The sequence below is a fragment of the Pyrgilauda ruficollis genome, unplaced genomic scaffold (assembly GCF_017590135.1).
Source record: "Pyrgilauda ruficollis isolate IOZ18807 unplaced genomic scaffold, ASM1759013v1 scaffold317, whole genome shotgun sequence".
In the NCBI taxonomy this organism is placed as follows: domain Eukaryota; kingdom Metazoa; phylum Chordata; class Aves; order Passeriformes; family Passeridae; genus Pyrgilauda; species Pyrgilauda ruficollis.
Window position 1 is genome coordinate 1 of NW_024524567.1, and position 132,925 is coordinate 132,925.

Here is a 132,925-nt window from a genome sequence, read left to right on the forward strand (position 1 = left end):
AACTTGCCCTAAACCAAGACAAATACACCACATTAGTATTCAGATGGCATAAATGCATAGAATGCACTAAGTGCACCTAAATATAGGAAGTGGCCTAAACATACAACAGCACTGTGGAGCACCCACAGAGGTGCTCATAATGACCTTGTGGAAAATGGCCTTTGAATGAAAAATTATTTTCACCCTTATGGCTGAAAAATGGGTTTGGCTTTTAAGCATTCACCAAAGTTTCAAATTTTGTGCCTGCAGGGACCTGCTTTCATGGTATATGTCTCTCTCTCTTCCTCATCCAACAGCAGAAATTTGAAGGGTCACATACAAATATTCACTGATTAACAACTGACTGAGGATTAGTTCCAGGCTTAGAAATTCCCTTCTTTTAAAACAACACAGCACATAAAATCTTCCTTGCTTTGGTACACCAGAAAAGGAGAAAGAAAACAAAGGAATTTTGAGATTCTGAAATTTGATCCTCTTTGATATGAAGATATTGCTGCTGTTCACAGTTAGTTTACCCCGCATGTTCTTGGAGCATTTAAAAAAGTGTTTGTACTTTAAATTCAGAATATATGTAGGAAAACATGTTTTCCTCAGCTGACTGGCTCCTAATGCCATAGTGACAGTGTAGGAAAAAAGCTAGACATTTTTCCTGCTTTGTGAATTCTGTTTTTCTGGGTTTTTAGTGGGCTGCAGTGACATTAGTTCATGAACAGTTATTTCTGTCTGAGCATCACTCTTTTTCTAGTGAGGGTAAATTGCAGTTTGAGATATCAAGAATCAGTTGATTCTTCTGATGTTGAACCTTATGGTGTTGATCCTGGTTTCCAGTTGATGTTATTTAGGAAATTTTATTTCTTGTGTATTTATAATAATATCACCCTTTTTTCTGTTTTTAAAAGTCTCTCCTCCATGACAGAAGAAACTGAAAATACAGCCAGAACACAGTGTACAGGCTTAAGCAGCAGAAAGCAAGCAAAGTGATGTTAAAATATTTATATGCAGTCTTGGAAGAATTATATCTGGGACTGATTTTTTTTTTTTTTTTTTGGCTAGAACAAAGATTTTTTAAATGCAGCCTCTCACTTCCACCTCACCTGGGACTGTTCTTGGCAATATGCATTTCTAAGAAACATGAATCCTTACAGAGGTCTCACTGGATTTGCTCTTAATTTGCTGATCAGTTAACATGAGAATGATATGCAAGTAGCAAGCTAACACTATTCAGTTGATTACTATACATAATTTTACATTAAATTGATATTGTTTCTATAGAAATGTTTGAAAGTGAGAACAACATATGAACAGCTAGATTAAAAATAATCAAAGAAAAACATCTTAAGCTTCAGAATTATTATTTAAGCACCCAGCTTCTTGTAATAAAATGGTAAATAAAAGCAAATGAGAACAGACCACAAGGCAGACTTGCAAGATTCCAGTCTGCTTCTTAGTGAGCAATCAGTCAAAAAAGCACATTAAAGATTGCTGATGAGAAGCAGTATTCAGAATAACTGGTTTGCCAAAATTATTTCTGTTCTGTACTCTTGTCAAAACTAATCACAAATGTTATTGTAGCCAGGAAGGAGAGAGAATCAGCATTAATTTCATGGGGACAGAGCTGTTTAGAACCACAGGTCGTGTCAGTTCACTTCAGCCTCTGAGGGTGAGTAAATCTATTTAGTTTTTCCAGCTTTTTCCCAGAGACAGATCAATTCAAAGCTTAGCACATACCCCAGCTGAATTCTGTAACAGCTCCTTCAAAGCACCAGGTACTTCTGGAGGTTCTTATTAATTTCTTTTATGAGCACTACCAGGGAAACAACTATTCTCACTGCTATTTTTTTCAGGTGGGTGGCAGTGCCAAAGGCAAGGGAAGGACTCAGACACACAATCCAGTCACTGTTTCAGCAGATCCATGGTCCTTTTTCTCACTTTGGAGACTGTGGCAAATGTGATTCAATTGGATTTTCTTTGATCCTGACTCAGACACCAACCCTTTTGGGACTGTTTCACCAGAATAGCTATCTTGCAAAGATGTATCATTATACATAATGAAATAAAGGCAAAATTGTTCAGCAGCCTATTGATGCTGGAAATAATTCTTCAGGTAAATTCAGCAACTGGTCACAACAGTAATGGTCTTTTCAGTCTGCCTGGTAGGTCACTGATGTAACAACAGCCAATATTTTTGCAAGCCTTTTCTGCACCTTTTGGTAGTACTGCTGGGTGGGAACGGCCAGAGGCAGCAGCCCAGCCTAGCAGGAATTTCACTGTTCTTGGTGGTCTTGTAGACATCAGTGAAAGCTGCATGCCTTAGATCCTTGAAAATGTGGGTCCTGGCTTTTTGCAGCAAGAATCTATAGTTTCAGTTGAATTAAATTAAAAATACATATCTAATTATATCTCTTCCTTTCTGTCTTCCCATCTGTGCAAGTCACATACACACCCTTTAATGCCTTTTTGGTTGTGAAGTCCCATGAAAAAAGTCAAGCAGATTGATTCCACCACTGGAGAGATGGAGGGAGGAATCCAGACTGACCTGTCTGGCCTCTGTGCTGCCCCTTAGCTGCTCATCCATCCTCCATTCTTATCCTGTAAGCATGTTCAGAAGTCCAAATGAGAAATATGGTTAGGAAAAACAGGATATGTTTTCATGGGTGATTGATAGAACTGCTTTGCCTAAACAATCCATTCAGAAGAGTTGATTGTTTTCTGAGTCATGCTGGCTGCTGAGATGTATAAAGAACTTCAAACTATTAATTACTGAAGAATCAGTCAAAGTGAGAACTGAAGTTCCCACAAGAGAGACAGCAAAGAGAAAATGATAAAGGAACTGCATGTCCCCTGTTGGTACATGTGTTTGAAAGGAAGATGTAAAAGGGTTTTATATTAAGAATAACACAAAATTTCCATCACTTCATGTCTGATCAGAGAGACTGCTCCAGCTCTTGGCAATTTGATTCTTTTGTCATCTGAGTACATTCAGCCATACAAATACAAAAAATTGGCCCAAACAGAGGCAACATGCAGAGTGACCCTGTCTTTCTACCATTTTGGCTTTGTGTCGGAGAAAGGGCCTTTTTCTAAACTGTCAGCATGATATTGTAATTCATTGTCTGAATGAATATATCCTCTGCTGGACATTCAACATTTCTAAGAAGGAACTGAGGGAAATAATTTTCTCATGATTAAAGGATCCTGAGATGTTGTTGAACAACCACTCCCATAGTTACTGCAGTAACTTGTCAGGCAGACCCTAAACAAAGACTTAATTGTTGTTGACTAACTCAAAGTTTTTTGAACATCCATATGGGATGAACTTTTTCCATGCTTGAAAAAGTGACTGCAAAGACCAGCAAAAAGGAGGCACCCCATAATTCAAAATGCAGTGTATGTAATTCATCCGTGTGAAACCACGTGCCTCTGCCAATGAATCCAGCATCCTGCACCCTGCACCTCTAACCTGAAGCACAGGCATACTTTTGAGCTCTGTGAAACATTTCTGTGTATCTGTTTCTAAAATACCACAAGGATTGACCATGACGGTTCATGAGACAGTTTTATCTGTCTCAGTAAGAGTTATTTTGGAAACCTCATTGCCTACAAGTCTCTTGCTCTTGCTAGTATAGGATAGCTGGGAATGTAGTGTACCCACCACAGGCCATTAATTTAATAAGTTTCTCCTGAACAAAACCCAATAGATTTTTTTTTAATAAAGCAATAATATTGTTGAAATCATCATTCCACATGCGATTTCATGACAGCCATAAATCATAGTGCTAAAGTTTAAAATTCTGGTTATAGTTTCACATTTCATGTATATCATCACATCCTAGATTGATAAAACTCTAATCCTTGTTGTTGATGAGTTTTGGATTGCTATAAACCTTTCATTTCCTGATAGTCTACAATTGGATGTTGTCATGGTTTATGTAATGTGGGTAAAATGGAGGAAGAAAAGGATGTAACATTAGCATATTTAAATTCATTTACCTTTTGTTTCCACTCATATTTTTATCACTGGAGAATGGTATCTAATAGTCCAAAACAATACTCTCACTGTGTTGATCTGAGTCCTGAACAGACAAGTGATAACAAAGTGGCTGAAGACATTAGAAAAAGCCAAAGGGGAACTATGTATCAAAAGCAAGTAAAATTTTCAGTTTGTTTTCAGTGTTTATCCAGAAAGATGTCTGACATGATTGACTAGCTCTACATCCCATCTTCTGGTGGCTGTTTTCACATATCCCTAGCTCCTGACTTGGATGGTTGTATTTGACACAGACCAAGCTCTTGGTCTTTTGTGCTTCCAGTAAAACTTAAAAATTAATGTCATGACTCAAATATCAGACAGAATGTAAATTAAAAGGATATTTTTTTACTAGATGTCATAGCTCAAAGATGTAGTTTGTGCATATGGTTCTTGGGGTTTTTTTGGTTTTGTTTGATTCTTTTTTTTAACTTTTGTGACTAGCATTCAGAAAGATGGTCCCAAAGTGTTAATATGGAAACCGTTTGGATGAGAGCTCTTTATCCAGAGACCAGTGTATGCAGTGGATATAAGCTCTGATCAATTTTTCATTCTGTGAAAAATTCATTTTGCTGCCTAGAAAGGACCACAGAGTGCACTGCTGGTAGTGCCAAATCCTCTCCTCCCATTCTTGGGGCAGCTCCGGAGTGCTGCTGCAGACAGCCCATGGGGTGAGACTATCACTGAAGCTGCGCTGCGTCCTGTCTGTGATCACACGTCCTGCTGCATCCCAGCCGAGGAGGCCTCATAAACAGGCAGACAGTAGGGATACATCAGGGCCTGGGAAGAGACTTGTTCCTTTTTTCTTACCTAAGATTTTGGCAGAAGAAGAGCTTTGTGTCAGTTTACAGCCTGGTTTGTTTCCAAAGTGAAATCTAACCTCTTCAAAATTATGAAACCACCTGTTTGTCCAAAGGCTGCCTGGGACATTTTTGTATAAATGGCAGCCTCTTAGTGAAATAAGGCAGGGCACAGCAACATGAGGGGCTGCAAAGCCCCCCATGAATGATGATGAGAAGGAGATGATTTGCTCCTGACACTGGCATGGCACACATGAACTCAGTGCAGTGGTTTTTAGAGCCTGTGGAAGGACAAATGTTTGTGGAAGAGATCTGCTTGAGGAGCCTGGGATAACACAACCAATAGAGATGGGGGAAACAGAGGACCAGGTGGAAACACATGAGAATTTCACCCCCTCTGCTGCCACCACACAGCATAGAGGGAAACAGCACCAAAAAATCTGATCTTCCAAATTGCTTGCTACTGCAGTCGTTGGTAATATGGGCCATTAAATGGCCTCAAATGTCTTTCTTTTTAAAACCACATCAGCTCCCAGCTGTATGTAAGACCCAATGGCCATAAATATTTTAGTACCTTCTTAGTACCTTTTTTCCCCATGTGTAAACCCAAATTAGTAACACTAAGCCTAACAGAAGATGTTGTGGGGCTAAATGAACTTCTGGCTTCCATCAGAGGATACAGTTTAGGGCCACTGCCTTTGATAATGCTATGCTTATACTCTTCACTAGATTTATCCCACTGGCTACTTTATCTGATCTCTTTGTATTGTAGATGTTAGATAGAAAATAAATGGAAAAATATTTGCAGGCTGAAGAGTAAAGCCATTATCAATTTTGCCAACTATTTAATAAACAAGAAAGTGATAAATCCCCAAAAGATTATTTAGGAAACAATAACAAAAGGTAATGGGATTATTTTCACTTGCCATCTAGTTTTTTATTCTTTAAATGCACAGATATTAAATCCAGCAAAGACTGTTAAATAATTCCTTATGACAGTCTGATTAGAAGGAGCTTAGACTTCCTCCTTTGGACTCTTGGATGAGACTTAACAGCATGTGTTTGAGGAAAACAAGCCTTCCTGAAACACATCCTGTTCTGTGGAGATTTCCAGAGAGGCAGAAGAGTCTCAGGTCCACACTAAGGTTTAGAATGGGAACAGCTTACAGGTAAATATGAATTTTTTTCATTGTTAAATATGACCCACCTCAGCATCAGGGACTTTCAGAAAAATATGTTGTAAAGCCATGAGAGTTGTCAGCCAGAGGAATTTTAAACAACTGATGCTTACTTCTGTGCTGCTTGTGAAGCATTAGGCAGGTGTTTTCACCTCTAGTCTTATGAAGACTTTCCAATTTTTGCTCCTGACCATTCACATAAATGCTCTGTCTGACAGGGAGTGTACAACTCAGACATTTTGCTTGGAGTAATACCAAGAATTCAATAATGTCAAGCCCTGTGTCAAAGCAGGTTGGTTTTATTTTTTCCTTTTTTATGAAAATAATTGTCTTCAACAAGGGATGTGTATGACAGATGAATAAAATAGTTTTGAGACCACATGAAAGATATATCCTAACAGAAATGAAAAATGCACCTATAAATTGTATAACTTGTAACATTTTGGTACAGATGGAGAAGATAATGGGCCATGACTCTTCTGCCCCATTCCCACCTCTGGTACCCCTGCAGCACAAATCCCACTGGACTATCTAGCTTGCAAGTGCTTTGCCACAGAAAGGCTCCCTTCAAATCAGAGGTCTCCTGGTTTGGAGGCAAGGTCCTGTCTCCTGTTTCTAATTCTCAGCTCTGGTCTGTTTTTCAGAGCTAACCAAGTATCACTTCATGGTTTACTGTGGCTGGTTGAAGACCTCTGTGTGAGCAGGACACCTTCTTGAACTACTGCATGGCAGGCCCTGCTCCAGCACTTGGGAGCAGAGAAGGCAGGAAGTACCTGCAGAGTTTCTCCCTCTGGATTGGATGACTGCATGATTTTGGTGTCAGATTTTGGGCAGGGACCAGAATGGCCCATGACAGATATTAGGTCCCATGCAAACAGAATGAAAAGACAGCATTGGATGGAGAGGGCATTGTTAATTCTGTCTTATTTTGCTCTTTGTGGTCAGTGCTGCAGACTGCAAACACATCTGTGTGAGGAACTCACTGCAGCTGCTGCTGAAACCACATTTTCTGTTATTTTCATATTTAGTGGTCTGGCTTAGACCACACACAGACTGCAAAGTGTGTTATGACATGACACATGGCTGCTGCTGCTGATTGATCTTTGGTTTACTAATACCACAAAATTTTTCCCCAACTTCCTTCAGCTGATTTATAGTGTGGAAGAACAAGTTGAAAGACTATTCTCATTGGGAAATTAATTCTCATCTCATTGTTCAAGTAGATTTTCAAGATGATAGTCCTGTGCTTCCTCCACATCCTGCAAGGACAGGAATGGCTCTTTTTTTTCAAATATCTGTATTTGTCTCTGGCCAAGCCATCCATTGAGGATCCACATGGCCCTGCAATCAATCATCACCTGTGCTAAATGTAGATTTTTAAATGTGTCTTTGTTAAGCTGTATAATTGATAATATGGTAATGAGACAGAAAAACAAGGAAAATAAATGTAAGCCCGTTTAGGAATCTGTGTTCCTTAGAGGCTTAGCCTAATTTTCTGAATGAAGAGTAAATTGTTTCTGTGTAGATACAGAAAATAATTGCCACATATGCAAATGATTGCTGTAGGTGAAGGCTGGATTTTTCAGAATGACTGGCTCAGATAGTAGCCCAGCAGTGGAGATGGAGGAACAAGTCACCTCTGGTCTGTTGAACTGTCCAAGTTGCTACACTGCAAAGTAAAGCCCCAAAGGGGAGGTAGTAGGTCAGAATTCAGTGGAAGAAAATACCAACTTCAGGCACCAGATAGAAAAGCTTGACCCACTACTTTCTGACTGATAACACACAGTTATTAATAGCCAAGTTTACTAAGGTTTGTCAAAATCACTTTGGATGGCCACAGAGCATGTTTGAATATTGATCTGGTAGTCAATGAAGACAGACCTGTGGGGAGTAATTCTGCTTATTTAAACACCATTGTGAACAGAAAAAAACCTGAATATTAAATCTTTCTAGGCTACTTTGCAGACATCTGTGGGTGTCTAGATGATGCAGTCCCTGTGGAGACATGGATACAGGTCAGTATTCAGTCAGAAGAATCCTGGCTGTCAATCCTCCCAGTTAAAGCTCCTTAACACACTATGTGTCTGGACCATGCTTTGCTTAGGACCATTTCAGATCATCTGATCCACATAAAATAAGAAACGATTGAGTGATTTTTTCAAATACCTTTCCAAAGACTGGAGCTATGAACACAGGTGTGCACCAGAAATCCCACAACCTCAAAATTCCAGATTTAAGTCTATAAACTATTACCACAAACTCATGCTGATTTTCATCAGTACCCTTTATTATGTTGGAAAATACTTAGAGGATAAAAGTAACTTAGCAGTAATCATGCTCTGAAATGGAATTAAATTACTTGAGAACTTTAAATCTTTTCTTTAAGTTGAACTCTTTTTCCAGATTATACACATTAGTTATCCTTTTGGAAACACGCACAACAACATAGCCCTGACTTCAATGCACAGCCAATACAGTCAGGTGCATGGCTGTATATTTTCTTGTGCAAGTAGGGTCTGATCTTGTAACCACTGGATGTGAACAAAAGCATTTATTAATTCTGGTGTGGAGGACCATGATCATGTGACACCTGTGAATGTGACACTAGATTTTTCCCTACCACTGTCACTCAGCTTTTAAGACTTGCAGGACATAACTACAACAATTTTCCCACTGTAGAAGTTCCAGTCAATTGGTGTGAAAGATATTCCTTTCACCAATGGAATAATGTGGCAAGAAAACAGACTACACATTGTAGTTTAGGTTTTTGAATCATATCAGGAGAATTCACACAGTCTGGACACACTGTTGTAGATCTCTGTTTCCTTCCCCTCCCAACCTGTGTACAGAAGGGACAGGTATTTAAAAGATTTCAGGAAACTGTTATAATCAAATGATTGAATAGAGGGGATTTCCCCATCCTCTTTGCCCCCATGCTGCTCCTCCTGTCTCTGGGACTGTGAGAGCTAGCAAACACCAGCCCCTTCCTCACCCAGGCAGCATGTTTCAGAGAGGCTCCTGGTATTTGCAGGCTTCAGGCAGTTCCATCTGACATGGGAAAAAAAGGACTTAAGCAGCTGACATCAGTGGAGGATGGAGTCCCACAGAGCTTGCCTGACTCTGTTTGTGCCCCTCCTGCTGCTCCCGTTGGATTTGGACCGTGCACTCCTCTCTGTGCTGTGCAAGCAGAAAGCAGTGAATGCCCAAGTGCCCTTGAGCAACTCCCAACACATTGCACAGCCTTGTGTCCATGCCAGCTGGGAGCTACGTGACCGCCACACGCTTTGGGAGAACATTTGATACTGCCCACTGGCCTCAGTGGCATAGCAAGCGCTGCCAACTTGTGATCAAAGAGTACTCTGAGCTTCCTGGGAGCAGTGGGGTGAGGTGGAGTGCCAAGGGGGGTTGTTCTTCTCCACCCACCTTGGTGCAGACCCAAGGGAACCACACAGCTGATGTGTGACAGCCTTCGGAAAATCCTTTGAGGGTGTGGAAATCCAGTCACAGAGGCTGGGCCATTGGCCTCTAAGAAAACCCAAATCAAACAATTATACAGTAAATGCATGTCATCTTCCTGTGGGCTCTGGGGCTGGGTTTGGCTTGCCATGAAGACAAGGATGCCCAATGCTTTTGTGAAGCCAAGACCCTTGTACACAAATTGGAGGCATTAGAGCTTTTTCCAAGATATATTAGGTCTTTAATATGCAAAACATAAACCATGTTTCAGGTGATTAAATGGGTTGAGCAGCTGGAAAGAAAGTATTCTCTTAAGGTCTATTAAAGCAGGAATATTTAGATACATAAAGGCCATTGAGTAAAGGCCAAAAAAAGCTCATCCCCTGACAAGCTGCTGCCTAATTCTGCTACAATTTTTGTCTCTCTGAGCCATGCTCCTGGACTCTGAGTATTGCTCATGCACTGAACACTAGAGACTTGGTGTCTCATTTTACTGCTGCAAACTTGGATTGATTTGGTACTAAAATTACTGGAGTGGCTGTGGACCTGCACAGCAACTGGACCCTGCAGGAGTGTGGGACCAGGCCACGTGTATTCTGGGGACACTGACAGCCAGCTTGTGCCCAGGTGGCCAAGAGGGCCGATGGCACCTGGCCTGTACCAGCAATAGTGTGGCCAGCAGGAGCAGGGCAGTCCCCTGTCCTTGGCACTGCTGAGGTGACACCTCAAATTCTGCAGTCAGTTCTGGACACCGCACTATAAGGAGGACATTGAGGTGCTGGAGCATGTCCAAAAAGGGCAACAAAGCTGGGGAAGGATCTAGGGGAAGTCTGATGAGGAACAGCTGAGGGATCTGGGGTTTTTTGCCTGGATAAAAGAAGGCTCAGGGGAGACCTTCTCAATCTCTTCAACTACCTGAAAGGAGGCTGTATGGAAGTGGAGGTTGGCCTGTTCTCCCAGGTAAGAGGTGACAAGACTAGAGGAAATGACCACAAGTTGTGCCAGTGGAGTTTTAAGTTGGATATTTCAAAAATTCCTTCACTAAAAAGGCTGTCAAGCACCCAGGGAGGTGGCTGAGTAACCATCCCTTGAATTGTTAAAAAAAACATGTGGATGTAGCACTTGGGGATGTGGTTCAGTGGTGAGCAAGACAGTATTAGGCTAATGTTTGGCTTTGATGAGCTTAAAGGTCTTTTCCAACCTAAATATTCTATGGTCTTGGTGTTGAAACAGGTCAGAACATACTATTATCAATCCAATTCCTATCTTTAGGTGTATTCTTGCTTTTTCACAGGGTGACATGCCTCTGTATCTAATGGTATAGAATTGTGCAGGACACATTTTAGGATATTTTTTTTACCCTTATAATTGCCTAAAAGACTAAACTATCAGTAGGGTAGAACAAATTTTCCTTTAAGCAGAGGCTGAGCAGAAATGAGAGACTGAAAAGGATTTGAATGCTGTCGTGAACATTAAATTCCTTCTTCTGTTCTTTATTTAGATTATAGGTAAGCATGTGGCCAGATAGATGATTCAAGATACAGAAATCATAGACTTTGGGGAAATGAAGGATTAGGGCTTGGCTTGACCTGAACTCATGTGACAAATTCCCTTTCAACATTTATTATTGTCTTGCACACTGGGATTAGGCTGTGCTGAACACTGAGGAAAAAAAACCCAAACCAAACAACATAAAACTAAACAAAATCCCTGCTGGTATGACTTTACCATCTGCATGCAAATGCTGCTGCGCACAGACCACATGCAGGCTCTCTCCTGCCTTTGTTTAGAGCTGAGGTTTTGGTCCTGGCCTATCTACCCTCAGATTTTCAGTTGGATTCCTACAGTTATTGTTTCTCACCACATTTGTAGAATCATAAGAAAATTCAGAAGCAGAGGTTCTTGATTCTGAAAAGCGGGCCACAAATGTGTGTTTGTATGGGATGCATTAGAAAGGAATTATATTAAAATCAGGTTTAAAATGTCTTAAACAAAAAAGTAGGTAGTGTTTCAAAAGAGATATGTACACTGCAATTATACATAGCACTTGAAATCTCATTACACTCCACTTTTTGTGTGCTGTGTGAGGAGATCTGCAGCAGAGTGTGGTGTCCTGTCCTGGCTGAATGCTCAGTCTGATCCTGACTGACTGAATCCTCACTCACTCAGAGGAAACATGCATAATAATTAAGAAAATTACTAAAACATTTCAGATGTGAAACAAATCAGTTGTTGACTTGTGCTAAAAATACTTTCCTGGTTAACTGAGACACAGGACCACGAGAACCTGGATCATGCATGTGCCCCACAGGGCCTAGGGTCATGAGAATGAATGAGCAGTAATGCTCAAATGACCTTTTTCCAGTGTATTGGGGGAGTGTGGCTGGAGGTATAAATCACTGTGAAAGCCACCAGCACTTGCAAGGTGACTAACACAATGAACAGCTCTGGTTTTTTTCCACTATTAAGTCATGCACAATTACAAACAACAGTAATCAAATATGAAGATAATGTTTAAAATAAGAGCAGCTGTAGGAAGTGGAAAGAAAATAGGAAGCAGAAAAATCCAGCATGCTCTGTAGCCTGGAAGAAGGCAAAAGGAATTGGGACATACTTCTGGATTTTGTTCCTTTATGTCAGTTAGTTCCATGCAGTTTGTGCTGTGGAGGAACCAGAGAAACAGACATAAAATAGCAACAAGACCACAACGTATGAGGAAACGTAATCCACAGTCCAGAGCAGGCTAGAACTGGGAGGTGTGACTGGGAGGGGTGTCACTGGCTGTGGCAATTCCTTACAGAGAGGAATTCAGCCAGTTTAAAAATAGAAGTTGTCAGGCAAAACAGAAAGTCCTGGAGACAAGCAGGTGGCTGCAGCAGATTTTTGTTTGAAATGATAAGGTGGAGGAAAATCACCATCCTCATCCAACCTTTCTGTTTCCTGAGATTGAGAAGAAGCCAGGAAAGCTCATGGAAATCTCTTGCCTTCCCACTGAACATCCCTTTTCATGGAAAAATTAAGATAATGTGCAATAAGAAGTATTGCTTCTTCTCCAGTTCATGTATTGAGGTTCTCTTGGCTCCCACAGTTTGCAAGGTCACTTAGAGGCCAGATACTCTTCCAAATGTAAAATGTAATTTACTGCCTGTGTCAAAGGTTTTTTTTAGTTTCTTCAGGGCTCTGAAACACTCATCCTCATCCCTGCTGGCACTTGGAGACAGTTGCCTCTGGCAAGGAAGGAAGGGATCTATTCCTAAAGTAACCAGATTATGCCAGAAATGGGAGCAGGCAGAAGCAGACATACAACAGCCAGAGCAATCCATCAGTGATTCCCAGGGGTGCTTGGCTCACAGCCTTGACACACTCTGTGCAGGAATTTACCATCAGTGTAACCAAATAAAGCTCCATGCACTGCAAGAAGAACAAAGCATTTTCATTGATTAGATGCTACATGCAAACCAATAAACATATTGTCAAAGTACATTCTTTAGCAGAGAATTAATTTTAAAAAGAGAGGACATTGTTTTTTGTGTCAAAAGTGCCTCTGCTGTACAGGGAAAGATACATCATCCTACGTTTGGATGACAATAGTGCTTGTTTCCCTATCTGAGCTCCTGACACTGCCAATGGAAAGAAAAAGTAGGCAGCTTTAAATATGACTTATGTAGTGTTTTAGACTTTGGAGTGACATAATGGACAGTTATAACCACTGTTAGGAAAAGCCAGGGGAAGGTCTCTGACATACTGTTCTCCACATCTGGTCCCATGGAAAGGAGTAGTTTAACCCAAGAGACCCTGCACTGCCCAGTAACTATAACCTCCTGCCCCATGTGGATATGCTGGTTTATTTCACCTGCAATGTTCTACAGTCACCTGGGGCAACATCCCTGATCTGATTGAGATAGACATGGGAGGATTATGACCCCTGCCTTTGGGGCAGCAGTGCCTGAACCAGGTCTCTTTTCTGGACTGTTGTTGCATCTTTGTATTTTCAGGGGTGCCTGAACTCTCCACATTTCGCTCCCCAAACAGCAACGGGGACTGCCAGAGCTGTACTTTGCAGTGTATCACCAGGAGGACAGGCAGTCTAGTCTTTTCTTGTTCCTTTTCCTGTTCCTTTTTCTGTTCCATTAAAAAAGGTATTGACAGCAGCATATGAGCCTACAAAATTCTGAGGCACAGATAAGTTCCCCCCAAATCTTTTGGTTTTCAGCTGCTCACCCTAATATACTCTGGTATGTAGGTGACTAATTTTCACTTGGTTTCTTCTGTAGATCTACCCTGCTCTCTTTGTCTTTCTCCTGAAGCTTTTGCCATTTCTGTTATTTATTTTTCCATAAAATGTGTTCATTTTGCAAATTTATAACTGTTCAAGGAGGGTATGAAAGGCATGGAGTAGGTCTGAAATCAGTCTGGGTAGGACATTTCCAAGTAATTTGCATCCTTTGAGTTCCTCAGAAATGGCTGTTTCCACCATTGGGAAACTCTAGCATTTCTGACATTGTATTCCAAACTGAAAAAACCCAAACCAACCAGGAAATCTGAAATCTTATACCAGTACAGGCATTTTCACCTGCGTCTGTGTGATAAGAAATTAAGAGAAGTTTGAATACTGCAAAACAAATAATTTTCAAAGGAAAAATGTTAGCCATGATATTTTAAGCTACAGCTAAATGAAGTCTATCTCTTTATTCAGATCTAAATTTCTTCCCTAAATTCACTTGGCAGGATACTGGCTTAAGAGAGATTATTTTGCCAGCGTGCTGTTCTGCAGCATTTTCCAATTTTGCTAAAATAGCTTTTCCCCAGATAGCCCATGGGTAGGTGGTCTAAACAGGAGCACATATATTGTGACTGCCTTTCCAATTGCAAAGAAAGTTCAGGTTAATTTGCTATTGCAGTGTCTATCTGGCAAATGACTTCTAGTCATAATCTATGATGCTACCTTCTGTGTTTGTGCAATTAAAAGGAGATGATCAATCTTAAAAATGTCACACTGTAATGCCAGTAATGACCTTGTGTGCACATTCAGGAGGGATGAACACTTTCCATGTGTTTCCTCTTACAGTAAAGTGTCTTTGCTCTTGTTACTGACTTTTCTGTGGCAAAGGCAGGAAATGTTAGATACATCTCTGGTGTAAACCAATGCACCTCATAAAGAGACACATTTGATTAAGGGATTTTGAAGAGGTTTTCTCCAACTGATAGAAAATATGAAGTCTCAAAATTGCAAGACAGAATACAAAGGTATTTTTCTCACTGCATCTGTTAGAGAAAGCAATATGTGTGCACACATTTCCATACTCAGGATGCAGAAGGGAGGGAGGTGTAAAGATACAGTTATTAAAATTGTTACTGATATGCTTCTGCCCTGATCAAGGTGCAAGTGAGACCATATGCCCAAGTCAATAGTATGGATTGTATTTAACAGTACATGTGAGAGAGAGAAAGAAAGAGAGAGGAAGAAACAGAAAAAGGGAGTGGGGAAAAGAGAAAGAGAGTAACAGAGAGACAGATTAAGTAGAAAACATCACCACTCCCTGGATCCTGACAGTGTCCTGTTAATCCTTTTCTGGTCTTCTCAGTGCTGGGTGCCCTGCTAAACTCAGAGTTCAGTGGATTAATCTGTGTTCAGATTGGATGGGAATACCCAGGCACCTCACTTGTTAGGGGGAAGTTTGGAACTGTCTCTTGCAAAAGACTGAATCTGTTGCATCATTTGGCATCACATGCAGCCCTCTGGAATGAGTCTGGGGGTGCTTTGGGTGTCTTTGATGGTTCATGACACCACCTCAGCTGCCTCTCACATAAATGTCCTGTGTCTATGTGGCCTTCCCATGATGGGGGGTTTTACAATGGAGACAGTTTGTGTAAGGCACGATGGGTGTTCATGCCCTCTGACCAGAGGTTACACCACACACCAAAACACTTTCCTTCTCCCCCCTGCTTGGGGGGAGTGTCTGCAAACCTGGCGCCAGCAAATGAGTCTATGGGCTCTGGGCCCCCCCACCCAGAACCCAGCTGGGCTGATTGTCAGGACAGCTGCTGGATTTGGCTTTCCTTGTGGATAAATTCTTCTCCTTAGACCTGGGGTGATTTGGCTCACACTCCAGGTCCTATCAGGAGGTGTATCTGAGTGGGGAGGGGGCTTTGGTGGTCACAGCTTCTTTAGCAGTGTTTAAGCTGATTACCATAACGTTTCAGTCTCCCACAGGGGCTTTTATGTTGTAGGCACTAGAACAAGAACTTCTTCAGTATCTTCTGGGTCCTACCAGAGGCAGAGCACTGCCAAGCAAGCCAGTCCCATGGGGACTGTTCAGCCATCACCTCACTTCACCTCTGTCCTGGCCTTCTAATATTTCCTCTGTGAGCAGCAGCTGCATGTCAGGGTAAGCTCTGTTCAGGACAAGGCTTGACTGGCACCTTCCTCCCACACCATCCTGCAGAAGGATTTCACTGGCAAAAGACCTTTGTCCTCTGCTCCCTTTCCCTTGCTTTCTTTCTCAGTCTGCTTACTCTAAGTTCAGTCCTAAGGGGAGAAAAATGTCATTGTGACACCTGTAAGTGAAATGAATAACAGTAACTCCTTTTGTGTGAGATTTTTGTTCTTCTCAAAACACGTCAGCAAAGCCTGTAAGTTGGCATCTCATTTTTCTTTGGCAAGGGTCTCTGAGGAAGAAGGGCAAAACAAGGACTGTAGGGCAGTATCTGTGCCAGTCTTTAGACACTGACTAGGAAAGAAATAGAATAGCGTAGAACAGAACAGAATGGAGCAGAATATTTTGGTTGGAAGGGACCTACAAAAATCATCTAGCCCAACTGCCTAACCAATCCAAGGGCTGACCAAGTTAAACATTTTGTTAAGGGCATTATCCAAATACCTGACAGGCTTGGGGCATTTACCACACCTCCAGGAACACTGTTCCAGTGTTTGGTCACTCTCTTGGTACAGAAATGCAGAGAGTCTAAACCTCTCCTGGTGCCCTCTTGAGCTATTCCCACATGCTATCACTGGATCTCAGGATGAGGAGTTCAGCCCTCTCCCCCTGCCCTCCTCAGGAAGCTCTAGCAATGATGTTGGTGCTCAGCTGCCTCTTCTCCAAACTAGACAAACCCAGAGTCCACTGCCACCACTCACAGGACCTGTCACAGGATGTGCCTTCCAGCCTTGTTACCAGCTTTGTTGTCCTTCTCTGAACACTCTGAAGGACTTTGACTTCCTTCTTAATTGTTGGGGCCGGGAACTGCACAGAGTGCTCAGGGTGAGGCCATACTAAGAGCCTCAACAGAGGGATAATCATCACTTCAGATGTCTCCATTTGAACTTGGCACCTTAGCTTCCCTTTCCAGGTAGCAGGCAGGAGCAGACTGATTCACTGTGCCTGTGGTGGATGAGATGAACGGCTCCCATTCCTCCTTATTGATCACAAAGGTAATGCAGTGATGACAAGCCTGGCAGCAGATGTCAATGCTTTAGAAAGTGATGTGCAGTGAGCTGCATTTTCTTCATTGTGATACATGTCACATTCTCTAGTGTTACTTTTGATACACCATCAAGACTACCTGCTGTCCTGTGATTAATGCCATGTTCAGGCAGCTCCAAGGTATGGATGAGACTGATGTTGTTTGGTCTGGGGTGTAACTTCTAGGTCTTATCTAATGTCTTCGGCAAACTTTTGAAAAGTTCCCCAAAGTAGTTTACTACAAAATACATTTGCCAACCATAACTTGTGTAAAAGAGTGAGAAAACAAGATGAAAGGAGTATTTTTTGGACTTGATATCACTCAGAGTTAGAGCTTTAAAACCGGTTAGCCTTGATTAAAGTGGAAAAACAGGAAAACAGAACAAGCGAACTTTGTAGTGTTGTAACTTCTGACAGCTCAGTCCTTCCTACCCATCACATTCCAGTGTACATCTCTCAAGAGACACAGTTTTTCTGAGTGTGGGCCATTGCCAATCCCAGGTAAAAATTGCCCTGTTCTGAATTACCACAGATTATCAAATGTACTCAGTGTTTACTGCTTCACCAGAATGTTTTGGAAAACAGCATTGGTAGGACTGGAATTTTGCAGAGCCAAGATCTCTAGGTAGTAAGAAAATGTCATATTTCTTTTCACTTTATTTTCAGTTTTACAGTCTTGCATAAAACAAAACACTTCTCACTCGTTAATCTTCCAGTAGAGAAGACCCAAGCCATATCTCCAGAGTAAACAGTCTCATAAGATTGTGAGACACCTTGTCTCATCACAGCCAGCTGTCTTTGGCTGGGAGAAATTACAGTCATTCTGTCTTTGCCTGGTCAGCCATGGGATATACATCTTCTTGAAGCAGTTACTCTTAAATCCCATTTGAGTCCCTCGTGATAGTCATAGTACCACAGAAACCATTTATCAATGCCTTAAAGGGCCATTTTGATTTAACTAGGGGAAATAGGGAGATAAAATATTATCTTTTTCTTCCTGATTAAAGAAACCCCAAATCTCAGATTTAATTTTAATGGAGGGGGAGGGAGGGGTGTGTTTAAAGAATCATATCCATTTGGCAAAATTAATTATTGAGATTAAAAGCTCTGACATAATCAAGCAGGAAAGATGAAATCATACTGGGAAGCAAGTACTGTATTTGGAAATCAAGACATTTATTTACATATAAGCCACTAGAGAAAGCTTAAGGACAGATGGCTTCTTGATCATCTGTTCAGTTTTCCTCTTGTCAAGTCTTCCAGAGATGCCAGCTTTGCAGGCCAGGTCAAAAAAACCCTGAAACAGTAAACTGAAGTGTAAAGAAGGATTATGTTTGGTTTTTGTATCAATCTTGTGATTCTCTGTGCAGAACAGAATCAGCTCTCCCTGAGCTGTGCTGGGCTTGATCAGTTAATTGTGTAAGCACAATTTCTGGGTATTCCAATGTCAACTTCAGATGAACTCATACTTAAATTCATCTCTGAATGTGAAAACAAACAAATATACAAGCAGAAACACAACAACAAAAAATATTGAGAGGAAGTGCAAAGCCCAGAGGAAAAGGATTTTTATGTCTTTGTCTGAAAGTCCATGTGCTGAGTGTTCCAGTGGACCAACATTATCTTACAAGGCACATAAGCCTCTCTTAGCAGGAGTAGCTCAGATCTGACAGAGCTGCTCTCTCATCTCACAGTGCTCATGAGCTGGCTCAGCTGTATTACAGGATCATGCTTGCTCTTCACAAAAACACAAGCAGAACAAGCAGTTTTAGAGTTCAGGCTTTGCTTGTTGTCTAAAGGTCTAGCTGATTGATTGAATGGATTCCTTTGTTATCCAGAGAGGTGACTTCTCTAGACCTTATCTGCTGGCCAAATGTGGAAGGAAAGACCAAGCATGAACCTGGAAAAAACTGAGACAGCTGTATTGCCTATTTTCAGAAACAGGTTTCTGAAAAGATGGACATGCCTTAAAGTTCTGGGTACTGAGTTGAATCCTCCAGAGGAGTCTTTGGGGAGATGTGTGCTGATTTTAGTAGAAGCTGAACTGTGCCTAATTTCCCCAATGAATTATGATGGAGTAGCCAACTTAACTGGTGCTTCATTTTATATATATAGGCCTGTAATAATTTAAAAATTGATATGATGAGAATATGAAGGAAAACAGAGATATTCTGTGCTGTTATATTCACTTCCTGTGTCCCTGTACAGAGGGGAGATTGCCTAGACAAACCAGAGTGTGTGGGCATGTTGGTCAGTCAGCGCAGGAATAGGTGCCCACAAAGATGGAAAATCTCTATCCTTGGAGATTTCCAAAACTCAGCTATGCAAGGTGCTGAGAATACTGATCCAACTTTGAAAATATCCATGCTTAGAGCAGGAAGCTGGACTAGATCACTCCCAGAGGACCCTTCCAATATAAAAGTACCCCAATCAGAAGACTGTGTAAAACTGCTGAGAAGTTTGAAAATGCAGTAGGAATAGAAGAAACCTACCTGATGTTCTGAAAAGAAACAAGGAGGGGAAAGTTAAAACCCCAAATCTACAAACCTACTATCCTTCTTTCAAATTGTTCAATTGCCCATAATAATAATTGAAATCAGTCATCTTTTCCTCTCATTCTGTGCCTTTCTGCTACAGTAGAGAACAGATTTTCCTTGTTGCAGCTCTACAGTTTCCTGGTTTGCTCTTGTGTCCCACCCTTATACATCTTTGTAGTATCTGTTCACTACCACAAGAAAACACACTGCAAGAAGTTGCATCCACTGCCACTCTCTGCAGTCTGAGTTTCATGAATTTGAATTCTTAGTGCAACATTTTCACAGAGTGACACCTTCCTGTGTACTCCAACCCAAATTCTTGAGTCTATTTCGTGCCCTCCTACTCCTTTAGGAGGCTCAAGGTAGGCTGCAATGTAGGTGTCAAATCTTCCACAGCTCAGCCCGTCACCCCAACATCTCAGAAGTTACATTTCCCTGCCACTGAGGTTTTACAAATCCACTGACAGGGCCCTGCAGTTCCTGCTTTGGGTTAGAGGCCCACAAAGCTGCAGGTAAGAGACTCACACTGTGTTTGCCTTGAACAGGCTTCATAAAATCCTACTGGCACCTTCTGCTTGCTATGGACCACCAGACAAAAAACATAAATGTTCTCTCTCCAAAAAGTATCATAAATATAGTGGGATGGAGGAATATCAGCAGAAAGGGGGAGTGGGACACAGAGTGTTGCACAGAAAGGAGGCAGGATACCTAAGTAGGTGACCTCGAGAGAAATAGAGGATAAAGTCCTGTTTGTGGCTCCTGACCCACCATCATTGATAAATCCCCATCCTTTTTAGGAAAGATGTAGATTCAAGGCTGAAACTTCTTAGAAGATGGTCAGAAGGGCAAAGCTGAGCATGACCACATTTAGATCTTTAAAGATTTGGTGGTATTTACACCCTCCAGCTGGACAGCCTCTGTTCTGGAGTGGCCAGGCTCCCCGTGGGTGCAGCACGTCCCCAGGGGCAGCAGAGTGCCCAGAGATGAGGAGCAGTGCCTGATCCCTGTGCACCAGATCCCCACGGTGCAGGGGCCAGCACAAGGCACTCAGGTGTGCCCAGAGCAGACCCAGGGTGGCCAAGAAGTCTGTGCCCAGTGGCTCCTTCTGTGCAGCACTTCTCAGGAGCTGCTCTCCAAACACAGCCAGAGAACAGGAAAGCAGGTTTCATTTCACAGTGATTTTTTTTTAAATGGAGATTTATAAGTATATTTAATTTTGTGACTGTGAAATAAAGACATTATTTCAGCCAGGATACTGGAGGGAAAAAAAAAGAAAACCAAATTCAGGTGGGAGCATGAATCAGATTATTTTCATAAAATTCCAATACTTGTGTGGAGAGGAGATAGATGGAAACTCTATTAAGTACACATTTTCTACCCCAAGGTTTAGATCTGCCTAGAGAGGACAGAAAAAAATAGGAATTATGTTGGATTTTCAAGTAGAAAAATTGTTGTATAGTTTTATTTTTCACAGATAAAAATTAAAAGCAAAGAAAGAACAAGTCACAAACCCCCAAGTGAACTAACTTTTGCTTGGGTAGAGGGAGACAGCTGACCCAAATCACCAGAAAACCAGTGACACAGCTGGGACTGGACACTGGACCTCCCACATGCATCTATGCTGCCTCCCATATGACTCTCCTTTATCATTTCTCTTCCCTGTATACAAAACATTTTATCTGGTTATTCATTTCTAGAGCACTTTTTGTCTGCCATAACACTTGTTCTGAATTGGGTGAGAGCTCTAGATGAGATAACGTGTATTGTGCCCCTGTACAAGGAAGGAAATCTGCTTATGCAGTCTTGCTTTCACAACCTACATTTTCCAGACATACAACTTTCTCTTTTTCCTAGGATAATCCACCTTTTTTCTCTGCTCCCTTCTTGAACATTTCATTGTCTTTCACCTAAACTTTTGAACTTTTGCTGATTTCCTTCTTTCCATCTTCAAAAGCAAGGGAAAAGAAGAAAAAAAAAAAAAAGAAGAGGTAGACATTTTTAACAGCTGAATTTTCTGGCCAAAGACTGCGATGCAGCAAACTCAGAGTAAAAAGTAAATTTCACAAATTTCAGCATCTCAAGGAACTCCAGATATTGCTCAAGGAAAGAAATCGGATATGAGAAACTTGGTGCTTTGAAGGAGATTTTATTGCCATTCTGTCCCTCCTGGATCTTCATTGCTGGAAAATTTGGAGATCTTTAGTCCATGGAGTCCATCCCAAGAGGGATTCATTTGGTCTTTCCTGCTCCTTTCTGGTGCCATGGGCAGTGGATGTTGAGTGACTCAGCCTGAAGCCCATGGTGGGGCTGGGCTGGGGCTCGTTGCCTGTCCCACAGGGGTGGCCCCTCCTGCCCATCTGCAGGGATGGACCAAACCTCCTCTTCCCAGGAGTTCACAGGACAAGGGCACAAAGATATCAGCATTGAAACCCCATGAAATGGGCTTGAAGAGGAGCAAGGAGGAAGACGAAGTAGGGAAAAGTTTAGCATTTCTCCAAGTAGTGCCTGAGAAAACACAAGGGCACCATTCTCATTTACATTTGTGGAATATGATTCATGGATCACGCTGAGAGTTGAGGGTTGAGCTCAGGACTAGGGCTGGAGAGATGGGGCCAGTGCTGGAGCCCTGGTTCTGGGATAGTGTGTGCCACCAGTTCCCTTCATGGACTTCACTCAGTCATCTATTAACTCTTCTGTGCTGGGTCACTCCCAGGGCTTGCTTAATGCAATATCACACTTTTTTCTTAAAAATCCTTTGTGTCTAACCCTTTAAATGTGAATAAATATGTAGCCATTTAAGATCCACTTACAATTTCCCTCTAGAAAACATAACATCAATTTCACAACTAGTATATTAATGAATATAATTAATTTCTTCCACTAGTAGAAACCAGTGTGTCTTACACATTTCCTCTGTTCTAGCCTTGGAATATTTTCATGCTACATTGACACAGATAAAAAACCTGTAGCACTCTGTAGAAAAGGTGGGAAAATATTAATCTTATTAAATCAAAGAATACATTAAAACAGAAACTGTTAAAAAAAGTTTCACTGCCTATGGTTAGTCAAAGTGCAGCCTCTCACAGTGGAATGCTGGTATCATTTTACTGACTTAAATAGAAGTAAAAGGAACTGAGTGAAATTTTAAATGCATTCAAAAATCTTTCACCAACGAACTCTACTCCAGAATTGCACTTAATTAAGTCCTTAATTTTTTTTCATTCACCACCCTCTAGATAGTTGAATCACTGCCTTTTATTGCACCCGAAGAGGGATCATGGAATAATTTATAACAATAATCAATCTTCTGCCCAGCCTGTCACAAGTAATCCACTACCAACAGAAGTGGGAGGTTGAGTTTGCACTGGAGACAGTCTTTGGGGGATGCTGTAATGTGGTACATTTTTTGTCTGGTCTACAAAGTTCACTCAATAATTGCTATCTGACCTGAGGTCAGGATAAGACATAGAATTTAGATGACATGCAAATAAGTCATGTCTGCCCCTTTCTTGGTCTTTGAAGCTCTCTCTGAGTGAAGGTTTTTTCCTTATTATCTCCTCTGCTCAGATTCTGCATATAATAGTCCATAATGTCACTCTGCATATAATGATACGTTGGAGTAAAAAAGACGTAGAAGTGTCGTGATACAATCAGACATGTTCCACTCTCCAGTGTATTGTGCACTGCCAAAGTACCTTTCAACTGCAAAGCTTCAAGAACAGCCTTATAGATCCACTGGGATTAACAATGGAGAAAATAAATTTATTTCTTTGACCACTTTGTTCCTTCTCCACGGCTGGCTGCAGTGCAAGGCTAAGAAACAGGGACAACAGAGCAAGTGACTGGATCTGCCTGACTCCCCCAGCTTTCCCCAAGCAATTCAGCTCAGCAGGTCACACCAGAATAATTATTGAGGTGACTTTTGCAGTTAGACTATGTGGCCCCTGAGGTTACCCTGCTGCTGTGTTCAGCAGGAATGAGGTCTCAGCTGATGCATTTGGATACATCCAGAATCAATGACTCAGAAACAATAAAAAGATCTTGAAATATGTCAGGTTTCTATGAGGGAGAAAGGAGTAATACCCACTTCCCTCCCCAGGTTCTTATCCTGGGTAGGATAAGAACCAATCAAGATAAGTGAAAGAAATCACACACTGGAAAGCAGAAAACACTTTCTGTGAGAACAACAGGTGCTCTACTACCTACTCACCTGCTCTGAAGACAGGATCCTTCTAATCCCAAAATTTAAAATTTGCTTTATAAGCACTTGTAAGATTGCTTAATTGTAACTGTTTGAAATAAAGTTTTCCAACCTGGGAAATCTCCCTGGGCCTACCTGAGCTTTAATGAAACTTTCAGCCCAAGTTGCAACAAAATTTTTTGTTCTACCACTTCTGTTGGCTCCATTGCTAAGTTGGACTGGAAGGATTTGGTTTGGGAAAACTGCAGTCTTTGGTCTTCCCAGTCATCCAATCCAAACTGGAGGAGCTACTTTAAAAAAACCCCAAACCTCAGCACATACCAAACAGAATTTGTATTTTGTGGTTATCAAACAAAAGACATTGCATCCAGGGGCTCGAACCCAGCCCCTAATAGCTCTTAAAATAAGTGATGTTTCAGCAGGAAGGAGCTCCTTCTATTGGTACTTTAAACAGAATGTGAAAGGCTCACAAGGTCTTTAATGACTCACATGTGGCTTTTTTTCCCCTTGTAAACGAAGTGAAAAAGTGATGCAAGTGCGGCTACATCTCTAATAATTGGTATAGAACCTATCTCAGGCCCTTATCTCTGCTTACTTCAAACACTCTTCTTGAATTTGGAAACTGAGATGAAGCACAAACCTTTGCCATCGATTTGATGTCAGTCTGCCAGGATCACTTTTCCAGCTGCTCCTATTGCCAGAGTGCTGTAGAAAGCATCTGCACCTTGTCATGTCTGAAGGGAGAGGGCCATTCAGATCCTGTCAGCCTTTCTGAACAGGATCTGCTCCCTGATGCTGTTCATAGAACCAGCATCCAGTTTCTGGGCTGGATTAATGATGAAATGGGCTTTTTTTCAATCAAACACCTATTTGCAACAGTTTAATTATTCAGCTAGTTAGCTTTAATAATAGTAATTAGCAGATTAGAAGAGCCTACTCAACCTCTGAAGTCTCTGCAATGAAATTCCTGCTATTGAATAACAGCAATGCCTGAATTCCTGACAGGAATGCAGGGAATATCTGCATCAGAACAGCTGTGAAAATGTGACAATGATATCACCATTTAAAGAGAAATAAACAGATATCTGATAGTGTCCAAAAGAGATTGATGGAAAAGTGCTGTGATGATAGCAAGATAATGGTATTTTTCCTTGGGGAAATAGACAGGGGAGACAATTCCTACTTTCTTTGTTTTATCTCAGATGGGTCATGCCCAAACATTGGCTGAGATGAGGCAGCACAGCCTATGTGGGGAGAGAGAGATACCTGCTGGGGCACTTGTGCTGGGCCTGGGGAATGATCTCACAGGATCAAAACACAGAAAAGAAATTGTGTAGGAGGAAAAACACAAGTGTTTTGAGGAGTGCCTTTTCATTCCCTTGGACAAGGGAGGCATGTGCCAAGAGCAGACAATGAGAGAAGGGTGCTGGAGCTGGAAGCTGTCCCCCAGCTGCTGGAGAGGGGCTTCTGTCTGGGAGCTGGCCTGGGGAAAACTGCCCAGTGAGCTGCCTTTGAAGTTCTGCAGGAGGCACAGCCTCACTTGTCCTGGCTGGCAGGTCCCGGTGGTACTGCCTGTGCACATCCCCAACTCCCCTGATGCACAGGCTTCTCACTTTCCCAAGACTTTTCACAAGGCAAGGCACGGGTGGGAACATGACAGGTTTAGTTCAGCCAAACCACATTAAGGTAGCTGCACTTCCAGTAGGGGAAAAGATTACAGAAGGGAAAGGCAGAAGAAATTAACCAAAACTCAGTTAAATGAACCCAACCTCAGATCCTATCTGTGCAGAAACCTTTCTCCCTGATAGTTACTGAGATGCCCTGAGGCTCAGAGCAGAAAGGACTTCAGGCATTGACACTCCTCTTCCTGAGTGATACTATTCAGTGTTGAACCCTAAAGGGGTTTGAACTCTGAGGTCTTAGCCCTGACCAAACAGCTCTGTCCCTGCTGTGGTGGCTGTGGCTGAACTCCTCTTGCTGTTTTTATGTGTGATGGGCCCCCTTTCCAGCTGCATTTGAATTCTGCTTTCTGGTTCTTGCCTGTGGCAGGAAGGCAGCATTGGTGGCTCAGACTCTTGTTATATTGGACTATCTGCTCTAACAAAACACAGGCTCCAAAATACAGTCTTGGAGAGATAATGTGCAAATGTATCAGGAGCTCTTTTGTCCTCCTAGGCAGCCCCTCACTTCTAGAGTCTTCTTAGGCTGTGGCTTTCCTTTTGAATTCCTGACTCACACTTCGTAAGGTGAATTTATTGTACCAACACCATGGGATACCCCAGCCCTGCTGAGCTTTATCTCTGCAGGGACTGAGAGCTGCATCACTAATGCAGAGGCTGGAGTTGTCCAAAATGCTCATTCCCACACCTGCCCACACACCTCTCACAGAGGACCTGCTGGGAAGTTGATATCTATTTATTTATTGTGTTGTGGGGTACAGAGGAAGCAGCTGAAAGGTTTTTCCTTGGTCATTACAAGAGACCAAGTTTTTTCCTTGATTTAAATAACTATGAGGGCACACTTTCTGAGAGCATCAAACTCTTTGAAGGGTTTTACCACCTCCCTGACTGTGACAGTGTGCTTCCCTCTCCTCCTTTCCCTTCTTATGCAATAGCCACTGCTGGTTGTTATGAAGGCCACATCTGGCTTAGAGAGAACAACAAAGTAATAAAGGACCATAAATCTTGTTCAAAAGCCAAGGACTAGTTGAGCATGTGCCAACCTAAACTAGAGCAGGTGTGTAAATATGACTAAGTTAATCACCCTAGCCCATAAACAGCAGGCAGCCCAGGGTCCATTGGATTCTCCAGCAGCTGCGTGGCACCATCTCCCCTTGTGCAGGGATGCCTCTCAAGGTTACACCTCGAGGCTGACAGATGCCTTCATGCTAACTTTGAAATAGCACCTAAGGGACATAAAGAATTTATTATGCCATATAACTCTGTAGATATAAATGGTTGACTGAATCTAGGACTAAATTTGGATCTGCACCTACATCCCTATCTCATAACCGCAGAGGTTTGATTGGTAGGGTATTGAAACAGCTTGTTCTGGGTCAGTGCTGCTGCACAATCTGAATTCAGGAGCTCTTTCTCCACTGGCACTCTGAGTTACTCTGCTGTGTACTGTTTGTTCCTTCTTCCAGCACTGAAATGCTCTTGACTAGGAGAGTTCAATTCTGCAGCCACTGACTGCTAAAATGCTTTGTGACATCTCCTGCCCCATGTCAGTATGTCCTATAAGGTGTTGTTTGCAGCCAGAGCTCACATCCAGGCTTGGATAAGCACCTGCAGATCTGGTGAGGATGGGCTGGTGAGGTCCTTGCAGCAGGTGCTGCAGGAGGGGTGGTGGGGTGAGTACAGGCAGCTGACTATGCTGCTCTGCTCTGCTCCAGTGCTGCCCCCCTTACCTGTGCTAAAGGGACATCTCATGGGAGCCCTGCCCTCATGTCCCCAGAGTGATGCCTCTCCATGCCACCCACTGCTTCAGATCTGCACCCTGAGGGCCTGATGGGAGAAACTGATCTCCAGGCTGCAGGAGTTTAGAGAAGCTTTTTTTTTTTTTTTTTTTTTTTTTTTTTTTTTTTTTTTTTTCCCCCAGCCCTCACATTGAGTCCTGCACTACAAAAGTCTGGAAATGTGGAATACTGGAACTACTTACAGCTTCTTTATAGCAGAGCATTTGATCACAGTGGCTCTCTCTTTTCTGTGTGTTCTGTTTCCTCCAACATATAAAACTGTGAGAAGCACATATATTTGATGAGAACCAACAGAGGATTTTTTCCAAAGCCTTCAGTAGCAAAGTCACTTACTCTCAGTCTGCTGACTGAAATCTAGCAGTCTCAAGCCCCACACACACCAGGAACACACCAGGAACACTCCCACTGTGTTCAGCAAGAGCAGTACTGCTTTCCTGTGTGATGCTTTGGCACAGTCATTTCAGTTTAATATTTAAGCTGTGCCAAGGATGATTGACCACACAAGCCATATTGTTTGTTAATTAGTTAATTGAGCATGAATGCTGTGGCATCTCAGAGTTTCAGGGGCTCTTTTCTGATGGTGGGTCTCATTTTCAGGGCTTTGCAAGCCTTGAGCAGGAAGCCTTGCAGCTGCACACAGTTCAGCAGATGCCTTGCAAATCACACATACCCCACTTGGTTTACTTCCTTTTCAGTGAAGTATGCTAAGTAAAACCAACTCACAGGGTTCTTGAATAAAAGACTTTATTGCCCTGTGATAACAGGTATTTCAATGGATTAAAAAAAGGAGATCACAGTCATGCACATTCACATATCAAGAGCCTGATAAAAGCTCTGAGTTATTGTAATTATAAGCAGTGCAATCAAAGAGCTGTCCCATATGAAGTACTTGCCAGCTGGCCCAGGTTAAAAGAACATTTTTTGTTGACAAATTTGCCTTGCTCTCTCAAAAGCACTGAAAGAAACCCACCCCATACTGCCTGCTTTTCTAATACAGGGATCATAACTTATTTAATTCAGTTACAAGGGAAACTGCCAGTGGTTTTGAATCAACCATAGCCTTTGAAAATCTTGTAAAATATACTGAACTGCCTACAGACCAATAGAGCTGAGACAAGACCAGGTCCTGTGGGATTGAGCTGGTGCTGTCAGACACTGACCCTGATCAGCTGAGGAGCCCTGGCATCATCAAAGCCCATCCTCAACCACACATCCCACAGGGCAGCCTGCTCCAGATGATCAGCCTGCTCCTGTTGGGATCAAGCTGCTCTGAAACCTGGAGGTAGCAGGATCAGCTGTGAAATTTGGAGCTGGTTCCTCCTTTGTGCTTCTGCTGCGTATTGGAGCTGGGTTCCATGTCTGGGTCTGATTTGTGCTGCCAAACCTGCTCATAAAATGCATTTTCTGAAACTAAACTTCACTTTTCCCCAAGCAGGCAAGTTTCCCAGTCCCAAGGACTGCAGAGATGTGAACCACCTGATTTTACATTTTAATTTACAGCCAATACCTGAAGAAAGTCAATAACAGGCTCAGTAATTAACATGCTGTGGGTACTTGGCCTCACAGGAAGCAATGATGAGCACAGATAAACCAAGTGTGTGTCTGCTTTTCATTGCTTGTGCAGGAAGAGCTTGTTCCATCAGTATTTAAAATGAAAGAAGAGCCCAAGAGGTTGGTTTCTTCCAAAGAGGGAATGACTTATCTGCTCTTGTAAGAGTGGGAACAGGTGGCACAGGGGAGAAGAAACAGGAGTTTTAGAAGGCCACTTGGCAGTGGTGAGTGTTTAATTTTAGTAGTGAGTGAGAGCTGATTTGGAAACCTTGTCTTGTGATCAGGGACTGAGGAAAAACTCTGTGCCCTTGAAGGATGCAGAGGAGAGGTCTGAAGGCCAGGAGTCACCCATAGGTAATTAACAGATAGGATTCATATCACAGCCACATTGGATGGGTTCAATTAACAAAGCAAGGTGTGATCAGCAGGGCTTGTTAAATATTGCAGCCATTACAAGACCAGACTCAAATAGAGTCTGATATTTCTCTCACAAGGTGTCAGTTCCCCCAACCTGTTTGGGAGTCCTCAGGATGCTCATGGGGACTCATGAGGAACTTCCTTGCAGGGTAGCAAAATGAATGGGAGTAAATTCAAAGGCAAACCTATCAATTTATTGTGAAGCTAATGAAATGTAAGTGATTGCAGGAACCAGGGTTTAGTTTTGTGTGCAGCAAGATAATTTTCTTCCCATGAATAAATTAGCATATCTGAATAATAACCAAGCGGAACAACCTTTCAGGCATTTATCAGACCTCTTTTACTCTGTGCCTAAAAAAGATTTTGTGTGTGGCATAAGCAATGGACTACCTGGGTCTGACACAGACTGAGATGCCACAGGGAATTAAATCAGCACCCCAGTGACCACAGGGGCAGGAGATCCATAGGTGCAACTTTCCTCTTTGGCTCCAATGGGAAGGCCACCTTGGAAAACCTAACATCTGCTAGGAAATAATTTGCCCTACATAACAATGAAAGGCTTTGGCAAGGGGGAGTTCAGCTGCACAAGATCTCACACTCTGGAGTGTGTTTATGAGGCAGACCCCCAAAGATTGATGGAAGAACTCAGCTGATGCTGGGTGGGCAGATGACTCTGATGGCTCACAGTCCAGACAGAGACACTAAAACCAAGTTCTCATCAGTCTCTGCTTCCCTTTCCATAAATCCAGCTGACTTCTCAAACCACTAAATGGAAATGGAACCACTGAAGATGATCTATAAATTTTCAGCTCCCAAACTAGAATATGGTGTGGGAAAGTGAGGTTTTTTGGAGAAAAAGATGCTTTGGCTCTTGACCTGAGGGTCTGTAGGGGCTTTACAGTCACTTAATTTTAGAGAACTGTAATAGGATTTTAACTACAAATATAGTTCTTCCCAAATGTTCACTTTTTATCTGCCTGCACAATCTTTGGTTTTACAAACTAAAAAGGCCCTGGCCAGAACCTGTGGAGACAGTAGAAAGCATTAATCCTTTCCATATTTCCCCATCACAGATGTTATAAAAAAAAGAAACAAATACACTGACAAAGCATTCCAGCTTTGCTCTCCAGGCTGAAAGGTCTTTCCTGTCCAAAACTCCAACTACTGTTTTTACAGCACACGTGTTGGCTCCACACTGCAAAGGTGTGTGGTGGGCATGTCCTTCAAGGGCACATCTGTCACCAGTGGTAGATGTTGAGCCAGGTCCACACAGACAGCACTGGTTATTCAATTCTCTTAAGGTTCTATCATGGCACTGGGAGGGAGAGTCAGAATGCCTGGCTTTGAAACCCATCCTCCATACTGTTACATTTTAAATACCAATCCATGAGTGCTCCTCACAAATAACTACTGCAGCTCCTTGTGCCATGAACAGGAAGACCTGGCCATGGTACATCAAAATCCAGTTTCCAGAGCCATGTGCAAATCCACTTTAGGGTCATAGATGCTGATGGACTATCTGTGTGAGCTGCATACCATCAGCATTCAGTCAAAGCAGAGCCTGGGACATGCAAACCATTTCCAAATAAAGATAACAAAGGGGAAGAAATGCACTGAGCAGAACAAATCCTCCTAAAGTGTTGCTCTTATTATCACTCTTTTCTTAATATATTGAATTTTCTGTACTGTCTTCACCCCAGTTGTGTTCCACGCACTAAAACAGCCTTTGAAGCTGCTGTGGTGTAGCAGTTTTGCACAAGTTGTGTGCATCCTTCCGGTGGAAGGAAAAGCTGCTCTCTTGGGTGAAACTTTTCACACACCAAGAGCCAAGAGCATATTGACAGTGTTAAGAGGCTTTTGGAAAGTGTTTTGTTAAGTGCTGTGTGGAGATTTTATTGCTATGGCTAATTAAAAGTTCATCACAAGCACTAAATGCAGCCAATGTTTATTTGCTGCACGGTCATATTGACAGGCCAGTGCTTTGTCAGTATATTAGAACTGTGTGCTGGTTTCTGGAGAGGATTAGCTATCGCTTATCTGTCAGGGAAAAGAAACATCATTAACAAATAAGTAAACAAATAAATCCTTGCTTGGCTCTTATGTTGTATGAGCCTTTGCATTTGGCTCTTTTCCTAATATTTTTCTAAAATCTGGCATTAAGCAGCAGCGCAAAGCTAAACAGCATGTGCCAGCATGCTTTGGGCACAACAAACCTATCTGGATTTCCTTGTGCCTGAAATATGTCCCTTGTCCCAGCAGGAGCTTGCAGCTGTAAGCACTGCTCATGGGTGCAAGATGCCTTGATCCAGGATGAAGAGTGGAGAGGCAGAGCTTCCAAAGGAGGCTGCAGGACCAGCTGTAGCCACTTAGGCTGGAGGTAGAAAAGTGAGTGAAGGATGCCTCTGAGATGTGGTGTCCCAGGGTAGCTGACTGCTCTGGTTCAGGGATTGAGGATACAGAGACCCTCAATGGATGAGAACTTCAGAGAACGACAAAGAATTAAAGGAAAAGAAATCCACTGGAAGAGGGTGATGGCAGTACAGCTATGCTGTTTGACCATCCCACCTAGAAGTGTAGACATCTGACAGGTTTCTGGTCTGTATTTGTTATATCATTTTGTATATATCTTACAGTTTTTCCCAATCTCCAGTGATTCTCAATTTTTCCCACTAGTGGATACCATATTTCTGTATGTGCCTGTCTTAAAAGACATTTGGGAAAGAAATCTTACAGTACCTGTTGAAATCACCTACAGGTCTGCTGTGTTTTCAGTATCTGAATGGTGAGGGAAATGCAGGCTGCACATGACATGTAAATGCGAGGTGATTTCCCTCCCCTGTGTCAGTCTCCCCTCCACTCCAGCTTCGGAGGCAGCAGCTGCCTGCAGTGTGCTTGCTACTTTCCAGCTGCTCCCTGGCAGGAGCCAGCTGCTTGGAAAAGAGCTCCAGCCACTGCTGCAGCAAAGGAGGAGGCACTGCTGGGAGCAGTGCTCTCTTGTGCTGGTGGGTCAAGCACAGCCCTCTTGAGGAGCTGCTCTATGAAAAAGGTCTGAGCTGTGATGGGCAGGTTGCTCTGGAAGGACAGGGTGTTGGAATTAGCCAGGTAATGAACTGTCATTGTCACCACAGAGAGTTCAGCCAGGGCCAATCTCCAGTCAGAGGCAGGGAAGGAGCATCCATAAACCTTTCTGGCTTGTTCCTAATGAAGGAGGCCTCTGTTCTTGATGTGGAGTCCTGGAGCCACAGCAGAGGCATCCAGGAAGCAGACACAGATTTCTGCTAATCAGTGTAGCTCTGATTAGTCTTCATAGCTGCTTACAGAAGTGCTTGAAACTCTTCCAGAGGCTGTCTGGAAGAGTTTTATAAATTATCCTTTCTCTGTAGAAAATACATGAACATTTATTTGTTTGCTATTGAGACAGATTAATTAGAAAATGGAAAGAAGACGTGACTGTCATATTCCAAATGTCTGGGAGGCTGGAACCAGATCTTGGGTTAATCTCTTCCCCAGTCACAAATAACTGATAAAAAAAGTATAAATTAGTCTGGAAGTAGACAGTGCTCTGCACTTTGGAGCTGATGGCAAGCAGGATTTTTAGCCAAGATGATAAAAATCCCTTTGGAGCTGGCAGCTGGCACACAGAGCAATGAGGAGCTCTGCCTGGCAACCGAAAACCTTTCTGTGACTAAAATATGAAGGAAGCAAATTCTTATATCACCTTATCAAGGGCTTTCTTTCTTCCTAATATAAAAGTCATTTTAACATAGTCATTAGTCACTGTGAGACCAATCTGCTGGGTCCAGTGCAGTCTGCAGACTGGGAGCAAGGCACAGAACATTCTGCAAAAATCAGGACAGAGCAGGCCACAGTCCATGGCAGCAAGAACAAACAAGCAGAGTAAGGACAGATGAACACAACAGCTGCCATGCAGCATCAGGACCTCTGACCTGATACAATGGAAAATTCAGATTCATTGCCTTTTTGGCTATCACAACATACTCCAGTCATTAATAATTGCCTCTCATCTTTTGCACCAGAACAGTTTTATTTACTCTTACTGGAGCTTTTAAATTGCATTTCCAAAATTCATGGTATGATGAAATATATTAGTAGAAACAACATTTTGTTTTCTGTTTCATACAGGTTCAGCTGCAAAATAGCACAAAATTGAAAAACGTGGCTTCAGAAGAATATGTCACACATGGTGTGTGAGCAGAGACTGCACAGACAATGGCCTGGTGCAGAGGGATATGAGATGAAGAGGGACTCAAGGGTGATCGGCACCTTTTCACATCATTGTCTTGCTACATTCAGCTGGGGCAGATTTAACCATGTAATTGTGTTTTAATTTCTTGGTTAAAATAATTGCTTCTAAAGGAAAATAGAACAGAAAAACTCGCCCACTGCAGTTCTTTGCTACATGTCTAGTTGCAATATACTCACTCACATTGAGTGAGTGAGTAATTAAATCATCTGGATATTTTAGTTATATTTATTATATATTTAGAAGATGAAATTTAGAAGGAAGGTGGAGTCACAATCTGCTGGATGGAGTAGGGATGGGATGCTTTCAGCTTGCCTTTAGCCATCTGCCTCTGTCATCAATGGGATGGGGAAGAGGCACTTCCAGAGCAAGTTGTCCCATCCAAAATCCTCTAAAATGCTTTTCAAAGGTGAGAGATGTCTTGTCTGTGGAAGTTTCACTGATATCCATTTTCCAGACTAATGCAATTACTGGTGTTTTAGGCCAGGGAACAGAGGCTCCTTGCTCAGCCTTAGCAGGCCAGGTACAAGCAGTACCAAACAAGCTTCCCTTCTAGGTGGCTTCTGAGAATTATCAAGCTGCCTGCTCTTCTATTCCTGCACCCTGATCTTGGCAGAATTATCAGCATTTATAGGATCTCTTTGTGCTGCCTTTTGATACTTTGAAATGTGCAAAGGGTGCTCACACTTTGTGTGAGGGGTGCATGGCGGAAAGCTTTTTCACAAAGGTTGTCTTTAGGACAGGTCTAACTGTGGACGACACTGGAGGAGATTTGGATGGCTATTTCAAATTCATAACCACTCATCTGAAGGCCAAGTGGAATCACTGAGTTATCAAGCCTTGCCTTGGGCATGACACAAGTGGCAACATTTTATGTGTTCTTAAGCAGGATGAGGATTTTCACACTGACAACAGTGTAAGGTTTTATTCCTTGTTTTCTTTAATACTCCATGGTTTGTTCTGTTCTGCAGTCCATCTCTTTTCCATTGCTCTTTGCCTTTGCTTTTCAAGCAGCAGGATTTTCCCTGTTCCCTGTCCTCTACAAGGATCATTTGTTACCACAGTGCCTGTGGATGAGTCTTCATCTTCCTGATGCCTCTTCTCCAGAGATCACCAGCACATTCAATTTGCAGCTGGAAAAAGTTCTTTCAGTCTCTGCTACTACATCCCTGTCATTGGCACTTAGCTCATTCATGAGTGTGTGAGATGTTTTTGTAGAGCACAGCATTTTTACTGAGAGGTGCAGGATAAATTCTACACGACACCAAATGAGAAAATTTAACCCTAGAGTTCTAACACCTTTAACCTAAAAATAATCATGCCATTATAAGGTTATTGAAAAAAAAAAGTTAAAAGAATTAATTACAAAACTATGCAAAGACTGTATTATACATTTATCTTTGTGTAAAGATTTTGACCTTCACATTTAATCATACATTTGTAATAATAAACATTTGACTGAGAAATTAATTTCTGCATAGCACTGAAGAATTTATTCTTAAATTCAATTTTAGGTGCATAACAAGACTTTCAATAATAATGTCAATAAAGCTGCAGTAGTAATGATGTACATCATTAATACACCCCATTAATGTACATTAATGTACATGAATGATAATGTACCTTGAGGATGGGTCTGAATGAGCATTCAAAGAAGAAATTCCAATATTCTGAGAGCTCCAGTTTCTGATGTGAATAGTTACTTTTATTTTTACAAGGAATGAGATGTGTTTAATGTTAATTAATACTTTTTTCCTGACTTATTTTTAGCAGAAGTTTCCTTATTTGACTGGCTACAATGAGAGCCATGATCTACCCGTTTCCTGTAACTATCCTTTCACTAATTGCACCTGGCAGTGTGTAGATAAAGAGAACCAGGAAGATAACAAGAATAAGCAGAATTATGCCAATGATTATGTACTTCTTGTAATTCCTCCAGATCAGGTGATACAAACATTTGAAAGGGTTTACAAACCAAGAGAAGGAGGTGTCTGGTCGGCTAAAGGGGAAGAAAGAAAAAGAAAATATTTTGTTAAGGCAGATCCATCTCTTTCCAAAGTTATCCCACTGCAAAATATATATTTGAGATTAAAAAGGACCTTTAGCTCCTTGGAACACACTACAGGGATTAGAGGGAATGTCCACCCATGCTCACACTGTTGGGTCTCTTTTCTTCCACCCATTCCCGAACCAAGCTCCACACACAACTTGTAAAGAAATTCCAGCTCACATATCATAAATACTTCAATTTATGTCATGATATAGGGTTCAAAATTGAAAACAAGATAATGATAAACCCTAAAGAAGAAATGCAGGCATCATAAACTTGAGTACAAAAGTTTTCTAGTCATTTCAAGGAATTTAGCATCACAAAAGTGGTAATGAGCCACTATGAAAAGCACAGTGACAGTCATAGTGCCATAATAATCAGAGCCAGCTCAGGCTGGGTATGTGGCCCAAAATGGTGTATTATCAGAAGGAAATTTAACACAGGCCTCGTGAAAACAGGTAATGATGAAATGAAATCCTGATGGTTTGCCTGTGTACATGAAGAAGAGCCACCTTCTTCCAGTGGAGAATATCTGCATCCCACAATCCAAGCTTTTTCCAAATGTTGCCCCATGTTGTGTTCTCCTCCATACCCAGAAGTTTCTTCCCACTGTACAATAAAGCTGACTGCACACAGAGAGGAAAACAATGTTCTATTTAGGGAAAAATTTGGCCTCTTCTCTCCTCTGCCATGACACCTGGACTGGGAGGGCACTGTGCTGCTGCTCCTGCAGCCCTACCCAAGGCAGCACCTCCCAGCTTTTTCAGTGGGATGACCTGATGAATGCAGTGGTGTTGGGCAACATTAACAACTGCAAAATCTGGGCACGTTGTCTTTCTTATCCAATGCCACTGTAATTGTGCAGATGGTGCAGCAATAAGGAGAATGAAATGAACTGAGGGTCACAAAAAGCTGTGGCCATGTCTCACTCCAGAAAGGTGTTCCAGGAATTTAAGCAATATCTTAATTATCTGGTGAACTCAGCATTAAGCCAGTGGAAGTGAATGCCAATGTGACAGAAAGTCTGTGAATGTAAAAGGCCAACTGAATATCTTTTTATGAAAGACTGGTCTTTTTATTGAGGTGGAAATGATTCAGAAACAAATCACCAAATTAGCCCTCCAGGTTAAAAGGAATTATAAAAAAAACTGGACACCCTGAAGATTAAAACTACTTGAGTAACAAGACCCTTATTCTACATGAGTACTTTTCCAACTGCTTGAGTACTTTTCATAACCTTTAAAGGCTGGGGAAAAAAAAAAAAAAAGGCAGACTCTTGCTTATTTCATTTGTTACCTTTGCAAGGTAGTCAATAGATGTATTATATAGCAGTGTATTTATTGTAATAGACTGCATCTGGAAAGGCATCATGCCTTGATCAGCAGAATTGAGGAGACTAATAACTTCATAGTGCTTTGGCCAGCAGGAAATTACACTCATTGAACCTTATTCTTTGTATGTTTCTCTCTCTAGTTCACAGACATTTAATCTTTGTACACCTTTGCTCTGACTCATCATAGAGTCTGCTACTGTCTATAGGTCCTAGAAAATAATTTTTTGGTTTGAAATTATTTTTCTTATTAATTAAGAAGAATAATTTTACAAAAAAATCTGAAAATTTCTCTGCTTCTCTTGGTGTTCCTACCTAATGAGCAAAAAACCCAAAAAAAATAGAGTGAATGTACAGTACTGGCATAGAGATCTGGAGGTCCTGAGAAAAGAGGTCCTTGAGATCCACTCCTTCCTGAAGAGAACTCTCTTGAAGGGTAGAATCAATTATTTTTTATCTCCCAGCTGACTGTGGTTACTCTGCATTTATGAACTACATATTGTATGATATGGGGGCACTGAGCTGGTAAATTTTAAATTAAACTTTAATGAAACTGAGGCATGCTACCTCTTCAACTGTTAGTTTATTTTCTTTCCAGTGAGTGAGTGTCTAGCTAAAATAATTTTTTACTATTCAGATGCTGATATTGCTTTAGTAACCTTAGGATTTATTCTGCCTAACTTTAAAGCCTGGGTGCTCAGTCTGGTCCTTCATGGGCTGTCTGCATGGGGAGAGGAAGGACCTTCAGGAGGCCACGTCATCTCTTTCCCCAGCTCATATCTCAGGATATGTGTGCTAAGAAAATGGGGTGACTCCTCCACCTGTACCACGAGCAGCTACAAAAGGAGCCTGAATGTTTTGCTTCTGAGATGGGTATGACAAATGACACTATCCTCACCCTAGTTTTGATTTAATTGAGGCATACATCTCAGTTATGTTGAGCTATATGTTGGCTGTGTATTCACACCACAAAAACCACTGATTACTCAGTGCAAGTTCTGGAGGAAGGCTCTGGTTTTGTGGCTTCTGGGTCAAAACACTCCCAGGCTGTGCAGCAGAGAAGAGGCCACCAGGCTGGTGACAACTTTTTGGCCCAGCAGCACATTTGCGGATAAAATGCCCTTGAGCTGAAAACACAGGGAGCCCTAAGCAGCTGTGAGTGCAGGGGCTGGGTCTCAAAAAATGAGAGGAAAATAAGACAGTGCCTTGTGTATCCTGTTGACAACCTTCTGGACATGTAATCCTTCTATTCCACTTAAAACTCCCTATGCTGATTGATTTCCACCACATGTATTTCAGAGCTATCCCAGCCCTCTCTCCTCTGAAAGAGGTGCTTTAGTTTCTACTACTGGGAATCTTTCAAGCAGACACCTGTCAGGCAAAGCTCATCCTGCCTTTGGGTGAAGGTGTTGGGTGAAGTGATGGATTAAAGTCTTTCCAAGGCTAGTTTTAAACAATGGTCTGATACCTCTGATCTGATAATTACTTTATGCTGCTTCCTCCTTTCTCATGTTTATCCTGAGATGTATCTCAAACCAACAAAATTAAACAGAATGTGTAATCATTACCATTATGAGTAGCAATTGAATTTTAGAAGCTTTGGTAGCAGGAAATATAACATCAGTTTCTCACAATCATTTTTTATCCAGCTTATAAAAAAACTGCTCAAGTGTTTTAGTAGAACAAAGCACTTGAGCCAAAATAGATTAAAAGTACTTTTTCCTGAATGCAAAAAACTCAGCTGATACTTTTTAAATGTGACAAATACTGAAAGATAAATTGCTCTTTCTAGATCATTTGCCTTTGTTAAAACAGTCCCAATGTCCTCATTAAAAAGTCTTATGATGAAAAATAAGCATCTTCATTATTTGAGTATGAAGAACAATAAAATTAGAGATGGAAGTTACATCCTTCACGTGTCTAAAGAAGGGCAATGATGCTGGTGAAAGGTCTGAGCACGAGTCTTGTGAAAAGAAGCTGAGGGAACTACAGTTGTTCATCCTGGAGAAAAGAAGGCTTCAGAGGAGACCTTACTGCTCTTTATACCACCTGAAAGGAGGCTGTAGCCAGGTGGGAATTGGTCTCTTCTTCCAAGTAACAAATGACAGGATGAGAGGAAATAACCTCAAGTTGTTTCAAGGAGGGTTTAGATTGTGTATTGGTGAAAAATTTACTGACCAAAAGGGCTGTGAAGCATTGGAACAGGCTTCCCAGGGCAGTGGGGGAGTCACCACTCCTGGAGGTATTTAAAAGATGTGGAGATGTCATGCTTAGAAACATGAGTTAACAATGGACTTGGAAGTGCTGGATTAATGGTTGGACTCAATGATTTTAAAGATAATTTCCAACTTAAATTATTCTATTATTACTATAATAAATATAATCCCACTGATCTTTATAGGTAACCAAACTGAGATGTTGACTGTACGTGTAAGCTATGATGATTTAAGATGTTATCTTGTGCCAGGTCAGCTATGGAATGAGCTCATGTGTGAATTGCAGCTGAGGACAAATGCTCAGCAATGCAATTTATTTGGGCTTCCAGAGGAAGCCACTTCAGCAAACCTGAAGGTGCTGCCAGCAGCAGTGCCAACCACCAGGCAATGCACAAGCTGCACAATTTCTTGCTGAAGGTTGCAGCAGGAAAGAGAAGAAAATCCAGGAGACCAGAGAGGAGGTGTCCCTCAAGGAGGTCAGGTGGTTGCCCTTCCCCATCTCCTGCTGAATGCCCCTGCCCCAGCATGTTTAATGAGTATGCTCCCACTCACTTGGGCTTTTCCAAGGGCTCAGGCTCCTTTCGAGCTTTGCCCACTGGATTCTTCTCAGCTTCTTCTGCTGTGACCAAGTGAAACTCAGCTTCCACCTTGCCCTGGATCAGAGAGAGAATGTGTAAGCATCCAATCCTGGGTTATTATCACTAATTCACAGCAGGATTTGTCTTGTGGAGAAATTATGGAACCAGTTGAGGGCAAAGGAAATTGATTAAGGAAAATAAGATAGTCTTTGCAGTTGAAGAGAAAGCACAAAGGAAAACCCAGGCACAAATTGCTGACTTATGCTCAAGGACTGTAGGAAGGAGAGGTCAGATATTTTCTTCCAGACTCACAAATACATTTTCTGCTTCTTAAATTATCATGTAATTCATCTGAAAAAAACCACATTTTCTATCTGTCACACATCCTGGCAGAGCTGAATGTCTGAGCTGGAAGCTGTGCTGCTGACATGGACCAGATGTAACCCATCAGCAGGGGGACATTCAGCCACTCACAAGTGCTGGAGCCATTGAGCTGTGGGGGCCTCAGCTCACAAAAGGAAAATGGAATTTAAAGAGTCCAGTTACAATTCAGAGTGGATAAATCAAATCAGCTTTATAGAATCTGTGATGGATGAAAAACAGACAAATGACTTTACATACATTTGTGATTTTCTTACTCTATACCTTTGTGGATGGTGTTAATCTGAAGTGTTGATCTGTGCCCACTGGCTGTGACTCAGCACAGAACGGGGCTGAAAGAAGGATGCCAATAAAGTTATAAATGTGGAAGCAAAGGAGAGATCAAAGTGGACTGGGAGAAAGGGAATCAATTGTACTAGAGTTGAGAATAGGGAAGTAAATCTGGCATTTGCAAGAGGAGTTCATTCACTAAATCCATGGAAAGTCCACAGTCAGCTTCAAGCTGAATAAGGCATTGAACTTGAGGATGGCACGTTCTTTTTGCTGGAATAGACAGAAATGTGAAGGAATGGTGAGGTTTAGGAAAACCCTTGGAGAATCAATGAAAGTCTAGAGACAGGGGAAGAGACCACTAAAAAAGGACCAAAGCAGGTGATTTATAGAGGGCTGTATTACTGGAAATGAGTGCTGTAGCTCTTGGTCTGTGTCCCCCTAGGGAACTGAAGGCACCTGAAAAGGCACTTTAGTACTCAGTTACCTGAGTTCTTCTGAACCAAATATCTGGAGAACCATTAAAGCATTTGGAGGAATCTTATGGGTTGCCAGTGGTGGTTGTTCAAAATCCAAAATTAGCATACTGGTCCCAGAGAAAAGCAGTTCATCTGTAGTGAGCTGCTTACCGTGAGCTCCCCAGCCTTGATGAAAGGCCACCAGCCTCTGATGCGCTTCTGCTGAAATATAGAGATCTTGTTTTCCTCACCAGCAGCCACAACTGTGCCTAAGTCACAGCTCTTGGCTGTCTTTGCTGCCCGAGGGAACCCATTCAGGTCCAACTCAAGAGTGCCTGGAGAAAGAAATCGTTTGACAACACTCAGGGACCAGACAGACACGAAGACATTTAAATAGCAGCTTCCAGATGAGATCCATGGAGGAATTTAGCAGATGGGGATCTCTCTGTACTGTCAGTCATTCATTTGTATTGCCCTGGCATTCTCATCTGGTTCCTAATTATTGGCTTTACAAGAAATGTGTAAGTTTGCAGTGTGGTGCTTCAGAAAGAAAAAAGCAAAAGCTGGAGCTCAGACACTCCTTTGTGCATACCTCTGCAAAACACGGGTCTGGTGAGACCTCAGATGGAGCTCAGTCAGGTCCATTGCATACTTACCCAAGAAATCATCTGAAGAGAGTCTTTCAAAATCCCACACCTGAAGCACCAGCTCAGCAGGTATTTTGCGTTCTGTCTTTTCTAAGGAAAATATGTTTTCTCTTTTAGTAACCACCATTTGTTTCTCTGCTGGGAGGTAGTGGAATGGGAACACAAAGCGCCAGTTGAAGTTGCCCTCTCCTGTCAAGGAATTGTAATGTACATCTGTCTCCTGTTTGTCCTCTTCCAGGCCCTTTATCCACCTACAGCAAGCACACAGTGGAAAGCATTGCTGTCAGCAGGGGATCTTGAATTGTAATTGTTATTTGGTTTCAGGCCTGACCATTTACTAATTCCTCCCTAACCAGTAAGAGACAGAACAGTGTTCAGCATGGTGGCAGGCAACAGCAGCCCTGGCTTGGGGGATCTTGGCACACAGGCTGCTGTAATCACCAGTAGTGATCAAAAGCTGAGAATGAGAACATGGATTTTATTTCAATCAGACCCCAAAGTACCACTTGGCCAGTACCAGTTTGCTATTGGCCAGGACACCTCTCTTCTTTGGGACAGGCAGTGGTGACAGCATCACTCGTTTATCCAGCACTAATCACCCTGTATTGATGTTTTGTCACACTAATAAATTCTGTGTCACTGTCTCAAGACTGTGATCAGTTCTCAGTATTAGAGCCTAAATTTTTTGCAATTCCTGTTTGCAGCTATAAACATGGTGTTTATATGGTGGAAAAGTCTCTCTTGGCTTTTTTGTGCTTTCCTCTTAGTTTCTGCTACAGTGTGCACAATATCAGATGTGCTGTGGTACAAAGGACAATGCTTTCTTAAACATAATTTTCTCATCTGAAGAGCGGTAATGACCCAGCTAGGTGTGTTTTAGTTCTGTAGATGATTTATCACACCTTGAATAAAGATTAGCACTTTCGTGCTGTATCCAAAGAGCAGCTTTTCCCTTGCAACCCCAGTATTTCAAAAAGGAATTGTGAAAAATGGTAACAACCTGAAACATGGCACGGCCTCAAGTACAAATCCATGCCTGGTGACGGATACAGTGCCACATGCAGTCTTTGAACATAATGAGATTTGTGTCTTCATCATTAAGGCACAGAAGCAAAAAGTTTCCCACTCCTGGCTTCTCTGTCAGACCACTCTGGCACTGATGGTGATGTGCTCATCACACAGCTCAGCACAAAGGCTGGCTCCATGTTTAATTCCTTAAATTTGTGTTCTCAAAGCTACTCTGCTACTACTCTGAACACACAATTCATATTGGTGTATCAAGCTTACTCTCTAGGAGTGGAAAAATGGCAAGAAATCTAAGATCAGTCTGGCATCTGAGATTTTCAGTACTTTGTACTACCACTTAAGCCCATAATTTCCTCCCAGCCCTCCCTGGTGCTCTTTTCTCTGATTATGTCAAACCTCTCTGCATCCATGTAAGCTCTTACAGTTCAAGATCTGTAAGTGTTTGATCTCTCTGTGCTAAACTGTGAGCTTGGTGCTTGTTGTGTGCCACCTCTGCCTGAGTAGGAACTAATGATTAGTGTCATTTCAGTTACTTGATGTTCAGAGGAAATAAAACAGGGCAAAAAGGGAGCAATATCCCATATGGGTGAGTAATTTTGGCAGGCATTTAGTGCAAAGTGCAAAGGTCACTGAATAGTTAATCAAATATTCTCACAAAAATTTTTTTTTCCTCTGATTTTTGAATGAAATATTGCATGCTATTTTGAAGTGTGAAGAACTTACCCTTTTACATAGATATCACTTGATTTTTGCCCCGTAAAGATATTTTCATCTTCTAGAATTACATCCTCTGTATTCCAGATTATTACCCTCAGTTCATATCTGAAAAAGAAAAAAAAGGATTGTGTGTAAAGCCCTGGTCAGGCACTAATGCCAACCTCTATCAAATAATGTTTTTTATAAAGTGAGAAATATTGTGTTTGTACATCAGTCTCAGGCCTTTTCTGTTTATAAGTGTCTGGTGACAGAGTGGGGATGCTGGTTCCCCTGAGCTCATGGACTACAATGGACAACAACAGGGTCACTTCCAGCTTTGGAGGGGTGGAAAATTCCTTGCTTTTTATATGTCTGTTCATTTTCAACTTTTTTTTTTTTTTTTTTTTTCTTCACAAAAATACTGCAGTGGAACAAGGCTAGGTTGATCTGAAAAACTTCATCAGAGCTGTGTCCAAAACAGTGATCAGCTTGCTAATAAAGAATAGAGTTCCCTGAGAGGTGCTTTTTTAGAAGAAATGCCTAAAAACATTGCATTTTGTGCAATCTGGGGCATTAAAGGGGAAGAGGACTGCTTGGAGATATTTGCATTTAAGCAGGTACAATCATCTTTAGAAACAACAGTAAAAAGAATTAAAATTTCTCCATCCTTTCCACTCCCTATATGCAAACATTTATGGTGGTCATCCAAAGCTCTTGAAACTTGAGCTGATATACAGATATTGCATGTGATACAAAAATTTAATACTGAAAAATTGAGGTATTCCTTAAGTCATTGTATGAACTGCAAAATACACAAAAAAGACAAACTAACTATGTTTGATAACACCAACATACAATTTCCCTGATACGACATGTTTTGTCTTGGAAATAGCCTCAATCTCAGGGTGTGGAACAATTTGTTTCAGAAGTTACCAGATACTCTACATCATGGAGCTCCATGAGAACCAAGCCTCTGCAATAACCAGAGAAATTTGAATCTGCAATGCCTCACCTGACTCTCGTTCAATCAAAGATCATCAATAAGAGGTGTTTTCACAAAGTGTTTGAAGTTTTACAGAGGCTGGAGCCTGTTTTGCTGCAGCAAAGATGCATTCATCAGCAAGATGTGTAACTTGTGTCTACATGTACTGGGTGTTTTCCTCATAATTAGTGTTCAACAGTATTTTCCCCTGCTACAGTATACTACGAAAATGGCAGCAACAATTTGGTTTTGTGGGCTTGATTAGTTTTAAATCTTTTTGGATTGGAAAAAATGCTTGTTGTTGAGGAGTTTTATAGAAAGTTCTGGTTGGAAAGAAGTAATTGCTACATGGATTGTCTGTTTGTTTGTCAAATCAAATAATATAGGAATAGAACCTGATGATGTTTCAGACATGAAATTCTCAGGAAAGGCCTTGCTAAAATGTAGGATGGGCTGAGAATTCTGTTTCTCATTTTAGTGTTTTCTTTACAATATTCAATTAGCTTGAACAACTATGTGCAGTATTGCATGTAAAGAAGCATAAGGAAATGGGAGAAGGCTATTCCAAAAAGATCTCTTCTATTTGTTGCTGCTTTATGTGTTTCTTGATCTTATTCTTGGACAAATTTCTGGAAATCCAATACTGTAATGCTACTGCAGCAGATTAAAGCACTCAACCAGGGTCGAGGAAGTTATCTCAGTGAAAAAGCTAGTGAAAACAGAATTAATCCTTGCAGCTCAACAAGCAGATGATAACATCAAAATTACTTGCTCTAGCACCTGCAATCTCTTGATTATAAAGGGATAAAGGACAAAAAAGGATATCTTTGTAAGAAGTGTGTGATAGCTCTTGCTGAAAAATTGCCAATAGTTCTTAGGGTTGTTTAATGGAGGAAACCAAACTAGATGCTCCCCTTTGACTTGAAGTCAGGTGAACCTAAGAAAACTTTCCTCAGGACTGGAGAGGTTTGTTTTAGTAGTTCACTTTCTATTTATTTCCAGACACTTAAGAAAGACTCAGTCTTTGAAGAGTTATTGCCACTGTGGTGGGAGGAAAGCACAGAGTATTACCCTTTGGGTTTTCTTGGTGAAATGTCCACAGGGGGTCCTGGCAGAGGCATATCATTAGGAAACATGTCAACCCACATCTGTACACGACCCTTCAAAACAAAGAGATAAACATCCCTGTCAACCTATTTCACAGAGGATTTAAAAAGCTTTCAATGTAGTTCTGACATCCAAAATTACCTCTTCCTCTACAACCAAGTCAATATCCTGTAACTATGGTTTAATAGAGGAACTTTCTATACAATATCTTCTTTGTGCACATAGTCTTTCAATCTTTCAGGTATTTGGTGATGTTGAAATAGAGCTCAAACACTGTCAGCTTCAAGGTAAAATCCATGCAAAAACAGTGTGTGATGAACAGAAAAAAAGGTGAACCAAAGTTTAGATACAAGCAGAGATTTTGTTAACTTAATAAAGTAAAGCATTTAAAATAATAAAAATTTGCAGTTACACCTTGTGTGATTACTGTGTATTTGGGTAAGTGGCTGTGCACACACATGGGAGACAATTTCCAGGTTAACACTGTGCAAAGTCTCATGTTTGGTGCAGCACTGCAGTGCTGGCTCCATGTTTGCAGTTACAAACAGAAACCACAATAACTGGAGGGAATGAAAACTGCTCCTGGGTCTACCATCACCAGCACCTCTGAGCTGCTCTACCTGTTCCATGCCTGGCTTGTCCTTATGGTAGAGAGGCCGAGTCTCAATGTGCTCTGGGACCAGTTTGTGGCCAGCTCCAGGGATTTCTTCCCAGGCACGTAAAACCTTTAAGGAGAGATGTTCGTATGATTCAACTGGCTCCTCTATAGGAAAGAGTAAAACAAAAAGAACAATGAGAGCTGAATTATAATATTGAACCTCTTGGTAATATGTTTCATTAGTTATTAGAGGTACTCATTAAAAATTTGCTTGAGTTAAGAGGAAGGTTTTATACATTCCAGCTAAATAAAGAAGGGCCTTGAAATACTTCTAATTTGCATAAATAAGGGAACCCATTGGGTTAATTAGAAGATTAGCACTCAGGCAGCAGTTTTCCTGTAAAATACAGCAAATCATTCCATTGTTGCAGAATCAGTTTTTAACAGGAAGATGGAAGAACCTGTCAGTTATTCTTTTGGCAGAAAATTGCAAATTTTTAAAGCCTGTGAAAGACAAGGAGACTTGGATTTGACAAAGCTGACAGTATATAGGCACTAGAAGTTAGCTGTGCCTCCTTTTTGTAATGGCAACAGCAAAGACCTTAGAGAACTGAATCACACCTCAGAGAATAGGCACTAGAAGTTAGCTATGCCTCCTTTTACTTTGTAATGGCAACAGCAAAGACCTTAGAGAACTGAATCACACCTCAGAGGGAGAGTTGAAGTCCATGGGCAAGAACATTTCACCTCCTGACCCTCTCACCTTGGCCACTGGAAGGGAAAACCAGAGACTCCCAGAGAATGGCACCTCAAGGAAGGACCAGTGCTGATACTGAAAGTAGTGTGGATGTTAGAAAGCAGAGAAAACCCTTTGAGCTCTTTCCTCCCTTTTTGTGTGGGCTCCACACAAAAGGAGCCCAGACTTTTGACAAGTGATATCTTCTAGATTAGAAGTCCCTAAGTGAGAAGAAGGTTATGATTTATTTGTGTCAACAAATTGTTATCACTTTTCCTACGCATGTTTCTATGTCTGAATTACTGATCATTGGCAAAAGACTCATTTGGAATTTAAACAGTAGGTATTAAACCCTCCCTAACAGCTCAGAGAGTGAGGAAGGATGATCTTGTGATTATGAATCTTGGTTCCCTCTTGTGCACCAACACCTAATTTTAGCCAGGTTTAGCAAGATCTCTGGCTGCTATTCAGTCAGGCAGCCTCAGTAACAATGACTCAGATTATCCTACAATATCCTCTCAAAGAAACCTTTCTAAAGATTTTTTTTTTTCCCCCTGAAGATACATATTTCTTCCCATTGGCTACAGGTGATCCTAGACTACCTGGGAGTAGTGGACAGGCAGTTGGACTAGGTGATTATGGTAGGTCTGTTCCAACCAGACTATTCTTATCCTATCCTATCCAACTTCTTTGTTCCTAGAGCAAAGTTAAATTTTTCCTTCCCTTGCAAGTTAAACCTGGATGGATAATTATAATTTTTTCCACCTGTACAGTGGAAATGGGACCACTTTCCCTTTTCAGTATGCCTCTAGAGCTCAAATCTGTGGCCTTTGCTAGTTTTATAGATCCAAATTATGGCCACCACAGAAATCCATCAGGAAATAAGGACCCAGATGTACTTGTCAGAACAGCAATCTGTATAGAAATTATGTAAAAATCACATGTGACAAACTATTTCTGTACAATATTGAAAAAACTTGTGTACATGAGTCTTTTGGTCTTTGCCATCTGGTTCTATATTTTCTTGCTTCTGATTTCCATCATCTCATCTGACACTGGTTTGTCTGAAGCTCATTTTAGTAAACCAGAATTTTGATTGAGACATCCTGTTGCTGGTAGTCACACTCAGTCATCTGCTAGTGAGGAAAACAAACAGCAATATTGGAGTAAAAAATCTTTCAGGCCAAGAAACCAAAAATGGATCAACTCTTCTCCCTTCAACAGTGCTTCCTTGGCAGCCTCCCACTCAAGGTGTGAGCTGTATTTTGTAGTTGCTAAGAAGAATGTGTCAAAGACAAACCAACACTGATAAGGGACTGGAGGTTTTCTTACACTGCCACAGTGTCCATTACTGTGTCTGAGACCAGCTCCTTTCACTCCCCCCGAAAGGCTCCATCCTCACATCTATTTTCCTTATTCTAAGTAAAAAACTGAATCATAGAATGGTTTGGGTTTGAAGGAATGTTCAAAGACAATTTCGTTCATGCCCCCTGCCATGGGCAGGGGCACCTTTCACTGATGGCTCTGTCCCACTCCATCCCAATGTGATAGGGACACTGGAGGTCCCAATTGCTTCGACCTCTTTTTAACCTGGGAGCTCTGACAGTAAATTACACCCTGCCATCTGGATTCATGGACCCCACAGATACCTGGATTTACAGAGTGCTATGTCAGTGCTTCAGAAGGGGAATCAGAGTGGCGGTAACCAAGAGTAGGAAAAAACCAACAAACAGGAAAGACAAGTAGGTAAGGTAGGACTGGCTGGTAAATGGCCTGGAATACAACTATGGTCAGAAATTTGTCTGACCTTGAGTAACTCCCTTCAAAACAGTATTTCCCTTCCCTCTACTTATCACTTCTTGAGGCTGTCTATTGCAGTGTTTTAATTCAGACAGAGAATACATCCTTTGAAAGGCTCTTCCTGACTTCCCATGCTTTGATATTCTGTGGGGAAGGATTTCAGAGCATGCACAGACCAACACTAAGGCAGAAGAGGTGTTCCAAGAGGGTCTCCCACACTCCAACCAATCTTGGACATCCCATCCTTGGGATCAAGTAGGAGCTAGTCCAAGGTATTTCCCAACAGCCACCATGAGGATGTCAAGTCATCAGCAGCAACTGTTTCACTCTACAGATTCTTTGCAATTAAGCTACAGCAAAAGCTAATACAGACACAGCTTCATTGCCAAAGTTACATGAGTGTTTAAGAGTAATCCAGTTTGAGCGTTCACAGCACAACAGGGCTCCAGCCACATCTTGGCAGGCTCCCGGTAATGCTACAATACAAAGGACAGATGCTGAACTACTTTGTTACCGTTCTCATCTTCCGTGAAGACTGTCTGTCCCTTGAAGACTTTTGTTCCTACTTGTATCTCTCCTGGCCTCATGAAGGGTCCATTTATTCTGTATTCCTTGCACAGCTTAGTGAGGATCTCGCTTGGCTTGGTTGCGTCTCGCCATGCATTGTACCCTTCTCTGCAAGGAGGGGACAGAGTGAACAAAATGGGTGAGGTTTTCCTGCAGAATAGTGCACTGACAGATGAGGAATTTCAAAGCAGAGATTCACTTTGTGGTCAGTCACCCTGATACCAGCTCAAACTTTTCCTTTGTCCAGCACTGCTACTTACTTGAAACACTGCCTCTTTCTGCTCAGGTCCTTGGAGATCAACCACTCTTTTCTCTTAAAACACAGGAGAAGCTGAGGCAGGCTTGCCTACAGCTTAGATTAAGCAATAGCATGGGTGTGTCTCCCAGGAGAAAAAGGAAAAGAGTTTGCTCCCTGTTGTACCTAAAAGATTTGAGTTTACATGTGCTGCCTCCATTCAAGGAGAACAATTCTGCAGCTCCCAGATGCAAAGGACAAGCTCAGGTTATCTGACATGTAATAAACACATGAAGAAATATCTCACACTGAAGATTCAGCTGGCAAGGGAAGCTTTGGGGTTTGGTCTGTGCTCCTGATTGCTTTTTGACATTGTCCACCCTTGGTGTGTAGAAAAAATGAGAAACAATCATGGAAGAGCCCCATGCCGCAAGTTAGTGCCCCACCCCAGGGCAGCTGAGTCATTTTAGGTTGATTTTCTCTGCATTAATTAATTTTTATGTGCAAGGTCCTTGAGAGTGCAGCTGTCTGGCAGGGACCAGGAGCTCAGCCTCACTGCCCCACCCCATCACACAGGTCGGGTCAGCTGCCTCTGCTCCTGCTGCCCCCAGTGCCACCCCAGTCCCAGCAGCCTTGCTGCAATCACTCCAGCTGCAGCTGAATAGCAGAGAGCAAAGTAGAGCCCTGGCATAATTTCTCTGAGATATTTTTCCTATTTGCCCTTTATGTCTGCCCAAAGGCAGTTTTTCAAGCAGGTATGTTGTAAACATCAGCTGTTTACCATCTAAAATATTTCTTGAACCAACAGTGCTGTTAATTAAAAAATATCCATTCCCCACTGAGGCTGGCAGCGACCCAAAGCCACCACTAAGCTCTTTGGTGGGTTTTAATTAAAATACCCTCTGTGGCACTTCTGTGCTGGAGAAAGCACAATATCTGGAACACATCTGTAGTTTCTCCTTCAAGTCAAGTCACTCACTGTGAGCTCTGCTGCTGCCTGAGGAAGTACTTACATTTCATATTGACTCTGTAACCCACAGGTAGCTCGGTGTCTGCTGTAGAAGCGATTTTCCAAATCAATTTTGGTCTCTCCAATAAGATCATCTGTCCCAATGAAGTCATGGTCATAGATCAAGACTGTGAGCAAGGAATCCTTGGGGAATGTGGCTTGGATTTCAAATGATCTACAGGAAAAATTGAGACCTACATGAAGTCAAATCACTTTTGAAACCTCAAAGGCGAGGCTAATTAATGCCATGCAAACAGCGTGTGAGTGGTGTCTCTTCTAATACACAGTGGGCTTTTTTGGTAGTGCTTTTTCCTTCAATTAAATACATAAACATGCTGGAAACACACAGTGCAAAAGTGTATTCTTTCCCCTGCTTCCCTAGCACCCTGTGAACAGTCCTAAGATTGTTCCTACAATCCTGAATCCAGTAATGCTAATACAGCTGTATGTAAGGGCTCTCACACATTTTTCAGAACCCCCAAAAGGGACATCTAAGTATTTTCTGTTTTCTTGCAAAAGCTGCAGGTTAAATATTGAATGTAGGAATTTGGGGGCACCCAGCAAAATGATCAGGCAAAAGTTTTAGATAAATCTCAAAAAAGCAAAGATAAGAACTCCTTTTCACTAGGTGCATTTTTCAGGAATCAGTATTGTTGAGATGTGATGGGAAGTTGAAAATATAAACGTGATTGTAAAAGGGATTTGATGAATTAGTGAAAGACAGGACATCCTGATCACAACACTGGCTCCAGATTTCTCCAAAGTACAGAAAAAACTGAGCTTTGTCTCCTGAAGCATGAGTTTTCTACTCTTCCCTCTGTTCTAGGGTTCTTTCGGTCCAAAATAGTATCATTTTTCTGTCTTAATGTTCTTCCACCCCGATTTAAAATATTTTCAACCTTCTGAAAATAGAGAAATTTACTGGAAAAAAAAAATCACAGCTATTAGCACTGAAACTATAAATAACTATAAAGCATTGATAACACAAACTGGATCTTTGCTGACAGCTTGCCCCTGGCTCCCCCATTCAGAAGGCTGTCTGAACTAAAGAAACTCCTATGTCCTAGAATTATGATATTTATTTAGCACTCTATTCAATCTGAAACAGCAACAAAGATTGTGTAATCACACTTTACTGTTCTGATATTTATTTTGCTTTAAACTTAATGATTGTATTAATTTTCACAGACAATTATAATTTGTTGCCTCATTTCCTCTCACACATCATTTTGCAAAACCTCTCACAGATTGCGTTACTTGGTCTGTTTTGGTGTGTATGAAAACAAAATATTTTATTATCATACAGTGTGACAGCAATTCCCAACGTTTTAACCATCAGAATTACAAAACATCCAAACAGGCAGAAATCAGCATATAGCAAACACTTAATAACAGCAACAATGGTAGCAAGAGATAAAGCACAAATTACACTGAACACAAAAATAAGTCATCACTGACCTTCCAAATATTGGGTTTAGCTGCTTGGGGATGTAGTTTTCCCTGTCTTTAATTTCTGTGTTGCCCAGCCTCAGCACAATGTAGGGATCTGATTTCCCATCTGGATCAGCTGGGCTGAGGTTAAATGCCTGTTAAGAAGACAAATTGTGTCCTCAAGAAGTTTGCTTTAATACAGCAGCGTCCCTACACAGAACTAGGATTTTCCTGCCCAGTCCTGGGTGTTCTGGAAGTTCAGGGGCTTTGTCTGCCTCATGTAATGTAAAATTTGGCCCGTGGTTTTGTAGGCTACTACAAAAAGAGGATCTGGAGAGTTTGCAAAGCTGGAAATGTTGTCCCATCACTAAGACAGAAAAAGCTGAGCAGGAGAGGCAATGCTAAGGAAGAAGCTGGGTGCACAAGTGAAGGTAGAATTCAGGAAAGATTTACCCACAAGTATTGTTCCAGATCATTGAACAGTGCAATTCTCTTTAGAGAATCACAGAATTGTTAAGGTTGGAAAAGACCTCTATGTCTTTATTTTTATTCAGGAAGTAAAACTATTTCTTTATGTCTTATTGCCACAGTCCCTCTGGATGCCACCCTTCTGTCTTAGATTATCTGCAGCTGTCTTGTTTCTCTGAAACACCAGTTTCTTCTACCCATTTTACCTCTCACACCATTCTCTCTCATCTTGTGCTCTGCATTTCTACCTTAATCGACCCCAAATTTATTCACATGTAGTCTGAAAGTTCTACATGTGAATAAATGCTATTCACAGGCCCTCAAAAATACGCTGCCATATCCCTCTTACTGAGGTTTAGTTTAAATGTGTGTCATTTTTAACAACTCTATTCATTAAAACTGGATGCATTTGCATATTGTGGATGGAACAGGTTATTTATACTATGTTAGTTATGTATCCAGAGCTTTTAATTTCAACAAGTAGAGTGATTCTCCAGTGTTGCAGAAATCTATGGATTTCTTGTGAGGAATACATATATAACATTTTCAACTCTGAGCACACATTTTTACAGTACGAAACGTTGTCTGAAACATGACCAGAAAAAAGCCCAAACCCCATGGATGAGAATTTTCAGAAGCTTCAATGCAAAGACACTTTAAGTAAACTGAGTTGAAAAGAAAAATCCAAATTACTTCAAGGTTAAAAGAGCATCTGTCTACTTACTGCCACGATATAAACCCTGATGAGCACTTTGACAGGGTGGTTTGAGGGGATCCCTTGCAGGATGCGGGGCTGCCCTCCATCCAGCAAGCTGCCATCCTCAGGACTTGGGTAAATGCAGAAGGAGCCCTGGAAATACATTGACTTTTATCTCCCTTGAAAACAGATCAAGTGCAATAAAAAACCAGACCTTTGAATGAAAAAACCATCACTCATGCAACTTATTTTGTGGTAACCCTCACAGGGAACCCAAACTGCCTTGCAATAAACATCACCTTTTAAGATGTCTGTTCTCTACAATACTATCATATCTAGATATTTACAAGGAGTACCTCTGTGCCTATTGACTATTTTAAACTAATACCTGTAGGTGTTCCAAATCCAGTTTTCTTACCATTAACATGTTAAAAATAATATTTTGACCACAACTGTATATTGGCAAATTAATAATTCCATTGAGTAAGTTTCATAAGAGTGTGAGAAGAATCCAACTGTATTTTTGCAGCTCATGTGGATCAATATTGACTCATGTTGCTGAGTAGCTCACGCTGCCTGAAAGCAACTAACAAGTCATTTGGACAGAAATCTGCATTGCAAGCTAATTGAGATATCAATGAGTTTAATCAGTTCCTTTAAACTACAAACACATCCTAATAACATTACTCAGGCTTTGAACTTTTCAGATTGCCTGATGGAGCCCTGGATGAGGCTGCAGCTGTGAGGGCCTACACTTCAATTACACAAAATTACATGTAAGGTCCTGTAACTGATGGTGTAGAAACAAAGCTGCATTAATGAAATCTGGACTACATAATATCTCTTCTTCCCCTTCTGTAATTTCAAATTCCTTGTGATTCCTTATTTCAAAACAGAAGTGAACACCTGGTGCTGGATGATGCTTTTTTCTATCAGATAATGGGAAAGGCAAATAAAAAATAGAAATAAAACTAATTCTATTTACAACAAACTAGCAATATTTATTTCTTTCATCCCTGACATACCTGAAATATGTATTGAAACCTAAAATCTCTAAATTATTACCCATTTAATTAACATTAAGTCTTACCTTAAATTTTCCTATTATTCTGTCTTCAGCATCAGCATGAACTTCATCATTAGATTTTCCTCTTAAGAGCTGGAAAGTTTTCACCCAGTCCTCAAAGTTATTAAATTCACTCTCCAAGTCTCCTTCATAAATCTTTGAAAATAGAAGAATGCTAACATTTTGTGGTGCAGTGAATATATTTATAGCAACTTTTTTATTAAAGAATTAATAGAAATTAATTTTGACCCAAAATGCAGACTTTAATAAAGACCAAGGTTTTGCAAAAGTCCTTGAGGAAAAAAGTTAATCCCCTGCTTAAAACAGGACCAATTTTGTCCTCAACCAAAGGCTTTCCCCAGCTACTGAAATAACACATTAATGCAGCCGGTGAAAGTGAATCTGGAGGGGCCAATATGAACATTTGTAGCCACTGGTGTGCGTGAAAAATTGTGGGTGTGCTGCTCTTTGCTTCTGTTTCTTTGCTCCATTGTGCCTTTGTTGACTTGACCCATTCCATTGTGTTAATGTGATAAAATTTGAGAGCAAAGCAGACAATAATAAAGTGCTTTAGCAGAGCTCAAAAGACCAAATAATATTTCAAAGAACATGTTTTTTCAATACTCTCCCCCAGTAATTTATCAAGCATGAAATAGAAGGGCCTATACTACTGCAATCTCTTAAAAATGGAAACGGCAGTTTCCAAATTCCCATTTATTCAGCCACAATCTAATCCAAACTGTCCTAATATTTTCAAACCTCTCATCTCTCCAGACATTTTGCACGGCCCGTATAGTTTTCTTTGAATTCCTTCTACCATTAGCCAACCAAATCTAATGTGAGCTGAGTATTATTTCCCATCAGGAAGGGTGCACTAGCCATCACAGTAATGCTTTCCACTTCTTTTTAAAGACAATCTTAATAGACTGCAATATTTCTAACGTGAGATTTGGGATTTCCAACTGCAGTATTTTGCATGCAAACAACAAAATTGAATTCCACTGAAGTTTCTCTGGGTTTGTCTACACCAATAAATTCTATGTCTAAGATCAAGTGGGCCACACTGTGGTCTCCTCTGTGTCTCTTGTGCTGAAGGGCATTATCACTATAATTTAGTGTGTTTTATTCATTTTAAAGTGTCTGAAATATATGTAAGGAGGATTTGCCAAACTCAGCTGTGATGTCAAACTTTGGAGAGACAGTGAGCAACAGCCTTAACTCAGCCTTACTTTTCTCTTACCTGCAGTGTTGCTAGGTTTGGAGTTTCCTTCTGTATCCTTTTCAATGTCTTATCCTTCTTCTTTTTGTCTGGCTCATCCTCTATGATCAGTGCTATGTGGTCAGAAGTCTGCTTATCTGCAGAAATTTAATGACATCATGTATGTTTTAGTAAGCAAAGCACATAAAAGCTTCAGACAAGGATGCAAAATACGTTTTTTAAAGAGTCCTCCTTGCTCTTTCTCTATTTATTCCTCTACTGCCAGACATAGGGATCCTCTCTTTTACCACTGATCCTCCCAGGCAGAGAGGTGGCAATGTATGCTTTCTGTGGCTGCCAGTCTTCATAAAGAGCTTGCTGGACCAAGTGTGATGGTGTCCTGCATGGCCCCCTCCCTGATGGGCACCTCCCAGACCATCCTTTTCCCCCTTCTCTGACTCCTCCCTAATGCAAATAAACAGATTTTATCAGCTTTCACATAAAAATTAAGATTTATTTAAAACTGAAAGCTGTTGTTTAGGCTGACAGCTACTTCAGATATCAGGACGACCCAAGCTCTTCTCTGCTTAAAGATATCCCAAAATAGGGTGTATTTCACCTGATGAAAACCTGGAAGTATGAGAAATGGGAGGAGTACATCAGACTAAAGTCAGATTCCAAACACTGAGGGGATTTCCCAACAAAAAGAGAGTGAGCCCTCAAAAGTTACACTGAGATGGTTCAGCTCTTTGGCTGAAATCTGGATTTTGGGTTCACTTTACTTTCATTTTTTTCAGTAGTTCCTGTGTGTTTAACAGCACTAAATATTTAGAGATACATATTTAATGCCAGAGATGTCTTATATGTGTAATGCTTATCATCAGAGTTGAAAATTTGCAACAAAAATGATCAGAAGAGAATTTACAATTTATTTGAATGACAGGAAATTCATGTTAAGCCAACGCTGACTGTGAAGTTTTAACCTACCCATCATCTGATCAGCTGTGGAGGAAAGAGCCCAGTACACCAACAGTATTCTGTTACCAGACATTAATTGCTGCCAGCAAAATGGCAGAGAAGCGACACTAGAGACAGTATTGGTGCAAAATATTAGAAAAATGCAAATAATTTACTTACTGTCTTCAGGTTTTCCTTCACTGGAAAAAATTCCTTTTGCCTTTCAAAAGAAAAACAGGATGGACAAACTCCTCATTATGAGTGTAATACCGAAAAGGAATCATTCAGCGGTAAATCTACTTTTACAACACCGCTCATCTGTGAGAATTTTGGGCATGCTGGGTGACTCACCTTTTGCATTTTGAGCACAGAAGCATAGTATTTTGACCACCAGTCAATAACATTTTCAGCCGATTCATCTGCAATGGTTCTTTTCTTCCTCTTTGTTGACCGTCGGATGGATTTTTTAATCTCCTACCAAATGATGGCAAAAGCACTAGAACTGATCAAAACTAATCACCTGACTCATGACATTAAGCATGAACAGCTGTATACACAGAAAATTTCAGCCTCTAAGAGTTAAATAAAATGCAATATGAATTCCTGTCTCTGTCTTTTATTCCAAGACACTTCATTGTGATCATCATATTATTAAAGCCATCGCTGTATTTTCTATTGACTATGCCATGACTTTAAACATTGGAGACATTGCCACAGGAGCAACCCATACAACAGGCAAATAATGATAATAAATAGATAATAAATAAACAGACAATAAATAGATAATAAACAGATAATGAATAATGATATTTCAAGGGATGCTAACATCCAGATACAAATTGGCTTCTCCCACTTGAATCTGCAAGAATTTTAAGAATCTACCAGTGGAAGTAATGAAATTCTGTGGGGTCAAAGCTGCATTGTTAATTACTTTTGAGGGTCAGTATGACAGTGTGGCTGTCAACATTAATACCCAAAATCTCTAAACATGGGATCAACAGGTTGCCACTTCTTAAGGAAGGGCTGAAGTCTGCAAGCCTGCAGGAGGGAGTTAGCTGGTAACTTCAGCTGTGCCCACCTTCTGTTTCTTCTCTTTCCCTGGCTCAGGGGCAGAGTGCTCTGGCTCAGGGGCAGGAAGTGCTGTGAGGGATGGCTCTGACTCTACCACTGTCCATTTACCCTGCTCCACCTCAGCATAGATGTCATCAGCTAGAAATGCTTCTTCTTGCGATAGCTCAGCAGGCTGGGATGATTCAGGGGAAGCTGAAATTGAAACTTTGCAAGTTAGGTAAAATTTTGCAGAAATATTGTCATTGCATTTGATGATCATCAAATAATAATGTGATTAAGGGTTTGATCCTACGCTCAACTCAATAAAACACACTTCTAAGTGTAAACCTCTAAGAAGGTCCTTTGTCCTTTTATTTGGGGTCAGAATTGAACACTTACCTTCCTCAGTTTCTGCAGTGTCTGCTCTGTTAGGTGCAGCTTGAAGACCTAATGGGGTTTTACATAGGAATTGCTTAAGACAGTTGATGGTGTGTGTTCCAACAAGAGTACTCCTCCCAAACGCTCTCCAGTCAACCACACAGATGCTTAGTGGTGGATGCAAGAGCTCATTTTCAGGCAGCTCCTGGTGCAGGGGACAGACAGCAGCATGAGAGAATTGCTAGAGAATGTAGAACATGTATAGAATATTTCTCGTGCACAGCAATAAAGCTTCTGCTCTTCCCTCCCTCCCTCCCTCCCTCCCTCCCTCCTTAGCAATGAATACATTCATAATGCAAAATGCATTCAGCATAGGCAATATAATTTTGGTTTTCTGTAAAATCTAGAGAAAGCTCTGTTCTTTAAAGTACAGAGTGGACTGTACAAATCATGCTGCTGGGATGAATCCCATGTTCTCATATTGAAGCACCTCATATTGAAGTTAGAATAAAGTGGGAGAATCAGGAGTGTTCAGAAGGATGAAATGCAGTGTTGGAAGTTGTGAGTCCTAATTCCACTGCTGCTTTGTTGAAGGCTATCTGCCCTATCTGCCTCAGTTTGCCCAACAACAAGATGTGGACCCTGTGTGGTTACATGCTTTATAGAAGGAACTACCAAGAGGAAAACAGCTCTTAGGACAATACAATAGGAGCTAAAAATACTGTAGGAACTGTACTTCAGTACCCACGTTATAGTTTTGATATACTTTTCTCAAGAGCAGATTGAACAGGCAGTTTTATTCTGCTGGTGACTGATTCTGAAAGTGCAGCTCTCATAACCCAACCAACAGGTGATACAATACTTTGCAGTTCATAGAAGCAGATGTGACAATGTAAGAAGGTCCTGAGCTCGAAAGAAATGATCAGCCCCCTTAATAGCCCAGTAACACACAAAGGAAAGTTGTAAGAATGGAAAGAAACAAAGGAAATTGAACACTACCCAGCAAAACTGGATAGGAGTATGAAAAATACGAAATAGGTTTCTGTTAGCTGCCCACATGTTCCAACCTATCAGTAAAAATCTAATTGCAACACATTTTCTTATCTACTTGGGACTTAACATGAAAAACATCATCTTCTTTTATCATATGCTTGTAGCAGAAGTCTTTTAAAGCATTTTCAAATCAGTAGCTTTTGCACAAGAACTGACATCCCTTACTATTTAACCAAGACACAGAACAAATTATTTGACAAGAAAGGAAGATAATGGTAATTAACACCTTGTCTGACCAGAGAACAGACAGGCAAGGAGCAGCATGCTGTACACACCACTTCAAACCAGTCTGCAAGGCCAGTGAAATTGGGATTTTTCTTGTAGCTCTGTATGACAGAGGATTTGACTCCTTTCCCTGCACACTCGATGAGAACCTGGGGCCGATCTACCGAGAGGAGCTGGACCTTCTTCAGCTCTCGAACCCCCCAGAACAGGACCTGTGGTGTGCAGAGAGAAACAGAGAAGCACTGTGAGCCTGCAGAAACCCTGGCCTGGCATGGGCACGTGGGCTGATGAGCAGGTGGTGTGAAGGCTGCAGAATGAGCAGCAGGGAACAGTGAGGCTGGGCAGCATCAGGCACTGCAGTGATAGGAAAAGCTGCCACTTTTCCCAGCTTTCTAATATAAGGCTACTTTGGACACAAATTGTACAAGAGAGAAGGGCAGGGAAGGTGTAGACATTCGTACAGGCAGAAGGCGTCATTTGGCTGAGGTCAGGGACGCAGAAAAAACCTGTGAGACAGATAGCTGATGCCAAACTTCAGCTCAGTGATGCCATTTGCAAGGGGAAGCTCTCCATCTCCTGTGGACACTTCCTTGGCTGCACAGAGTGGATCCAACAGCCATGCTCTGTCACAGCAGAAGTCCCAGCAGGTCCGGATTGAGACACAGCCCCACTGTTCCCTCAGTGGAAGCACAGCCTTGCATGACCTCATATGCTATTTCCATGTGAATCATATTGATCAAGATTGTAAAATCATCAGTTACTGGTGCAGCTCAGCAAAAGAATAAAAGGAGATGAGATTAGGAAAGGGAAATAGTCAAAGTAACTCACCTCCACTCTGTATTTGCTTAAAACAGGCCGTATGTTAGCTGGGACTGGGTAAATCTGGCCAATATCTGGTGGATCTAGTGGGGGAAGTCTGTCTGGATCTGACTCAGGAATCTGAAAAATGAAACAGTTGTAACTCAGGCAGTTTTTGGAATAAAATCAGTACTGGAAGTATCTGTTGATAATGGCACATAGAACACACCAATTCAATCAATTTTATAAGACAAGCTGCAGAGCAGAACAGTTGTGCTGTGAAAGGAATGTGACTTGAAATGCTGTCTCTCATGTTGTGATGCTAAAACACATGGCAGAAAAACATGGGTTTATGTGCCTTTCTGAAAAAAGGGCTCCTTTTCCTAGTAGGACACAGTTTACCCTCAAGACATGTATGTACTGAAGCATGGTGATTCTACTTACTAAAAATGGGAAGCATGGTAATTCTGTTTAACAAAAATCCTGAGCAAAAGTGCTTAGAAGACTTCCACAGGACGATTCTAGATGTGATTCTAGTTAAAAAGAGCTGGTGAACAGACAGTGCCCATCAGCAAAAACACACATTTGCTGGAGAGACAATATTCTCCAGCTGCTATGGAATAGTGCTCCTGCATTATTGCACGCTCTCACCACCTGAGAACTTCCAAACCACCTCTCCAACATTAGAGCTGAGTCTTCTCTGTGCAGCCACTAAACTCTTGTGGCACTTTTGTGCTTTGTGTGTGACTGCACATGAACCTGCCCCATGTTCAGGAGCATATTTGATGTACATGAGTGCCCTGTTCCAGCTGGGTGAGAGGGGAGCACACTCCAGAGCAGCTCTGAGGCATGACCATCTCTGCCTCTTGCTGTGCTTTGGTGCGCCTTCTGTGACAAAGCTTGTTGGCTTCATTTCCCAACACCTTCCTTATTTTTAAGTGTGTATTTATGACCTTCTCATTCCATAACAGGACAGATCTGAAGCCTGGCCTGATTTAGAAAATTCCTCCATAAATACGGAAGCCAGCACATGATGATGATGATGAGTCCTGTCAGAAGCTCAGGCTGTGGCAGCAGGGAACAACCTACAGGCAGAGCTCTTCTCACCTTTCACTTGAAGCATGGTACCTAAGGAGTACTGAGTAGGCAGCTTCTGGGAAAAGAAGCACAACTTCTGGAGTGCAGCAGTGTTCCTAAGCTAACTTGTCACTACTGAGAGGTGAAGCAGGTGAGATACAGCTCTCAAAGGGTGAAGTTGAACTCTTCTGCTACATTCAACCAGGCTATCTGTCTATGTACAGCTGTGTGGGAGTCTAATTACTATAAGGGAGAAAGGATGTGTTCCTTGGTACCTTGTAGGTGGAGGAAGAGATGGGTGGAAAACATAATATCTAGAACAGCACCTGCAGCAGAGGTAAGTATTCACATAACTACCAGCAATTATTCACATAATTACCAGCAATAATTCAGATGCACATGTAATCTATCTATTATCTATGTAATTTTATCAGTAAAAATCCAAAGCAATTAATTTGATAACTACAGAGAACAAGAGGTGAAAAATTATCTACTACTCAAATGACAGTAGAATGAAATACCCACATGAAGGTTTACAAATAGATTTTGCTTTTTTGATTAAAAAATTAATAAACTCTGAGCTCATTCTGAGCAAAATCAAGACTTTCAGTATCCATTAGTCTGTATTTTTCCAGTGTACTCTTTCTCTGAATGCCAGGATGCTTCATTGTAAGATTAATTTTTATCCCTTCAGCAAGACACAGCATTCATTTTGAAAGGAGAAAGGAGCATTCACTTCTTCACAACACTCTGCAGCTGAACCAAGCAGTACCTGCAGATCAGAGTTATTGAGAATGGTATGTCATAGGAAAAGTTATAGGGTCAGAATGAGAATAAATCAGGGATGAGAGAGTTTTTGTTTCCTTCCTCAACCAGAGCACCATCAGGAATCTCCTGATGTTGGAAAAAAACAACAGCACATCAGCTCTTGGAATGCTTTGAGGCCAGGAAGTTTCATTTCAAGAAAAGAAATGAGATCTTGAAATCAGAGAACAAAGTGTAACAAACCCTATGAAAAGGAGATAGAAGAAAATCTGAACCGAAAAAAATAAAGGAAATTTGGAAAGGTAGTGAACACAACAAAATGGATTGGGATGAAAGGAGGTGCACTGAAAAGAACCAAAATAGGCCAAAATCATACTCACTGGAATCCTGAAATGAGGGAACAAAGTGAAACGAGAGAGAAGAGAAGAAATTGATGAAATTAAATGCTTGGGGAAAAAAAAAAAAAAAAAAAAAAAGAGAGAAAATTATGAAACAAAGTGCAAAAAGTAAGATGATGGGATGACATGAAGCACAGGAAAATGGACCAAACCTTGCCAAATGGGTACTCACTGAAATTGCAAGATTTCATTTCCTTTCATGAAATGAAGTTGTCAACTTTCTAGAGAATTCTTAGGAGTATATTTGAATATATCCCCTAAATGGTGTTCTTCTTTATCCCAAAAGTTAGTAAAAGAAAATGTAATATATAACTCTCTCGTTGACTGCAAAGTGAAATCCCAGAAAGGTTCACTCACACCTCTATTATTCCTTAGACTTAAATCACTGACAATGTGGGACTAAGACTGGACCCAACCACACTCAAGCTCCTCTCTGAGAAGGAGTTTATAAAGCAAGAGGATCTTTCTGCACCTTGTGACTCAACAGGAGTAATGAACTTGTGTAATGAACTTTGTCTGAAGCTCTCACTCTCTGCTGTGACGCCACCATAAGGAGGAAATATTCCACGTGATGTTATATTTCTGGCTTTCACCAAAGACATAAATAGCTATCATGATTAAAAGCCGGTTTTATCCATAAAACATGTTATGACATTCCACATTTTTCCCATTTCAAATTTCAGAATAAATTGTTGTAGATTTTCAGCAGATGGAAGTTACCTTTAACCGGTGGCTCTGAAAATTTCAATGAAATTGCCTAAAATACCATCATGATAGACCTCAGTCCTGCATCTACCAGGATGAAATTTTCCTTTTGTCTTGCAGCTGGAAACCATGTAATGTTTCTTTTGATGTAGTAGGGGTATCTAAAAACTCAGCCTCCCTTATCCTATCCTTATTATTCACCACTTCATTTTCCTAAGAGTAAAAGCAGTATTGGGAGCCTCAAGGCTGGTAGTCAGGGCCATGTGCTACTCCAAACAGCAGGTCATTGCAATGGCAGTGGGATTTTCACAGTTTTTCAGAGTTTAGGGCAAAGCAAGTGACAGGCAAAGGAGGCTTACAACCTGTGAGGAGCTGGCAGTGGTGTGTGTGGGCAGTGGCCCCTGACAAGGTGGAAGGGTTGACAGGACTTGCATGGGGGCTATGAGGCCCAGTGGCTCACAGTGCCTATTAATTCAAGATGGTCATGGATCTTGATGCCATGACAGCTTTTGTGAGCCCCAGGGTGCAAAAGAGTAATTGGCGAGAAAGTAAAATTTACCTCCAGAAGCTCAAATGTGGCAAGAAGGTCTCCTCCTGAAAGACTTCCACAGTGCACTGGGTGGTAACAAAGTTTTGGTGGTTCATAGCTTTGATGAGCAAGTCTCACCACAGGGGCAGCCACTGTAGACCCAATATATTCTGCCTTACCCTAAATAAAGAATACAGGGGTGAAATGCATTTGGATTTCACAATGGTTATAGGAGCCGAGATGAAGCAGAGCTTAGTATTTATGAGAAAAAAAAACCTTCTGAAGGAAAGTCCGAGGTAAGATGCAAGGCAGCTATGAAGAGGAAGAGCTGAGGTACTTATTAGCTCTTCAGTGTATTCAAAATTTCTGAGGTCTGTATTTAGTCAGTGAGACTGCATCAAAATATGCATGGTCTTGAACCAGACTTAGATTCAATATTTACAGCAGTGTTCAAGGGACCTGGGGGCAAGATGCTTCTGATTTCTGTAAGATGGTCTTTGGGAACAAGATTCACTCGGGGAAAATAAAAGGCCACATCTTTGCAAGGCCATGTAGGGAATCTCAGGGCTGTTCTCAGACGTTAAACTGCAAACCACAGTATCACTGAGCTCTGTTCAGCAAGGTGATCCATTTAAAGCCTATTCAGTGATTCAGCTTTGCTTTCATGCTTGCAGTAGGATGTAAAAGGCCAGGTTTTTAGTGAGAAGAGTTCTGAGTTTACCACTGCATCATCATCATAGAGCTCGATGACAATCTCCGGTGGGAACTGGGCGATCTCCTCTTTGTCACCATGGAGCACAATGCTGTTGAAAAGCAGTGTCTGGTTCCAGGTGGGGGACAATGTCTGAGGAATGATCTAGTGGAAGAGAGGAATTCTTTAATGAGCTGTGTGGTTGAGTACAGGACATTTGAGTTTGGTTGAGGCTCAGCAGGACATGCTCATCTGCTGGTGACCTCCTTTGCCACAGCCTGAGCAATGCCATGTCTGGGACACCACATCTTTTGGCAGCTCCTTCCAGCCAGGAGAATACAAATCTTTTGTTGTAAGGCTCCATTTCCCTGTTTGCCTCACAAATCCCTAAAAGCATATCAATACTTGACAATCAGTCTGTGTACACAAACTTCAGTATTAAAGTTAGAGGAAAGCTGGTTGGTTTAGGAAAGCAGGCACATGCCAAGGGCTATTAAAATAAAGCTTTTGCCCTAACTGAGGCCAGTTGTCACTTCTCCAGGTCACGTTTTTTAAATCTTATCTTTAGTTCTGTGCAATGACACTTAACACTTTATGAAAAAGAAAGAAGATATTTTCATGAATAACTCTTAAGAAATCAAAAGTTTTTAATTTGTTGTAACTTGAATTAGGTGGATGCTTACAGCATTTCATCACAGAGAATGTTTTAACTGTCTAGGCAGAAAATATATGTTACAAAGATAACAGTTAAAGAGAAAAATTGTGCCAACTGCGAAATTATTCATAACCTGCTATCATTCTTTTGAATGGAAATAAGGTTCTTTACCATTTATTGGCTCTTAGCTGAAACTCTGATGAAAACATGCAAGTTATCAGCTGCAATATTTTATTCAGGCAGTGAATAAACTTAACACTTCTGTGCCTATAAACACCTATTTTTCCTGGACCAAATTCTACTTTCCAGAATCTGGTGCATGTAGACACTAATTTAATTGGATTCATTCACCATCCTCTATTAGAAGTTAAAATCACATTACTGGAAAAAAACAATTAATAACCCTGAGGCAAAAGTAGCACAAGCAGACATTTACAATTTAGAGAAAGGTCTTTATTTTTGCTCCCTTTGGAGCATGCAACAGAACTTGCTTTGTAACAGAATAAAATGTCAGAGGAATATTAGAATTAATTAAATTAAAACAGTCTTCTGTGAAGTTTAAGGGCAGGGGATAGACTGGATGGGAGGGTTAAATATTTTTTCTGAAGCAAGACTGTATTTGGTGTGAAGCAAGACTGCATTTGGCTCAGCAAATTCTGGTTTTGGTATGATTGTCAGAATTCCTGCCCAATTTAGACTCCAGGGTAGTCATAAAGGGCTCAGGACCTTTGAAAGTAAGTTTCCATATTCTGTGAGAACAATCCTCCTGCTCACTTGCCCAGGCTGTACTTCAATCCTTCCTGCTGAAACTCTGTAGAAGTTTCCATATCTCTCTAGAGGCCCCACAGGAGCCCATTTGATCCCTGGAGTTTCCTGAGGGAGATGGGAGACCATTCCCTGCTGGGCATATTTTAGCAGCCTTTAAGTCTCCTGCCTCTCTGTTTTCAGCTCATTTCCATTTTAAGGCCCTGAAACCACCAATGTGCTTTGCCACATTCCATGGCAAAGGGCTGTGCTGGGACACATGGCTACAGAAGCCATGGAAAGGCCCTCAGTCTGCTCAGTGACTGAATGCACAGGCTAGAGGAAAAGAGAACCATGAGGGTTCATCCTCATACCCACATTTATACTAGCAATGACAACAGTCCAAATTCAAACCACAGAAATAAAGATGTGAAGAAAGGAACGCTTGCTAAAAGTCCCAGTGGTCACAGAGAATCTGATACCTGAGCTAAAATAAACTAGTACTGCTGCACCTCTTATTAGAGTAGTGGGTAACACGTAAACTTCTGCCTGTGCGCAGTGGACTTTCAGGATCTGCTCTTTAACAGCAAGCATCTAATTTTTCCTGCTAGGTACCTCCTTGCAAAACCAAGCTTTTCTCTTTTCATACCTTATTTGTTACAAAAAACAAACAAAAAACCAAAAAACTAACAACAACAACAACAACAAAAAAGAGTTTTCAGTCACAAAAAGAGGCTCTGGGATTTACCTTTGTGGTCTGGCAGTGTGATGTGAAAGTAACCTTTGCAAAAGGATCAGAAAGTCCAGTGCTGTCAGCAGCAATGAGCCCCCTGGCCTGATACATGTGGGCTCTCAGCTGGAAGAGGTGCAGGGCTGCATCAGGGCAGAGAAAACAGCAGCATCAGCTCCATGGAAACAGTGCAGCACACGGGCAGGAGCGGAAGAGTCAGCAGCTGCTCTCCAACCAGGATCTGACAAGGGGAGCTGTTGCTTGTGCTGTCTCACTAAAGAAGCACCTGAGACACTCAGAAGTGCAAGACATCTGAATTCATTTAAAATCAATTATGTAGGTCTCTACTGCAGGGCTATTAAGTGCCAATTTTTATTGGCCAACTTTTATTATCTGACATCACTCTTATCTACTAGGTGTTCTATGCATCATCAGGAGGACTGAGGGATGCTTCCTCTACAAGGAGACAGATGCATGGGATAGGGAACAGAAATTGCAAGTGAACAATTCCTTCTTTCCCTGACATCTACAAAGTGTCAGTGGCAGAATGATGACTTGGCAATGAAGCCAGTTTTTTCTGATGAAGAAGCAAAGCCATTATCATCTTAGTACAGTTACTTTATACAGGGGTTGTGCCACACTGAACTAGAGGTTTTGGGGCCATTTCTCTTAATTGTTAATAGGGAGAAGAAAGAGTGCCTTACTTTTATACAGCAAGCAAGCAGATGAGGGTAGAACACTGTGCCCTGAGTTGGTGTTAGATGGTAGTTCAATCTCATATCCTACAGGCAAATTCTCCATGGCACTGTGGGCACAGCTGCTAGGTCCAAGCCATAGGTAGATGTCCACCTTTGCTTGCACAGTCCAGCCCAGAGGGCGCTTGCCTGGGAGCTGAAGAAAAGATCCAATGTTACCAACAAGCTCAAGAGAGATGCCTGGGTGCTGAGTCTTAGCAAGCCAGAGTCTAATAAAGCATTCTCTAGCTGATACACTGAAAAATTGCATTTCTTCACAGTGAGTAGCCCTGAAACTCATTTAGCACAAGAAACTTCTGGATTCTTAGTGAAGGAATTAGTAGTTTGCTCAACTAACAGCCTATGTAAACTGCATACTGCCTAACATGCGCAGGTTTGTACAGATTATCTTACAGATGCACACATATATGTGCTATTTTATCCCCTGCTTTGCCCAGACTTCAGCCCACTTTCCACTTCATGTAGTTTTGCTGGTATCCAGTAGTTAGTCCCATGTATTACTAAAAATATTGTGCCATTGGGCAGGTCAGAAAACAGAATGTTCTAGTCTTGACCTTTTTCTTCCTTCCCACTTCATTTAGATCTGCTAAGTTCAGAGTTTAGTATTGTCTGTTCCTAAGGTAATTCTTGATACTGAAGGGGCTGGATAGTTAATTGCAGAATATTTTATTTCATGCAGGCAAATAGTACTGTGCTTAGCAAGTACCTATGGCAAGTATCTCTGGATCTTTGATGTTTTTATCTGCTCTTTAGCTCTACTTTATGGGAGTATTCCCAGAAGTCCAAGGTGAAAAGCCACTAAAAATTCATTATATGAAGTTACTGTTGTCTGGAGTATTTGGGTTTTTCCTGACGGTCACAGTAACAATTACATTGCACAATATTCCACTGTAGGTACTACTGGTCACACTGCCTTTGTAGGCTTATACCCACTAGGGCTTTCCTTTATCATGAAAAATCCCAAAACAGTACTTTGGACATATGATCTGCAAAGTTCAGCATGTTTTAAATAGAAAGTATAAATAATTCCTGTATTACCCTGAATACCTAGGTTTCCTCACTGAGTTGCTGAGTGCTGCTCTCTCACCAGTCTCCTCACAAGCTTTTGTGTGCTGCATTTGGATGTTTTTGTCAGCAAAGAGGCTGTACCTTTTCTATTTGTTTATGTATACAGCCATTGATGAACAATGTTTTATACTTGCCGTAACAAGTAGTGAGGAAATTAATTACTCATACATCAAAACCTGGCAATGATAGAGTGATTAAAAAATTACAAGCATAAATGTAAGAAGCAAATATTAATAAATGGTGGATACAAATCTGTACATATTTTTACATTACAAAGATTAATCTGTAAAATACTATCTCTGGAAGAAATCTGAATACCAAATGCTCCCCAGGCATTACCTGTGTTTGCAGTGTGCCACAGACTTACTTTCAGGAAATGAGTTTTAATCTTCCCACAGTCCTTGCCTCTCTGCTCTTTTGCTGGGGAGTAGAGTATGCTTTTTGCTGGGACTCTTGCATATGCAACTCTTTTGTTGTTGCTGATCATCCAGATGAAAACATCAGGCACTGTATTCTGCGGCTGTTAAATGAGGCATATTGAACTAAAACTGAATTCTTTCTACGAGCCACCACCATCGTATTTTTGTTGAAACACTATTACTAAGAGTAAGAGCTGATGCCCTCATGGCTCCTGTGGAGTGGCAGATATGCCTCTGAGTTAAACAAGGCTGTCACTTCATGCTCTGCAGTCCATACCTCTATTTCTAATTACAGCTGAAGGTAAAGAGCTTTATGGAGTGATTCAGAATTACTTCATAAGTAATTTAAGGAGAAACTAAAATTAAGAATCTGAGTATGGCTCTGTCCCAGCAAATAACCACAGACCATGGAAGTAACTACCATGGAAATGCCACCAATTTCATCTATATCAGCAAACCAAAAAGGACCAGGACCAAGCTCAAACACTGGCATATGCTCATCTTTTCTGCTTGTGACAATGCTCAGTGAGACTGCCTTGCCCTGTCCCAGATAATGTTCCCCAAACAAACCTTCAGTGTGGTTTGAAAAAAAGACCAGCCAAGGGGCTGTTCCCTGAAGGAACTGTAAACAGGGTCACTCTGTTTTAGGAAGGAAGAGAATTTGTGTGTAGGATGCAAACCATGCCACTGTGCCACTTACTCTCTGTGCTAGGGAATAGCCATGGCCCTCGTTGGTTTGCTAGTACAGGCAGCTCTCAGAGGCACAGCTCTCCAGTGGCTGGATTTTGGCCCAAACCAATATATCAATTTTTCTGTTATTCTCAGGCTAAATGATATAGGCATCCCAAGCTCATATCAGTCCAAATCCATACAGGTGTCCATGCAGGTGGTGACATTTCATATCAGAAAGCTGGCTTCTTTAAGCCACCAGGTATGGAATGACCTTATTAAAAAATATGTATCTGTGGTGCATCCTCTCCATACCACACAGCCCAATATTTCCTACCCTGGTTTGATAACAGCTCCATTTAATGCAAAAGAGAAAAAGGTCGAGATATCTGAAGGAGAACCCTTTGGATAACCAAGCCAGAAGTTATTATTCACATGGGATTATGAAAGTCAAATATTTCTGAATTTTGTGTGGATTACCTCATCAACCAAGAATCGAATTTTATCTATAAAGCTCTGAGTCTCACGAATCATTTCATCCACTGACATCTTCTTTTTCTGCTGTTGAATGATTCCCTTGGCATCACTGGACATTGCTTCCTGCAGTGAGGAAAGACAATATATACTTTTCATCTGTTATCAAGTAGTCTGAAGTGGAAGAGAAACAGTCTTTGATTCAAGTAGAAAAGAGAAGATGGGAGACACTTTGTTCAATGTTTCTTTGTCACAACAGAAACAGATCAACTCTTTGGAGCTGGACAATATAAAAACTGAATGTCCCCCCTTTTGTCTTTGCCTATGCTGCATGTATGGAAGTCCCAAAAAAACATGTGATTGTCACCTGGAATTACTGGGCCTTGATCCAGACAGAAGGCACAATCTTTTGTGCTACAAAGGTAACAGTAAAAGTAACAAACAGTAAAAAAGGTAATAAATATTCAGATGACCTCCACCCAGTTTGGTTTCTTCTCACTGGTTCCCTGGAGGAGATTACTAGGTCCAGTAAGGTCCTCCTCCTAAGGTCCTTACAAAGGCCTGACTTTACTAGTCTTGAAGTTCAGTACCACCACAGTAGTAAATTTGTAAATTTAGTGCTTTTCCACTCAACTCAGCATCATTCCATTTTAAGATGCATGGACAGGAAAAATAATCTCATTATTATAATGCCTTATTGGTATTTAAAAACAACATCTTCATTTTAGTGTATCTGATGACTCTTTATTAAGCACAGTGGGATTTATTAAAATAAATGCTCATGGATACTATATTCATATGTATTACAAAGCATTCCCATATGGTGCAATCAAATAGAAAATAAGGAAAAAAACTCCAAACAGTGTGCATTTAGTAATCATCATTGCATCAATGCTTATAGGAAAAGATCAGCACATACCAGCTCTTGCTTGAACAGCATGAGCCTCTTTTTGTCCAAAGCAGTGCAGTTCAACCCTTTGGGCTTCTTTTCAGCAATGACCATAAACGCCCTAGGACACAGGAATAACAGGGTTTTTAAATCTGTTGGTTTTTTTAATGTGAGAATACTAATGTGCTAAAATACATTGGAATGTTCTGTGTCTGCTGCAGCACATGAACCAGAAGACAAAGGTGCGGAAAATCTCTAAAATGTTATGTACCTATAAGATTAAAGGAAAAAAGTCCAAAACCTCTGCACCACACTTCCCAGAAATGGATTAATAGTATCTAGAAATAAGGGCTTAGATCTCTTTTGAGCCCAATTGTGTAATTTGATACAGAGTCCACTGGATCTATACCAATATATGGCATCCTTTGTTTTTATATCAGCTGTGGTTGGTTTTTATTTTTTTCAGTGTATCTATCACACACTTTATTAAATCCTACTTATCACCTATACAATGTATTCTTAGAGTTCTGAAAGCCAAAATAATATGACAATGATTGGCAGTCATCTGTTGTCAATACTGAATATGGAAAATAACAATAAATATTTTCTCTGTCTAAATAGAAACTGCAATTTGAGAGGGTCTTTGCTTTTACAGCAAAATAAATAAAATATATAACTCAGTGAGTTTACTGTACTTTTTTAAAATTATCATCAGTTTCATTGTCTAGCTTTGAATTTGTAGCCAACATTAAATTTAATTTTCTGTGTGCATCTAGTAAAGGTTATTACCTGCTTTGATTAATAAAACCATTTAGGGTCTTCTTCATTTTCTCCTCAGCTGCAGTCTCTGAAACCTTGAGCAAGTCCTTTACTTGCTCTAATGATTCTTCCTATGAAAAACACATGAGAAAGCCATTATGCACAGGAGGGCACTTTGTCATTCTATTGGTGTTACAGTGCCATTTATGACTAGCAAAAATGAGGGAGGTGATTTTGCGGCCTGACAGAAAGAATATTTGATATATCACTATACTTGAAGTGCACAGATAAAGACTCCAGCAGCATGATATATTTTGACCTTTTCCCAGTCTTTCCAATTACTTGTCCAAGCTATTACTGCTTGGAGCAACTTTTTGTTCTTAGTTCTTTGAGGAAGATCAATAATTTGGAAACATTATCCGCTAGGTAGGAAAAAAAAAATAGTTCTTCTTGCTTCTGTTTCTAATCCTGCTGCTTAACTTTAGGAAGTTGCTGGACTTAACATCTTAAAATTCAATGGCCACTTGAATCCATATGTAAGGTCCATCACAAAACCTACTGTTTTCCATGAGGAATGGAGTCTGTTCTTAAAAGCTAAAATAAATATCTGGATTTTCAACAAGGACTGTGGGTGTTGGGGTGCACTGACAAACATTATCACCCCACATTTGTATATTCAAATGTTTCAGATACCTGAGTTTAAAATGTTTGGTTATAAGTCATTGTCTTCTCCTGATACAACCTTGCATAAGTATGACTTCAGTGTTGTTCTTCATGAGATATATGTCTGGATAAATGAGGGATGAATCAGACTCTTAATCTGGGAGCCCCACATTAAAATATTCAACATTAGGAGTCACTTAAAAAAAACCCAAAAACCAAACAACAAAACCTACTTTCTTGAGACTGTTGATAGTCAACTTTAAACAAAGGTAGAATAAAACCATCATTATGGGAAAGCACAGTGACTGGGACATCAAAGTGACTGCCCATGAGATGATATGCCATTCTCTCTCTGTCAGTGTTTTAGGAAAACTAAGAGCAAATATTGTCCTTTAAGGAGTGCCCAGTATAAATATAAGGCAAGAAGACATTAGAGAAAGAGCCGTAGGAGAAAAAAATTACTCTGTATCTCATAATTTAATTATTTGAATGTTTTTCAAAGAATAAAACTTTGCTAAGGAAAGAAAGCAGACCTAAGGCCAAAAATAATTGTTGTGGTCAGGAACACTTGAGCATCTCTAATAGTTCAAAGCAATTTGGGGGAAATGAAAAGGAAAGGGTTTATATCAACTGCTTTCTTACAAAATGAACAACAAGAAATGCAGCTGGGGGAAATTTTGGAGGTCTGATTTGGGAAGTGTGGCCTCTCACTGCTATACTTGGCTGAATACAGAGCCTGGGAGGACGGCTGTCACTTACCAGGTGATCTGCCATTTTCTCAAGAGTGTTGGAAGAGTACAGCCGAAAGGTCTGGCTGCCCCAGTAGCTCTTTACACAGATACAGGGCTTCCTCTCATCATATGGCAGGTACTGGTAGTTCCTGTGGAAACAAGGTGGGGAGCAGATCATGAAGGTGACAGAGCAGGTCAAGGGAATGCAGAGCAAAGAAAAGTTGTTTGGTGCTCTCACAGCATAGAAACTGTAGGCACAACAGGACGTGTTCTCACGTGCTAACAAGTAAATCCTGGGAAGGGCAAATGCAAATATAATTTTATGCTACCAGTGAGATCCTTGAGGAGAAACAATTTTAAGTCAATGGATCTCATTTCAGTGCTTTCCAGGGTGGGAGAAAAGCCAAACAAAAAAGCATGCAGGGAAGCTTTGAAATTAATGGTGGGAAACTGCAAGGGGAAAAGGAGCAAAGATTAATATCTGATCACATCCTCAAAAGCAATGGTTCCACACACTGCACAGTGGAAGAGCCATGGCAGTCTCAACACCACATTCCTTTCACAAGATGCTCTTTTTCAGAGTTTGTGGAGACTGACATTCCCTGTCAGAAACTGATCTGCAAGGCCTGCTTAGTAAAAGTAATACCAAATTCATAATAACTCAGCGATAAAGTGCATCCACTGCTCTCTCTTCTCACACTTTTGACCTTAAGTCCAAGGTGTCATATTGACTCTTGTATCTCTGCTTTCTTTGTGTGTTCAGCTGCAGGAGCGACTTGAACTGAAAAACCAGTCTCTGAGACCTGCCACAAAGCTGATATTTTGATTAGATCTGCATAGGTACCATGCCACACCCATGTACCTGATAAGCACATTGTCCACCTTTATATAAATACTAGAGCCTTATGAAACTTCTTTGCTCAGCCATGCTGGATTTAGAGGTCTCCTCATTTTCCATATACCAATGGTGGGACAGTGGAGACCTTTTAAATGTGTATGAACATTTGCAAACCACTTCATGTTCCTCTGGCCATGGCTCTAATGGCCTCAGATAGTCTCTGTGATTTCATATAGAACTGGCCACATGTTGGATCACCAAGCCAAGACCATGGAAACCAAATCACTTTTTGTTCTTGATTGTCATATCAATGACTCCAAACTTCCTCGCATCCCAAAGAGGTTTATGTGTGATTTTTTTCCATTTAAAAAGATAAATGTCTTCCCTATGATGTCATTTTACTGTCCTATGTGATATCAAAATAGAATTTTCCACTTACTTTCCCCTCAATAACCTACAACAGGGTTCAACCCATTGAATTTTGTGCACAGCAGAGCTACACAGGCCTTGGGTGTCATTGCTTCTGGTGCTTTCAGAAAAGAGAAAATCAATTCAATCATCTCTCAGGGCCTGAACTTCTTAACCTGAAATTCACAGAGCTTAGGAATATTTCATTGGATTTACTAAGAAGAGTATATAGCTGTGAAAAAATTCACATGGAAAACTGAAAATTCATGTCTATTATTCTCATTATTACAATTTTGAGGAATTTCTTTTTCAGTTTTAGCTTATCCTTAGTTTAAGTTTTGACATAAATGTGGAAAACTCCTGGGAGTTTCATGGTGTCTGCTCTAGAAGTCTTATTGCTCTGCCTGTTCCTTTAATTAGTTAGTGGTTTTAATCTCCAAAATATACTCTTCTTTTTGTTTTCCATTGTTCTTTTATGAATCTAAAATGCAGTTTATCTAAAGTACTGGATATCCTATTAAGTGCTTATTAATACTAAAAATATCCAGTGGTGAGACCACCAAGACATCATTGTGAGAAGACTGAAAAACTCATTAACTGATCTGTGGCTGACCAAACTGTTTTAAATACCACAGGAGGGAATAAAAGATGCAGCATTCTACATAAATTTGAGGAAAAGGGATCTTTAATGAGAGAAAACTTTATTAATACTGGAGCAAGTCAAGAAGAAAATAGATGATTTGAAGAGTGATTCATTCTGTTACAATGGTTCTTTAAATCTAAATTCTTGTTAAGGGAAAACTAAAAAATCCTAGCTTCTCTCAGGGAAGATAATAACCTTCTGCATGTACCCAAATTTGCAGTTCTATCAAGCACTGATAGAAAGTGCTTTTCTCCTCTCTTTTTTTACTTGCTGCAAAACCAGAATTTTTTATCATGATATTTTTATTCTTGTTTTCTTTCACTAACTACTATTTCATCTAAGTGAGCCATTGATTGCAGAAAAGAATGAAAGTGCTTTTTAAATTTAGAGACATCCAGAAACCAAACAGATCCAGGTCAATATTTTCCTCCTGGTCCTTATATCTGTAGGCTGCTTGGCATTCTAAAGGAAGAAGTGCCATCTAGTCTTGGCAGTCACCAATACTGGGGATTCTACCTACCAAGGCAACAAAGAAAGTATTTCTTTTTATTGGCACCTTTCAAATGAATTAAACCTTTACAATTCTGCTTATAAACAGGGTTATTTAGAAGATCTGTTCTGCATGTTTTCATCCATTGCTCCATTTCTTTTCTCAAAGCCTATTTCCTCCTGCCTCTGATACTACTTGCTATTTAAGTCTGTATCTATAATTATTAGCTCTAGAAAGTGTTCTGGGAAGATGACATTGCCTTGACCAGATTTCAATATTTCACCTGTGACATTGTGCTTCTGGAGCTGGACACTGGCTGGGTGTTACTTGTGATCACAGTGTGGGACCCTAAACTAGGGATGGCACTGAAGAAGTTGCATTTTGCTGTGGCTTTCCAATGTACAGCTGGTGTAACACACAACACTTTCAGAAAGGATTCAAGAGCCGTGAGGCCAAGATTAGATGTAGATAAAATAGCTCAGAGCCTGTTCACTTCAGTGAAGACAAGAAAATTTACTGTTGTGAAAGATGTAATTGAGGACCTGAAACCCTCCATTTCATGCAAACTTTTTAATGCTGCCTGGGGTCATCCATGAGTCCCACATGATAATGAAACAAGAACTAGAGTCCTACATGATGAGGTTTTGAAACACAGATCCTCACCTGTTCCCACCTGTGATCAGGGGCTTCTCAGGGGGTGTGGTAGATACCAGGGGTATTCCAAGGTCCTGAGAAATGTCATCTTCCCCCTCATGCAGAAGGCTTTCTTCTGCTTCTCCATTATGGGTCTTCTTTTTCCCTCCAGCTCCTGCTGACACTCCATCAGTAGTACTTCCAAAGTTACCTAGAGACCCAGGGTTACAGGAGGTGGTAAACATGAATGAGGTTTTAAAAAAAGAAAATGGCCAGTCATAGCTGTGGAAAATCTTTGTCCCCTCCCGTTCTTTCAGCTGTTTTAACCACACCACAGTTTATAAAGGTTGTGACAGGCTATGTTTGTCTCTGGAATGTCAGGTTCTAGAGCAGTGCTTCCTTGCCTGTCCCATGTGACATACACGTAGCATATCACATTGCTTGTGATGTGATTCTCTGATTGCTGGCCCCCAGGACCTTCAGCTTTTGGTAAAGAAATACAGAAACCAAAACAACACTGCTGTTGATATTTCTATACTCAGGAGCCCTGATATGGGATTGATTAATGTAGAAAATGTCTTCTTCATCACATATGGAGCATCATTTCAAAGTTTGATCTCAGAAGTGATAAACTCTTTTTCAGACAAGTAAATTTTGCACATTAGGGTTGCAGAGTTAGTAATAACAATGCTTTGAGGCCTCATGCCTAATGCCAGACAACTCTGCTAATGATACAATCATCTTCCCTAAAAGGATTTTGCCTTAAAGGGCAATTATCAGCTCTGGGAAAGAGGTGCATCCATCAAACTGATAATTACAGATTTTAAAAGAGACAGACAGAAAGCATTCCCTGCAGGAAAAGAATGTGCTGAATCACCCCATATGACATCCTCATCTGGTTTTTGGTTCAGCCTTTCATGTAAATAATGACAACTGGCCAAGTTGGGGTCCAAATTTCAGCTACACAGATGGCTAAGAGATGTTCAGGTCCAGAATTCAGGGTCAGATTCATCTTTAGTATTAATTCTGCCAAGAATCACTATAATTCCTTGCCCAACTATTTAAATTAGTTTCTTGTCATTCTCAGCTCAGCTTCCTGCTAAGTTTCAGAAGGAATCAGTATCACTCATTGATTCCCCTGTTTTTCACAGCATCTCTCCCTGCACACATAGCCCTATAGCTGAGCACAGTCATGGACATGAGCACAAAGACTGGAAGTGCCACTGTGCACCAGGACCCTTGGTGGGTCTGGTATGGAGAGAGTCAAATCCCTGCAAGGGAAATGAGACCAATTCAAGCTCCACTCTTAAGAGAAAGTTCTTCTGCTTTGAAAATATTCATGAAAATGTCTTCATTTCCCCTTTGTCGGCTTCAAGGGATAATTTTGCTCCACAATGAGGAGCTCATGGAGCACATTCCTGCTTTCCCCTGAAAGAGGAAAGGACTTACCAGGAGGATGTTAGAACGAGGTGGTGCCTGCAACTTGAGTCTTGGCTGTAGCTCACCCCCTGCCACACTCACAGACCCACAGGTAACTCACTGACAAGACAATGGATGGGGATCATCCCCCACAAAGGGCTCCCTCACAGCCAGGAACTGATCAAAATGGACATCACAGAATGAACTGTGCCTGAAGTCAGTTATCTGAGTTTGATAACCCAAGTGATTAAAAGGGCTAATACTGGCTAAGTTGCTATACCTACTGGGGGAGAGGATTTGCATTAAGACAGGGCATTTGGGGAGTAAGACAGATAGACATCAGTATGTTCAGCTTGACTTTTATCCAGAGAAATGATAATCAGGGTTAACTCAAATGTAAGCTCTACTCTGAAGCTGATTCCTGAGCCCTGAGACATATCAGTCAGTAACACCTATCATCCCCTTGCTCCTGAGGCTGCCTCTCTCCTTTGGATAAGGCTTTAACACACTCACCAACAGAAACTTCAAAGGTTATTGGCCTGTCCCCAAACTTCCTATCAATCATTGTGGCTTCAAAAAATGTCCCAAAGAGAAGGAATTCTTCAAATTTTTCTTCATAGATCTATTGGAAGAAGGAGGAAAATGTTGGCATTTATTTTATCTTCTACTATTTTTTACAGCATAAAGGAGAAGTACAGTGGTTGTTTGTTGAATTTTAATGCTCTGCTGTGCTCTGTTTACACCTATTGGAAACTCAGCATCTGCTTGTTCCTGGCATGGACTCTCAGTCAGGGAGGGCCAGCTAACATTTCTGATACTCTTGGGTCATTAACAAAAAAAGTTTTTAACCCCAAGCCAAGACTAAGTTCAAAGGAGATATACTTCATGGTTTGAGTTCTCCCCAAATGTACACCCCAACTGCTGTGCTCTTCCTGTCCAAACCCTTCTCATTTCACAACACCTGCAAACTGAGGCCCATTAGGCAAGGTCAGCCCTAATTCTTCTGCAATGTGAGCGAGGCAATGAATAAAACATCAGCTCTACATGAATATTTGTTTCCCTGACTTCTGCAAAGCAGGAACAGTTTTTGACACAGCCCATGAACTTTTCATTTTGAAAAACCTGTGCTATACACAGCAAAATATCATAGGTCTTCAGTGAAAGGATTAGCAGCATCATATATCAAAGTCAGCAGCTCAGATTGCAGCTCCAGAGTAACTTTAGCTTTTTACTTGTCCAACATGAAACCCTAATAAAGCCAAGGCTCAGAGACTATGACACATGCATCTATCTCCCATTATAAAGAAAACAAATTTCAATATCTTCTTGCTGTCAGAATAGGTCAATAAAGTTGTGCTGTGGGGATGGATAATTTGCCTCTGTTGTCTCAGGGGCTCTATGAGACATTTTTCGCATTATTGGTGATGTCTCCAGTTCCTGCTTTTCCTTTCAAAGAGTGGTAATACAATTACTGTCTACTGGAGCACAAAGTATTGCTTAATGTCAAAACTAAAAGAATATCAAGCATCACTGTATCATGCTATTGCCTTTTATGTGTTCTCTATTGGAAACTGAGAAACAGCAGCTGGAAATGAATTCTTATTATTACTATTAATTTTTGTTGGTGGGTGTTACAGCAGGGTTTATTTCTCTACCTGGGGTATTTAGCCAGGCCCAAGACCATAGTGTCTGAGCTACTCATAATAATGGATTTCTTGCATATAAAGGAAAATTTATATGAAAATAAGGGTCTTGAATGTCATCTCTTTTAGTCTTCAGAGAAGAACTGAGAGACAGAGGTAATTTACAACTATATGAGTAAATAAAATAACAGCAGAGCACAAGTTCACCCAACTGGCTAGCAATTATGAATGCTCACACACTCCTTGACCCACCCCAGCCAGCCCTCAGGCCAGAAATGCCAAGGTCAAGGAAGTGCACTTCTCAAGGCTAGGCCTCAAGACCAAAGAACAATTGCTCCTCTCCTAGTTACTTGTAGAGATGGAGTGGAAACACCAAGAATCAGAGCTAATAAAGGACACAAATATCTTAAGAAGTGAGCTGGAACTCCCACTACAAAAGACAGAGTTTTGATCAATGACATAGAATCACAGAATCATCGAGGCTGGAAAAGACCTCCGAGATCATTAAGTCCAAATTTGACTGAATGTGCCCACTAAACTATGCCACAAAACACCACATCTACTCATTTTTTGAACATTTCCTGTAATGGTGACTCCACCTCTTCCCTGGGGAACCTGTTCCAAAGCTTAACCACTCTGTCAGTGAACACATTTTTCCTGACATCCAAACTAAACCTCCCCTGGCACAACTCATGGGCCATTTCCCCTTGTCCTTTTGCTAGTTCACTAGGAGATGAGGCCAACCCCCCATCCCTCTCACCACAATCTCCTGTCAGGTATTTGTAGTAGATATAGTGAATTGGGAGGAAAATTGGTCATGAGAATATTTTTTTCCTATTTATTGGGTAAAAATAAATGAGCTTGCATATGCAGCAATTGCTGCTGCTCCCAGAGAGTGACATGGTGGAGCTGAGAATTAAAGCTCAAACATTGGCTCAGCTCCAAAGCCCACACACCCTGCCACAACTGCCCAACCTTCTCAAAGCACCATAGTGCAGGTTTTCCCATGATGTAATCCTGTACAACAGGTGGAATTAGGAAAACAACATCAGTTAACACTGGTTGAAACTGAGCACATGATTTTCAGCTCTTCATCTAAAGGGATTATCAGCCTAACACTAGCACCACATTGGCAATGCAGTAGTAAAGGAAGAGACTAAATCAGGCTAGAATGTTTCTGTCTCTCTGCATTTGCACAGATTTTATGTCAAAGATTCTCTCTTGACTTTGATTGATAACTCTGGATTTTCTTGAATGAATGCAGGAAGTCAGGCTTTGTAATTCCCAGCTGTCCTCACTGGTTCTCTGTCCATTAGCAGATACTATGTCAGATAAGTTTCTAGTAGGAACATGTGGATGCAGCTAGTGCAAAAGGAATTATATGATAGGAGACTAAATTTTATGAACCAAATCCTACTTGAGAGGTTTTTGAGTTACAGATACACATTAATGCTCCATTTTTGCTGTGTTATTGTGAGGAGGTCCCAGGACTGTGAAAGCATGGAGAAACTGTAGGGAGTACAAAAAGCAGTATTATATGGCCTGACCCCAAATACACACACCAGTGTCATGCTTGGAGGTTGAGAGACACATGACAACCAATCTCTTCATATCATACTGACCTCTAAAGGTACATCAAATGGCTCAACTTCTACTTCAGTTGAGTTCATCTTGTCTGAAGGAGAAGCTGACTTTCGGTCCTCTCCTGCTTTGTCAGTTTTGTCTTTTCCTTTGAGTGCTTTATCTTTAGATGACAATTTTATATCCTTGATAATGCTTGAAAACTTTGACTCACGCGCTCCTCCTGAAAGTATCTCCACAGCAATCTCAAGGAAGAGACGTCCTCTGAAGGAGACCCCTTCTCCAAAACCTTCATTAAGCTCCTGGTGGTCATCAATGAGGCTGTGGTTCCTGGGTGAGCCATAGAGATTGATCCAGGCAGGCCCAAAGGTAGGCAAAAACCCTAGAGATAAAGTATCTTTTGTGGCTTTTCTGTTGGGTATTTTTGTGCTCTCCTCATTGTCTGCTCCAAGAAATCTTGCCTCTAATGTCCCAAAAGCCAATGGGTCCTCACTGGACCCATTTCTGGGGAATGACTTCACACAGAACACTGCTTTGCAGGGCAATTCTCAGACACCAAGGAACCTCTGGCAATACCCAACCAACTCTGCTGGGTTGGAGCTCTTTCTCAGAAGATGATGGTACCACACCTGCTGGGCAGGACTATTGCATCTTTTGAAAAAAGAGCTTGCTGCTGCAGACTAAAGACTGGGACAGGATGGGAGAGGATGGAGGCTTTCTCCTGTAGGTCAAACTGTTTCAACTCTGTGTCACTCAGTTTATACAAATTTTTCTTTTATTTTCTGATTAAGGACTGAGATACAGATTTGAATTGGCAGGTTTACGGAGTTACTGTGCCTTCACTGAGCTGTGGTAACCGACCATGTTCCACATATAGGTCACACAACATAAACAAGGCTATTCAGGTAGCTCAAACATCAGTGAAAAGACTCCAGATAGAGAGTTTCTCCTCCAACAGAGCATAACACACTAGTCCATGGTGCCTCCCTGGGCTGTGATAGCCCAGCTGAGCCTTACCTAAACACTTTGTTTCCAGTGGGTAGATCCAAAACACAAGCCTGCTCTGCCTTTGATTTTTAGTGATTTTCAGTTTGTGGCTTTATTGCTTAATAGAAACTCACGTGAACTATAAACTTACATCTGTCATCCCCAATGCTTTATAGTAGTCTATTGCCACAGCTACACAGATGGTAACAAATTATGCAGCAGCCCTTTAACAAGAACAACAATGTCAGACCCTCCATGCATGAGCACAATGGAATATAATGTAAAATTAAGCAACAGAAGTTGTCTCAGAACCAACTCTTGAACTCTGGACAACCCTAAATTAGGATTAGCCAGTGCCAAGATCCCATGCAAGTAGATTTTACCTTAAGGGTATATCCTGGAACAGACATTTTCCCCTTTACCTTTGTCACCATCTTGTTCATTTGATATTTTCTTCAAATCAATGAAGTGGGTGGCTAAGGCCACGTCGTTCATGCTGCCTTCATCCCAGACCTGGATTTTGACTCTTCGACAGAGTGGAGGGAACATTTCTTTGAAGATAATCTGCTCGTGCCACACTGGATCTGCACAGTTCTTTTGCACTGTTGTCCGGCCCTGAAATGAAAGTCCAGCGAATTTAATTCCAGAGGGGCTGAACTCTGGAGAATGGCAATGAGTGCAGCAGAAATTGCATTTAGCAGCATCTCTCTGGCCATTTTTAAAGCACAAATATGCTATCTTGAAAGTACTTTGGCTTTTCTATTAGCTTCTTCATTTTGCACTCCATATTTAATAAAAGACCACACTATGGCTCAAGAATTCTCACATGCACACAGCAGAGCCTGGAATAAAATCTAATACTTCAGGTCATTTGTCCACAAAATGCATCTGTAAAGCCAGACTTTAGCATTTCTGCTACAAACTGCACCTTCAAACACCTTCAAATGTGTTTTGAAATATCTGAGTAGTGGTGATGCAGCATAGTTTTTCTCATAAAAGACTAAATTCATTACAGATTCCAGGCTGTGTGTACCAATGGGATTACCTTAAATGAGGCAATTTATCTAGCATAAAATATGATTATTGTGGCTCATGTTCTGGGCAAATGCCTGTGTGCAAGAGGGGTAGGTCCTGGAGCTGTTCCTCCAAACATGAGATGGCAGGACTGTGTCACAGTCTGTACAGTCACTGGCTGTGGCTGTTTTCACATTAAGTGAAGAGAACTGAGTCAGAAAACCCACCAACCCTCTCTATAAAACCATATTTTGCACACCAGTGTGCAAACTCACATCAGTGACCCATTATTGTCTTCAGCCCTCTATTGAACCTGAACGTGTTCCATGCATTTGCATGTTTTAAATGAATACTGCCCACAGCAGTATTTTGCAATTTGGATTCATGACAAAACACGCAATCAGCACCAAGAGTCTCGTTCTCATGACTGAAACATCTAAAAAGGACTATCTGGAGCTGTCCCAAAGGCTTCCTTGCATACAGAAAGCATTGCTGGCTTAAAATAGTTTCCATTTTGATCCTTTCTTTATTTACACCAATAATCAAGACAGGCTCCCTGACACAGGGTTTCATGGTGTACCCCAGGAGAAGCAGGCCTTGCACCTCGTCTGCATTCTTCTTCCACCAGAGTCAGAAGCCTCCCTAAGCAGTAATCTGTCACACCATGTTTGATGATGAAATTGCTCTAGGAGCAATGAAGCCAGGCAACACTGCCAGTCTGCTAAAATGCTTACTCTACACAGGAAAGCTGAGAGGGTCCTGAATTTCAGCAGAGTAATTCAGAAATCAATACGTAGCCCTAAAACCCTGATTGAACCACATTCACCTATTTCAGCCCTGCTCCCTTATTTCACTCGAGAGAGACCAGAACATAGCTCTTACCTAATACCACACTGTGTAAATCACTGTCTTGCAACTCAGTGTTTTAGTAACAGTGCTACAGAATTTTCTTTCCTCTCCTGCTGCCTGCCTTTAACCTACTGCTGTGAGCCTGATATTAGATCTGCTGGCATTGTCTCCATGACTTTATTTCTGCATAATTTAAGAACTGAACATTTTCTGATGACCACAACACATGTTTTACCTAATTTATGTAACTGTAAGGTAAAGGACATCAGCATAATCACCTGCCTGTAGCACAGGTAATAGGAAATAAGGCCTATTTTGTGATCAAGAGGATCCCAATTACCATTTGACCTGCAAACATGACCACCACATAGGGATCCACAAGGTCCTTACTGTCGCCTATGAATGCTTTGGTGACATTGGCCATGATGCTAGAGTTCATCTTTGGAAGTCCTTCTGCTTTGTAAATTCTCACATAAAATCTGGCCCATGGTCTTTCAGACGGAAAGCCTTTGGGGATCAAGAGATTCCTGAAAGGAAAAGAGAAACTGTTTTCTTAAAATTGAAAACTTGGACAATAAAGTGATATTTTTACCAATTGCACTGTGATCTTGGGTTAGCATGCACCTGAGAAGACACAAAAAGGATATAAATTTGCTTTTTCATCTGAACCAAAAAAAATCTTTTTACCACAAAAAAAGATATGGCATTACTCAGCAAACTCTTCTATGTGATATTGAATCTGGTCCAGTCAAATGAGGTCCTCTGAACCTTGTTCAGTAAATTCTGAATATCTTCAAGGACAGAGATTTCCCACTCTCTTTGGACCCCTGTTTTGTTTGACTGTGTCCATGGTAAAAACCAATCTGTTGAAATGTCATTGTGCTTACCTGCCTCCAAAGCTTCTCATCCTTCTACTGAAAAGAGCCACTCATCTGGAAAGAGCCTGTCTCTGCCCTCCTCATGTATGATGCCCCTTTGAGTGCTCTCCTTTAGGCTCAGAAACCAACAGCCACCACCTTTCCCCACAGACCATGTGCTTCATCAGCTTGGTGACTTTCCACAGACTTGGTCCAGGATGTCAGGATTGACCAGAAACATTGCTTCAGTAAAATTTAAAGTATGTTGGTAGCATATTTACCACCTTGAACTTCTGTATTTTACAAGGAGAATGATAACGCGCTTGAGTTTATCTAAGGATATGGAAATATCCATACACTCACATCCGAGAGTGGAGAAGGAATAGGCTTTCCTCATATTTTTTCTTCTTGCTTCATTGCTTTAAGAAATCATTCATTGGTTTCAGATCAATGAACCTTCTGTCAGGGGTAATTAGGAACTTAGCCAACAGGACTTGGTCAATTCTATCAGCTGCAGAAAAGCAACCCTAATGTGCCCTTCAATTTATATGAGAGGATTGTAAAAACTCTCTTTGAGAGTGTGAGAACAATGTCATCCTGCTATTAACCCTGAGTTAACAAGGAAAGGACTGAAATGAGGGCAGAGACTTATTGAGGCACCTAGTAAGGAAGAAAGCAGTAAAAAAACAATAACAAACCAAAAAACTTATTGCAGTACTTTTCAATCTGTTCCTCAGTATCAGCTGTTTTCTGTGTAGCTTGTATTGCATCACCTTTCCCCGTCACACTGAGGTCACACTTCAGGTACCCTTTGGCTCCTGTCCTAATGTCAGCAGGGTCTGTGAGAAGTGCCCACTTGTCACAAAACTGATGACCTGTAAGAAGGACAAGCTTAAACACTCAAATAGAGGATATAAAAACATCCAAGTATCTTCCTCTTCACTCGCAGAAAAGGTACATCAAACAATGTTTGTGCTGTCAGGAGGATTGTGCTGAAATTTACTTGTTTACCAGATACTTCTAGAGGGTCCAAAATATTTTGTGATCAAAAAGGCAAGCAAAGGATTGATGCAGAGCTTGTCAGAAACAAGCTCATTTTCATCATTGTTTACTGAGATCAATGACTAAAGACCAGTGGAAGCCTGGGTGAGATTTCAGCAGCTGAACTAAGGCTGGGTCTTTATGAGGAAAGGCCACCTCTTTGATGAGAGCTGTCTGAAGATCTCAGAACTGCAGCAGAAAAAACCTTGCTGGGTGCTGTGCCCACTGTAACGGTGGCAGACAGCTGAGAAAGGGAAGGAGAGTGGACAGCCATCAGAGGAAGAAGAATGAGCCAGAAGCACATTCAGCTCCATCTTTCAAGGAGGAAAAGGTTCAAGACTATTCACCCACAACAGCCCTTGCTGTAACCCTGTTTCAACAACCCCACCAGGAAAGGTCCTAAGATCTCATGTTAAGTCATTGGACATCCCCTTGGGTGGGTAAAGGAGTGAGAAGGAGAGACCACAGCGTACCAGGGATAGGAGCTCAAGATCAGCCCTCAAACAGCACCCCCCTGTTAAAGTGTGAGCAGGAGATACAGGACAGAATTCACACAGCCTGAGCATGGACATAGACTGCTCATATCAGATAGGCCACTCCTCTCTGCCTTACAGGAAACCTGCAGAGAGGGTGGCCCAAATGACTCTACACTTTTGCTATAACTGTGTGATGTCTACAGCAAGTGGCCTAAATATGTTCTTTCCCAAAGAGGAAGAAAAGACCATGTCCTTGAGTAATTATGGAAGAGAAAAAAGTACATGTTTCATGGATGGTTGTAAAAACACGAAAAGAGAGGTAGGTAATCTTCTCTTAGGGTCAAATGTCAGAAAGCACTGGACAGCTCTGAAGATGACAAGTCAAGTGGACCCATGGTCACCTCTTTGTCATCTTCTCTCTCCTGCTTCTCCTCTTGTCTTGTACTGTCCTCACTATTCCTTCCACTCTCCATCCTGGTCTCCCTCCCTCCGCTCCTTCTGCCCCAACACAGGTGAAAGAGCTTTGGATGCTCTGAAACAAATGGGTGCAGTTGGGTTTTGCAGAATATTCAGCTGCCCACTCTGACCACTTAAAGAAATGCCATCCTTGAAAAGTGCTACCCACCAATGGTCAGATTGCCAAGGTGTTTTCAGTGTTGAACTTCTTTCCAACAGTTTGGCTGTTATTCTGCTATCCAAATAGGAAAACAACTCTCCCAAAAGCTTTAAGTTGGTGTAAACCACAACCATCTGAGTGGAAAAGCAGCACATCTCCCTCCCCCCTCCTTCCCTTCCTGAAAAGCAGACAAAAAGGGCAGAAAATCACTCACCTGGCTGAATGTACACCGTCCCCAGATCCACTTTAAAGGAGCCTATCAGCACACTCCCAATCAGTTTATTGTGCATAACCTGTTAGAAAAAGCTGATTAAAGAATGTCACTATCTCTCTTCACAGTCAGCTTAAGAAAGAGCATCCCAAGATCATATTTGGTTCAGAGGCAATAAGCAGCCACATCCATTACCACACAAAACTGGGGGCACATAGCCACAGCAGATACAGCAGCATTTCAAATATGTTTTTTACCCAACATTGTGCCAATTTAGAAAACAATATAATTGCATCTGAGTGGAATCACACAGGTTCATCCCAGGTCCCTGGGATAGAGTGCAGGAATTAGATCAAGATTAGAGCACCTGCTTCTTCAGAGCAGGTGCAGTTATATTACTTATCCTGGCAGTTTTAGCTAAATCATAATGAATATAAACACATGGGACGTAACTGGTTTCACACTATGCCGCAGAAATCCTATCACTGTGCAATAGCTGAATTGCCATAAAAACAGAGTACGCTCAGAGGAGAAAGAATGTGTTTCTTCGCAACATTTAATGTACACATAAACCAAGAGACTCAATTCTAATCTACTCCCCCACAATATTAATGAAATCAGAGAAGCGATATAGATGTAAATTAGATGGCAAGCAGGCCCCAGCAAGTCTGTCTCTGTATTCTTCCTGCCAAGTGATGAATTTAATTTAATTTAATTCAAATTTAATTAATAATTTTCAATTGCCATGATTCCCAGACCTATGTATTTCCATGTTGTTTTCAAATACTTGCATGTGGTTCACTTTACAAACAAGGCAGAGGCTTTTTCTAAAGGAAGATTTGTTCTAGAGCTGTATTTCTCAAAAAATGTGTCTCACCTGGTTTCAGAACAGCTCAAAAAGTTGAAACCTATTCCTTGGCTGTGGAAAAGCCTCTGAAAGAGGCCGAATTTTCTGGAGCACCTTGCCCAAATTACAAAGAGAATCTAAGCTCTTTCAAGTCTACAGAAGTTAAGTCTAAATACTAGAAGTAAACAATTAGGCCTGCATCAGCATTTCAGGAGTCTGGAACACATCACATTCTCCCTTTGGACCTACACATTGGAGATAAGGATGTTTCTGGATAGGAAGACTTCTGCAATTTTGCACTGGATTGGTCATGTGACTTTATTTTCTACACTTTTCAAGGACAGTAGACATACATTTCCAAGTAAAGGTCACTGACACCTTCATCAAGATTCACCAGAAAATTAAAGAAGTTTCTAATTGCAATATAATGTCCTTCTCTGTTAAGAGCCTACGGCCACTGTGACCTAGGGAACACACTCAGCTGTACTTGATAATTCCTCACTTCAACATGGAAGCAGTTTCTAGAGCTGAACAATCAAGAGTGGACAAAGGAGCAGTTTTACTTTACTATTAAGCTGAAAGATTAAACAGCCTTCATGAGGAAAAGGTGTTAGTGTGAAGTTAGTGCTGCATGCACAAGTGCTGCTTTTCCTCAACCCCGGGTGCTGTCAGGTCCCATCATAGCACTGCACCTTCCCTCCTAGGAGGCTGGGCTAGAGCACACACAGGGCTGGGAAGAAGCCTTGGAATCTGTTGTGTTTCTCCCTGAAGCCAGGCAATATTACAGCTTTGGAGGAAGCATGTGGGAATGCCCAAATCAACAGATCCAGCTAGGATAGATTAAAGGGGAAGAAGGATGCAGCCTTTCTGTAGGGGAAAAAAACCCACAAGCTTCTTTAAAGACTCAAAACCAAGATGAGTCCAAAGTGGTGCTGTCTCACTGCTCTTTGCTCATTTCCTCTCCATGACAGCCTGTTCAGAGAGCATTAAATGTTAAATGTGTAAAACTCACTTCTCTGTCCCTGAGATTTGTTGTGTGAAATGTAAATGCTCCTGTTCCACTGAAATGATGCAGGTTTCCACTCCCTGCAGTGCATGTTGCTTTTAATGCTGAGGCAATAACTCACTGCTTCTATCAAACACTCTACATCTTTCCTCCTCCTTTATCCTCTTTCCTATACTTCATGGTGACTTTCTAGCACCCTTGGTATCTAAATTTTTTTCTTTTAAAGTACAATAAGAATCATTTAGAGTTGAAGTGACACAAAAATAATGGGCTTTACTCACTGTGCTAAGCTTTTCTAGGTACTTACAGAGATGTTGATTATTTTGTCAAACAGCAACACCTGCGGTCCAACGAAATCAAACACGAAGTACTGTGGGGAGAGGGGACAGCAGATGAGAACCATCCCTGGGCAGGCAGACAGTGCTGTCAGCTGCATGGCTCAGCATTTTTTGTTAGTGCACAGAGCCCTGGTGAGATGCTGGGGGTGCAGGGGGCAGTGGTGGACAAAGCAAAATTCTTTCCTTGCCCCTGACATGTTTCTGCCATGGCCCAGACTTGTTTTCTACTCCATTCCTTGCATGGCTGCACAAGACTTGCTTCACAAATGCCCATGGGCCTCAGTCTGCATCAAAAGGTGTTGTCAAAAGAGACAGGAGGCACAAGGAAACCCAAAGGACCTGTTGGTTTTGGGGATTGTTGTGGTGTCATTTGTCACCAATTGGAACAAACATATGTCAAGGGAAGGCTGGAACCATGAAATAGTAGAAAGGGAGTGGAGGTGTGTGTGGGGGTGCAGTATAGACAAAGCTCCTAAATGGATGATTTAAAAAACTGCAGTGGCAGTGGTGGTGAGGCAGAATGTACTGGAGAGGGTGGGGAACAGGTTGGACAGACCTTGAGAAGAGAAAGAGCAAACAGATCTAAAACCCAAGGGAGCTATTGCTGGTGCTTTGTCTCCTGGAGACCTTCCTGCTCAGACATGGAAGTGCTGTAAATTAAATTCATCCCCTTATGAGCTACCAAATGGCAGAGTCCACACAGAACCATTGAAGAAAATGTCTTTTTTAAGAGAAAGCACCTACTTCATTGTAGAAAGGGGCATTTGTGCCTTCCTTTACTGTTGTTTGCTTCTTCTCATCACCTATCTCAATGATCACCACAGGGTCGATGTTCTCGCCCACCAGCTGCCTGGCCTCGATGATGGTGATGGCAATCTGTGGGGCACAAGGACACCATGGATCCTGAGCTCAGGTCCAGAATGTCTGGGAATTCACAGTCACAGGGGGCTGTCACCCCCTGCTCACCTGGTAGTTCTGGGATTTCATCTCCTCTTCATGAATTCTGGTCACCAGCTTTGCCCTGTTTAAATGTCAGAAGAAGTCATTACACATCTCTAGGCAAGAGCTGATACTTGTGTACACATTAGAAAGACTTCTCAACAGTCAACAAGTATTAATTGTTCAAATTATTATTATTTTTAATATAATTATTATTATAGTAAACAATTATTATTTGCAGACAGCTTTGTTGTGAACTGTTAGGCTTGATTTCATCAGCAGAGACAATCTCTGTCTTTCTCATATGCTTTTTGATAGGGATATGTTTTGCATCCACACAAAGCAGTGCAGCTCCCTATCATGGCAGTGATTTCACTTGTTGATTCCATGAAACTTGACTCCATTCCTCTCCAGACTGCATTCCTCTCCTGTACGAAAACAACTACACAAGCTCTTTGGTGTAGACATTGCTGTTCCCTTTGGCTGGTTTTGTTTAGCAGAACTCCTTAGCACAGTTGAGGCACACCCAGGATCCATTTCAACCTCTCCCTGCACTGGATAGCATCTGAGCTGACAAGAGCATTCCACTCTGTCATGTGGGAGAGCAGGAGTGAAGGGATCACTGCTGTCAGCAAAGGAATTTTCTGTCAGATGTTTTGTTCAAGGGTAATGCCCTTCCTGGGAAACAGGGATCTGGAAAAAATGTTTAGGGGGATGTTAGGTAAGATACATGAAGGAGCACCTTTTCCTATTTGGGCTTAAGGATCCAAAAGCACTGGATAGAGCATCACTGTTCATTAGGTCTTCCTCTACCTCTTCCTGTCTTCCAGGAGTATTGTGGAGAAAATTTGCAATCTCATCATGATCACCTGATGAAGGAAACAGACAAGGAAGTAAAACCCATGTCTGATTTCTAGCAACAAAAAGCTCACTTGGAGAAGAGCAGTGAATTATCATCATGAACTGAATATTTTATTTATTTGGGTGTCCCAGTTAGAGATACTCTCGTGGTCTGTATCAAGCAGCATTGATTACAGCAGCAACTCCCCTCCTGTGCAAAACCATTTCCCATATCCATGTGGCTGTAGCCACTCTCCTCACCCTGTGTGCACTCACAAGAGGCACACACACTACTGAGTAAATCTGCCAGCTTTATTGAGCCAGCCCATCCAGCCATCACAGCCTATGCAGGCTGTGTATTTATGGTTTCTAAAAGAAGCAGAACTTCCAGAGGAATTACGCACTTGTAGTAAATTATCTACCTGTAAAGTAGAAAAAAAAACCCTCAAAAATGTGCCATCTCTCTATGGTAAGAGGCAGGCTGACATTTTTAGTTTACTGTACCAGATAGAGCAGTATGAACTCACAGAATCTGAACCTGAACTTCATGAAACAGTTAATGCAAAAAGAATTAGCTCTGTTTATTTTGGAGTGATAAGGAGTTTACTGCCTGTTTTATCAATGCTAAGCCTTGAGACACAATTCAAATGAGTTCACATGAAATCAGATCTAACATAATCCCCTGCCACCTGCTCATCCCTGTTGAAATATTGATTTATGAGGCTTACCCAATGCATCTTTGTTTGCAATAGTCAGCCCTTTCTCGCCTTTTTTCTTCTTCTTCAGCTTCATGCCAGCAAACAGCCCCTTTCTGGAAAAGTAGAGAAAATTTATCAGTGCAGTATTCTCAAACCTTTCTCTGTACTGGATTTTAACTCAAGGATCTGTTAAGAGAGAGTTTTGATTTCCAAGTAAGATCATTATATTCTGAATTTCCTTTTATTGACAGCAAACGAGAGAAAACTCTGACTTTTTGCTTCATCTAATGTAGTTTCTTTTAAAAATTTGGCCATGTACAGGCAAACATAATGTGACAAGAGCCAAAACTTCTGTTCAAACCAAGGTGGCAAGATGCAAAGAAAGGAAATCAAAGATAAGTTTCTAATCTACTGACTTCCCACACAGGTAGCTCATTCCTTATGCCTGTGACAAGACCAGAGATAAAGGGCAGATTAGAGGATCCAGAACAAAGGCAGTTTTCCACTGAATTGAGATAAAGTAATTTGTGTAAATACCTTGGTCAGGACGCCCACTACACACACCCATGGTATCAGTGGCACATACACCACATAATTTAGGTAGCTCTCACTCCCCTTCAGCAGCAAAGCAATGAACAAGCCTGAGCAAGGGCTGCTCCTCTAGCTGTGTTAGAGAGGTGTTTCTGCCTAGCATCAGCTTTCCAAGAAAATAAACATGCCACAGGTTTCAGAGAGAGAAACAATCCATGCTGCTGGAGAACTTTGTGCTATTAGCAGTACTGACAAACCAACCAAGTGGTGAGAGGCAAACACAAAGGATTTTATGTAACAGCAGCATTTTTCAGGTTCTTTGTTGGCCACAAGCATGCAGTGACAAACATTCAGCAAATTTTCTTCCCCCTGTCATCAGAGGATTTATTTGCTTAAATTATTGTAGGTATAAAAATTTACCTGCAGAAGCACACAGTCCAAAGAGCCAAAACAAGCAGGCACCTACAAGCTGAGTAAATCTGATAGTGACCAGTGCTCAAACATCTGAAATCATCTGCAAACTCAAGCTGTGGAGGAAAAGATACTGCAAACTGGAAAGGGAAGTTGGTAATGTTTAAAGGTTGTATTCAGAGCAAGCAAATTAAGTTTACTGGCCAGCCCAAGAGGAATATCAGCAATGTAGGGATACAATAGAAGAAAATGCACGACTTTATGCCAAAGAATCCTAAAATCTGATCAGTATGAGTGGAAATGTAGCACTGAGACAAAACAGGCCTCAAGCAAAGCAAGAGTCAGAGGGTGACTGCAGGAAATGGCCATTAATAAAACCTGATGTGTTAACTGGGCTGTATTCTATGATTCTTATGTTTACATAACACTTGAAACTGCCTAAAGACAGAACTGCAGAAGGTGCCACAGGGTAACAGAAAGAGAACTAGCCAGGCTTGGTGCCAAGAGCAAAATCCATCTTTGAAGTAAACCAGATTTCAGTCTCAGGTTTTTATTCTGTCAGAGGTTTGGGCACAAATGGCACCAGGCGGCATCTGAGCTCTCCTGCCCCCCTGTCCACAGAGGTTACCTTAGCCAAAATAACCATGCAGAGATGTGTCCCTGTCCTCAGAGATCACCTTAGCCAAGATAACCATGCAGAGATGTGTCCCTGACCTCAGAGATCACCTTAGCCAAGATAACCATGCAGAGATGTGTCCCTGACCTCTGACCCCAGAGGTCACCTTAGCCAAGATAACCATTCAGTGATGTGTCCCTCGACAGCACAGAGAGGCAGCAAGCACAGGTCACTTGCAAGGCTCAGCAATGGGAGCAAAGAGTGTGGGTTTCTTCAGCTGGAGGGCAGGGTGACATTCTCTGTACATGGGATTTGCCAAAGAGAATCTTCTCTGTAAGGGTCTAAACTAAGTAAATAAAGTCTTCAGGGAACTGAATGAATCAATCCTTCACAACAGGCTCCATCACTTTGATGTGTAAACCGCTTGTCAGCCAGTGTCAGTGTGCACACCTGTAGGAATGGGCCCCTTGTGGACGAAGGAACCAAATTATCTTTTGTCTCCTTAAAAAGGAAAAAAACCCAGAAGTTTCTCTCCTCAATTTGGTAAAAAGACACCTCATAAGACCTTTAGAACTTCACCTTAAACCTAGGGCTGCCAATTGGACAGAAGCCAAAAAGTCTTGCCTAGGTAATTCACTAGAAAAATAAGAGAATAAAGGAAATAATTGCTTTTGTGAAGTGTTTTATCAAGAGCAAAAACCTCTTGCCCCTAGCTCGAGTTTTCTCTGTAAGAGCTTTGTTATTTTGGCTTTTATTAAAACGTTTCTGTTTCCAACACTACCTCAGATGCCATCCTGCTGATTTTATGCCATTGCAGGCAGCAGAGCTATCTTAGGTGTGAGAGGTTTCTCTGAGAGCTCATAAGACCTGGCTCAAGGAGAAAACCCATCACACACCCCAATACTGTGCACATGGGTAACATCCACACTGCTTAATATAACCAGCTAGGCTTCCTGAAAGTGTTCTGTGGGTATGCTTTTTGTGGTAGACAGTTTGTTCTCATGGAAGGAATAAAAGAAGTAAACTTTCTTCAGATTTCCACAAAATATTCTTCCCTGCAGTTTTGACATAAATTCAATCAACTGTTGAAAACTTGAAAATTATTCCATCCCTTCTTCCCCAAAATGGTGTAAATTTTAACAAGAGAAAGTTTGGACTTTCTACTCATTTATACCAGATTTGAATTACTCCAAAGTTATCCATACCAATCTCTATCCCTAAGCCAGGCATAAAACTTTGTGCCACCTCTAGGTAAACCCCAAAGATATAGTGAGGAAAGGTCTCCCATGTTCCCCCAGGACCTCCTGACTATCAGTGAGGCACAAACATGGGAAATCAGGAGAGACTTGGGGTGCAGAAAAACTCCTTCACCTGTCATGGACCTGTGGGGAGGTTGGAGGTTGCTAGTGCTGAGGCATTACTCACAAACTTCAGTGAAGATTTAACCCCCACGTGCTACATAATGCACAAATAGAGGCTTTGCTCCTCACTGAATCCTACAAGCTAATTTGAAATAGAATAAAGCAATTCCATGTCCAAAGAGAAGGCAGATGAAAGAATTCTTACAGGCTAGAAAGAGGTTTCCTGTTTTAAGTGCTTTGATTAGAAGCAATTAAAAATCAGCCATCTCAGCTAATCAAGAACATTTCTTGGTTCAAAGAGGACTGAGTGTCCCAGCTCCTTTCACATGGGGATTGTCAAAACATCTGAAGTTAGGGGAACTTTTTGTTTTCTGCATATGCACAGTACAATATGGACCTTGTTTATGACTATGATTCATTGAGGCTTTCCTGATATAAATAGTAAATAAGAGTGGGTCATCAACCATACCACAGCATTTTCCTATACTCAGACCATGTTGAATTTGCACCTCTGTAAACACAAGGGTTCATTTCCTGTCGTCAATGCCACAGGACCACTGAGTCTCTGAATTAATTTTCATATCTTGAAAAAAAGATTCACAAATTTCATTCTGCTCTTGTCAAAGTTCATTCATGGCAGAGTCCAGCTTTCCAAAAATTGCTTTCATGTTCTTTCTTTTCATCTAAGCTGTCACTGAGGCTCTGTGTTCACTTCTTGCACAGCATAATGTTCTCTTAGATCCAATAATTGCAATTTGCAGTCTAATTTAAAGCAAAGTTGGCAAAAAAAATCCACTTCAGAGCTGTCAGCATGAGAGTTCAAATGACCTTACTAATACTGAACCTGAGAGTTCCTCCACATTGTTTAAATGTAGTATTTTCTTCCAGTAAAATCTTTCAGAAGTCTGTGTGCTTGAAGAGTTGTGTCAAGAGGAGACTGGCTTCCTGCTGTGGGAATGGTTACAAGCCATCCAGAGACAAGCAGGCACTTTAAGGAAGGCACTTATCTACCTCCCTCTAGGCACTTACTGTGGGGTGGCAGAAAACACTTCTCCATCATTAATCAAGTTGGAAGAATAAACAGAGCCATTTAAACACAGGCATGTATAGCTCGAGGAGGGACCTTCTGTCCCTTCCTCCGTGCAGTGTTCCAGAACTCAGTCAGACAAAACCCAGACTTGGGCTTAGCTACATTAGACCAAGATATTTGTCAAGTTCCGTTTTTGTAGCCTTGGGATGCCCTTCCCTTGTGCAGGTGTGTGAGCTGTGCTCCTGGAGGGCAGAGAGGAAAGAAACCGGGGGGTGAGGGCTGGACACACAGAGGTCAGACAGAGATACAAAGCCTGTTTTATCCAGCACATCTCCCAAGACCACCCAGTTCTCACATGGACAGGCTGAGCCCTTATTGGAGCAGCTGCCCTGCTTTTTCCCCAAGTCCCTTCCTCCCTGGAAGCAGCAGTCTTAGCAAACCTTTTGCAACCATCAAAATGACTTAGTTCAGTGATGATCGAAGGTTTGTGCACCTCAGCTCTGAGCCAACTCAGTTTCTCAAGACTGTAAGCCATGGGCACAGTGATTGCCTTGGCTGAGGGAGCAGAAACTGAAGAAGAAGAAAAAAAAACTTCTGCCTTCCTACACACGAACATGAAACTTGGTAGGTGAGGTTTTATCTTTGGATTTTATTATTTGCATTTTCTAAGATGTCTTGGTGGGGTTTTATTAAGCTCCTTAAAATTCCACTTCGTTCAATGTAAGTTCATTTTCAAGAGAGTCTTTCAGTAGATCAAACAACACTGCACTAGGTGAATAATTATCTACACATGAGTAGTTTTAATTTCCATGAAATAAACACAAGTTCTCTAAGTTATAAAAATGTTACTTCTTTTCATTTCAAATGAAAAAAAAAAAAAAGAAACAACAAACTTGAAATGTAGGAATGACTCTTGGCTCATTTTAACACTCCCACAATATGTACTAGTCAAGGAAATTATCTCATAACTTAAATCTTTTTTTCCAAAGAATAAAATATAATTACAATACAAAGATGTGGCTTCAAAATGAAAAGTCTAATAAATCTAAAATAGTCACAAAAGCACAGTTGGTTAATTCACAACCATTTTCTATTAAGACATTATATAATTTGTGATAATAAATGAAGTCCCAGAGAAGAAATCTATTGCACTATATTTAATTATCAAGGAGGGCCAAATAAAAGAAATTCTGTGATCTTGGACATATATAAAGCAAAAAAAAATCTTAATGAGTGGTTAAAATGTATTCATTTCATGCCTTCTTTTCTCAGGATTATAGAAGTTAAAGGAAGACTTCACCAATTAATTCATTTAATTCACTCTGTTTCCCAGTGCAGGGCTGCTTTATTCAATATACTGTCAGAACTTTCATCCTGCTTCAGCAAAGAACCTCCCTTTATCCCCAAATTCATTATTTCCGATGTGGTTATTTCAAAGCTTGGAGCTTTTAAGAGCTGTCTTAACTTGTTTACACTTTTCCTGATTTCCCCCTGGTTCTGCTGTTTTGACAGGTCCAAGGATTTGCAATAGGAAAGCTTCAGCTCTTCAAGAAGGTGAATACAGAATCCTGTATGACAAGCTGCAATTTAAAAAACAGCTGTGGCAGCCACAGGTATCTGTTCTGAATCTTGGGGTTTTTCATATCTATGTGACACTGTGACTTTACATGTCTTGTCTGGACTGTTAATATCTCCTCTGTAAGAAAAGAAAATTGCAAGTTGACAATACAGTGGTGAGGATTAGTTACACACTGGCTCTATGCATTCAAGAACAGGCTCTAAAATAGATATTCAGGATAAATTCTGCTGTCTTTGTGGATATTTCAGTGTAAAACTTCTGTTTCTTGCACTGCAGCAGTCAAAACCTGATATTAGCCATTAGAAAGCATAAGAAATTAAATAAAAATGTGACAGGGAACCTCTTATGCCACTAAATTACTGCATTTTGGCTACAGCTTGCTGCTTTGTCTTCCCATCTCAAAAGGAACCTAAAACTGAGCAATGCAGTGAAAACACTGTGAGGCGTGATCAAAAGAGGGTCCTGGCAGAGTCTATTTAGCATGAGAAAGAGATGATAGCTTGAGCTTTTCAGGTGGTGCAGTGAGGTACAAATAATGAAGCATGCCTGAGAATGCTGAACTGGCTACCAAACACTAGAAGATGGTCCTGGAGTCATCCTGGTGGTCTCTGAATTAGCAGCTCGGTGTGCAGCATCAGTTAAAAGCATCCACACCGTGCTGGGTGTTGTCAGGATGGGTGTCAGAAAGAAAGGAGTGAGTGTCAGCTTGCCTCTAAAGCACTGGTGAACCTACACAAGGTCATTGCACAGGATCACAGAATAAATCAGTTTAACATCTTGCATTCTGTGTGCAGCTTTGGTCTCCATATCTCAAATAAGGCAACAGGGTTAGAGTAGGCACAGAAAAAAAGTAGGAAAAGTCAGTGTATGACAGACTGAAGGAGCTGTAACTCTTCATTTGGAGAGGAGATGACTGAGTGGCAATAGGATGAAATTTTATAAATTTAAACTGGCAAATAGGGTGAAGCACAGCTGCTTCTTACACAGCATAACAACACAACACTAGAATGAGGATGCACTTGATGAAACAAGCCTGAAAATACTAAAAGGACTGGATGGGGCTGTATCCATTAACACTCATGATAAAAATGTTCTGGATGCTAAGGAGAATGGAACACAGAAAGTGCCCAGGCTCATGTGCTCTCCCTGAATATCCCATCCTTTTACCACTGCTGGAGAAGAGCATAGTGCCTGATGGATATGGGATCTGATCTCATAGGATGTTTCTCCTGTTCTGGTCATTCCCTGATCATAAATACCAAATCCATGCATGGCTGGATCACCTGGCATGGATTTGAATCAGGTATGGGTTCATTATCATGTTTCTGTCTGAATTATCAAAGCATACATACATAAGCTTTTGCCAAAATTATACCTAAACCAACATAAAACCTGATAGTGAAAAAATGAATCCATTCTTGGAGCACACTTGAGCAGGAAGGTGAATTCATTCCCAATTATCAGAGCCTCATGTGATCCCCATGTCTGAGAGGCATCTGGGTTTACTATATTGTTTAACCACAGCTGAAGTGTTCTTTGGAAGTGAGCTATAAAATAATGAGTGACATGGAAAGATGGATAGAGAAGGAGAGTCTCAGTTTCACTCCCCAGACCACAAAACCACAGTGCTCAATGACATTATCAGGCAATAAGTTTAAAACAAATGAGGGTGTGAACAAATGAGGTATTCTTCAGTGAGACACATAAATCACACAGTGCAAAGAAGGTTGTTGAGTTAGAGAATTCAAGGACATTCAGGCACATTTATGGAGTTTGTGGGCAGAGGGTCTGATATCCATCCAGCTCATAAACTAAGTGTATGAAACTGCTGAGAGCCTTGCTCATACCAGTTTCACAAACTGTACTTCCAGTTATCCACCTTTGGCCCTTCTTGGCATGCAGAAACTAGTTTGACACAGTTGCTTCCATGTTTTTCAGCATTTTCATTAAAAAAAATATTTCCCTAGATGCAAAAGAGGAAATACCAGGTCTACTGATAGGCACTCTGAGCAACCTATAATTTGAACTTTTGAATTGTGCCACATTCTCCACAAATGATCTAAAACTCTAAACTCTGAGAAGGCTTCAGGAAGAGCAGTACCAGAGCACAGTATCTCTGCAAACACTGGCCATCAACCCTGGCACATAAAGCCTCGATTCTTCCAAACCCTGTCCCTCCTGCAGAAAACCAAAGACTTTTTATTGACACATTCAGCATCCTTATGCATCATGAGTCATGACAACAAGGAAGCCACATCCTGAACAGATGCAAATTAGTGGTCATATTCAACAACTTTTCTCATGTTACACAACAGCTGGGTAAGAGATCTACTGAATACTAACACAGACCTACAAAATAAAGAATGCAGTTGTTACATGCAGAGAGGTCCTTTCTTTTGTTCCTGCACCTCTTAGAGTTCTTTATTCCCTCTACAGGGATCTTGACCCCTCACCTGGTGAATTGTGAAAGATTTCCCATGACTTTGTGCACTCAGAAATTATTAAAGACAGCACAAGGCATTATGGACAAGATTTTGCCAGGAATAATAATTACACCCCCCAGGAGCAGCTAAAACAAGCATTAAAGGACTTGTTGATTTTCTTTTCCTTCAAGAAAAAGTTTTCATTTATAATTAGCTGAATTTAATTTAAACCTTGGAAGAATTTCCTGAGGGTATTAGACATACCTGTGGGACCGAGGTACCACTGTTGAGGGCTCCATCCTGCTGTTTTTCTTTCAGTCTCTACCTTTTACATTGTGAACAGGCATTCTGAGCTTATAGAACCAATTAGGCTGGAAAAGACTTCTAAGACCATCAAGTCCAACCATTAACCTGAGACTGCCAAATTCACCACTAAACCATGTCCCTGAGTGCCACATCTGCAAGTCTTTTAAATACTCCAGGGATGGTGACTCATCCACTTTTCTGGGCAGCCTCTTTCATTGCTTGATAACCCTTTCAGTGAAGAAATTTTTTAAAATATCCAATCTAAACCCTCCCTGGTCATATTTGAGGCTGTGTCCTCTTGCTCTATTTGCATTTAAGTTTGCTTCTTGCTGGTAGCAAATGTGGTGGCTGGTTAGTCAATCTGGTAAACACTGAACAATAACAAAGATTTATCTCAGTGCAAACATTAACTCCTCTTGCTCTGCAGAGATCTGCAGGAGCCAGTCTGTTGTGGAAGCCATACACTGCTCATGAACAGCTCTGAGCTAAGAGGCCAGCAGGCTTACCACACCCACCAAGACACCTTGAAAAGTTTAGATTTCAGACAGTCTTAGCAACCACTCTCTGAAAAAACAGGCCTATCTAAAGTATTCTTGTATTTGCACTCACTTCTTTTTTAATAAGGACATAATTTCTTTTTCTCTGTTTTCTTTTTCCACCAATAGCTTGCCTAACTTCTCTCTATAGCAGCTCAAGGTACAAGGCTCTGGATAGGGGTTCCTCCTTCTAGTCCGCTAACCTCCGCAACTCAAAGGCTTAAAATCTGTTATTCTTAGTTAATAAACCACCATATTAGTCACAGCTCCTGTCTTGTAAGTATATCTGCTTCCTTGACATTTCCTCTTGGACACACTTCAGTCCTTCCGGAGAACAAATTACAGAGGCACAAGACCACTTTTGTTCTGCACTTCCCAAAGACAGTTTTCACATTGTTCTTAACCTTGTCTGATGGGAGCTGGCCTTTAAAGAGGACACTCTGTTACTGTGAGGAGAACATCTCGTTAAGGACACCTTTGGAATTAAACATTTGAACCCCAGCAGAAGGATTCATTATTCCCAAAATACATCATTAAGATTCCTGCAGTGATGAAGTACCCATAGCACATGAGGTATCAGTAATTTTGCTGACGTGAAAAATGCAGAGAAATTAAACTACAATTGGCAGCTTAACCCAAGCCATCAACCAGGGTCAACATTCTCTATCCTTTTGTTTCTTTCAGTGGAATTTGGGGAGATGGCTGCCTCTGAAGGTCAGGCTTATTTGCTCTTCTTCGGTTGAAGAGGATTCCAGCCTAGCTGTCCAGAAGCTGCCCTGCCTTTCACCAGCATCCATCACACTCTTGTTTGACTTAAGTGATTGCTCTACTCAAAGAAGAAATAGTAATTAAATCAGATCTCTCATATGCTCCTGTATCTTTAAAAAGCATATGCAAAATTCCCTTTTTTCCACTGGAGCAGAAAATTAATGCTTCTTTTTTTCATTCATCCTTCTGAATTCTGCAATTAGCCCTGAGTTCTTGTGCTGGCTTTTGCTGAGGATACTCTTCTTCAGTTCTTTTTCTTACTTTTTCTCATCTATCTTGTCTTTCCCAGTTTTGGGCACTGATGTGCCTATGCCACAGGAAGATAGTGTTGCTTTACCCATCTACTTCCCTTAAAAGGCTCAATAATTTTCCCATTAGAAAGCATGAGCTACACTAAGGGAGGAATTGGGACATGGATAATAGAAGATAACAGCACACCATGTTCCTAAATGAAATCCCTCTTCCTAGCACCCTGCTCCTAGATGAAATCCTAAACACCAGGAGAGGTCAAGGAGCCCTTTCAGTGGAGGGGTTGCTCACAGTCTGCTAAAATTAAAAAAAAAAAAAAAAAAAGAGAAATTCTTTCTTGCAGGACTGAATTGAGAAATGATTCACGACCTGCACAGAATGCTTTCACTGTCCTGTCCTAGAAATTGCAACCAAGTATGCAGAACTGGCATCTCTGCAGGAGAAAGCTGCCAGGGAGAGAGTCCTGGGCACCCAAGCACATTCAGTGGATTATCAGTTTTGTTCACCAACATCCTCATCCTGTCAGGCAACCAAACTCTGCTTACCTCTCCAGAGAGCTTCTCTGGCAGGCTGCAAGCCCCCTACACCATCCAGGTCTCAAACAGCTTGTTTCCTGACTGGGCAAACCTTCCCATAAGACCTGAAATAATCCAATAGCATCCCCTTTGCTCAGCTGGACATGGTGGCTCTGCGTTGAGGACTCAATTAGCATTTGAGTGGCAAAAGCTGAGGTGACCATTCAGCAGCTGCCCTGACCTAATTATTTTTCTTTTCTTTTCTTTTCTTTTCTTTTCTTTTCTTTTCTTTTCTTTTCTTTTCTTTTCTTTTCTTTTCTTTTCTTTTCTTTTCTTTTCTTTTCTTTTCGTTTTCTTTTCTTTTCGAGAAAGTAGAGAGTAAGATTGTCTTGGCTGTTTCATTTTCTATAGGAAATGTTTTCAGACTTATGAAGTTTAACAGTTAAGATTCAGTGTGTAAAGAGGTGCAAATCAGCCTTCAGGCCATATGGGATGCTTGCCTTGAGCTGCCAACAGGGCTTTTTTAAGTGGATGTAAACATGTACACTGCTCCTCAGTCTATGTGCCTCCAGACTGGCAAGGCTGGCAAGAAATCTCACAGATTGTTTTATAACTGAGCACTGTAACAGCAAGGAAAGGCTGTGAGGGTGGCATCTCCTGTTCTTGTTGCTGTAAGGACCACGTTCCAGGTGCAACTTCAGCCCATGTTTTCTGAAGTTTATGTTTCCAGATCTGCTGTGCAGCAAGTAGGGCAGAAGCAGGCTCCATGTGTGTATCTATACATACTCTGAAACCAAGCCATGTTTGCAGAGCACATAGGGCAATGGAGAGCCTTCTTCCAGGAACTACCCTTTCCATTTACTACTGCTCACTAGAAAAGCCATGGGTGCCAGGTAGAAGCTATGCATTAAATTAGTGAAATCAGACCATGAGATCCTTCCTATCTGTATGACCACAGTACTGACAATCCCATTCCTCTCACCCTTTGCTACTGAAACTAAAAACTCCTCAAGGAGTTTTCATCAGAGACTTGCAGAGACTCTGTGAGACTCTCAGACTTTCTGTGACTGTACCCTGACCCAAACACAGCGGGGTGCTGGTCTTTACCTGCCATTGTATCAAAGACAGTGAAACAGGTCACCATAATAACCCTGGTGATTGCTGTGGCACACAGGGAACGTAGGGTGAGGGGCACTGTCCCTGTGGTTGGGAGAGCAGGCTTCAGGGTGGTGGTAGCCAAAAGTGAAACTTTCATCACCAGCTGGTTAACAGCATCCTATTAAAATTGATGGAAGACAAAGGGGGCAGTTTCCAGCTGTTTTGTTCATACAGGAAAGCAGCAGCAAAGAGCCCTGCAGAAACTCTGCATTCACCAGCTGCCCATCCCAGATCACAAAACACAGCACAAATCACTGCCTGAGGGGGAACACTTTCCTGAGCCTTGCCCCCTTTCTCCCCTCCCTTAATAAATCCAACCTCAGCAATACTTGTTAAAATAATAGTTTTCCCACCGTGCTCCAAGTTCAGCTTTGCATCTCCCACTCTCATCCAGCAGGAGCAGCCCTGCATCAGCTGTGAGCCTCAACTCACCAGCCAGGCAGCACAGGACAGTAGTCCCTCTGCCTGATGGATTGCCCTGTGCCACAGGAACAGAAGGACAGAAAGTTCTGGCATGTTCATTTTATGAATCTGAGGCTGAACAGAAACTCCCTTGTATTTACAGAGTGGGTGTTTCTCTGAGCTGCCTGATAAATCAAGGTGGGGGCTGTGCCCAGCACCAAGTTGTAGGATACTTGGCAACTCAGGAGTGTCAAGAAATAGAAAGCTTACATAAGGGGAGGTTTTCAATAAGTCAATATGTTGAAAAAGTGACTCAGCCCCTCTCCTGTCATAAAAAAAAAAGTAGACCAGACCTGGGCTAAGTCCAGCCTCTAGTGGAAGACCAGGGATGAGAAGAAAGTTGAGATACACAGTCTGTTTCCAGCCTCATTCCGGCCATATCAATAAAGCTGTGTGGCTTTGAGTGGTCTCTTCAGTTGATGGATTTAAAAGATTTACCTGTCCCATGGGAAGAGCATCAGACTTCAGTAGTGTGAAAAGTGCTCTGATCAAACCATGGTGTTTATAGAGATGGGCTGGTGCGTCTGAGGGCACAATGGCTCCTCCCAACTACCCTGGGCACTTAGTGATCCACATGTTTGCATGTTTTGTGTTTGGTTTCTTTAATGGGTGCAGAATATTGCTCTCAATCACCTCTGAGACCCTGAGGGACCTGGTGCCCTCTGTTCCCCTGAGACAGGTGGTAGATGCCCCATCTCTACATTCAAGGACAGGCTGGACAGGTGCCTGAGCAGCCAGATCTAGGTGAAGGTGTCCCTGCCTATGGGAGGGCAATGGGAGCAGGTGACCATTAAAGATCTCTATCAACCCAAACCATTCCGTGGTTCCAGATGGGACCAAACTGGGCGTGTTGCTGCCAAATGCAAGCAGCTATAAACAGTGACTTCATTTTGTGGCAAGTCAGAGAACAGGAAGCATAAATTGTCTGTGACAATTGTATGCTTTGAGGGAGTCCTCAAAGCACAGGAACAACCTCTTTTGGAGAAAGTGATACTTGCTTAGAAAAAGGCACTAAATAGGCTGTCCACTCAGCAGGTATAAATTGGTCTGTTCTCTCAGTGACTGGGTAGCCCTACAAATGGGATTTCTCTAATTTTTCAGACAAGAATACAGATGTCAAAACCAATACAAAATCATCTAACTAATGATCCAGCTGAAAAGAAATAAAGAGGTTTAATAGAGCCAAATATAAAGAGCAGAATTTGGATTTTATAAGTGATGCTGCAAAGCTGGTCGAGGGCCAAGACAAGTGCAGATGTGGAAGTAGCTGTACAGGGTCACAGCAAGAGCATTTCCAAAATGCTTCCTACAGTTTTGGGGAGTAGGCTGCAAGCTGGTCACACAGGGATGGAGAGTCAGAACCATCTGGCCACTGCAAGACCTGGCTGGTGTGGGGCAATGCTGCTGGATTACCCTCAGTGAGTGGATTTATTCCTGAATATTGAACAGATGGATGCTTTGGTGTAAAGGAAAACATTTCAAACTTGAGAAATATAATATGTGCTTGTGGAAGTGAAGTATTACATTCAGTGCCCTGCCCAGGGGGACCTCATTGTTCTGATCCCTGACTCAATCTTTTAGCACTTGCTTTACTAAAAAAAAATATTTCAGGGAGATAAGGGCATACAAAAAGGTGGAGGGAGTGCTACTCAAGAGTCCTGAATTGTAATCCCAGCTTTGCTCAAGGCAAGTGAGCAGCTGCTGGAAGGTCTCTGTGCCCCTGCTTCCCCTTCCACCTCCCTGCTTGTACAGCAGGTGTTGCAGCACAGCTCAGGCAGCACAAAGTGACTCAGACCCCACTAATGCCCTTGGTTCTACTCCTGCAGCCATAAAAACCTACTGTATCTGCAGAAGTACTGAAGCATCAGTGGCAGACTTAGGCTGTGCTGGTCTGTAAAAGAAACCTGCTCAGCTGCCAAGTCACAGAGCAGTCTCAGTGCCAGGTCAGACAGGAGGGGTCTGTAACCTGCCTACAGTCATGATGATACCTGATTTAATGGGTTAAAACAAGCCTGGGGCAGGAGCTGTTCCTGAGCAAGCCTTGTTCTGTGAAGCCAGGCAGACAAGCATCCCTTGCTGAGCCATTTCTCACAGGCAGTGTCTCAACCCAGGCCATGCCTTCCCAGGCCATGCCAGATCTCAGTATTCAGCCCAGGCATTGCAGCTCAGTTGTGCAATCTACCTCTCCCCAGGGGGCTTGTCATTTTACAGTGCTCACAATATACTTAGTCTTTGACTTTCCAAAGTCCATTAGCAAGATTTGTCAGCAAATTATTGTGGAGCTAGAAAAGAAGAGGAATCATAAATCCCACCTGGGTGCACCTGGCCCACAATATGCTTTGGATGTGGTTGTCAATCCCAAGCCAGAGGTTAGTCTCTTGTCACTGTATAAGTTAAATCACAGTGGTTTAATTCCTCTCCCTCCTTTGCATTCCTGGTTATAGAAGGCAGCCTGGGCCATGGATATGAAACACACTTCTGGCTGCCCTATTTTGTACCAAGCCCTGTCATTGCCAAAAGCAGCTCTGTGAGCTCTCACATGCTCTGATGGACAAACAAGGGTCTGCCCTCTGACCAGTACAACTATCAGAACTCATGACCAAAAAATACAGCCCACCAATATAGCCCCAAGATTTCTGTCTGGGTCATCACCCTCCAGTGATGACACAAGTTACACTGTGAATGTCAATTGAACAGTAACATCTGCAAAGATGCTTCTGCTTTATCAGTAGATTGTCTGCACTGGAATGTAACCATTGCCTGGTGGGCAGGGAAGTGTAAATCCCAAATAAATCCTTTCTGACGTAGGAACAAAACCAGACTGTTTGCTGAGGGAAGTGGTCAGCATCCCAGGTTATCCCACACACACTGTGGGATTCTCTACCAAGCAGACATGAAGTTTAAACACTGCTCAGGAGGACAAGCAGGCTGGTTTCCATAAACAAAAAGCACAAAGCAGCTCTGAAGTCAGTACACCTGGCACAGAGCTGCTTTTTTATTCCAGCCTCAGAAAGATTGTAGCTCACCTTACCAAGACAAGTACAGACACCCAGTAGCAGGGGTCCTGGTGGGCAAATGTGGAGGATATGGAATGTACATTGCCCTCCCAGAGTTTCACCAAAAGCTACTGACAATTCTTGAGCACATAATATAGTTCTCTATTTACAAATGCCTATGTATGAGATTAAAGTTATGATTTTTGCATTGCCTGCGGAGTGACAATATTTTTTCACTTCCTGTGTCCCTGTGATTCCACACTGCCAACAGTAGATCTCTTTTCTTTTTAGTTTTCTTCATCCATTATATATCTGTTCTTATTGTCCCTACCTCATTTCCAGTCCAAAAAAGTGAAAAGACCATCACTGACTAATGGAAAAGATGCTCCTAGATGAAGAGGCAAGCAGCTTGTTATTCTGACATTTCTTGAAACAGGATGAGTATGTCACTTATCTTAAAGAGCAAAGGACTCTTATTTCTGGCTCAGTGGAGCTGTAAAATGCTAGAGTTTACCAGTCACATATTCCAGAATAACCTCCTGTTCTGCAAAACTTTCAAATTAATCTTCAGTATGATTTTAGAGGATTATCTCCACAACAGGCAGAACTTTTGAAAACCAGAAGAGTGAATGCTGCCTTCAGCATTTCTACAGATATCAAGTTTAAAGGGAGTATTTTATGGAATAGCTGCTGCAGTAATTGTGCTCTGGTCCAGACAGCAATCATTGCAAGGTGATTTTCAGTATGGATAGCCTGTGCCCTGCCAGGCCAAATAAACCCCTTTATTCTCCAGCCCTGAACAAATCATGAGAGAGACAGAAAAACAACAACACCTTGAACAATTACGTATGGAGCATGAGGATAATTGCCTGTGGAAATCCCAGGGAGCCTCCAAAGGCTATGAGTGGGACACAGGGCTGCTGCCACCCAGCACCAAGTGACCCTCTGGAAGTGCTGATCAGTGCCACACTACACGTGTGTTCTGGGTTATGATGGCAGGCAGCTAAACCCCACACAGCCACTCACTCCCTGCCCCTCAGTGGAGTGGGGGAGAGAACAGGAAAAAAAAAGGGAGCACTCTTTCGTTGAGATAAAGTAGTTTGATAGGACAAAAATGAAGGGGAAGAAATAATAATGATAATAATGGTAATGATAATGTTATTGTGATTGTGATTGTTATTGTTATATACAGAACAAATTATGCACGATGCAGTTTGCTCATCACTCACTGACTGCTGCCCAGCTAGTCCCTGACCTGCAGTCAATTCCCCCTGCAGGTCAATTCCTGACCTGCAGTCAATTCCCGCACTATATTGTTCATCATGATGCCATATGGTTTGGAATATCCCTTGGATCACCTGGGGTCAGCTGTCCCACATGTGTCCACTAACAACTTTTTGTGCACCTCCAGACTCCTCACTGGCAGGGCAGTGTGAAAAGCTGAAAAGTCCTTGACAGAGTGTAAGTACTTCTCAAGAGCAACTAAATCAGTGTGCTACCAACATTATTCTCAATCCTAAATCCTAATCTTGCAACACTGTACCAGCTACTAACTGTACCCTAGCTGAAACCAGGACTATGTGCTTCACACTGATGCTGTAAATTCCTTTAAACTGGACTAGAAATGGGTCTTCTCTGATGCTGCAGCAACTCCCTTTCCATTTGCTACCAGAAAATCCACACTTGTAAAAAGAAAGTGTGTAACCAGTCCAGATTTTCCACAAAATCACCCTTTAACTCAAAGACAGTTTTATCTTTTAAAGGACAGGGCCTGAAAGTCCTGGACAAATATCTTCTCTCTCACCTTTTACCACAGCCATCAACATAACATTGTTTATCAATTTTACTCCTTTGTTTCACTGTTGCTAGCGGGAAGCTTCTCAAATAAAGGCTGTATAAAATGTCTAGAACATTACTAATGCCTACAGTAATATCTTTATGTCAATATTCCTGTCTCATCAATGTCCTTGAGAGCATCATCCCTTCACAGGGTGGAACTCAAGAGACTTTGCTGTTTGGGGTATGAGTCACACTATCAAAAATAAGCACATTTGGTTGAACCAAGTTCTTTTGGTTATTGCAGTATTTATTAAGATGTTTGGAAGCAGCCAAGTTACTGCAATTGTCACAAGTCTTGTTAGTGTCAGAGATGGAAATGGCTGGCAAAAATATCTGTCCACGCAGTCTAGCAAGAAGCCTGTCTCCACATAAAAATTGATCCTCTTGTGAGGAATCAGGTCTGCATCAAATTTCATTCATATTTTACCAGGACTATTGAATAAAGAAGAAAAGTAAACAAACTTGAAAGAAGATACAGATTATTATATGAAGAAAGATTGCTGGAGGAATTACTAATAGGCCCTTTGTATATAAACATACAGAGGAATAATTAATCTTCTATTCACAGAATCACAGAATAGTAGATCAGTTTGGGTTGAAAGGGAACTTTGAAAATTATTCAGCCCAACCCCTCCACCACTGACAGGGATATTTTTCACCAGACCAGGTTTCTCCAAGCCCTGTCCAACCTGCTCTTGAGCACTTCCCAGGCTGGAGTATCTACAGTTCCTCTGGACAATCTGCTCCAGTGTCTCACTGCCCTCATCAAAAGGATTCTTTCTTATGTCCAATTTAAACCTACTGACTTTCAGTTTAAAACCATTCCCCTTTGTCCTGCCACTACAGGCCCTGGTAAAAAGTCTTTCTTTGTTTTTCTGTAAGTGCCCTCTGTACATTGAGAGGCTGCAGTAAGGTCTTCCTTGACCTTTCTCTTCTCCAGGCTAAATAACCTCAACTCTCTCAGCTTTTCTTCACAGGAGAGGTGCTCCAGCCCCCCATCATTGTCATGGCCTCCTCTGGACCCTCTCCAAGAGTCTTTTTTATGGTGAAGACTTCAGAGCTGGACACAGTGGGGCAGGGGACTGCAGGTGGGCTCTCACAAGAGCACAGCAGAGGGGAAGAATCACCTGCTGGCCATGCTTATTTTGATGCAGACCAGGGCATGCTTGGCTTTCTTGATGGCAAGTGCACATGGCCAGCTCATGTCCAATATTTCACCAACCAGGATCCCTAAGTCTTTCTCCTCAGGGCTGCTCTCAACCCACTCCATCTGCAGTTCTGATATTGCTCCAACCCATGCACAGGACCTTGCACTTGGCCTTGCTGAACTTCATGAAGTTCACATAGCCCCATTCCCCAAGCCTGCCCCTCTGGATTACATCCCTTCCCTCAAGTGACCCAGATGCAGCTAGGTACTGTCTGCGAACTTTCTGAGGGTATTTGTATGACCCAAAGAGGAAAGCAATATATTCCTGAAGTAATTTTCCATATCCACTGTTTCAAAACCTTTTCATCCCTAGCACAACTGCTTTGCTTTTCTTTGTGCTGCAGTCCCTAACAGAGCTGCTGAGCTGTAGTGAACAGGAATAAAGCTCCAAACGAGAAATAAAGGCCCCCACTATGTTCACCATTGCTGGGGTTGAGGGAGGGAGCCAGGGTTTGGTCCCAGTGCATCTTATCAGGCAGGATCCTCCTAGCAGACCAGTGGAGACAGACAGGCTTCTCCAGAGAGCATTTAGCCACAAGCCTTATGTGGTGTTATGTGAATTGTTTTAAGGAGGAATACTTCCCTCAAGGACATCAAGCAGCCTGGATACAACATAATACCTAAAATTAATCCCTGTAATTCCACCCAGCCTCCTCTTGCCTTTCTTCTGTGACAAACCCTTTTGTTAACTTTAAAGGCATTCCAGAGTAATGCAGAATAAATATCTATGTGATAATAACTAGAAATTCTTTCTTCTCTGATGAAGATATCCCTTGTCTGCAGGATCAGTCCCACAGAATATTAAATTACTTGGACTCCAAAATCACATATCTGTATCTCAGCAGAACAAATACATTTCAGCGGAAGAAACTGAAAAATTTATATCAATCTTACCAGAGCTAATGTTAGTTTAGATTTAGGTAGATATTCTTAGATTGTTTCAATTAAGCAAACCATTAAAGCAAAACATGACTTTCTCTTTACACACAAAAAAAACTTGTCTAGTTGTCCTAGAATTTAGGGTGAGGCACAAATTAAAATTTGTCACTATGTTAAATTTATTTATTCATTACCATTTAATTACTATTTGTATAAACTATAAAATTCTAAGGCAAATTCTCTAGGAACTTTGGCCAAGCTTTGGTCTTGGTTCCACATCTCTGAGTGTGTAGAGATGCTACAAAATCCATGAAAAATTCTTGGTTTATTCTCCTACAGCCAAGGCAAAATTTGTTTTCTAGATCCATATTCAGCTCTACTGCAAAAAGGTAGAAACAAGAATATGCACTACAAGCAGGATATCCTATTTAAATAATCTTACTGTTAACAGAAATACAAAAACATATGAATAAACATAGATATGTGCATATAAAAGCTTGAGCATTAAAAGATTTAAGTGCCATATTTTGCCTTTAGATGTATCCTATTTCAATGAAAAGACAGTCTCAATGGACAACTGATGCATATATGTATCTACCTATATATCTACCTATGAAACACAGCAATGCTGTTTCTGAGTATTTCTTCAGGGCAGAATCACAGAATTACAGGCAGAGATACCAGTTATGTTAAGCCAACTGACGCAGACACAGAAACTCTTCTATATTCAAGCCCCAAAGCCCTGGACCAGGGCGCTCCAAGGGATTTCTGTTCTCTTAACTTGCACTGCTTGGTCAATGCACAGCAAGTGTGAACCAGAGTGATCCTGAAGACACTAAAACCCTAGAAAACAGTGCACAAGAAAGAACTAAGGACGCAAGAAAATACGCTTGCCAAAGACATTCATCTTCGCCCATCTGCAGCTCAGTAGAATTCATGATCTTCCCTTGAAGACTTTCAAACAAAAAATAATAATACAAAACTTGCTGACTTAAATGAAACACTCATGCAAGCACCTTAATGTTGAAATTCTAGGTCTCTAGGTATTCCTAAACCTAGGAACCAAGAAGAGACATTACCTGGGCTTTTTTCCTTCCATCTCCTACACCTCACTGTTGTCTGGTATCAAGCTGGCCTTCAGCAGCTCATCCCACACATGCCAGACACTCTGGTCTTCTTCCTTTGGCTGCCATAGGGGTTCTGCCTGTGTTTATGATTAACCCACCGAGAGATCCGCCACGGCAGGGTGAGGCTGTTTAAACACTGAATTATGATGATTACTGTAGATAAGGTTTCCCAAAGCACTGAAGTGTACAAGTGCTGTTAGCTGCTTACTGAAGCCTAGCAAAAGTCTGTGGTTTTGGCTCACAGTGCTCCTTTACAGAGACATTTTTTCCTCCTCCTGCCATGCAGCTGTAGTTGGGTGGGATCAGCTCCTGGCTCAGCCAGTGTTCTGGCTCATAAAACAGCTCCAGGGGCACAATTGCCTGATGTTCTGGGGTGCAATGATGCCAAAATGGAGTATACTGGGGGTTATTTTGGGTTATGAGGTATATGAGGCTTCATGTGGTCCAGGTATTTGCTGCACTAACACGACTTCTGCTTCTTCTCTGCATGCATAGAGCCTCTCTCCAGATTTACCAGCCTAGACTTTTCTCCCCAGTGTACAAATATTCCAACAAAATCAAGAGAATCTTGGGAGTTTTAACTCCAAGATATCAGAGACTGGTAGAGTGGATAGGCACAAGAACTATTTTGTTTAGTTTAGGTCTTCCCAGGGTTCAGAGTTATTGCTCCCTGTATGTCCCACATATAACAAAACAAACAAACAAACAAACAAACAAACATACAAGTCAATTATGAGGACAGCCCAGCATTAGAACAACCTGCTCAGAGAGTCTGTGTGATCTCTGTCCTGGCAGATTTTCAGATCCTGGCTGGACCAAGCCCTGAGCAGCCTGGTCTGCACTCATGGATCACTCTCCTCTGAGCAGGAGGTTGAGCTGGAGCCTACCCACAGGCCCTTGCTCAGTTCTCCTGTGATCCCATCCTATGATCCTATTCTGGGGATGGTGTGTGCAGGCATATCAGGATTTACAGCATGGGTTGAGGATAAAATCTACTCCCTGAAGAGATATTGGTCATACATCTTCTCTGAATTACAGCTTATGCAGCTGCTGTATGGGAATCATTCTACTTTCTTATTTCCCTGGGGCATTTGCAGGCATACTATAACATTTTAAAATTATTCATAAGGCAAATGGTGTTCTACAGTCTCACAGCAATACAACCAATGCAATATTTCCATTAGTCCTTGAAGTGATACAAGTGTAGACTTTGGGACAAAGCACAGCCACAGTTTAGGCAATGTCTTTCTTAACCTAATTAAACTAACTGAACATCAACCTGCTGCCCAAATACTCAGGGTGTTACCTAGCTCATCATTTCATGTCTCATATAAAACACAAATATACATACTGTGTTCCGTGGTTCTGCAAAAGTAAGCATCTCCCATCTATTAAAAAAAATGCATGAAAGGAATAAAAATTTTCTGTAATTAATAAAATTAGCATAAAAAGAGGGGACCTGTCTCACTGAGCAGTCCATTGCATGTGTAGTCATTTTGCTACTCAGTGCAGTAGCTTGGCAATTCATGTCTAAGTGTTGCCAAAGAGTGGTATTAAGGAGTAAATGAGGAAGAAAAGAAAAGCCTGATTATTTGGCAAGAGGAATGTCTTACACCATGAAGGTTAACTCATGAACTGCCCTCTATCTTAGTTGAAAACAGATTATGATAGAGGAAAACACTAAAGGTTTCAACCTTTGTTAGTGTTTTCTTAATTGACTTTTTAGGGCCTATGGTTGTTTTAGGACCTGGCTACTCACACAGATGCCTTGAGTGCTAAGGACAATTCACAAGGACATGTTCATACCCCATAGTGTAGACATTTACCATTGATGGGTTTTCATATGGCAATGAGACAATTTAACAGCTCTTTGCTGCTGGGAAGGGATGAGGGCATTATTCCCACTTACCAGTCCCCTTTTTCTCTCAACCATCTTTCTGATGCATATGTTACACCAACTACAGCAACACTCCTCTGAGACAGTTTATCCACCAGAAAGGAGTGGACAATTTGGAACTGTCTTCCAGGAAGAAGGAGAGAGTCTGGAGCCAGGAGGAAAGGAGGGAGAGCCATCATGCAGCTGGGAGCAGGAGAAAGGACAGCAGGGAAGACAGAGCCATTGGGGTGGCTCAGAACCAGATGAAATCACAATCTTAAACATTTTTTCTCCACTCACACGTTCCCTTGTGTGGCCTATGAAGGTGTCAGGTGAGCAGTTTCTTAATTTCTTTACCCAATTATTTGTTTATCCTGACAAAGTAGTTCTAGCAGTTTTCTGAGGAAGGCTCTAGGTATGTTTAGGTGAATGCTCATCAGGACAGCAACTGGAAACAGGAGAGGACCCAGACTCTGAAATAAGGATGCAAAGGAAGCAGTGCAGCTCAACAGGGGCACCCAGTTCCAGCGGTGGTGCTTCAGACATCCTGTTTGGTCTCCCTTCCCTGCTCCAGACACAGGTAGGTGTCATGGGACCTGTGTTATACTTACCAACCCTTGTGGGTGGCTGGCATCCATGGCCTCTCTAATGGCACAAGATGCCTGTGTCTATACAGTTCCAATTTGGTTGTGATTCAGCACTTTAGGAGACTGAGTGTGACCCACTAGTTTTTGGTAGGTAATGCTGCAGGGCTGAGTTTTGAAAGTTGAGTGAAATAAAACAAAAGATGGAAACTCAATTTTTTGGAAAGTCTTTCCAAGCTATTCTGGGTAATCTCAATCAGTCCAGCTCCCACATTCAAGAAAATACCTCTTTCATGGTGCAGAGCTCTTTCACTTCATAATTATTTTGGGCTTTTTTCTGGGGCACCATTAGTTCAGTGGATATTGTAGCTGCCACTGGTCATTACCTTACAGAACTGATGTAGTTTCCTTCACATTTAGGATACTGACCTGTTCTTAAGATGGGAGAATCATCTCTCATGTTGACAGACATCCATCAAGATTCTGCTGCCCTCAATTCAGCACTCCAGCCTCTTTCTAATGTGCCTGTGCAGAAGAGGCCAGCAGAGCTGTGCCTCACTGCTCAGCATGAACTGGAGAGGGCCTTTTGCGGTTAAATGACATCAATTTCACCATAGGTGTTGTTATTTCTCTAATTTCCTGAAAGATGCCAGTCTCTTGGCTCTGTGGGAGACCACTGATAGCTCTGCTGCACAGGGGGCACAGGGGGAGTTACTCAGAATCAATATTTAAAGTGGACAAATTCAACTGCATTAATCTCTGTGTAGAGACACATGCTCAGAACTACCATGACAGTAATTGAATTTGGTCTCCTTAAGTTTGGAAATTAAATGAATGAATGTGAAATAAGGCACACTTCAGTGCCCTGGAGGGGTCACACAGGAGCCCAGTGAAGTCTGTCTGATCTGCTTGAACACCATGGGGGCAGAGGAGGCTGAAGAACATAACTGTGACCTGAAAAGCAGTGGCTGTAGTGAAGGTCTGTCGTCTGCAGGAAGGAAGAGAAAAATTGTGTCAATACGAGGCTTTTAGTCTGCTGCTACCTTAGGGATAACACACCCTCACAGAAATAACAGGGTATATTGCAGCACAGCCTTTGCAATAAGAAATAATGATTGATACCACTGGAAATCCACAGTGGGGCTCCTGCTGTCCTCAGACAGTGGGATTTGGCTTGATGTTAATTGACACTAATAACTCAATAACAACACATTAACTTTTTTTCCCCCCAACATCTACCCCATGGTTAAACATGGAAAACTCTGCTGTGTCTCAGTAGTGGGGTGAAAGATGAAAGCAGATCTGTCTGGACCCATCCCCAGCAATGCACAGCTCTTTGGAGGGACTCCCTGGCTGAGGGATTACATAAACCTGGGCACCTTCCTGCTTCCCAGGCAGCTGCCTTCCAGAAACACTGTGACTCAGAAATGTTTACCCACCGATATCCCAAACCCCTGACAAGGCAATTTGGTTGAGAGTTTAGCTGAGAGCAGCCACAAGGTGTGGCTGGTTCTCATTATATGGTTCTCATTATTAGTTTGAACAGTGCCATTATACCTGCAAGGGAGGGTTTGGGTCATGCAATGTAGGCCATTAAAATGCTGAGGAGAATAAGTCTGGGTAAAGCACATTGCTGGACAGAAACGGGAAAACAGGCAATGAGGAAAAGGGCTCCACCCAGGCAGATGCAAAGCTGGCAGAGTTTCTTCTACACTTCAGAAAGAAAGGGGAAAGAAGAAAGAAAGAGGAAAGAAAGAAAGAAAGGGGAAAGAAAGGGGGGAGAAAGAGAGAAAGAAAAGAAAGAAAAGAAAGAAATAAAGAAAAAGAAAGAAAAGAAAAAAGAAAGGAAAGAAAGAAAGAAAAAGAAAGAAAGAAAGAAAGAAAGAAAGAAAAAGAAAGAAAGAAAGAAAGAAAGAAAGAAAGAAAGAAAGAAAGAAAGAAAGAAAGAAGTTCGTTGAGAATATTCACTCAGGGATTTAATTACAAGGACATATTATTTATGCAGTGACCAGGTCTGATGGTCCCTTTTGTGGATGAAGCATCCATCATTTCTTCACTTTGTGACAAAAATGATTATGCCACTCTAAACACCTAGTTTTACACGCTAACATTCTGTGCAGTTTTCCCAAAAGAAGACAATAGAAGTTGGCAAGGGACAGAGGAGAGTGACTGATGTCACCAAGGGCATGGGGGACCTTCCAAATTACAGCTTGGACACTGATGTTTGAAAAAGACAAATGAGTGGGATACATTAGGGCCTCTAAGATCATTAATGGAATGGCAAAGATGAGCAGGAAACACTTGTTCACCGTTTATCACTGAAGAAGCGTTTTGCATAAGACATAGCTACAGTGTGGAACAGATGAAGCCATTCAGCTGCTGCTGCTTAGCACATGAACATGTAACATTGGGATGCCAGAAGAAATTAAGGGTAAAGCAACTCCATTCAGAGAACAGAGCACAATGTTCTCAAATAGTCAGTTTTTAAAGAATGGTTTTTTTTTTTAAATTCACAATTAATAGATCATCATCTTTGGCTTCTCTAGCAGTTCATGCTTCTTGGAAAAATTTGCTGAGTTTTCATGAATAAATTCAGTCCAGAAAAGACGGTTATTGATGTAGAAGAATTGGAATAGACATCATGCACAGCTACTACAAAAACATTTTCCATGCTCTGAAATGGAAGAAGAGTTCTCATGTAAATTAACTACACCCTGCCATAAAAGTTTGATGGCCCCTTTCTCTCTGCTTTCAGAAGAGGATCTGTGTGCCCCCTGAGGCACACAGATAAAATTTTATGCTGCCTAACTAAAGCTGGTGTGAAGTCTGGAGCATACCAGGGAGGATGCAGCCCATCCCTGGCCAACCACAGCCTGGGCAAAGCGTCAGCCTGTGACATGCTCTCCTGAAGCAGCTTGTGCTGGAAGTTGCTCAGGCATGAGATCTCCTGGAGATCCAAGCCTTCCCTGCTTTTCTCTGAATTAGTAGAGACAGCAGCAAGAGGAATATCTGCTGGGAAATGGAGGCAGGGCACACTCCTGAGAAACCCTGACAAGGGGGCCAAACCCCCCAGAGATGGATTTTCTTAATCTATAGCAGATGAATTGGGAGGAGGCTCTCTTTCATTTTACTTCACTTATCAGCTTACCCCTTCTTAAAACAATCCATTTCCCCTCTTACCCACTAACTTAATAAAAAAGCTGCAAAGCTAAGACAGTCAGGAACAAGCCAACTCTAACATAAAAGGTGTCGTATTGTATTTTGTTTAAATGGTATGCCCTGTCTTACCCCTCCGAAATGTAGGGTATATCCTAAGCCGGTGGTCCTGCCCTCAACCATCATGTATCTGTCATCCCATTGGTCCAAGTCTGATTCCGTGCCCACTTCATCTCCCTCTTAAGCTGTGCTAGTGAAGTCTCTCTCTTAGCTCTTCTGCTCTCTTAGCCTCTTTCCCCCCTCTTAGCCTTTCCCCTCTCTTGCCCCTTCCCTCCCCTAGGCTCCCCCTCCATTCCCCTTCCCCCCTTCTTCCTCAGTAGCCATGCTGTTCCTGGGGACGGGACCCCCAATAAACCCTCATCAATCAGCACCCTCAGAAGCCGTGTGGAGTCTCCTTGCCTGCTGCTGCTGCCAGCCAACTCACAGCCTAGGGAGCCCTCCGGGGACTCCCCGGGGTGCCCCCACCCCAAAACGAACCACAACAAAAAGGAGGAACTTGAACCTGCTGTCAGATTTCTTACTTTTCTTCTGCTGTTTCCTCTCCTCATTCCTCTGAGAAGGGAGTTGTGCTGAAAGTCACACAGTTTTCTAAGTCATAATCCACCTGATGTGGATGACAGAGAAGAGATTAATGTCTCCTAACTCCACACGTCTGCAGACTAAATGTTGATGTGTGAAATAGTCACCTAGAACCTCTTGGTCAGTGGAAGAAACATTTTGAGACTTAGCTGACCTAACACATTCTAGGGAGCTCATGCAGGGGCGGACATCCAGCAAGGGAACCCTCTGAGTTCTCCTGTCAGGTTCAGACTTAACATTTGCAGCCTTGGCCCAGCATGGAGGGTGGAATAAAAGACTCAAAGTCTTTCCCAGTAATGTGGTACTGAGATTACTCTCAAAGGCATAGAAGACATAGCTAATAATTAATATGAAGGGAGTAGCTCCTGCTGCCCCTCAAGCTCAAAACATCAGGCCACCCTGGTCTGACTGCCAGCGAGGTTCCCATTCCATATTATCTGGCACTTCCCAGGAACTCTGCAATGTTTGATTCTGGTATCAAGTAGAAAGGACATCACACAAATACACACCAGACTGACCTGTCCTGCAGTGTGACCATTGACACCTTATCCTCCTGCTCCACAGGCAAAGCTTCAGCCATGTCCTTCACTCAGTCTTACATTACAAAATCAAAAGCAGCTTAAAAAGGCTTGTACTTGGATTCCCCAATGCTTTAAATGAGCACTTCCTACTGAAGGTAACATACAGAGAGACATCTCTGCTTCATATGCATCCATTTCTCACTTTTATATGCAGTATGAAGAGACTGGAACTTATTTTGCCCATGTGAATCAAATAAAATTCTCCTCATTTATATTCCTACAGCTTCTCCTGCAGCTCCGTTATAGATGTTTTGGGTTCCCTCTGTGAAACAATTCTGTATAAACCATTCAAACTGTTGTGTGTTCACAACTGTAATTAAAAACATGGTAAAGTTGGTTTGCTTCCTTCCTCAGATATGTTGCACTAGAAAAGGGAAAAATTTTTTTTTAATATGAGCACTTCTTAGTATTTCATACAGATATGCTCTGTTGGTTTATTTAATCCACAACAAGCTTATTCATTTAAATTGAATCTGAAATCCTGCGGGTGACATTTTCATGCCCATATGTCAGCAGATACCTGGTTTGGGTTTGTTTTTTTCACCTCAGCAGAAACAACTTTATACAGAATTTTTTAAGCAGTGTCCATAATTCAAATTCCACCTCTAGGCAAGCTTCCAAGCCTCAGTGGCTTGGTCATATGCATGAGGATGTGTTCTGTGCTTTAAAACCTCACACAGCACTACCCACAGCAATCTTCCATTCCCCTTTCCAAAATGTGTCATGTTACTGTCCTCTGCTGAGCCTGAACCTAATTTTCTACAAGTTGCTTTAAAGCTAACATTGTCCATATAATTGTCTGTATACTTTCTCCCCTTCTGCAAGACAAGGTAGTTACTGCATCTGTAACATCACGCGCTTCTTTTTTTGTTTAGACCTTGTTCTATGGCACAGGCTTGGTAAGGCAAAGCCATACCTTTGAAATGCTTTTCACTTGGGTGTGATTCAAACCAAGCCTCTAATTATATCCCATGATTTTTTTAATTTCCCAATTTTTATGCATTAAACAGATTTAATTTCTTCTATAGGCACTTGTGAGACATTCACTTCTCCTTGTAAAGTTAGATTGACATTAATTCTGATTTTACCAGCTTTGTATTTTTTTCTCTTTGTGCATAGCTATGGAGAATAGTTATTGCCAATGCTTTGCACAGCTTCCCCATTACTCTGCTAGCCTCAGCTTTGTGAGCATTGCTTAGAGAATGCATTTTTATCAATTTATGGACACCTGCCCACAAATTTCCATAATAGGCCTGGGGTTTCTAAGCACATCCGCTGCTAATGGATTTGGAATTGCTTCGTGTATTTTATCTGCATTGCTTTGCCTTCAAAATACTAGGGTACAATTTGTAAAGCAGTTTTCATATCATCTCCTTATTAAATTTTTTTCTGTGATGTCTCAAACCAGGATGAGACCAGAATGGTGATGTCTTCATATGGCTCTGCTTCAAAGCTGTGTGCAGGTCCTAAGCAAGAGCTCACAGCAGCAATAGGTCTCAGTCTCTCTTCCTGAATCCTTGCAGACCAGCTCCAGAAACCAAAATACAGCAGAGGGCCAGCTGCAGAGAGCAGCCTCTAGCACAAGCACTACAGTCCCTAAAATGCCCAGTCACCCAAACACTGTAATTTAGAGCCCCAAAAATATTTCCCAATACTGTTGATAAAGACTTTTAATGTGTGGCCCTACTTACCAATATGATGTGCCACTGTCGCCCTCATTTGATTTTATGAGGCAAAGACCCCACCATGAAGAGCTCTGCCCAGATACTGACTGTCCTGGGCCAGGAAACAGCAACTTTGCCTCTTGGGCATCTCTCCAAACAAGCTTTCCAAATTATTGTGTTAACTTTTGGGCATGGCAAACACCCTCACAAATAGCCACACTGGCACTTCTGAATATCTGATAACTTGGCCATGATTTAGGCATCCCAGATGGTGTTCAGCTCTCATTAGGTCTTGAAACCACTTGGCCAATACTAGTTTGAGTTAAAGAGAATGATGAACAAATGTCACATTTTCTCATATCAAAGGAACAAGTTGGAAGCGGTTTTTTACCTAGTGGGTAGGACACAAGGTCATTACATGGATAGGATCAATGCTACACATTTTTCACAGGTATTTCCATGACTGGGTTTATCTTTACTTTGTAATTATTTTCTCATTGTAGTCTCCTTTTACATTTTCTTTTGGGTTTGGGTTTGGATTTGGGCTTTTTTTAAATAGCCTGAGCTGTTGGAATAATAACACCCAAAAATCTTAACCTTTTTAAAATACTTCTCTCCACCTCTAGTATGATTTGGCTGCAAAACAAAACCCATCCACATGTCCATACCACCAAAACCGCCTGCAGATTGAGAACTCAAGGAATAACTCCAAATCTTATCTGTTGTGGGAGTCCATTCCAGGTGATCTGCAGGTTTTAATGTTCCTACATGTCATGCAAATCAGTCCTAAGACTGATCAGAGGCTATGACACAATTATTGCAAAATTTTCAGGCATAGTAGGTATCAAAAGGTAGGCCAGGTAGAAATATAAAATTGGGCTATAACATGGAATTCTGCCAAGTTGTTTGGTGTGTAAACACCCTGTACACTGTGTGTTGTGACACAGGTGAGTCAATATTGAGCAAGGAACTAAATTTGAGAAAGTATCTTGTTATTTCAGTGCCACTGATATGAGAATTTTCCTTGTGCTTTTGTCAAATGTATATTTACACAGTCAGGATTTCAGGTGCAAATTCAGAATGGAATATGCAAAACCGGGATGGGGGTTTCTCTGACTCTGAGAACCCACTTTCCTCATCAGGGCACAGAGGAGATGGCAAGGCTGGCAAACATCAGAGTCACCTTTGTGGATCTCACCAGCTTTGCCTCCTGGCTCCATGTTTGCACTTCATACCTTTTTCCTTGGTCACACAGACCTCTTTCTCAGAAAGGTGTTGCTGTTGGCCAAACACAAGCATTTTACATCTCCCTGAACAGCCTCAGCAACTGCTAAGTGCTTGAGAGTGTCTGAGTTTTAGCAAGAGTGACAACTCCTTAAAGACCCTACTCAAAATTTGGGTGCCACCATCTTAACACCAATTCAGACCTATAGGGAGGAATAGTTCCTGCCCCTCAAAAATTAAAAACCTGAGCAAACAGGGCCTGCTTCAGTAAGTGCACTGCCATATGACTTTGCTTTTCATATCACTCAAGTTTAAAACTGATTGACAAAATGACAATCTGGGAAACAAATGAGCTCAAGAGAGCAGGAGGTGGGTATGGTCACACAGATTGAGCTCTGAGCACCCAACTCCCACTTCAGAGAATGAATGAGGCAGCCCAGAGCTCCATAGTGAGGTGCTGAAGAAGTCAGCAGCATTAGAAATGCCAGAACATCAGTGTGCCCCCAAGGCAGGAACTTCAGCAGGGCCCTGCTGGAGCCCTTGGAGGTGCCAGCAAGGGACAGTGAGCCCAGGCTGTGATCCATGGAGAGACTGCCCCTTTGCTTTGCACTACCCAAAACCTGCCCCAGGGGACCCTGAGTCTTAACAGGGATAATTGCAATAACCAGACTCTGTTCATTCACACCCTGCATGATTTTGTTCTCTCAGTTGGTGATGGTGATCTTTAATCACCTCAACAGAGCTGGCTGAAACGTGGATCCATGATCTTTTTGTGGCAGCATCTTCTCTCTACTGAGAGTTCAAAGAATGGACAAGAGCATTTTGGTCCTAGGACCTTAATTAAGAGTTTTAACGTCCCAGGGCTTTAATTAAGAGTTTTAAACTCAAACCAAGGGTTAAAAGGAGCTTGAATATGGATACACATCCCTCGCCAAACACCAAGTACACAGTCTGATGGCAGGATGAAGTGATTTCACAATGCAAGTTTGGCATCTTCATTAAGATCACTGCCTCATACTATATTAAAAACACAATAAAAAGGAAAAAAGTAAAGTTAAAAGTAGATTATGCTTTTTATACAAACTACTTCTATGATCATTTTATATCACTCTATGAGATGTTCAAGCCAACATTCCAGTGAGCTCCATCTGACAGAGACAGGAAAAGGTGGCTGCTGCCTCAAATCACCCATGACCCAGCAAAGAACAAATTATATGAGAGATGAGGCATCTCCCTAAGCTCCCTGTGATTTGACTCATTGTTTATTGGGAGGGTTTGATTTGTAAATGGGAGGAAATATGTCTCCATAAAATTGTCTTCCCACACCAAACACATGCTGCAAAAATTATAGCCCTGGTTAAACAAGGAGGCACACAAAAGGCTGCATCTCTTCGTGACAGTTATTCTGCAGAAAATGAAGTGAGGGATAATATTTGATATTCTGAACTGCCATAAGTCATAGCAGAAATGCCCAGTTACTGAACACAGTAACACTGCCAGGATCAACACAAAAACAGCCCAACCTCCTCACAGCACCAGCTCTGGTGAGTAAGGCACAAAAGCCAAATACTTACCTTTCTCATCTGGAAAAAGATTTCTTTGCCTGTAAAGGGATAGCTCTATTTTAAACAGGAAAAATCCACCACACTGGGGACCTGAATGCCAGATAAAATAAGTATCTAGGAATATAAATAAGAAAAAGCAGAGGGAGAGGAGATAAGCTCTTTTGTCATTCATCTCAATAAATGTGAATTAAAATTTTTTTTCAAGACATTTAATTCAGTTTTGTGAAAGGTACTGTGTAGGCTGATAAGCCACTTTTCAATATGAATTTAGATATTATTATAATGAAAAGATAACAGAAATTTCAGATGTAATAAAATTTAATTAGTACAAAACAAATCCAAGTAGCACAGTGAAATTGTGAAAATTGGAAAAGCCACTCTGTCACCTGCAATATAAATTACACTAGATTTGAGCACACACAGCCTTTGCTTTTTTGCAAAATCTCTGTAAAACACAGGCCTGGATTGTTCTCATACAGGGCTGTATATCCAGGGGTAGTTTATCAAACCACTTATACCAGAAAATGGGAATATTTAAGAAATTTGTAACTGCACCCAAAAGCCTGGTTCTTCTCTATGTGGTTCTTTTTAAAATAACTAGCTGATCCTTCATGAAAAGAACTGTGCACCTAGAAATGCTTACATCTACACACACAAAAAAAAAATCTGCATTTTTTTAAGGATGGAGAAAAATTAACAAAATGAACTTCAGATGGAACTGGTTTGGGTGAAAATGACTGCAGATGGAATAGAGGAAAATTCAGAATCTCTGAGATTTCTCTGAAAAGAGCCACTTGCAGGAATTTCTGAGTGCAAAAATGAGCAACTGCATTTAGGAGTCTTAGACTTGCAGACCTTGGTATCTGTAGGAGTCTCTGCAAGAAAGTCTGCAGGGAAAACACTAGAGTTTATTTTAACTCCTCTGCTTTCTCCACAACTAGCCTGGTTTATGAAAGATTTAGCAAAGCTCATTTAACTGCCATTACATTTTCACCAAAGCACAGAAGTGGATGGAAGAAAGCTTGATGCTTTTTTGCAAAGGATAACCAAAATCCTTTGTCACTTAATTTCTCTCTTTCCTGGTAAAGAATGAATCCTTGGCAAGCAGAGCCTGAAGCCCTCCTGCTCTCTCCATTTCCCCACAAAAGCTGCAGCAGCAGCAGAACTCTTGGAGATTTGGATCTTGGAACTCTCAGATTTCTTGGAGATCCATTTCTACTACAGCTACAGAAACTCAGCTGCAGTATCAGCAAAACACAGAGCTCCGACTACAAGGTGCAAATCATGTCATATCTATATCTGTTCATTAGATAGATATAGATAGATATAGATATATATATAGATATAGATGATATAGATATATTCAGTAGCCAAATATCCACTTCTCAGAGGTTGGATAAAGCCAGTTACCAGTTATAGAATTGTTTGGGTTGGAAGGGAACTTAGAGATCATCTAGTTTCAGCTCCCTACCATTGGCAGTGGTACCTTCCACCACAAGAAGTTGCTCGAAGCCCCATCCAGCCTGGCCTTGAACACTTCCAGGGATGGGGCTGCCACAACTTCTCTGGACAATCTTTTCCAGTGCCCCACAGTAAACACAAAACATGAGTCTTGGTCTCTCCTGACCTTGTTCTTCTGCATTACATAAAGAATCTCCTCTACTGAAGTGCCACAGGGAGGGACCCTGTGAGCCAGGGCACCACGGCACAGCCTGCAGCTGCTCCCTGCCCTCGGCTGCCCTGGGTCCGGGCGGGGACTTGGGGCCAGCAGACAAACACCTTCTCCAAATAGACTAAAATATAAAATAAAATATAAAATATAAAATATATAAAATATAAAACAGAACTCAGATCTCTGCCAAACCCATCCCTCGGGCGCTGGGCTGCTGCAGGATCGCCCACCCTGGGGCAGCCCAGGGAGGCAGCAGAGCTCACGTTGGCAGCCAGGGGCTGAGAGCAGAGCAAATGCAAGACTTTGAGGGACTGTGTCAATGTTTTCTATTTTATTTTCATGTCAGCTACCCTCAAAACCAGTTTGCCTGTAAGAACAATAAACCCATCTTTATTTTTTCTGATGGCAGTTCCCATGTTGCTGGAGCTTTCCCACTGCACAACTCTAGTCCTCCTTTAGCACAATTCTGCAGATGTATTTAACTTCAGGCTGTTCCCATAAAGCAACCCCCTGTCTTGGAAAACATTGAGCCATTGCCTGCCCAGTTCTCTTTCCAGATTTACTTCAGCCTCTGTTACCTGGTCTCTTGGGGTTTTAAAAGCTGCAGCAGATTTATAAGACAAATTCAGGCTTTAATCTTGGCAGCAGATGCCTGAATAACTCAGGACTACAAAGGTCCGCATAGATACAGGTCAGAGGAGCTGAAGCCAGACCTTGTACTTCTGTTATCTGTCTGCTTATACTGCATTGACTGCAGCAACAAATTCAACAATATTTGTGGGGGGATTTATCCTAATTCAAGAATACAGCAGGAATAAAATTCCCATTTTGGCTGGGATAAAACTACTTCAGCCAGCACTAGGGACAGGTATGTGGATTTTGGTAGCGTCCCTGCCTGTGGCAGAGGTCTGGAACTGGATGATCTTTAAGATCCCTTCCAACCCAAACCACTCTGTGATCTGACAATTTCAAACCATCCCATCATTTTGTCCTCTAACTTGCAATGACAAATCCTTAATGTCAACAACAGCAGTACAGGGCACGTTCCCAAAAACATCCAATTTAACCAAGTATTTCCCAGAAAGGCAGGGCTTGATGCATTTTGTGAATCTGTTTAGAAATACTCTATGCCAAAGAGCCATTCCAAGGTACACAAAGCCAGCTGTATTGAAAGTACCCAGTGTAGGAATTTGTGTGGCATTTTCAGAACTAATCTGCTCCATTGAGAGCCAAGACACTTTGGACACTTCACCTCTTTTACTGTCACAGATCAGATTAGGTGGGTTGCTCCTGGTGAACTATTGTGGTAACCATTCTGGCTTTGGAGTGTTTCAGCAATCTTGCATTTGGCACAATTAGGAGATAAGCAAGTTTTTCACTTCACTCCATTTTAATGATATAGATCTCTGGTCTGTTCCTCTGAACAAAAGGAACTTTTGACCACCACAATGTCATCCATAACAGTGATGTGATGGTGAAGCTGATGAGTCAGGCCTGAGAGGCTTGTGGGGACCTGGGGACCACTGTAATTAGGACATCCCTTCACTTCTGTCCTTCTATTTTTATCCAGCTCTTCACTTCCTCATCTGAAATACTATTGTTTCAGGTATTAGCCACACAGACACAGCACTGCTGCTCAGCAAGCCAAGAAAAGTGAGGTATTAAACAGTTAAAACCTCTTTGTCCTTTACATCTCTCCAACAGATAAACCTATTGACTTAGTGACAGCCTTACTGCAGCACTTTGCCAACCACAGGGTACACACAGCAGCCTCCCAGCTGCCTCCTGCTGTGCTGTTGACCAAAAGGAGAGGAGCAGTTTTCTTCTGCTGGTGAAGTGAAGAATATTACCTTGGTCAGCTTGGAATTGAATCAAACACCTCTTTTAGCATGGTTGTGTTGGTACGGGGTTTTTTCCCCAAAATTTAAGCATAGGCAAAATATCTCACAACAGCATACATTTAGAATAAATTTGCAAATAGTTCAGCAAAAGAACCCTGTTTCATTTGAATTTTTTCAACAGGCAAACTATTTGTCAAGTAAATTCATTTAAATACAGTGTCAGCTCTAGTCTGCAGTTTTGTGATAAATAGGTGTGATTCGTGCTGATAAAATTGAAACAGTAATCAATATGGATATAGTAATCTATATTTGGTGATAACAAAATGGTTAAAAAGGTAAAAAGCTAAGAAAGCGGAGGGGAAGGGTCCACCCCCCCCCCATTATCTTTTGCAGATGTTCGAGGCAGGGAAAGGAGTCAGATAAAGCTTGCTAAAATTAACTGAAAGAGGGAAAACTTGGGTGGAACTCAGAAATATGTTAATTTATAAGATTTATTATATTGGCTTATATAATTTTGGTTTTGGCATATATGATATTAGCTTGGTGCGCATGTGTAACCCAAAAGGTGAAATAAAGGACACCTGAGGAAGAGGAGCGGCCTTCATCTGGACGACCCCCAAAGAGTGGTGTGACCCCCTAAAAGATGGTGGCGCATGTGTGGTGAAGATGAAGATGAGGGTGGAGACACCAGTGTGATGAATCGAAAATAGGAGGGGATGCTGATAATAGACAGTATAAAGGGGGGAATTTTGGGCTTGGCAAGCTTGTACGTGAGGTGGCAGGGGTCCCAAGGCCCTCGCGCTCCGTACCCCGCGGTAATTTTGCTTATACGTCATTACCCGAACCAAACTATATTTTATTATAACCAAATTATACTGCCAATTTATTAAATGTATTCAATTTTATATATTTTAAACTATTTCATTTAAATTTCATTAAAATTATTATTACATTTAATTTTGTTTGGCCTTTTATTTGTGATTGGATAATTGGGCAAACATAACAGTTTTAACTTGCTTGTTTGCATCAGGAAATAAGTGGGGTGACCCTTCAGCCTGGAGTTTTAAAAACTACAATGGTTCTTTCAGGGATAATCATAAACCATAGCATCCCTCTGTAAATACATAATTTGATATTAGTGTAAGCATTTTTTCCCTTTCTTAGATAAAGATTCTTCATAAATTTTCTGTTTACTTTACTGTGGTTTATACCTAATGAATGGAAAGATCAAATCCATTTCTCTAGAAAATACTGCTTATCTCTATTCTTTGAAGCAAGTGACAAAAACAAATTAGAGCTTGGTGCAGGCATGAATCTTTCTGCCATCCTATTCCTTGCACAGAACTGCAGATTGGTTTGCAAATTTTTTAATCAAGTGAATGTGAAATCTCAAGATAAATTTGAGCAGCAGAATGCAGACAATTAATTTTTTGTCCTACAGTTTGTGTTCATCCCAAGGAAGAGCTGCCAAAAGCCAAGTCTGTGGAGGACACCTGGGAGAGGTATGCAGCACAGCAGAAGATATGTAGGGCATGGCTGCTTTCTCAATATCTGGCCAAGAAGATGCAAAAACTGTTCCAGTCTTCAGAATTTGAGATAATGGGCTGCAGAAGTGGAATTCTAGCTATTTCAGAATAAATAAAATATGATCAAAGGAAGACCTTCAAGTGATTTTTGTTTCCCAGGACTCACAGCACACTGAAATGAAACTTCTGATACTCCTAAGCACAAACTGTCCACTGAATTAGTCCTAAAATTTTTTTCAGCCATAAATCTCAAGGTAGAGAGCTTTGCAAAGAAAAATCACAGTCAAAACATAAACCAGATAATGCATATATGTGATGCTGTCCCATCCACTGCTCTTTCTCACTCAAGGATGCTAAAAAAACCCCAAAGGGCATCAAAGACAGCACTAGCAAGAGGCCACAAACATCTTGGCCAATAAAATATTTCTGTGTTTTGCTCCAAAATCCACCAGAGAGGTTGGTTTCCAGGCTCACTGCACAGATTTGCTGCTGTTTGTGGCAGATGAGGGCTGAACTGAGCTCAAAGCAATAACCAGAAAATAGCACACGACATCCTTCTGAGAGGAATACCCAAAACAGGACATTTTATCTTACAGAGGAGCAGTCTCAGTCCCTGCCTGTACAGGGGAAGTGAAAGAACAGCCCCATCCCAGAAGGAAACCCTCCTTGCTGCCTCCTCTGTTCCCTGCCAGACACCCACCCTGCCACCCCCTACACCTCGCTGCTGGTTGTGGTCACTTCTGGGGTCCCCAGGACAAAGGAGGAATGATTGAATCTGACTCCATATTCTTGGAAGGCTAATTTATTATATTATTATAATATCATATCATATCATATTATATTATGCTATACTAAACTACACTAGAGAATAGAGAAAGGATACAGACAGAAGACTTCACAAGAATGATAATGAAAACTTGTGACTGCTTCCAGAGTCCCGACACAGCTGAACTGTGGTTGGTCACTAAGTTAAAACAATTCACAGGAAACCAATCAAACAATGACCAGTTGGTAAACAATCTCCAGACCACATTCCAAAGCAGCAAAACAGGAGAAGCAATCAGATAATTATTGTTTTCATTCTTCTCTGAGGCTTCTCAGCTTCCCAGGAGAAGAAATCCTGGCGAAGGGATTTTTCAGAAAATATGACAGTGACAGCTGATGGCACCTGAAACCTGGAAAGCTGCATGCTTTCCTCTCTGGCCATGGCATGAAACACCCTCCACCAGCCTGGCAGCCCAGGGTGGGGATGTTTTACTTACAGTTTCCCAGGGCTGAGCTCTCAGTGGCAGCACAGCACAGCCACAGCTCAGCTCGCATGGCGAGCGGGCTTTAGCAGAGCCATCGTGGTGGATTTCCTTCTAACATCACTGTTCAAGACACAACGTGCACATAGTTAAATACACACAGAAAACCTGAAAATGGCCTTTCTCACCTCAATGCTCAGTGGCAGCAAATATAAAAGTATCACTGTTGCCAACAGACCATCGACTGCAACTCAGGTTCACAAACATATTTCTGGGTTTTCAGCACCGAGTATCTGCTTCAAACACATAAGAAAGCACAGTTTGCAATGGCAAATCAATAAATTTCTAAAGATGGAAAAGTTTGTGTCTAACTTAAAAATATTATTTGGATTTTTTATGTTTAAAATTTTCTTTGTTCAAAATACAAAGCTGCATTTTTCTATTAATATTCATCTCAGGTACTTTCCTTTTTGGAAAAAGTGAGTGTCATACTCAAATGATCTGTAAAACTAAAACCAGCTCTTCCAGAGTCTAATTCAGTGCCTTTTCAACCTCTTCAGAACAGATAACTAAAATCCATTTACAGAAATCCCAGCATCCTCTACAAATCCTGAATACTTTGTAGAGAGTTACAACACCAGCATCAGGACAGCAGGTGTTAGGCAGGGATTAAATGCCAGGGAAGACAGTCACTGAAATAAAACTCTTTTAGCAGGGAAATACTAAACTTGCAATCCTTTCTGCATTACAGTCTCAGAGGTGCAACTTCATCCAGAGCTGCTAAAACAACTTATACCAGTTAATGTTTCTGTGCATAAAATAGACATACAAGCCATACTAAGTCCCTGTCTGCAACAGTCTAATAGGTTTTAAAGATATAAATTGTTATAGTATGACCATGCTTCATACATATTTGGGTTGAGTTTTATTTCCCATTAGTCTTCCACCAGGATGGTCTGATAAAAGTATCAAGTTGAGTGCTGGGCACCTGGTTCACAAAATCACACTAGGAAGTTAAAAAAATTATGGTGAAAATTAAATATTAAATATGACAGTAAAATGCCATGAAGCTCAGCTGACATCTGCAGACACTACGATAAACTTTCAAAATGCAATGACAAAATACTGTTCATCAATGCAGCCTCAGTTCCATGTTCAGACAAGTGTTTCAGAGCTGCTTTGTGCTTTGAGCATTCACACAGCTCCTCATCCTGGAGAGCCCCAGGTCAGTTTTGGTAATCTCCTTGCTGCCTTCCTGAGTGCTTCCAACCAAATCCATTCAAAAGCTCTAAGGGTGCCTCCTTGACCTGCCACTTTAGGAATATCACACAGACATATTTGCAAATTTTCACTTGTTTCTTCCAAGCATAATGGCACATTTCATGCCATTACAGTCCCACTTGGTCAAATGCCCACTTGTGTATTTTGCTGCTGAACTGTAATAAATTGCTATAATAATAATTTTGACTGTGCAAAGTATTTAAAGAATTTGTGAGACAAAGTTCTGGGGAATGTGGGGAAGAAAAGGCTACCTTCAAAAGTTAGTTCTCCTTTTCTTAAAATAATTTGTATTCTTTGAAGTTAGAAAAGAAGGATCTGGACTGTGAATTGATGTTTTATAGTCTTTGCTGTTTGCAATACAATTAACTGCTTTTTATTGCTGAAAATTTCAGAAAGTTGTCTTGCAGCATAATTGGTGCCACAGATAAAAAGAACTTTGGTGTTTCTTCCTGGAGCCACATAACTGTACTTGATTCTCATCTTTGTGTTTTAGAAAACCTACTTTTTGCCCATGATGTGAGCATACACTGCTGATTTTACAGTCAAAGACAAAAATACCTTAACATAAAGGTTTTTTTTTAATATTTTAAACTTTTCTTCAGGTTGGGAAGATTGACGCTGGCTGGACATGTAAATGCTGCATGTGTGATAATGTGTGGAACAACAACAATTTTAGATTATTTAATCACTTCATGAGAATCATCTGCCTTGAAATGAGGCAGAACCTAGAACAGAAAGTTGTGCTTTTTACACAGTGTTACCAGATTTAGATTTTAATTAGGTCCAATCTATTCATTAACACCTCTTTTTTTCTTTGCTCTTCAGCATTTCAGTGTGGGAGTTTAAATCAGCTTATCAAGTGGGACAAAGATGATTTTTTGCTGTGAGTTTATAGACTTGAGATCTCTCCCTTAACAGCACCAGACAGAACCAGACAGTGCGGATCCCCTGGGAGGGTCTCTGGCAGGGTGATAAGGTAGTAGGCTTTTCTGCATTTTCACACACAGACACACCTTGAGAGCATTTCCTCCTGAGGCACTTGGCAGGGGGACACATCAGAGAAGGAAAGAAGGCACAGAAGAAAGGAGCACATGTGTGGCACTGCATACACACATTGCACAGATACACACACAGCTTCCCTAGCAGCTTTCCAGGGCTCCCAGGTTTCAATAGCAGCAGGCAACATTAAATGAGAGCTCTTCACACTGAAGACAAGGCTGTGTCTGCCATGCAGGGTGCAGAACAACATTCCAGCAGCTTTCTGGGCAATTAAAGTTAAAAGTTCAGCCAAGTCTGCAAATCTACAGCAAATTCATTCCTTTGAGGCTTGGTGCTTTTTCGACACAGCCTAGCACAGAGGCAGGGCAAAGCCTGAGCCCCTCCTGACTCCTCTCCCTCCATTCACCCACAGCTGAGCTCCTGCTGACTCAAGCCCTGGCAAGAGCTCTGGCAGCAGTCCAGGGAGGGGGTAAGTCGAGGGGAAAAGGTCTCCATCAATTCTAGAACAGCAACTCTGTTCTGCAGGTACCATGCAAACATCACAATACCAGCTGGCAGATCTCTCTGACCTTGTTATAACTCCTTAAAAATGCCACCTTTGTGGATGAAGCATTTTTTTAACTATTAATAAGAAGGGATATATTGCTTATAGCAAAGTCACTGGTGGCCTAACTATTTTTATTTAAAAATAAAAAGGCATAATGCAGTCACAGTAATTGTCTTCTGTTCTACTTAGAGCAAAGATAAGCCTGCAGCAAAATTACTTGATACATAGCATTCTTCTGTAACTTTTGGAGCTGGGAGCTCTATTTCTAAATATTAATAAGACATCCCAACCACAGAAGACCTTCATCCATTTTCATTTGGTTTAAGTATCCTTTCTTTCCCTCAAATCTGTAATCCCTGTCCTGAGCCTGCTCCCCACATCACCCATTCACAGACAGCCTCACGGAGCCCTGAGGCCCCAAGCCCACGTGTGACACACACCAGCCCAATAAGCTAACCGAGGGTGTCTGTGCTGCTGCAATAATAAAGCCCAGAACTGCTAACGTGACTAAATACAGTGAAATTAATTCTTCCCCAGCCTGACTTGTGCCTCAGCAATACAGAGGAACTGTTGGCAGATGGGGACAACTTTTCCCACAGCTGTAATTAGCATGATGGCTTCATAATTACATGGGAATTTAGATGTGTTTGGAGAAGGAGATAAAAAGCCTGCTGGGATCCTCGTGACTGTACTTGTTACCTGCAGAAATGTTAGCATCTGGATCAGGGCTGGGCACAGACAGCTACAGGCAGGGCTATGAAATTCCAGATCATGCTTCCTATTCTGTGCCTGTGAGACTGGGGACATCCCAGGACAGACATTAACAAGCTCCTCCAATTTCTAAATATCCAAAGCCAACAATTTGGTTCTTTTCTTTGATGCCAATGTAGCTCACCATTAACATGATAGAGATGCAGAAAAATGAGGGTAATGAATGGTTACTCGAGCACCAAGATTTCTGCATTGCCTTCCACAATCATAACTGGGGTGTGCAGGGACCCATTACAGAACACTGCAGCTCAGGGCGGCAAAATGAGGAAGCACCTGCAAAGGGCTGTGCTTGCTGGTTGCATCCAGAGTGTTGGGATGGTTTATCAGTCAGGCAGCACAAGAGCAACTGAACAACAGGATGCCAGACCACTGCAGTCACAGGCTGGCTGTCCCTCACAGAATCACTGGGTTGGAAGAAACCTTCAAGATCATCTAGTCCAACCCATGCTCAAACACCTAAACTAACCCATGGCACCATGTGCCACATCCAATCTCTTTAAACACATCCAGGGATGGTGACTCCACCACCTCCCTGGGCAGACCATTCCAGTACTTTATCATGCTTTCCACAAAAACTTTCTCCTAATATCCAACCTATATGTCCCTTGGCACAGCTTGAGACTGTGTCCTCTCATTCTTTCAGCTGCTGTCAGGAGAAAGAGACCAACCCCTACCTGACTACATCCACATTTCAGGAAATTGTAGAGAGTGAAAAGGCCACATCTGAGTCTCCTTTTCTCCAGGCTAATGTTTCCAAAGGCAGCAGCACAATTTCCCCCTACCCAATGCATGAAAAAGTAAATCCACTCTGAGACAAGAGTTTCATTTTTCCGCAGAGCAATAAGTCAACAAAGGAATCTAATTCACCCTCAATATAAAACACAAGTGCCAGTCATCCATATCAGGACAGGTTCAAATTGCACAATGTTCCCCAAATGCACATTTTGACCATTCTATCAAGGTAAAATATCTTAAGATATAATTGCTGTAAAGTAGTAGACAATGCAAGAAACCACAGTCATGGGACTGACTTTTGAAGCCAGAAGACCATTAGATATCTGGTTACAGGATAATAGCAAGGAGATGATAGACATAAATACACAGGGTGAAAATTTTAAATATAAATCACAACAATGCTAAGAACCATGCTCGCGGAAGAAAAACAAAAAAATTTACAAACTGAGTGACTACAAGAAAATGGACCTTCCTTTTGGGAAGGGAAAAGAAATCTTGTGACCTAGAAAAGAAAGGCTTATCTCCTGGAAAGGAGATACGGTCTAATGAA

The 132,925-nt window shown here is 41.5% G+C and overlaps 1 protein-coding gene across 1 annotated transcript; it reads right to left on the reverse strand.

Annotated features, from left to right (window-relative positions):
- Positions 1-35,184: 35,184 nt before the first annotated feature.
- Positions 35,185-98,724, reverse strand: FER1L6 (fer-1 like family member 6). The gene is made up of 41 exons (XM_041474221.1): positions 98,690-98,724; positions 90,505-90,587; positions 89,679-89,805; positions 88,964-89,018; positions 88,742-88,873; positions 87,967-88,029; positions 85,810-85,888; positions 84,181-84,337; positions 82,946-83,132; positions 81,165-81,357; positions 79,797-80,137; positions 77,045-77,153; positions 75,143-75,323; positions 72,129-72,249; positions 70,737-70,837; positions 69,978-70,068; positions 69,065-69,184; positions 67,864-68,016; positions 66,378-66,564; positions 65,692-65,816; positions 63,575-63,709; positions 62,884-63,033; positions 59,410-59,520; positions 58,632-58,793; positions 57,325-57,508; positions 56,954-57,138; positions 56,227-56,349; positions 56,056-56,095; positions 54,961-55,076; positions 53,745-53,876; positions 52,682-52,807; positions 51,517-51,644; positions 50,063-50,233; positions 48,762-48,922; positions 45,734-45,876; positions 45,078-45,166; positions 43,052-43,150; positions 41,312-41,553; positions 40,827-40,990; positions 39,521-39,621; positions 35,185-35,371 (listed from the first exon to the last, which is right to left on the reverse strand). The coding sequence occupies exons 1-41, from the start codon at positions 98,722-98,724 to the stop codon at positions 35,185-35,187; spliced, it is 5,589 nt and encodes a 1,862-aa protein (XP_041330155.1).
- Positions 98,725-132,925: the final 34,201 nt, after the last annotated feature.

Coding starts and splice junctions, on each gene's coding strand:
- FER1L6 (XM_041474221.1), bottom strand. CDS start 98,724: ATGGAGCCCTCAACAGTGGTACCTCGGTCCCACAG. Junction 75,324..77,044: donor AACCTTTGAAGTTTCTGTTG/GTGAGTGTGTTA, acceptor CTGGGTCTCTAG/GTAACTTTGGAAGTACTACT. Junction 45,877..48,761: donor CTTCACGGAAGATGAGAACG/GTAACAAAGTAG, acceptor TCTTTCCTATAG/AGGAGCCAGTTGAATCATAC.